Below are 121,896 nucleotides of genomic sequence, written 5' to 3'. Positions count from 1 at the left end.
CAAGGCAGGGATGCCCTCTTTTACCACTTCTATTCAACATCGTTCTTGAGACTCTGGCCAGAGCAATTAGACAAACCAAAGAAATTAAAGGGATAAGAATTGGAAAAGAAGAACTCAAACTATCCCTGTTCGCTGATGACATGATTATATATTTAGAGGAACCTGGAAATTCCACCAGAAAACTCTTAGAACTCATAAGTGATTTCAGTAAAGTAGCAGGTTACAAGATCAATGCCCATAAATCCAACGCATTTTTATACATAAGTGATGAATCTTCAGAAAGAGAAATTAGGAAAACTATCCCATTCACAATAGCCTCGAAAAAAATAAAATACTTGGGAATCAATCTCACAAAAGAGGTGAAAAACCTCTACAATGAGAACTATACAACACTAAAGAAAGAAATTAAAGAACACCTTAGAAGATGGAAAGATCTTCCATGTTCTTGGATAGGAAGAATTAATATTGTCAAAATGGCCATACTACCTAAAGTGCTATACAAATTCAATGCAATTCCAATTAAAATCCCAATTGTGTACCTTACAGAAATAGAGCAAGCAATTATGAAATTCATCTGGAAGAATAAGAAACCCAGAATAGCTCAAGCAATCCTTAGCAGGAAGAGTGAAACAGGGGGTATTGCAATACCAGATCTTCAACTCTACTACAAAGCAATAGTAACAAAAACGGCATGGTATTGGTACCAAAATAGAAAGGTAGATCAATGGTACAGAATAGAGGACACGGACACAAACCCAAATAAATACAATTTTCTCATACTAGACAAAGGTGCCAAAAATATGCAATGGAGAAAAGATAGCCTCTTCAACAAATGGTGCTGGGAGAATTGGAAATCCATATGCAACAGAATGAAACTAATCCCATATCTCTCACCATGCACGAAACTAAACTCAAAATGGATTAAGGACCTCGGAATTAGACCAGAGACCCTGCAGATTATAGAAGAAAAAGTAGGTCCAAATCTTCACCTTGTTGGTCTAGGACCAGACTTCCTTAACAGGACTCCCATAGCACAAGAAATAAAAGCAAGAATCAATAACTGGGATAGATTCAAACTAAAAAGCTTTCTGTCAGCAAAGGAAACTATCAGCGATGCGAAGAAAGAGCCTACAGAGTGGGAGAATATCTTTGCCAATCATACTTCAGATAGAGCACTAATCTCCAGAATCTATAAAGAACTCAAAAAACTCTACTCCAAGAATACAAATAATCCAGTCGACAAATGGGCTAAGGAAATGAATAGACACTTCACAGAAGAAGATCTACAAGCAATCAACAAACATATGGAAAAATGTTCAACATCTCTAGTAATAAGAGAAATGCAAATCAAAACCACCCTAAGATTCCATCTCACCCCAATTACAATGGCGATTATCAAGAATACAAGCAGCAACAGGTGTTGGTGAGGATGTGGGGAGAAAGGTACACTCATACATTGCTGGTGGGGCTGCAAATTAGTGCAGCCACTCTGGAAAGCAGTGTGGAGATTCCTTAGAAAACTTGGAATGGAACCACCATTTGACCCAGCTATCCCACTCCTTGGCCTACACCCAAAGGACTTAAAATCAGCATACTACAGAGATACAGCCACATCAATGTTCATAGCTGCTCAATTCACAATAGCCAGACTGTGGAACCAACCTAGATGCCCTTCAATTGATGAGTGGATAAAGAAACTGTGGTATATATAGACAATGGAATATTACTCCACCATAAAGAATGATAAAATTATGGCATTTGTCGGCAAATGGATGAAATTGGAGAATATCATGCTAAGTGAGATAAGCCAATCTCAAAAAGCCAAAGGACGAATGATATCGCTAATAAGTGGAGGATGACACATAATGGGGGGAGGGATGGGTTAGTGTTAGGGTTAGAGTTAGGGTTAGGGAGGGGGGCAAGTATGGAGGAAGGAAGTACTGTATAGAGGGAAAAGAGGGGTGGGAGGGGTGGGGGGAAGGGAAAAAAAACCAGAATGAATCAAACACCATTACCCTGTTTAAATTTATGATTACACAAATGGTATGCCTTTACGCCATGTACAAACAGAGAAACAACATGTATCCCATTTGTTTACAATAAAAAAAAGTACATTAAAAAAAAAATTCCTGTCAAAACCAGCTCACAAAGACTGGGAGAGGTGACTGGTTTTTCTTTTCTTTTTTTAAATTTAAAAGCTTCTTTTTATTTAGTTTGTGATGGGGTCTTAATAATGTTGTCCAGGCTTGTCTCAAATTCCTGGACTCAAGTGATCCTCCTGCCTTAGCCTCCCACGTACCTATGACTATAGGCATGTGCCACTGCATCTGGTTTGTTTTTAATGCATACATCTCAGAGGGAAACATATAACAAGGTATATGAAGAAACAGAAACATGGCCCAAAGGACAAACATAAATTCCCAAAGAAATGGCATTTATAAATTACCTAACAAAGAATTCAAAATAATCACTTTAAAGAGGTTCAGTGATCTATAAGAGAACATGCACAATTAAATCAGGAAAATGACGCATGAAAATAATAGTTTCATATAAAAGAAACTCTAAAACTAAAGAATAAATAAATTGAAAAATTCACTGGATGGGGCGTTCAAGTAGAAGAAACAGCAAGCTTGAAGATATACATTTTGAAATTATTCAATCAGAAAAGCAAAAAGAAAAAAAAAATGAAGAAAGCCTAAGGGACTGTGGAACACCATCAAAAGGACCAATACATTGACATGCATCTTCTCCAAGAGAAACGAGAGCTTATTTGAGGAAAGTATGGTCCCAAACCCCCAAAATTCAGGAGTTAAGCAACACTCCTAGACTGGATAGCTGATTATATTTTTAATGGCCTTAAAGTCGTTTTATTATTCAAGTGAATAACAAAATTCAATTAACTCACTACTTAAGGTTACTTGTGTTCAGTGAAGGAACAAACATCGAAAAGACTTAAGCTGGGCACAGTGGCGTACATCTATAATCCTGACCACTTGGAAGGCTGAGTTCAAGGCCAACTTAGTGAGACCCTGTCTCAAAAAAAATAAAAAGGTCTGGGGATAAAGCTCAGTGGTAGAGTGCTTTCCTAGTATGTGTGAGGCCCTGGATTCAATCTCCAATACTGGGCAGGGGCCACAGGGGTAGGAGAAGAATCAAATATGCAGCTCTGTTTTATATGGGTCAGGTCTGAAGAGACAAAGTTATAAAAAGGAATAATTTTCCCTTAACCCTAGTGAATTCTTACGATAATACATTGTAAGAAATCACTTTAACTCTGTCCTATAACATTACAGAAGTTACTATCTTAAGTGGTTTTTCAAAATCATAATAGTAATATTAAATACTCTCTACAAAGGATGGGCCCTAGAAAAATAAATCCACATACAAAAGTTTACATAAAATTTCATAAGTTTTTCAGTCTGCATGAAACTCAAGCAATGTATCTGTGCCTAATATATCTGTGGGAACTTCAGGTTCACACAACCTGAGCACTGTTTCCTCATGCCTAAACTGAAGAGGTAGAATAAATGATCTATGAGGTTCTTCCAGCTGGTAGTGAGGTGCAGTGAAGAACAAAGTCTAATACTACACCAACCAATTTAGAATGATTGCACAGGGAATGAGATGAGTTGGCTGACAGAAAAGTCAGGCGTTTTGTAGTTATTAAAGCAGAAGGAAGATTAGGACTACAAGTTAAGAGGATGTAACCTCTGCTATTCTTTAAGAATTCAAATACAGAAAATATGTGTATAATTTCATAGCAAAATCCTGAAAAACAACATGAAGAGAGAATCTCACTAAGAAACCTTTATTATTACATGGAGTTGTGATTCAGAACTACTAAACATTTTTGAATGTTCGAAGTATTAGATAAACAAGTTTATAATTGTTAATAAATGATGTTTCATGTTAACTTACAAAGCCAAAAGTGAATAACTGTACATTAATAGAAATATATACATTTTTATGTGTACATGAAGAGATAGGAAGTTTCCTTCAATAGTTTTATTCTTTTCAATATATATATAAATAAATAAAACAGTCAAATGTTTTGTTTCCACCTGCAAGAAGAAAGTATTGCTGTCATCATTCTAAATTACTGGAATAAATTAATGTCTTGTTCCTTTATCTTCCAATTCTAGTGGTAAACTGAAGTTAAGCTGGATTATGGTATCACTGCCATGGTTAGACACACATAGTAACAACGTCATTTCCAAACGTGGAACACCAGGCCTCCAGAAAAGTGACAGAGGGGAGCCTACTGAGTTTTGCACTCAGGCGCATCTTTTCCTGAAGTGTGCCAAGGGCCTGGCTTAGGATCCACACACTCTGCTCCTACAGTTTGTTCCTCTGAAAAAGAAAATAAAAACCAAAATTAATCCTGTTAAAGAGATATCGATTACCTGTGGTCAATCACGGTCCAAAAATACTACATAGAAAACTCTAAAAATGAACATTTCAGAAGTTTTAAAGATCGTGCTACTCTGAGTAGTGATGAAATTTCAGTGTTCCACTCCATTCCACCCTGGAATCTCTGTCGAGCAAATCCATGCTGTATGCATGTGCTACCACACTCAGTCACTTAGCAGCTGTCTGTTATCAGATGGACTATAGTAGCATTGCAGTGCCTGTGTTCAAGTGACCCTTATTTTACTTAACAATGGCTCTCTGTCATTGCTTAAAATCTTTCAAAGACTACTTCCACCTGCTCTCAGGGTGAGTAAAAATTCCTTTATGTAATTTATGAAAGTCCTGCATATCTGACTTTCCTCTTTCTCCCTTTGGCCTGACTTTACCCACACAAGCCTGAAATCTCTGTGCACTGGTTGCACCATATTTCAATTCTATCCCTGGTCATGTCCCTTCTACACTGGGGCTGTCACTGTTTCACCTGCTTGAAATGTTTTCCCTCCCCCACTTTGTTAAGCTAATTCACATTAGCCTTTTACAACTCAGTTTCCTTCCTGGAGGAAGACTTCCTCAATATTCCTAAAAAAGACCTATTATATGTCTTATCAGTTTTTGCATTTCTAAAACTTTACTTTTTTAAAAAAATCATAAATTATCTTCGACTTAAAATGGAGTTACATCCTAATAAACCCATTTTAGGTAGAAATATCTGAAATAAAAAATGCATTTAATATTTTCACCTACAGCATGTTATAGCTTAGTCTAACCTACCTTAAATATACTCAGACCTCTGACATTAGTGTACAGTTAGGCAAAACAATCTAGCACAAAGCCTACTGGTGAAGTACTGAATATCCTGTGTAATTTATTTGAATACTGTCCGAAATTATAAAATGAATGTATGTCAATGAACATATAGGCCCATTGAATTGACAAGAAAGTCTTTTCAGTAGCAGTTTTGTTTACAGTGTAGTTTCTTTATGTCCTTGATTTGTTGCTTGTCTAACTTTGAGGGTTTAAGAAGCAGAACAAACTTCACCTGATGTAGAAAGTGACTACATGTCAGTTCTGTGCCTTGGAGAAAAACTCAATTTCTTACAGAAGGTCAGCAAACAAAAAAGCCTGTGCACATGTAGTTTGCTTAATTAACCAAACCTCTTGTCTACACTTGACATTTGGGGCCAAATACTAAAGACAAGTTCCAACTGTTATCCCCTGATTTCCAAGTAATTATATATTTACTTACCTGGGCAAAGGCCTAGACTTGAGTTATCAAAATAGCGAACTGGATGAGGTACTGGTAAAGACTTGGATCGGTTATCAAAAAACCAAGATTTTGGTGATTCTTTTGGTACAGGATCTTGGACATTCCGTTCCTTGCAATGAGAGGGTGTACTTTGTCTCTTTTTAGAATCTGTTCCAGTCACTTTGGGAGATTTTGGAGAATTCTCACAAGTTACTTCTTTGTAAGTCTCTCTTTTAAGGGTTCTTTCCTTCCAAGTTTTGACCTCATTGGAAAGACGCTGATTATTGCTTAAGTGTAGGAAAGAAAATAAATAAATAAATAAATAAATAAATAAATAAACAAACAAATAGAAGATAGTTAGACTGCTCAGTTCTTAAGATGTACCCACATGAAAAAATTAAAAATAAAAAACAGTGGTGAAATATTCTTAATGTAAAATTTACCATTACCACATTAATATTTTAATTTCAATCTAGTGCTTTCTGTTTGGACTATTTCCATAATTTAGAAAGTAAAATGGGTCTATATAAACTGAATAATTTAAGTAAAACTTTGTGATCAGGGAGTTAAAAAATTCCAAGTATAATACCAGGTTTGCAAATGAACTGATATCATTTGGAGTGGTTTATCTATTGATATTCTGATATAATAATTTGATAAATTAGTCTTTCTGGCGAGACAAATCTTTGATGAACTTTTATTTAAAAAATTACACTTCTTTCATCTAGCCTAATCCCTACTCATTTTACAGATCTAGTCTTAAGAGTTTAGGTTTTTGATCACCATGCTCTTTCTCCAACACCTAGATCTGTTCTTTCATAATGTCCTTTTACACTTGTTAGATTTGTTTATAAAGTAAAAGTAAACAGGGGTTCTCTGTTGATTATAGCTTCACTGACTTGTATATCTCTACTGTCCCCTCAAAAGTCTTTTACTTTCTTGATGTAATTAAAAATAGGTCAGTTGATGAATAATAAACATCTGGATGGGTGGTACTATATTCCTGTTTTTTTTTTTTTTAAAGACACCTACTATATAAACTCTAAAATTTACTTTCCTCATAATATACGAAAGGCTGTCAACTGTACAAAATATACCACACCCTCCAACCTATGTAATAGCCAAAAGCACAGTATCTGTATCACACAATCACATCTTACCTCAGCAGGTCATGCTTTTGCTTTATTAGTTGCTCATTTTGCTGCTTTAATTTAGAATTTTCCTCTTCTAGCCTTCTGTATTCACTTTTCAAAATAAGTGCTTTTGTGCTTTGTATGATGCCACTGCCACCACCACAGGTTATGGGCTTATTTGAAGGCTGAGAATCACTAGGTTCTGATATTACTGTGGGAGGCAAATACACATATAGGCGCTAATTTTAATTATCTCAAGAGTCAAAATAAAAGAAACTATAAAACCTAAACACTTCCACCCTTATCCTGGAAATCACTCTAGACTTGTCCTTCTACCTCATCTACCTATCTGGTCTGTTTGATCACCAGTTCTGTTTTACTTAAAAATTTTTTTTGGCAGTATTGGGGATTGAACCCAGGGCCTTGGGCATGCTAGGCAAGGCTCTACCACTGAGATATAACCCCAGGCCTTTTAATTTATTTTTTTGAGGTAGTGTCTCACTAAGTTGCTTAGGCTGCCTTGAACTTGAGATCCCTACCTCAGTCTCTCAAGCAGCTGGGATTACAGATGAGCACCAATCACACCTGGCTGATTATCAGTTTTAATTATCTCTGGAATCTACCTCAACCACTTCCAAATATGGCTAAGATCTTTTGCCCTAAGTGCAGCAAATAGCTACCCTCCCCAGTTAGAGCTGTCTTTAATGTTGATTTGTACTCAAAATTAGTGCTCAGGTGGAGAGCTTGTTAAGATAGAGCAGGTATGGTGTCCACCCGGGTCATTCAGGGTACTGTAAGTACTCAACATACACTGTTAACTAAATATACCTTAGAATGCTATTAAAGTACGTTAGTAAGAATTTAACACTATATGTGTAAAAGTAATGAGAGAGACTGTGTTCTGTAAATTACAGGCAAAATTGCATAAAACTGTGAGGTGCTTATTTAGTGGAATAACCCATTAGGCCACTGGCATTCACATAAAAGGGGTAGGGTATATGTGGTGAACAAATTCTCAGTGTCCATTTTCTTTAGAATTAATATAAACTTCAGATTGAACAGCCCTAATCTGAAAATATGACATCTGAAATATCTAAAACTGAGCAATGATATGGTACTGCAAGTGGGAAATTCAGATTGTCCATGTGGGTGGCTGGAAGAGCCTTTGGTTTCTACACAATTCTGCACAAAATCATTAGATATATAAAGTTACCTTCAGGCTGTGCACTAAAGATGTGCATAAAAACATAAGTCAAATTAGTGTTTAGACTTGAGTCCTATCCCCATGATACATTATTATGTATCTGCAAATATTTCAAAAATCTTAAAAAATCTAAAACCCAGAAAACTTCTGGTTCTAAGCATTTAGGGTAAGGGCCACTTGACCTGCCATCTACACATCAGAAGGAACTACCCTGACCCTTCTGTAACAAAGAATCCTCACTTCTATTTCCATCCTGTCAAGTTTTCAAGATAGAAGCCGAGATCATCCTGCAATAGACACTTGGGAAGTTCAATCTAAATAGGTACTAGGCAACATCTTCAACACACACTGAGTGGATAATAATAACATTTATTATTATTATATTTTATTATAATATATTATATTTTGTTTGGCATTTAGAATTTTCAATATGCTTTTACACACAACTTTTGGTTTGCTCTTCTCAATAAGTACATATAAGGTGAGAAGGTCAGGTGCTGGACCTGTGATTTCATGTGGCCATTAAGAGAGGGCAGTCAGTCTAGAGACCTGACCCTGATTTTTAACTCAGTGCTTTTTCTATTACGCAAAACTGCCCAAGTACTAGCCAGCATTCTCTCTTCTCAAGTAAAATGTAAGAGACAGAAATGTGAAAAAAGGTACAGTTTGAGGAATGTATATGTATGTAGAAATTTAACCATTAAATCTTAAAATGTAGCTAAGATATATTTTTAAAGAGTTTTTCAAGTAAATATCAACTTGATATTTTTTACTTTTAAGGGCAAATAGGCAATTTTTACTTATTTTTACTGTGTACCAATTCTCATTTATTAGTTGCATATAGTTAAAGATGTATTAAGGAATGTATTTGACTTTTATTAGGAAGGGTAGTTCTACCCTGACCATTAAATCATTCTTTTATAGTAGCAAAAGCATCTTCAGTATAGTTAAAGATCTAATAATGCAAAAGTAAAATTCATATTGTTTAAGGCTACAACGGATAAACAGTTGATTATAGTAATCTAAAGAGATACCATAAGATACATATGATCAAAATGAATTCATTTAAAAAATAGACTAGTGGTAACTTGGGTTTATTCTTGAATGGTGTATGTATAATAGGCATTTTCAAAGTCTGTGTGTTGAGAAGTCATATTGGAAAGATCTGAAAATATCTGTAGTTTCTACTTACTTGAGGTATCATGGGCCTGTTGATTTCTTCTCAGATTTTCTCTCAATACTCTTATCACTTCTTTTTGATAGTCTATAGTGGCTTTTGTAGAATGAATTCTAATAAGAACAATAATAAAAATGTGTAAAAGTTCAGAAAACTAATTTTCTATGGAAGAATAAACAACGCTTGTTAAGAATTTTCTAATATGATTCATTATATTAACATAGTACCCAAAAGTAGTGGTAGATGAGCCTGCATGATACCTCTTTGTACCATGCCCTTAAAGGCTATAATGCCATCAAATTCTAAGTATTTTGTTACAGAAAACACTCCCAATTTTCTTAATATTGAGAAACCAGTTCTTCTAAAATTTCTGAAAGCTCAGTAGCTATTAATTGGCTATTAAGCCAAATTATATTTGGAGATGCTATAAAACAAACAATTGGTCTGTTATCATAGGGTCATAGAAAAGTCTCGAAGGTACCATTACCAGAGCATGAAAGAGAAAAGCAGTTTCATTTCTGCACTGTCGGGAAAGCAAACCCTGCTGCAGGTCTCTAGGTGAAATAGTCAAAAGGTCAAATTTTGATCATTGTTTTCTAGTAGAAAGACATTTTATGAATTGTTGGTTTAGGTGTTAATCAGCAAAGATAAATTTTCTGCCTTTTGTAAAAACCATAAAAGTAAAAATTTTTTTTATAATTAAGGACCTAATAGTGGAAGGCAGCTAGGCAGCATGAAGACTTATGGAGTGCTACATTTTGAGTAGAATTAGAGATCATGATTAGATAGTTATTCAAGATTAGGAAGAATGAAGAGTGCTAGGAGCCAGAAGACCTCTTAAGACATCCTATAATAACCCTCTCCTTTTATTGATTGTGAATGCAAGGACCAGACACATTAAACAGCTTGTTTAGGTTGTGCATTAGTAAGTGGGCACATGACTTCTAATTAATTTTCCTGGCCTCTGTTTAATCTTCTTTTTATTATGTTATGCCAGAGGCAGGCTCTTAGGTATAAAAGTATATATACATAAGGTAATAAAAAAGAATATGCTCTGGGGTCCTAGGTACCTATAAATGAAGAGAAAATATACTCTTACAAATACACACACACACACACACACACACACACACACACACACACACATACACACACACAGACTTGTACAGGTTCTTAATGTTCACTTCCAAGCATGAAAAGGCCATTTTAAATTGTTTATACACAATTGAAAAGGAAGCATTCAAAGAAGTATGTTAACTGACCCAAATTGTGATTAATTTAAAAAATGTTGTATGACAATTCAGTAAACTTAAAAATCTGTGGGTTTGTGTTTTTTCTTAAAGTATTTACTAATAACATTTTCATAAATTTCTTTTTAAAAAGTTAATGCAAAGATATTTATGCAGTTCAGGAAGAAAAGCTATTAAAGCCATGTTCAACTAAAGCAATGTCATACTCCTTCTCAAATTCCTTGGCATTTTTCATCTTCTCTAAGTCTATTTTCACCAGCTTTGTTTTGAGATCTTCAATTTCTTCTTTATAGGGCTGAGCTCCTAAAGTGACTTTGTCCTAATAGTTACAGAGAAAAGAAAAGTAAAATAATGATTAGAGTAGTCCCAAATTCTCCAGGTTTAAAGAAAAGGTAGTTGCTTTTGCTCTAGTAGACATGTTTTAAAATACCAAACCACTCCAAATATAAGAAAAACAAGAAAGGCATTAATACTAATTGAATAGTAATGAAACATTTGATGTGAAGTATGTTTGAAGCTAATATATAGAGGCATATAAATTTTATGTCTTAAAACAACTACTTTTTTTTTTCCAATAAAGAAAGTGATATCTTCACAAAGTGAAACAGAAAGGTTGAAAATAATGAAATAATGGTGGACAATGACAAAGCAGGAAAAGGAAATAAAAGATGCTGAAGCAGAAATGTAAACATTACACGAGACTCAAATTCAAACACCACGTCATTGGGAATGCTTTTGTACAGAACAATGGCTCAATCAGTGAACAGACACATACTTATAATGTGCATGTGTAGATCTTTAAAAAAAAAATGAACTATTTCATACAGTGGTTTTAAGGTTTACAGAAAAATTGAATGAAAAATATTGAGCATTCCCATGTATACCCTGTCCTCTACCTGCTTTCCTATTATTACCATTATGCATTAGTATTATTAGTATTATTATTAATTAATTAGTTAATAATTAAATGTAGGGAACATTCCTCAAGCTTATCTGACAGCAGTCTCTGACACCGTGGTTTAAATAAACCTTACAGTCTGGACGGAGAAACTGAGGAAATGTTAAAGATCTGCCTTTGCAGTTACTGAGGCTGAGCTACAAGCTGAGGGAAAGCCTCGTTCAACAGGCATCACGGCAAGCGGTGATGTGAGTTTGCCTGTGCTGCCTTGCCTCATGCTGTGTGCTGGAGCTTGCTCTTCCCCCAGTCCTGTCTCAGACTTGTTGCCAGACAGATTCACTTAGGGATATTTGGTTTGTTTACATTAGTATGACGTATAGCTTACCTATAGGTAGGTTCTGTTATGTTTTAACAAGCTTCTTAACCTGATTGGATAATGTGCCTATATATGTCTTGTACAATCATAAGTAAAATTAGATCTGTGCCTTCTGAGCCTGGTCTCCGATGTCTGTGTTTATTGGGGGACAATGCCATCCTCACCCTCAGCAGGACCTCCATTTCAAATAACTACAATTAAAGTCTGTAATTTGCATTAGAATTTCTTAGATTTTCTACACTCTACTATTTATCTCAGTCTTTCTTCCCTAACTCTAATGTTTCCCTAATTTTGTCTTTTCCAAAATATCACATATTTGAAATTGTATAGTAGATAGCCTTTTTAGATTGGATACTCTCACTTAGCAATATGCATTTAAGGTTCTCCCTTGTCTTTTCATGACTTCATAGCTCATTTCTTTTAACTGATGATATTCCTTGGTATGAATATACTGATGATTATTTATCCAATCACCTATTGAAAGATATGTTGGTTGTTTCTAAATTTGGGTACTGATGATACAGTGGCTATAAATGCACATCCATAGCTTTCTGTGTGATTTGACTAAACACTGGAGGAGGACAAAAGCTTGATCATATTGAGGCTGCAGGGGGCCAAAGGGCAGTCAATGGAAGTAATGAATGATTGGGTCAGGATGATGGGGGCTGATTCAAGGGGAAATAAAATGTTAATACCTCAGGACACTTCCCCTCCTCCAACCTGTTGCCAAGGTTACCTGCCTCCAGGGAGATGTTCCTCTCTGTAAGGAATTGTTAATGAGGAGCCCCTGGGTGACTCTCTTCCTGCCTTTCTGGACAGTTCCTCTCCCAGTTTTTGGTCACTGGTCCATATATGCAGGATGAGAGGAGTAGAGGGTATGAGAATAAAGGAAATCTAAAATCTACAGAATTGGCAGGACATTTTAACTATTTAAATTCACAGCTCCCTTAAGTCAGAGCATAACACTGTTTTTGACAAAATCCTCCAATAGCTCACAATACCCTTTATGATCTGTTTCACTGCTGCTACTCACCTTATTTTGCACCTCTGTTCTCACTCTACTCTGGATATAGTGGCTTTCTTGTTTCTCATATCTGTCTAGAATATTTCTGTTTTTGGGTCTGTGCATTTGCTATTTTCTTTGCCTGGAGGACTCTTCTCTAGCCACACAGTTTGCCCCATCACTTCCTTCAGATCATCTTATTAATGAGTTTCCTTAACTACAGCCCAATAAAAAGTCATCTCTTTGCTTGCACATGCCCACCTTTACCCAGAACCCATGTACTCCTTGTCTGGACTTTTTTTTCCATTATACTTTTTAATCATATAATCTTACATTTTAAAATCAGTTAGTTAATTTTTTGTCTCCCTGTACAGAAGGTAAGTTCTTTGATCTATATTCTGGACTCCCCTGCTGCCACTGGCATCTGGAGCAGCAACTAACACATAGCTGGTGCTCAGCAAATACTTGTTGAATGAATAAAATGTGATTGTTTATTTGCAATATTAAAAATTTATTCTTAAACTTCTAAAACTTTATAGTTGAATCTCTGAGTTGCTAGTTGTACCAATAATTGTCCAAACATAAAAATTATTTTCTTTAGTCTGTCTGCTCATGTTTCAATGAATGGATCAGACTTTTTAGAACAATGTTAAATAATGAAAAGAGAAGGCATTTTTGACTTGTTACTAATTTTAGCGGGAGTGGAGAGACACTGAAGCAGAAACACACTTAAATGCTATTAGGTTCAGACTCGCGAAGAAGAATTATGAGTAGTGGTTGGCACTAAAACCAAAAGAAGTGATAAGGAAAAGATGAATAGGGGTGTGACCTCAGGATACTGAAGTTCAGAAACATTTAAACCACCATTCTTTCCAAAGAAAACAGGCCTGATTCAGCTGAAGGGACACCAGGTGGGTCTCAGTAATAGGAACAATAGGTGGAAAAATATAAAAACATACTAATTCTACTGGGGTTTATATATTTAATATAGTGTTATATATTTAGATAAGAAGCATCATTTTTGAAAAATGAAAAATGTACATTTTCAAATGTAAAAAATATTTATGTATTTTAAAAAACTGCTCTTCTAGCATGACAAAAATAACTGATATTCTGCATGAAAAGAAACTCCTATTCCTCAAAACTCTTGGAATGGAACCACTGTTTAATCCAATTATCCCACTCTTTGGTATAAATCCCAAAGGATTTAAAATCGGCATACTACAGTGACATGCCACATCAATATTTATAGCAGCTCAATTCACAATAGCTAAGCTATGGAACCAATCTAGATGCCCTTCAACAGATGAATGGATAAAGAAAACGTGGTATATATACACAATGAAATATTACTCTGTCATAAAGAAGAATGAAATCATGGCATTTGCTGGTAAATGAATGGAGTTGGAGACTGTCATGCTAAGTGAAATAAGCAGGCCCCCCAAAACCAAAGGTCAAATGTTTTCTTCAATATGCAGATGCTAACATTCGGTAAGAGGGGGAGGAAAGAACAGAAGTTCATTGGATCAGACAAAGGGGAATGAAGTGATGGGAGCAGGGATGGGAATAGGAAAGACAGTAGAATGAGACATACATTTCCTGTATATGAAGAGTGTAACTCCACATCATGTTCAACCACAAGAATGGTATCCTAATTAGAATAAGTTATACTCCATGTATGTCTAATAAGTCAAAATATACTCTACTGTCATATCTAAAAAGAACAACAACAAAAAGATATTCCTGCATTTCATTTCTAAGTGGCTCCTGTTTTTAAAGATTGAATAAAGAACTTTAGACATACATAGGTCAAAGGAATGGAAGAACAGAGCATCAAATTATGTCAAATTTAACAGTTAAAAGAAAATGATGACATTTACTCATAAAATGAGATTAAGTTACCTGAAGTACTTGCATCATTTCTTTTGTTTTCTCAAGGCATTCATTTGATTCATTAACTTTGGCTTGAAGTTTTGCTATTATGGTATTACTCATTTCAAGCTCTTTCTGCATCTTTATTATCTTGCCTTCTTTATGTATAGTACTTTCTTTAGCTTCATGCAAGGAAGTTTCCAGTTCCTGAATTTTCTGTTAAAGAAAGCACATATTCATAAGGTCCTTTTTTTTTTTTTTTTTTTTTTTTTTTGGTACTAGGGATTGAACCCAGGGGTGCTTAACCACTAAGCCACATCCCCAGCCCTTTTTAAATTAATTTTTAAACTTTTTAAAAAAAAAATTTTAAGTTGTTGATGGACCTTTATTTTATTTATATGCAGTGCTGAGAATTGGAACCCAGTGCCCTACACGTGTGAGGCAACCACTTTACCACTGAGCCACAACCCCAGGCCTGCCCTTTTTGTTTTGAGACAGGATCTCAACTGAGTTGCCAAGGTTGGCTTTGAACTCATGATTCACCTGCCTCAGTCTCCTGAGCTGCTGGGATTACAGGAATTTGCCACTGTGCCTGGCTCATAAAGTCTATTTTAAAGACAGAGCTGCAGAATGTAAATTTGAGACAAAGATGTTCATATTTAGGTATTGATAATTTTCCATGAACTGCATTCATAAAGGATAGAAAAGAAGGGAGGTCAAATATTAATGTATAGACATGTTGCTTTCATTTAGAAGTAGGCGATTTTTGGATTTTTAAAAAAAATGACAATTTTTGGATTTTTTAAAAAATGACAAAATTTTACCTCATATAATCTGTCAGCAAATTCTTAAACCATGCACATGAAAACAGCCTAGTTGTAATGTTATTTACTGGTTTGTAGAGTGCTAAGCATATTAAAGAAGCACTCATTTTAAATTAACACTACCAGCAAAATATTTAACTGACTTTCTAAGTAATGTACATAAATCTTTTTCTTCATTTTTATTAATTAGTTTTGAAACTGAAAAATGAAAACATGGGAAAATTCAAAGGTACAAAATGAAAAAGTAGTTTCCACCTCCTGAAGCAATGACTGCTAAACTTTTCAAGTGTACTTATCCAGGAATTTTCTCTTAAGTATCTAAGCATATGTGAATATGTACAACTAATTAGAACAAATTAAAAAAAAAAAAATAAACAGTTACTCATACACCATAAACTAACCATAGAATTCTGTTTTTTAAACCAATGTAATTTTGGATCTTTCTATTTTAAATATATATAAATCTTTCCCATTTTTGTTTTTATGAATGTATAGCATCTGATTTCATGGAAATATAAATTATTTAATCAGTCACCACAAATGAAGATTTAGATTATTTTCAGTTTTTTTTTTGCAAGTATAAATTAACTTAGGATAAACCTAAATACCTGAATTCTTTCATGTTTGTAAGATTATTTACATGCATACACTTTTTTTCTTTCTGTGAAATGCTAATTTCTTTATGGCCCACCTAGAAATTGCTTTTGTTTAATGAATGATTCTTATTTATCTTCCAGATGACTAGGCTGTTGTTTCAAATTATAAGTTAAGTAAACCATTTTTTTTTCCTACAGAGTTAAACATTACTATTATCATATATTAACTTCTTAGGCTTAACTGGGTGGTCTTCTGAACTCAATTCTGTTCCACTGCTATACTTTTTTATTCCTGCATCATTGTCAAACTAGTCTAATTATATTGGCATACACTTTATTATTTGTTACGGTGTTTTCTTGGGTCAGGAAGATAGAATTTTCTTCTGCTTCTTTAAATTATTGCTCTGTTAAATGGGATTCATCTTTGTTCTATTTTATCTCTATCAGCTGACAGTTCTATAAGGATCATCAAATCAAAAAACTGCAAACTAGTGATCTTCTAGTTTCCACTGGTAATTAATTATTAAAGTAGCAGTTGATGTTTCATTATAAGTATTTATCCTGGAAAAATGATAAATTAAAATTTACTCTTGGGATTCCCACTAAATCATTTCATGTGCTAATAAAATAAGGTAGCATGTTTGCTAATATTTAACAATTCCCAAGGTTAGTTAATAATGTAAAAGGATTATTCAAATAATGCACTGACTCTTGGATACAAAATGATTGGTATAATTATGTGGTTATACTTTTAGCCTCTTCCATTTTTATTGTGACTATAACATTAGCCAATATTAAAGAAAATTATGATAATTAGAAAAAAAATAAATTGCTATTTTTCTCTAAGCTAATATGTTTTGCATATAGACAGATTATAGCTTAGTATAAAGTCACATGATTTAGAAAGTTTATAATGTATGATAATAATTTACATGGTAATCACTTAGATTATATTACATGAATTTAGTATTCAAATTAAGCTATGACTTACCTTTGTTTTATAATCCAAAGGGTAGAACTTTATAATTTCTTGACTTAAAATTAGTTTATTTGAGTGATATCCAGAGAACTATATATAAATATCTAGCCCATCACATACACAAAATATTGTGTTCACATTCTTTAATCAATATAGTCAATACTATGGTTTTGCTCTAGACTCTAGGATGAAGCTAAAAATTAAAGAGTATTTTATAGGAAATTGCATACCTCTGTTAGTTGTACAGCTCTTGTTGTAACATGAGGATTCTTATTGTCTTGTGCAGTAGGATTAACATGGGCACCAGATGCTAGGGAGACTGTCAAAGTTTGGTAGTCTTTAAATAGTTTATTTTTCTCTCTCATTGATTTCAGGTCATGTTCCCATTCTTTGGATCGGGTTGCACTTCTTTCCTCAAACTCTGTTGATTCATTTATAATAGCCTATTGAACAGTAAAACATAAGCTCTAAAATGATTTATATATACACTAGAATTCTAGTACAATGTATATGCTGAAATTCATTATTTAGAACACCAAACACTCTAGAACAGTTTTAAAAGAATGTGAATGTTCTTTGTGGTTTGCACAAATTTTTAGATATTGGATGTTCATTATGAGAATGAAAAGAATAATGGCCGGAGCCAGGTGCAGTGACGTTATGCCTGTAGTCTCAGCGGGTCGGGAGGTTGAGGCAGGAGGACTGCAAGTTCAAAGCCAGCTTCAGCAAAAACAAGGTGCTAAGCAACTCAGTGAGACCCTGTCTCTAAATAAAATACAAAAATAGGGCTGAGGATGTGGCTTAGTGGTCGAGTGCCCCTGAGTTCAATAACCAGGTCACCAACCCTGCCCCAGCAAAATAAAAAAAAAAAAAAAAAAAGAAAAGAAAAAAGAAAAATGGCTGGAGAAGATTCATATTGATCTGTGATAATCCAAACTTCGTTAGCTCTGTACTAACACATGAAGAGAGCTGAATTATGCAGATAAAACTTATTATGTATGCTATGGTTGATGATGATGAACTATTAAGTGCCATCTAAGAGCAGAGAACACCTAGTAAACTTAACAGTTATCTATTTTCCTGCTTCATTCTAAACTTCAGTGTTTATAGGGAAAATAACTCACTGAATTTTGGTAATTTATCTGGATTATCTTTCATTTCTGTGAAAAGAACAAAAGAGAGCCATCAATACTCTCTTTTACACTAAATGCTAATTCTAAAATTACTCATATAATAAAACACTTCCTAATTCCTATGCAATATACTTTTTGCTCTTATCAAGAATATCTTACTGTTCTCATCTATAATTTCTTTATGGTTTATGGTCATATGAAAAGTATTCTTCATCATATAACACTAGGGAATTACAAATTAAACAATGAGCTACTATGCATTTATTAGAATGGTCAAAATTCGAAACATTTATGCCACTAAATTTTCCCAATAATGCACAGCACAAGGAACTCTCATTCATTGCTAGTGGGAATATAAAACAGTACAGACTCTTTGGAACACAGTCTGGCAGTTTGTTATAAAAATAAACATACTTTTACTATATGATCCAGCCATTGCATTCCTTGGTACTTAACCAAATGAGTTGAAAATATTTTGTTCACAACTGCCCCAACTTAGAAGTAACCACGCTGTTACTCAGTAGGCAAGTTGATAAAGTGGTATATTAGGACAATGGAATACTATTTGGAATTGCAAAGAAATAAGCTATAATGCCATGAAAAAAATGAGTAAAATTAAATGCATATTGCTAACTAAAAGAAGACAATCTGAAAAAGCTACTCACTGTCTGATTAAAGCATATGGCATTCTGGAAAAGTAGTATTATGGAAATAATAAAAAGATAAGCAGTTGTTAGAGGTTAGTGGGGGAGGCAAAGAAGAATAGGCAGGGCCCAGAAGATTTTTTTAGGGCAGTAAAAGTATTCTATATGATACTGTATGATAGGTACCTGTCATTATATGCTTGTCAAATCTCAGGGAATATAAAAGCACCAAGCACGAACTGTAATATAAACTATGAACTTTGGGAGATAATGAAGTGTTAACAAAGGTGCATTGATTTGTATTAAATGTACCAATCTCATGTGAGTTGGTGACAGTGGGTTTATTAAGTGTTTGTGGAGATGGGGTATTATGAGAGCTCCTAGTGCTTTATTTTGTTATAATCTTAAAACCAGACTAAAAACTAAAGCTTACTAATACAAAAAAAAAATGGACACGTTTTTGATCCTCAAAGTTCAGGATCAGCACTTATAATATTGAGACCACCAAGAGAAAAGTTCAACGGGCCCTGAGGTCCTGCTAAATCAGCTGGTCAGCTTGTCTATGGCTTTACCACAACTGCTGCTTGTAGCCTAAAACTGACTCAGACCTCACCTTGGCTGAGGCTGCTTGGACAAAGGTTCAATCCCTACTGAAGCAGTGAGAAGGAGAAGGGGAGAGAAGAGTAAGTGGAGTTCAAATTTCTCAAGAGGAAATTGAACATTACATACCAAGGGTGTGTTACCTTTATAAGTATAAATGGACATTTAATTATCTCAAGGAAGCATAATATGTTAGAGGAAGAACATGTTTTACAAAATCAACTTCTTTCATAAAGTATATGCAAATAAATAAAAAACATACCTAAAATTAATTTACTCTAAGACCGTAGAGAAATGAGTTAGAAAAAGCAAACAGAAAAAAATTAGGTAGCATGATACAAATTAATACTTACAGTTATTTTGTTATTGTAGAAATTATTCACTTGACAAATGCTCTCATTTTCTTTCTGGATGCCATTTTTAAGTTCTTCAATATCAAAAGGAGTATTTAACCACTTTTCCAAAAACTGAGTCATTTCTTTACGGTTACTTAGTACTTGTTGTAATTCAGTCTTTATGCTGGGAAAGTCATTTTCTGTGACATCTTTGAGAATTTCCTGTATGAAAAATAGGTACTTTATCACCTGAACATTAGGAAAATTTTATCCAAATATCTTATGAAATACAACAATATCATAAAAAGTGGAAAATATGTATTGTACTTGGATTCTTCTTAATATTTTAAAGTAATCTAAGGCTGGGTATGGTGGTGCACATCTGTAATCCCAGCAACTTAGGAGGCTGAGGCAGGAGGATCTCAAGTTCAAAGCCAGCCTCAGCAACTTAGGTAGCCCTAAGCAACTTGGTGAGATCCTATTTCAAAATAAAAAATAAAAAGGGCTGGGAATGTGGCACAGTGGTTAAGTGGCTCTGGGCTCAATCCCTGGTACGGGGTGGGGGTGGGGTAGAGAAAGTAAAAAAGAAATCTAAAAAATATAATTTTAACCAAAAACTTTATTCCAGTTGTTTGCATAATAAAATTTTGGTAGGATATAATATATGATAGTGGGACATCTATAAGTTCTACCTGTTAAGAATTAAAATCTGTCAGAATGATCAATCTGAGACTAATTATCACATAAAATGCTAGTCTGTATATATAGCAGGCCTTACAAGTATGTTGGGAACATGTATGCCTCCTATTTCTGGGGAGAACAAGATACATGTGGAGTTGTTACAATAAAAGGGTTTCTGACTCCCAATCATAGATGTAAGAAGTTTTAGAAGGCGTTTGTAAACTTATTCTAGGGTTTCATGAATTCCCATTTATTAATGTTTAATCTAGTTTTCTATGCTTATGGAGGTCTGAAAGAAGGCTAGTCCATTATTTGGCAGTCTTTATATGTTTGGCTGGTTATCACTCTTAAATCTATTTTTAATTTCTAGTAAATGAAAATAAATAGTTTTAAGCACATGAAAAGTACTTTTCTACTTGATAAAAAGGCTAATTAAATCTATTTAAAATAAATTATACCTCAATATGTAGATCCAAACTCTGGTTCAGTTTGAGGTACCTTAATTCTTTGGATGGTACGACATAATCCTGTTGAGGGTGTTGCATTTTAATCTGGAGTTCATTTTGCTTTTCCACTTCATCAATAAAAGCCATTTCAAATTTATTGATGGAATCATGTTGTTCTTCTTTTATCTTTGTAATGTGGCTTAACACATACTTGTAGAAAAAAATAAAAATAAATTGGAAAATGAAACTTTTGTCACATTCAGAGCAAGTTTTAAACCTTTGAGACTGAGGTGGGAAGGTATATCTTGTTTATTTATATTCTCTGATAAGTAAAGAAGGGAGAAGCCATCTTTTATCTCCAAATTTCTCCTCTTAGAATCGTGGGAGAATAACTTCCAGACCTCTCTTTCCATATTTTCGACTTCCTAATTGGAATACCTCATGGATATCTTACAAATACCTCAAATTCAATGTTTAGAATGCCACATGGTCACTTTCTATATATACCCTGCTTCTTCTATTGCCCCCTTTTTTGGTTAGTTAAATTGCCAATCACCAAGGCTTCCCAGTTAACATCTGAGTAAATCCTCTTCTGCCCACCTTGCTTGGATAACCAATAAACAGGTATTTATGCTTCAAGACTTCCTTGTGAGCATCTTTAGACATTTGGCCTCAATACTATATACTGAATAAATTCTATATATCTGTTTGTCACGATTTGTAGAAGGATTCTCAGAATCTAAGGGGTCACCCACTAGGTAGGACAGATACCTACTTGTTAATTCCTTAACCTCTTATAATCTGGTGTCTTCCCTAAATGCTTAACTAAATTGCTCTGGCAATGGTCACCGAGAAGTCTGTTATCACCAAATCGAGGGAACACTTTCATTCCATATTCCAGCTCTCTGAAGTATCTACCATTCTTGGCCACTTTGTCTGACATGCTCCACTCCACTAACGTGAGGGACAGCACTTGTTTCTTCTCTCCTGTCTCTGATTTTTCCAACCTTGAAAATATGTGTTATACCCGTTTCTATAACTGTCTCTTGAACAATTACCTTTTCCAGAGTTCTTGTCTTCTTCCAAAGCTTTTCTTCTTTTATTATGCTCTCGATGATCTTTGTCATATAATTGTATTACTTGTCACCTATATGATGTTATATTTTGACTTTTATTCTGCTAAACCTCAGACTCACAGTTAAATGCCCACATGCTTTCTCTTCTCGGATGTCTCAATATGGGTATTCTAACCTTGAAACATCTAAACAAAACACCTGATCTCTCCTGCATCACCCACTTGATTCTCTTCCTTTTTTCCTTATCTCAGTTAATATCTATCCACACACATGGATAATCACAAATCTTAGAACTCCATCTAAACCTCTCTCTCTTATTTCCATTATAAATCACATGGACATCCCATTTTAAGTTGCTAAATATTTCTTTAATGTCTTCTCTCAGTCCCTATTAAACTTTCCCTAATAGTACAGTCACACATATTATCTCACCTGGACCACTGTAATTGCCTTTTATTTCTCTGTTCTAGGCTTATCCCCTTCAAACTCATGTCTTCTTTATTCTGCACTGAAGTCCTTAGATATTAATTTTATCTGTTACTACTGCTACTTAAACTGTTGGATGTTCATCCTCTACAAACTGAACCCCAAGTTTTATTGCTTGAGTTTGGTTTCCACTATAGTCTAATCTTCTGTAAACTCTTATATGTGGCATGTCATACTATCTGGATATACCTCTATCCTGCACTCATTACCTGTCTATATGTCTGCCTTACTTACCAGATTGAGAGATCTTCCATATATGACTCAACTGTTTCCTGAGCGCCTTGGCAGTATCTAGGCACATAGGCAGAACTCAGCTTTTATTGAATCAATAGATACTAGATACACTAAAAATTCTGTACCTACTATTCTCAGACCTACACAATTTTTAAATTTAGTAAGTATACGAAATAGCTAATATGCTAACTCCTAAACAGCACTTAAGTACACTGAAATTTCTAACTTAAATTTAGAGCAGTATTAATAAGGACATTATTAAAAATGGTGGTACCTTCAGTTTCTTCATGACTCTATGGAATTCCATGGAACATCTCTGGTTTGCAGTAAGAAGTTTTTGAATCTGTTTGGTTTGTGGGTATGTAAGTGAGAGGTTTGCTTTCACTCTAATTGAAAGTTCTTTTTGGGTTTCGATTTCCTTCTCCAAGTCAAAAGACAATCTATTCAAGCACTCATAATGATTATCCATCTCTGAGTATCTCTGCAGAAGCTCCTGAAGGAAATTAGAATTCATTTTATTTAACAATAAATAGTTCCACTTGTAGAACTGTAGGAACATTTATATTTTAACACTTTCTACAAGAAATAAATAAATAAAGACATTTGTGTTTAAACAAAAGGAAACATACTATTGATTTTGAATTATAGAAATAATACATGATTATAGTGAAAACTTTTAAAAAGTAGGCAAATAAAACCAGAAATAACCATTATTTTAATTTGGATAACTTCTCTTTTAGTCTTTTGAATATTCATGATTTGAATGAGTACTGGGAAAGTCTGAAGAGATGCTTGAGTGAATTCCAACCCCATCAACTCTGGCCTTACTTCTCACTAGCTTTCTCCTTTCTTGGTGTTCCTCAAACCCACCAGCCAGGTTGCTGCCTTAGGAGCTTTTGTTCACTATTTCCTCCATATATATTGTCCTTGTCCCAGACACCTGCATAGCTTAATCCTTGACCTCTTTCAGGTATATACCCAAAGATCACCTTTCCAGCAAGGACTTACAACTCATAAACTCCAATTGTTGTGTTTATATATACACATAGGTACACACATGCATAACTGTACTAGCTTATAAGGTTTAGAAAAATATCAGGCATTACATACTCATCTCACACAGGTACCCAGATTGCATTTTAGGCTTCAGGAAGCCTTTGGAAGGGTATTGACATGAATGTGTGGGGGCCACTTACTTTTATCCTAAAGCACTTTTCTCTCAGGCTTTCTGTATGGTACTCTTCTCTATCACACAGTAACCTTCTTTCATATTTTATGACCCCTTTATGATTCTGATGGTCCTGGTAAAAAGAAATGATCAGATATAAGTATTCACATATAATGTATAATCAAATACTTTATTATATTTTTATATCAAGTTTCAATAATGAAATTAAATATAAGACCTGTAACTCAAAAAACAATGTTAAGTAGATGTCAAATGAGGGTACTAAGTCTTACAGTGAGGGACTTGAACTCATTAGGGGAAGAATGTGGAAGAACCATATATTATTTGGAGACAGGATTTGTTCTTCATAGTTGCAAATGAGGTTTTAGATTTACTTCTGGTTATACCTTTCTGAATCTCTGCATTTGAAATTATTGCTGCCAACTAAATACTAGCAAAACCATTTATACCGTATCCACAGTGCCCCAAACCCTATTCATATATTTTTTCTAGTAACTTGGAACTGAAAACTCAGATCTTGTTTACATTTCATGTTTCTGATTAAAAAGTACAAAACAAAAAATACATTTTTGCCTACTTGTTTAACTTGTCTACTACAATACTTAGAAGAATGACTAACTGTTCAACAAATATTTTTCTAATGGATTAAAATTCTATAAATTTAGTTATGGCCCATATATAGATGATTCCTAAGCATCTGGTGTTTCTGATGAGAGGGTGAATGATATTTTTTCCTACCTTATTTTTTATCATTAAAATTTGAAAATGAAAGAAATTTTAAAAATTTATTTTACATGTTTATCTGAACTTTCTGTTACTTTGTAGGGGATTCAACTAGGCTTTTAAAATTATATTATTCTGAACATCTACAAATAATCCTACTAGAAAAACTTTGTAATGCTCATCTTTCCTTTTTTCCTTCTAACCAGTAGTAACAGACCATTTCTATATCCCTATCAAGAAGGTCAGAAGTGGAGTAATCTTTTACAAATCTAATCCTTCAAATATTTTTCTGTTTAGAGTAATACTATATCTTGTTAAAAAATTAGAAATTATATTACTGAGAATAATCTGCTTTAACAAATTTTTTCTTAAAAATGAAAAGTGGTATTTTCTGAAAAACATTTTGACCTCTTTTAAAAATGTGTTTCCTACTGGTGTGAAAATTATGGTAAGTTTTCTCACTACCTTTAGTGTTCACAGAAAATTCCAAGGAAAAAAATCCATATTGGCAACCCTTTATAAAGCTTGATTCTTACAATTACTAGAACTCACTCTAGCTATCATTTTTCTTATGATTTCTCTGAATTGGTCTCTTTCCATTTTGAGAGATTTCTTTTTCCTCCTTAGCTCATTGCTTTCCTTAGTTACAGTTCTTATTTCTTCAAGATTTTCATGAAGTTTCTTAGTCAAATGCAAGTTATCCATATCCATACTTTGCACAAATATATTTTGGGCCTCAATTTGCCTCTTCAAATGTTCCATTTCATTTATTTTTTTGTTACTTTTATTGACATCTTCTTTCACTTTAAGAAGTTGAAGCTCTTTTTTCTGAAGTTCTTGGATCTTGAGATAATTACAAAATAAGTTAGAATGCAAACAGAATTCCTTCAAGGAAGGAAAATAGCATCTACTTCTTATATTTGTACATTTATAAAGGTTAAGTATCCCTCATCTGAAGTGTTTCTGATTTTGGAACATTTGCATACACTCTACCAGCTTAGAATTCCTAATTTGAAAATCTGAAATTTGAAAATTTTGAGTCTTACATCAGTGCTCAAAGTATAGATTTCAGAGCATTCTGTTTTACCAAATTTTGGATTAGGGATGCTCAACTATTTATATCTACTTATCTATATATTTTCTCATTTCTCAAGTACTTTTGGAACAATTACTTCCAAAAGAAAAAAAAAAAAAAATACCTTTTTTTGTAGTTCATCTTTTGATTTATCTAAATCCTTTTGAATATTTGTAATTTGAGTTGTCTTTTCTGAAACTTTCTCTCTGAGTTTCTCAATAGTTTTCTGTTGTTCTTTCAAATGCATATGAGCAAGTTTCAGTTCCTGTTGTGTCTCCAGATCCTTTATTAGAAAAAAAAGAGATAAATATGATGACATAAAGAAACATTATCTTTTCTTAATCATTAAACAAAATCTGAAAAACTCAGTTAAAAACAACCACTAGGCCATCCCCGAAATTTGAATTGTATAGAAGGAGTTAAGGAACAAATTCCTGTCTGTAACCTCCCCCACCTTAATCCTGTTTCCTGTTGACCTCTACTACTTGCTTTCCTCCTTTCCTGCTACCCAGCCAGTGTAACATACTTTCTAATCAGCATCACACAAAAGGTGCTCTCTCCTAGGCTTAGAATTTCATTATACAGATAAACCCCATCAGCCAGTGCCTCATATGAACACTTGGATTGCTTCTAGACTTCGATCATCCCAAATATGCTGCAGTGAATGCTGTTATATTTTCACTCCAATGTGTGAATATGTTAGTAGGATAAATCCCTAGAAGTGGAACTGCTATACCAAATGTATATCCTGAAAAAAATTTAAAAAGATATTAAGTGTCTCCTTAAAAGATCATAACATTTACCCTCTCACCAACAGTATCATTTGTTTTCAAGGAAAGGAGGTTCTGCCTTAAGAACATGCTTACTGGACAGGAAGAATGTGCACAACTCACTCTAGCTATGGTGTCCCGCAGGTTTTCCTTGAGTTGATCTCTCTCCAGCTTAAGCATCTCCTCTGTTCTTCTTATGTTATCTCTTTCTTTCATTACAGATTTCATTTCTTCGAGGTTTTTATGAAGTTTCTGAGCCAAATTCAAATTGTCCATTTCTATTTTACCCAGAGTTAAACCTTGATCCTTCAGTTGTTTCTGTGTCTCACTGACATCTTCTTTTAATTTAAAAAGTTGCTGTTCATTTGCCTTAAGTTCTTGAATCTTAAGCCAATCATAATATAATGTTAGGTTACAGATTTTTAGGGAAGGATAAGGAATAGTTTCTAAGTTGATAAATACTACACTCTTCCCACATTAACACCCTGCATAAACCTACACAAAATTTTCTTTTGAGGTATAATATACAAAAAGTAGTCTATAATCCTAAGTTTGTAGCTCAATTTATTCTTGGCATATGCATATACCTATAAAACTACAACCCATGTTAAGTCAGAGAATATTTCTAGCATTCCGTAAAGCCGTAAAGTGCCTATGAATCCCTTTCCTAGAGGTAATTGCTATTCTGACCTTTACAATATTTGATCAGTTTTACCTACTTTTGAACCCTCCTATGACAATGTGTTCTCCTGATGATAGGTATTTTCCACCATTTTGGATATAGCTGCTATGGACATTCTTTTTAGAGATGTTAGTCTTTTCTATTAGGTACATAACCAAAGAGTGGAAATGCTGGGCCTTATGGCAGATATATGTTCAGCATTTAGTAAATATTGATGAGCTGTTTCCCAATGTGGTCAATCCATCTTATATTCCCAAGATTTCAAGCACAACAAATCAGATATTCAGTCAAAAACCTATGTAAAATACCTTCTCTTGTAATCTGGCATTTGAATTTTCTACATCTATTTTCAAGTTTGCCATTTCATCTGTCTTCTCAGAAACAATCCCTCTGAGTTTAGCAATAGTTTCTTGGTGCTCTTTCAGATCCATGTAAGCAATTCTTAGTTCTTCTTGCTTTTTCAGATCCTTTTAAGAACAGGGTAATATCTTAATGTTAACTAATATTTTTTAAATGAAGTGATATATTTTCTTAGTAAAAATAATAATGCATTTACGTCACAATTTATATCTTTGTTGTTACAAAGTTAAAGGCTTTCTCTTCCTGATCTTATCTCACTACACTCTACTCTTACTTTCAGAAGCAAACACATTATACATACTACTTAACAGTTGGATAACCCACTTCAGGGTTATCTAGTACTTAAATACAGGATATTAAAATCTGTTTTCAATTTTTGGGGGCTGAATATGATTTTGATATATTGCTCATATTTACCCAGTTTCCTTGTGAGGGACATTTAGATTGTTTCCCATTTTTTATTACAAACTACTATAATAAACAACCTTGTGGTGTATGTATGTTTGTGCATACATATTTATTTAAGTAATTGAGTCAGTATACATGTAGGCTAAAATCCATGAAGAAAATGCTGGTTATAGAACTTTAAGTCTTTAAGAAAAATAATACTAAATTATCTGCTTAAAAGATTATCATGTCACTCTTGCCTACAATACCACTTATTTCAAAGCAGTGTTCATTGCTCCAAGGAGATAACACATTTATTTGCTAGCAAGAAGAATGAGTGTAACTTACTTTTGCTTCTGTTTCTCTAAGGCTTTCCCTCAACTGCTCCTGTTCCAGTTTGAGAGTTTCCTCCACAATTCTTAGGCCATCATTTTCCTCAGTAAAAAATTTTAGTTTTTCAAGGCTTTCATTAAGTTTCTGAGTCAACCTTAACTTCTCCATTTCTATATTCTCCAGAGCTGAATTCTGAGCTTCTAGTTGCTTCTTTAGTTGCTCTGTTTCATTCATAGTTTCCCTGAGGTCATTTTTTACATTAAGAAGTTGATGTTCTTTCTCCTGAAGTTCTTGGATCTTGAGATAATCATGCAATAAGTTAGGATATTGAAGATATAAATAAAAAACCAAATAATAGCTTCAAAATTGAATAGGCAAATCTTTACTTGTTTTCAATTTTAGGCTAATTCATATTCTGTTTCATTATACAAATGACCTGATTTGAACTCCCAGTTACTCAGACAACAGCTTAAAAGAAAATACCTGTGCTTTTATGGCAGCATTTGCATTTTCTAAGTCCATTTGCATATTTGATATTTCATCAGTTTTCTCAGAAACAGTTCTTTGGAGTTTATTAATAGTTTCTTGGTGCTCTTTCAGATCAATGTGAACAATTCTTAGTTCCTCTTGTTTTTCCAAGTCCTTTATTGTTAGAGAAAGAAAAAATATTGAGAGTAACACAGTTGAAATGGTATAAAAAGATAGAGGGTAAGAAGTAAAAGTCCTCCTTACCCTTTGTAAGGCTTCCCAGTCTTCACCCTCTAAGATACTTTTGAATGTTAACACATGTTCTGGATATACAATACACCTTACTGTTTTTCCTAGCAGAACACTCACCAATATATCACTGTAGTTCTATCTTATTCTTTATCTATGGTGCATTAGTCTATGATTTGAATACACTGTATTTAACTAGTCCTCTGCTAATGGGCAGTTACAATTTCTATTATATATTTTAAATTTTTTTTAGTTGTTGATGGACCTTTATTTTATTCATTTATTTATATGCCGTGCTAAGAATTGCATACAGTGCCTCATACATGCTAGGTAAGTGCTTTACCACTGAGCCACAACCCTACCCCTCCATTATATTTTTTGTATGCTTTATTATTGCATCTTGCTGAAGTGAATAACCTTCAACAAACATCTTTGCAAAATTCTGCAGTTATGTGCAGGACAAATAGCTACAAGTGGACTCTTTGGGACCAATTTACACTAAATCAACTCTATGGCTCATTTTTCTTTTAGGATACAAGGTTACAGTTACTCAAGCGAAGGATGATAACTTACTCTAGACGTGGTTTCTTTTAGGGTTTTCTTGAGCTGGTCTCTCTCTACTTTGAGAGACTCCTTCATACTTCTAAGGGCATCTCTTTCTTTTGTTACAGATTTAATTTCTTCAAGGTTTTCGTGGAGTCTCTGAGTCAACTTTACATTCTCCATTTCTAAATTTTCCAGAACTGACTTCTGAGCCTCATACTGCTCTTTTGAATGTTCCATTTCATACATTTTTTTCTGAGTCTCAGCAGCAGCTTTCATCTGGAGATATTCATGTTCTTTTTCCTTAAGTTCTTGGAGCTGAAAAAATAGTAAGTTGGAATATAGGCAGAGTTGTTTTAGAAAAACACCCATTCCCAAATTAAAGCAAATACTTTTACATTTTAGTCTAATCTATCTACTACTTTCTTTCATGAGGGATATCAGGAACATAATAACTAGATTTCATCTTCTAACTTAACAAAACAAGATCTACTTTTTTCCGATAATTCAGCATTTGAATTTCCTAAGTTCCTCTGAATATGTGCTGCTTGATCTGTCTTTTCTAAAATAATCCTTGGACTACCAATTTCTTTGTACTCAGTTTATGACTGTAAGCAATTTTTTGTTTCTCTTATATTTCCTTTACGATAAGAGGAAAATTAATACAACAATGAACACTATCACCTTAATGTTAATTTTGTTTCCAGAAAGCATCAGAAGAGGGAAACTTACTTTAGCTACATTTTCTTTAATGTCTTCTTTCATTTGGTCTCTCTCCATTTGAAGGACTTCCTGTACTCTTTTCAGTTCATCTCTTTCCTGAATTATAATTTTTATTTCTTCTTGACTTTCTTCAAGTCTCCTATTTAACTTGAGCCTGTCACTTTCTATACTTTGTAGCATTGACTCTTTGACATTGAGAAGCTCCTTGAATTGTTCCTGTTCATTCACTTTTTCCTGAGTTTCGCTACTTTCTTTTATATTAACGAGTTGTTCCTGTTTCTCATAAAGCTCTTGAATCTTAAAAATAACAATAAAATATGTTAATAGCCACACACACATACACACACACATGCATTTTTAAGGAAAAACAAAAACTAGGCTGTTTTCTGAAATACTTTAATATGTAAACAGTAATCTTCCAGTTAACTGTCTCCTTCATGTTTCCTCCCACTGTTCCTCACCCTTATTTTACCTTTTTTTGTAATTCATCACTGGTTGTTTCTAATTCCTTCTGAATGCTTAATATTTCAGCTTCCCTCTCCGAGAGACTTACTCTCAGCATGTCAATAGTTTCCTTTTGCTCCTTCAGGCAACAATGAGCAATTTTAAGTTCCTCTTCTGTTTCCTGGTGCTTTATTATTAAAGAAAATGCCAAGAATTTATAGAAATATGATCATTACCATATCACTAACTCTTTCACCAAGTTTAGTTCTTATGAAAATATATGCTAACAAGATATTTCTAAGAATAAGTGATGGAGAGATGAAACCTACTTTAGCTAGGATTTCTCTGATGTGTTCTGTGAGCTGGTTGTGCTCTGACTGAAGAACTTCTTGCAGCTTCTGTAGGTCATCTCTGTCCTTTGCTAAGGACATTATTTTATCATGACTTTCTTCAAGTCTCTCAGACAAGTTGAGCTTTTCCATTTCTACTCTTTGCAATGCTAAATCTTTGGCTTTGAAGAGCTCCTTCAATTGCTCCATCTCACTCATTATTTTAGTAGTCTCCCTGTCTTTTTCTTCCATATTGAAGGATTGTTTTTGTTTGTTGTGAGACTCTTGAATCTTAAAAGAATCATAAAGTCAAACATTTGATATCCAGAGATATTTCATTTCAAGGGCAAGGAAATCAGGATACTGTCTAAAAGAATGCAGGCAAGATTCAATGGCTCATTTACAAAGCAATCTCTCCACTCTCCCAGTTTTCATGCCTTTTATATGTCTGTGTTGTTAGCATCCTCTGAGAGGGTGATGACAAAACAGTGAGACTTACATGATTTCTGTCCTGCTTTAGACTTACTCTTTAAGGGGAAAGGTAGTTACTATACCAAATCTTACTAAACAGAGGTGCTGGGCTCTCCCAGGACCTCAGTGTCAAATCTACCTATTGTAAATGATCAGGAAGAGCTTCTTAGAGGACAGAAAACTTCAGTTGAGAGCTGAGAATGAGAGCATTAGTTACACTAAGGGAGTAACTAAAGGGTCTATGTGAGTGTGTGAGGATGTATTGTAGGTGGTGAGATCAGAGCATCTGAAAGCCATGGGAGGACGAAGTGCAAAGGGGTGTAGCAGGAGTGTGAGGAGCAAGAGTGAGCTGCAGTGAGGCTAGAGACCAGCAAAGCCTGGGGTCCAGGACTTCCAGGCCATGTAGAGGATTCTAATCTTTATTTTAAGAGTAGCAATAAGATATTAAAGGAAAGATGAAGGAGAGATCACTTGAGTTCAAAATGGGGAATCGATTGGAGAAGTGTGAGAATGAGCACGGGGAGACCAGTTTAGGAGGCTGCTGCAGAAAACTAGAGAAAGAAATAATGGTGACTTTGGATTAGGGAGTTGGTAATTTGGAGAGAAGAGGAGGAGGACTTTAATACATGAACATGCATGTACACAGTAAAATCAGCAAGGGTTGGAGGCTGGATTTGTAGTACGTGGGAGGAAGAGATACTAGTAGGGATGATTTCCAGGTTTCTGACTGAAGTAACAAGACAGTAGTGGATGTTGGAGAAATAGGTTTAAAGAAGGAAAGTAATAATTCAATTTGGCCTTTCCTGGAATTCAGCACTGCTTCTTCTAAGTCATTTTTTACTATTTAATAAAACATGTCTTCTTTGGAACATTTTATCTCAGTTTCAATAGTTTCCAAGTATTCATAAATAATTTTTAATTACTCTGTTTCCACTTACTTTATGATTAAGAGATATTTAAAGAAAACTGGTAGTAATATTTTAACTATAACACAAATGCCCCTTTTCTAAAGACTCCATTCTGACAAAATACCAATTGAATGAGAGAAAAAGATGAAACTTACTGTAGTAAAAGTTTCTGTAATATCTTTTTTCAGTTGGTCACACTCAAGTTGAAGTGCTTCTTTTGTCATTTTAAGGTCATCTCTTTCCTTAGTTAGAGATTTTACCTCCTCCTGACTTTCTTTAAGTTTGTCAGTCAGTCTGAGCCTTTCCATTTCTGTGCTTTCTGGTGATGCCGAATCTGTGGTTTTGAACTGTTCTTCAAACAGCTCCAGTTCATTTACTGTTTCCTGAACGTCGCTGACTTCTTTCATGTTGAGAAGAAGTTCTTGTTCCACATGACGCACTGGGATCTTGTGATATTCATAAAGTACTAAGGTTACTATCTGGAGATTACTATAATTTCTTTTATGGCAGTGCTGGGGACTGAACCCACAGCCTTGTACATGCTGTGCAAGTCTTTTACCATCAAGTTACATCCCTAGCCCTTATCATAGATTTTTAAAGCAAAAAAGATCAGGACACTTTCCACAACAATGAAAGTGACCTTGAGTCTTCAGGACCTAATTTGAATCACAAACGCCTGTTTATTAATTTTTCCTTGATTCCCACTGAAGCTAATCAATACTTATTTATTAGTCACATTTTGTCATAACTTTCTTTGCAGCATAGATCCAAAATGAACCAATTCTTATGTTTCACCAACAAAGAATTAATTTGGTGAGTTGTACCCTTATTTCTATACTAGTTCTTCAATGCTATAAGAGAAAAATCATAATTGAAAAGACCATCTCAATAAATAAATTTCAATATCCCAATAAATTGAGAAGCAGCATTGTTACTCATTCAGATGGGTACCAGTGCCACTTCTCAATTTTTCTATGTGTGACATTTCTCCTGATCATTAAAGACACCATGTAATTTTGCATTTTGTACTTCTGCATGAACTATACTGAATTTGAGGGACTTTTAGGAAATATGCCTATACTGGGGAGAAATAACAATGTCTTATTTATATACCCACAGTCTCAAAGTTTGGCACAGAGTAGGTTTTTAACATAGGTTGGTTCAAGAATCCCAATCTTCATTTTCTCTCTCTCATTTACCACTATCTGATGTTCTATTATTCATTTAATTGCTTATTTATCAGCTCCTTTTTCTATGACAAATACACCTTGTTCCTAATGTATTTCTAGAATCCAGGGCTATGTCTGCCATAATACATAGTCAACGAACACTTACTCAGTAAATGAATGAATCATAACTTGGTCACTACTCACTGTTACCTTCCTTTGAAGGAGAAAGAAAGGAAGAAGAGACAAAGGCTAGAGGGAAAAAAACACATACCTTTTCTTGTACATTAATATTGGACTTTTCTAAGTTTTCTGAAATATTTATAACTTGAGCTTCCTTCTCAGAAATACTTCTTCTTAAGTCATCAATAGTTTCTTGGTGTTCTTTTAGATGCATGTGAGCAATGCTTAATTCTTCTTTTGTTTGTAAGCCCTTAATTAGTAAGAGAAATTTAAAGAATATCATAACAACATTATCCCAACATTGCTGCCCCATTTTCCAATTGGCTCAGTTTTTTTTTTTTTTTGAGGTGCTGGGGATTGAACCCAGGGCCTTGTGTATGCAAGGCAAGCACTCTACCAACTGAGCTATCTCCCCGGCCCACTGGCTCAGTTTTAAAAGAAACATTTAATAGATGAAGAAAAAGGCCATGACTTACTGTAGCTTCAATTTCTCTTATATGTTCTTTAAGTTGGTCTCTTTCTATTTTAATTGACTCCCATAATTCCTTTAGAGTATTTCTATCTTTGGTTATAGATTTCATTTCCTCATAATTTTCATGAAGTCTCTGAGTCAACTCAAGTCTCTCCATTTCCATGCGTTCCAATGTTAGTTCTTGGTTCTTTAATTCATTCTTTAAATTCTCCATTTCAATTATCTTTTTTTGCATCTCACTCATCTCTCCTTGTACACTAAGAAGTTGCTGCTGCTTTTCTTGCAGTTGCTGGCTCTGAAAATGTACAATTTTTATAATTCTCATCTTGCTTAAAAATTTTTATGTAAAACCATTAACATAGCCCTGCCTACTACTTCAATATAAATAGACAAGCAGCATTAAAAGTAAACTAATGTAGGCATAGGGGTTAAATAGTGTCCCACCTAAAATTCATTCTTCCCAGAACCTCAGAATATGCATTTACTTGGTAATAAGGCCTTTTCAGATGTAAAGTGGTAAGGATTGGGAAGTAATCCTACTGGATGACAGTAGGCCATCAAACCAAAGAGAATATATCTGTAAGAAGAGACAAGAGGCTGGTGTGGTAGCACATGCCTGATATCCTAACTACTTGGAGGCTGAAGCAAAAGGATCTCAAATTTGAGGCCATGAGACTCTGTCTCAAAAAAGGCCCCTGGGATGTTACACAGTGGTAGAGAACTTGCCCAGAATGTGCAAGGTCCTAGTGGGGAAAAACAGAGAGGGGAATGGAGGGAAGTGGGGATAGAGACAGGAAAGGACAGACAGGAGATCCAGAAAAAAAGATGGAAGCAGAGACTGCAGTGGTGAAGTTACAGGCTGAGGAATGCCAAGGGTAGCTGGGAGACACCAAAAGCTAGGAAGAGATGAGGAAGGATTCTTCTCTAAGCCTTCAGAGAGAATATAGTACTGCTGACACTTCAATTCTGGACTTTCAGGATCAAAAATAGTGAAAGAATAAAGTTCTGTTGTTGTAAGCCACCAAGTTTATGTTCATTTGATATGCCATCCCTAGGAAACGGATACAGAACTGATTGAGATGGTAAGGTAAAAATGGGGGAAAAAAAAAACATAGAGACTAAGCATTCCAATATAGGTACCAAATAACTATAATTCTCATTTATCTTAAAAAACTTTTAAAATTTGTTTTCATTTTTAAAAAGATGCTTAAGGGGTGGCCCAAACAAATCCAAAAGCATTAACTTCCAAGGCTACTGATTTTACTTCCTTAGAAGGAGTAAAACAGACATAAGGTTTTAGCAAATTCAATCAGGTAAGATACAGAAAGGGATTAGGCTTAAAAGAAAACATAGATTATGTTTAATATAATTAACATAGAACAAAAGAAACCACAATGTATTCTATAATGCAAGCAGCACTGTCCTTAGCTTTAACAGATCTCTGTGGGTATATGTTAGAATCACTTGGGTAGTACAGTTGTTACTGGACTCTTGGGTTTTATGCATGCATTAACATCTTACCTCCACAAAAGGAGTGATTTGGGAAACTACGAACATCTCAGAGATGGTGATAGTAATTAAGTCTTTCATTTTAAAGTACAACTAATACATCTTCAAAGGGAAGGATCTTTGTTTTACTGACTGATATCTCTTAAGTGTCCAGAACAATGCCTGCCTATGTAGTGCTCAACAAGTATTTGATGACTATATATATATATATATATCTATGACTACATCAGATGATTAGGTTAGAAGATCAAGGCCCCTTAAGACTTTGGAGTAATGTAATCTTTATAAGGAATGTTAGTTAAGCTCTCTGTGAATTGAAAATGTTCAAAATATTAGCATGGAAATCTGTTCTTTTTTGCAGAGATAATGTGCTATTCTTGCATTTAGGCTATGGAAATGAAAAACTTATTACCAAAAATGCTTACTGAAGAAAAAAGGCCAGGAAGATAACTTAAAAAATTTACCTTTTCCTTTAGTTTTTCTTCAACTTCTGCCAGTCTCTCACAGGTTTTAGAAAGCTCTTCATCTTTCTTTATGGCAAGGTTCTTTTCTTGTGTAGCTATCTCTTGTTGCCTTTTAAGTTCATCTCCAAGAATTCTTAATTCTTCCTGGTTTTCAATGGTCTAGAATGAAAAAAGAAGTTGGGATTAAAACAAATAATATTAGCTTACATTTATGAAATCAGGTAAAAATCAGCATTTACCTCAGCCTACAAATGAAGAAACCAGGGCAAATGATATAGATAAGAATGAATTTAAAAGAAAGTGAATCATTAATCATATGAAAAGAATCTGCTTTTTATGCTCAATTATTATTGCTCAGTTTATGTTTCTATAATGAGAGTTAGAATTGGATTTACCACTCTATCATGAAAACTTAGCTCATTTTATGTGCTTAAACCAGAAAAGACTGCTTCTAAATGTTCGTTGACTGAAAATGAGACTAAAGTTACAGTTTTTCATATGCTGCATTAGCTTTAGTTTTGAGCATTATCACCAGCAAACTCAAAATGGCAGCCGTCCTTTGTGGCACTATGAGGCACTATGAGGGCTAAATTGTCGTTAAGTTTATACAGTGACATTCTCGTATATCAAGATCACAAAAACATGCCAGAGTTAGAATATAATTTTTGTTTGTATGCTTATTTACATTCAGCAATTTTGACAAAACAGACTTTTCCAAGAAACATGAAAAACTAGAAAACACGAAGGCGAGGTTCTACTGTGATTCATAGTGAATTTCTCCAATTATCGATTTCAAATGGTACAAATTATATTGCCTCTAAACATAGATACAAGAACTAAACCAGGTGTGAAGACACTGACAAACACCAACAATTAAAAATAAAAGAAAAAAATTACAACAGTGAAAGTAAGAGAAACACTTAGGAACAAATTTAACAAAATAGGTAAAAGGGCTAAAAACCTTAACACTGCATTAAGAGATGAGATAAATTACAGAAGACATATAATAGCTAGAAATTATATGAAAAACTGTTTAGCATCCTTAGTCATTAGAGAAAGGCAAATCAAAACAATAAGGCATACATTCATTAGGATGGCTAAAATTAAAAGCACCCATGACTATGAAGTGTTGGTGAGGAAGGATGTAGAGCCACCAGAATATTCTCAATTCATTCATGTGAATGTAAAATGGTAAAACTAATTTGGGAATCAGTCTTGCAAATTCTCATCAAGTTAAAATTACACTTCCTTATGTCCCAGCAACTCCATTTAGTGAGTACATAGGGAGAAATATTTGTCAAAAGTCACCAAACTGTACACTTCCATGATATACATGTATTGCTTATAAAATATCCCTCAATGAAGTTGATCAAAATCTAAAACAGACAAAAATGTATTGCCAAGTTTACAGTGCTAAATCTTACCATTTCAATATTTTCCTTTAGGTCAGTCTTTAGTTGTTCCTTTTCTGCTGTAATACTTTCCAACATTTGTTGGAGTTCATTTTTCTCCTGTATTAAAGAATAGATCTTTTTCTGTTGCTCAGTCACTTCATTATTCTTAACATCTGCAGTTAATGCCTGGATTGCTTTAGCTTCCAAATTCTGTTTCTTATCTATGTCTCCTACCTAAAAGAGAAATACATTGAAGAATAATTTCCTAAGTAGTAACAATCACTTTAATATTAAACAGCCAACTATGATATATTATCATGTACTAGGTACTGTTCTCATACTTTAATACATTTAACCTTCACTACGACCTCGACGTAGGTATTATTATTATCCCCATTCGACTGATGAGGAAGCTGAATTACCTACTCAAGGTGACTGAGAGAGAGGAATAGCTAGGCTTTGGACCCAAGGGGTCTGGCTCCAGATCTTGTGCATTTTGACTGGTTCACTAATGAGAACTATCTGGACAATTATAAATGCTATAATTATTTTCATGTACAATATTTTAACATGACTTTATGTACATTCATTTACGTAATTAAAAGACAAATGCTTTTCCATTCTATATCTGTTCTATAAATATTGTGTAACTTTCACACTAGAGGTAATTTTTTTTCCTTCTAAAGAAGGAACAAGCAACCTTGAACTTAATCCCTTTATTTTTCCCCATTAGAGTCATCTCTAGTCCCAACTTCTAGTAAAGCTTCATTTTTCAGAACCATTTTACTTACAAAAATCAGAAGTTTTATTATAAGTAGAGAAAAAAATTTTGATAGAGGCTTATCTCTTTTTGTAAATGCATAATACATCTTTTCTCAATGTATGTTTTACATTCTGCTTTAGAAAAGCATGATATAATAATTTATTAGTCCATAAATAAGTCATAACCAAACGTAACCTAATATAGGAACTATTTGGTAAAGGAAAAAAAGACTGACACTACAATTGTTTGTATGAAATTAGGGTATCTTTCAGCTTCCTACTGACCACACTTCATGAGTTTTTATAATAATCTCAAATTACATTAGAAAAAACAAGCAAAAAAATCACCCGATGTCACTAACTTCACAAAACCGCCATTAAAATTCTGATGTATTTTCTTCCAGAGAAAAGATTTTTTAAAACAAAGCTATTATGCTTAATTCATATAGATATGATCTGTAGAAGAATAGAAAGCAGTTTGAAATAGTCTTTTGTAATGATACTCAAGGTACATTTCAAATGTGAACTCAGTCTAGAAAGTAGTTCAGATATTATGGTTTCAAGTACAGTCTAATAGACCTAATTATTAAAAAAAAATTTGTCGGGCTGGGGTTGTGGTTCAGTGGTAGAGCACTTGCCTCACACATGTGAGGCACTGGGTTCAATTTTCAGCACCACATAAAAACAAATGAATAATAAAAAAAAGACTTCATATTCAAAAAAATTTAAAGAATTTGTCATTTATATAAGACTAAATCTACTAATTGCAAAATTTAAAATTTCTATTGAAATCAACTTAAAAAAACTGAATTGCCAGAAAGAGACACAAACAGGACTGAAAATGGGCCCTTTAAGAGGATTTAGGATAGACCTATCATTACAGTCTTCTGGTTCCCCCAGGAAACAGGGGGACACCTGGGAATCCTCAGACCCACTCATTTATTATATTGCCAATTCCCATGAACATGATACCACAAAGCACAGGAAACAAAAGTGAAAACAGATAAATATGAGTACATAAAAATCTCCTTAGAGAATATAATAACCACTATGGTGGTTATGGTGGGATGAAGATATGATGGTTAATGAGTACAGGGTTAGTGAGGAGGAGGAATAACAACTAAAGTTCTAGTATAACTATGGATGACAACTAATTGAATATTTCAAAATGGCTAGAAGAGAGGATTTTGAATGTCCCCAACACAAAGAAAGGATATATATTTCAAGCGATAGATAAGACAATTACCCTGATCTGATCATTAAACATTGTAAACATACTGAAATGTCACACTGTACCCCCTAAATACAATTATACAATTATTGTAAGTCAGCTAAAAATAAAAATAAACATAAAATATATATAAAAAATGAAAGGGGAAAAGAACTGAACAAATAAAATTAGAAATTTCTGTGTATTAAGACATAATCAAGTTGGGGACGTAGTTCAGTGGTAGAGGGACTGTCTAGGATGTGCAAGAGCCCATGTTCACTCTCCAGTATTGCAGAAGAAAAAAAAAAAAAAAAAAAAGACGTACTCAGACTGTAAAAGCCTTTAGAATGAGAAAATATTTACAAACCATATAGTTAATGAAGAGTTAATATCTAGAACATAAAAAGAAGTACAATTCAACAACAAAAATAGAAAAACCTCGTGTAAGCAATACTTAGATATTTCTCCAAAGATAAAAATGACCAATCTCCATAAGAAAATTCAAAATCACTAATACTAATGGGTATAAGGATACTGCATACCCATTAGAATGGCTACTTAAACAACAACAAAAAACAAACAAAAAGTAATGTGTTGGTGAGGATGTAGAAGAATCAGAAATAATTTTTCCCTTTTATAGTGCTAGATATCAGACACAGGGCCTTGTGCATGCTAGACAAGTATTCTACCACCAAGCTACTCTCCCTACCCAGAAATAGGCAATCCTTTGCATCAATGGTGGCAAGATTAAATGGCAAAACTACTACGAAAAACATTATGATGTTTCTTCAAGAAATTAAAAACAGAATTACCACATGATCCAGGATTCTAGTTCTGGATATACACACAAAAGAACTGAAAGCAGAGTCTCAAAGAGATATTTATACATCCATACATAATAGCAGAAAGGCAGAAGCAGTCCAAGTGTAATGACAGATGAAGTGGTAAGTAAAATGAAGTGTAAACACACAATGAAATATTATTCAGCCATAAAAAGGAAGGAAATTTGAACTCTCACACTGCAACATGGATGAAGTTTGAAGACATTATGATAAATGAAATAAGTCAATTACAAAAAAATAAAATACTTTATGACTACAGGCACATAAGGTTCCCAGAATAGTTAAATTCATAGAGATAGAGGGAAGAATGGTGACTATCAGTGCTTAGGAAGAAGGGGAAATGGAGAGTTGTTAATGGGTGTAGAGCTTAAGTACACTGCTCCCCATTATGGTGCAGGGCATCAAACCCAGGGCCTCCTACAAGCTAGGCAAGAGTTTCATCACTGAGCTACATAACCAGCCCCTACAGAGTTTCAGTTTTGCAAGATGAAAAGAGTTCTGAAGATTAGTGGTTTGATAACGTTCCAATTCATTAAACCTTTCTTAACTCTCAATTAATACTACCAAACTACAGACTTAAAAGTTAAGGTGGGAAATTTTATGTTATGTATATTGTACCACAAATTAAAAACATATTTCACCTCAAGTTTTAAAAAGTACATATATACACTGTATACTATTTCAAGTATGGATGTATGAAAGATTACTGTACTTGTCTCCAATTGAAGAACATTTAAAAATTGCAGTAGTTAATATTCTGGATTAAATGGTATGAAATATAATAATAAAATATTATTGAACATTTCGGTTGATAATATATATCTTAAGGATGTTGTGGAAAAGTAGAAATCTAAGGTAAATCAAAACTTTATAGAAAATTATAGGCAATCCTTTCTGTACTAGATCAAAATGTGAACTCTAAGCAAGTTTAGTATATAAAATTCTGAGATAAACTATTTCAGCTATAATAGTCAACCTTCCTTACCTTCTCAGCATTCAGAAGGTCTTTTAAAGACATTTAAAATATATCAAGTCTCAGAAGATATCAACTCTTCAAAGTTTGAACTGATACTTTTTTTGCATTTGCTTTGCAAATTGCAAGCAGTTTTATTTGAAGTTACTTCAAAGACAGAGTACGGTCTTGTAAAATTTTGAGTTATTACCATTGTGAATAACAAAACTGAAATTACCATGACCTATTAGGTGCTGGAGGTCAAAGAGAATGCTTATATAAAAGCATATGGAAAATTTGAAATTGAACAACCTTTACCTTTTGCTGAAATTCATCTTTTGTTTCTCCTAGGTTTTCTTCTATGAAATTCCTACACGCTTCCTCAGAAATTTTCATTTTTAGTGTATTAATTGTTTCTTGGTGTTGTTTCAAAGACTTGAGAGCATTTCGTAATTGTTCTTGAGTGTCTATGTTCTTGTTAGAGAAATAGAAAACAATTTCCATTAGAATGTGAGGCAATAATTTTATAGTTACTACTTGGTCATAGATAATAAAATGATGGGTCTGGTAACATGTTTGAAGAGGCTCCAATATTTATAAAGTTTAATCATTCAAAGTCTTACCATGTTTACAGTGTCTTGAATATCACTTTTGAGTTGGTCTCTCTCAATTTGCAGGCTCTCTTGGAGGTGTTTTAGGTCATCCTTTTCTTGGGTTAAGGTTTTCATTTCTTCTAAGGTTTTCTGAAGTTTCTCAGTAATCAGTGTTGTCTCCTTTTCTACAGCTTGCAGTCTGGAATCTCTACTTTCTAATTGTTCCTTCAGTTGTTCCATTTCATTTAACCTTTCTTGACCCTCAGTTGTTTTTTGCTGAAGTTCTTGAGTTTTGTGAAAAAGCTTTAAAATAAAAAAAGTAAATGTGACATAGTAAAAGCAGAGTTTCTGTAGCAGATAGAAATCCAACTCCAGAAGACTGAAGATGAGATCTTTGGATAGCATTTTATACCAACCTCAGTCTTCAAGGCATCCAAACTTAAACCAAGATTCTCTGCTTCTTTAGAAAGATTTCCCATTTTGAGATTCATTCTCTCATTCTCCTCAAGGACCATTTTATATTTTTGTTCACATTCCATATGGAGGGTTTTTAAATCCTGAAATTCTTGATTAGTGCTTTCATAATTCAACTGGGTAGTTGCTAGGTCATCTTTAGTTTTTCCAATTTCTTCCAGTAAACCTTGAATTCTACTCTCCTTATGAGCTACTTCAGAAAACAATTTATCTTTTTCTGATGTTATTATAGAGAGCTCTTTAGATTTTTCATGGATCTAAGGAGAAGAAATATGATTTTGGGACATATAATCTGTTAGCAACATATGATCTGCTGAATCAATTTTTAGGAAAACAAGTTTTCCTCTGTGGAAGGGGATTATTTAAATTAAGCAAATATTTGACTGAGAAAAGGAAATACTGTTACTGTTATTTTTTTAACTTGGCTTGTTTAACTTCATCTTCAATATTTTGTTTTCTAATCTCTGGGTTCTAGTAAGGATTGCATGGAGGACAGCCAGTAGAAATAATTAGGACGTGTTTTTATTTCTTTAGCTGTCATTCTAGTTTCTAACACTATCATGTGGCAGGTATTTTATGCCTTTATAAAAAGGCTTTGAATGCAGTTCAGATTTCTAAAAGCTCAATCTATTAATAATTTAAATGATGCTTTATTATTAAAATTATTATCTAAAAAGCACTGAAGCAATGAAATAATCCACATCCAGTTCATGGATAGTGTATTCATTGTGAAAAATAAGCTAAGAAGGATATGAGAAGGTGCAAGGAGACTAAAGGAGAAAAAGAAGAAGGAGGATAAATATAGTATGGTGGCTACGTTCATGGCAGATTTCCATCACTCAAAAATTAGTTTGAGGACTATTTTTCTGGATGAAAAACAGTATCTACTTTTATACTTCTTCTTCACCAAAAGGCTGAGAAGTGGTAATGACTACTTTTTAAGAGCTTACAGAATAACTGAAGAAAATGTTTCTGAGATTCTTTACTATGACGTTTGCCATAAAGTAGGTACTCAAATTCTTGTTGTTTTTTTAGAAAGGTAGAAAGGGAAAAGTTGGTAGACCCTGGACTTAAGAATCATTCCCTAGTCTGAAAGATTTATATTGATTCCTAAAGCTTTATTAGTGCTGCCTCTTTACCTTATTGCTTTCTTTTTTTAGTAGGTACACAAATTTAAAAAAAAAAAAATTTAGTTTTTTTTTTTTTAGGTATAAATGACAGTAGAGTATATTTTGACATATTATATATACATGGAGTATAACTTCCCACTATTGTGGCTGTAAATGATGTGGAGTTATATTGGTGTGTATTCACATATAAATACAGGAAAGGTATTGCTTTCTTTTATTCAACATAATGATGACTAATACCAAAAATATGAAACAACCCCCACCCCACCAAAGCTAAAGACTAAGGGTAGAACATGGAATTGTCTAAATGTGTCATTCGATGATTATAGAAATGGCTGTGACATGGCTTATGTTACCAAGTATGCTGTTAAATATATTTTGAAAGTAAATTCTTTTTCTATCTAGTAGCACAAGAATAAATTAGAAGATGGATTATATTTAGTTCCATTACTAACATGTTGAGTGTCTCCTGCCTGTTACTTAAAAATAAACTATATCAAAATAGTTCAGGCATTATTTATAAAGGTTCTTATTTCAAAACAAGGATTAATTACTTAAAAATCTGCTTACCTCTTTTCTCAGCATTTCCACTTCAGGGGGTAAAGATTTCAATTCTGACAGCAAATTCACTTCTTTCTGAAGAGCTTCATTCTCTTTAGTTTCTTCATTCAGTTCTTTCTGTAGATCAATAATCCTTCTTTCCAATTCTAAATTGCAGAGCAAATCTAGGAAGTTTTTGGTAAATTAGAGGGCCAATGTTGTCAAATAGGTAATCTAATTTTCAAAGTTCTTCAACCAACCTTTTTCAAGGTCAGGTTGAGTATATTTGAAAAGTAATTTTTATACCCTTATGATTTGAAAATGGAAGATTTCCCATTGAAAATGCAAACTTTATAAGTACTTAATTAACATCAAATAATATTAAAACTAGGTTACTAATAAAAAGTTGGTCTAGATTTTTAATCATTGGAGTATGGTTGTCAAAGCACTTAAGTACATTTCTAGATGAAGTCAGATTTGCAAAAAGAAGTCAGAAATTATAAAATACCTTTTGGAACTTTGCCATCTATAAGGGAGGTAAGTTTTGTTATTTCATTAAAAGCAGATTGTAATTCTTTGTCCAGGTCAACTTGCATCTTCTTTTTTGCTTCCAACTGGCTTTGATACAACTGAATGTCATTTTCCATTTGCTTGCAAGTGCTTGCAAGTTCTTTCTATTGGGAAAAAACATTGAAAATTCACAAAAATGTACTATTAGGACTGCTTTTCTATATTTCTACATTTTCCACAAATTATTTACCATTTTCTCTTTCAGCTCCAGATTTTCACTTCTAAGAAAGGCCGATTCTTTTTTGGCATCAAGAGCTACGGTTTCAGCATCAAACAAAGTCTGTTTCATTTGTTTTAGATCTTCAGTGTTTTCCTAGACGGACATTAAAAAGAATTCAGTGAGATCTAATTTTGATAGATATGAAAAATATTTTAGAGAACATGTACATAGACGTTATTCTTAATTGGTCAAAAAAGGGTGAAAATATGCTAATAATCCAACAAATGAAATCATGTTTTTCATAATTAAAATATTTAAAAATTCTGGTTGTATTTTCCACATTATAAAAGTAATGCATTGAAGTAAATTTAAGAAATCTGCTACTGTTTAATAAAAGGTCTAACAAACTAAAACTATTAAATAATTACTTAAATTATGGGAATACATGGATAGGCAATAGAAATAAAATTTATGAAATCATGCTCAACCAGTTTTTATTTATTTAGGGTACTGGGGGCTGTATTCGGGGGCACTTAACCACTGAGTCACATCCCCAGCTCTTTTTTGTATTTTATTTAGACACAGGGTCTTGCTGAGTAGCTTAGTGCCTCGCTGTTGCTGAGGCTGGCTTTGAACTCTTGATTCTCCAGCACGAGCCTCCTGAGCCACTGGGATTACAGGCCTATACCACCATGCCCAACGTGCTCACCTATTTACGATACACATTTTATAGTTACTTATCAATTCCAACATAAGTGCTTATTTTATGATCTTGACTATATACTTCATGATTTTTGTAAAACAACTAAAAAAATTCAAAATTTTTTGAATCACTGATTTTTCATGGAAGATTATCCCTACTTTGCATTCATTGAAAGAATGACATGATGGACTTTGTATGGATGCTTCTTTATCTGTAAAGTGCAAATAGTCCATTTCTCAGTTATAGACAGATTAAGTTGATTATAACCATGCCCAGTACATAACCCAGTGTGAACATTTACTGTGGAGACAATGATAGAGATGATATACTAAAATGCCTATATAATCTCACAAAATAAACCTGATTTTTACCGATGAGTATGACAAATCCATTTTTATATTTTCTGACTTCTGAGAGTCTATGTATTTCTGTAGATTCTTAATCTGGTCTTCTTTTTCTTTAAGCAGCTCTACTTTTGAATTTAGTTCATTCTAAAAGAATCAAAGAAGAGTGAAACAGAAGTTAACAACTTGATTTGAATTTCAAAGTATTAAAAAAGAACATATACAATTTAAAGTGACAGAAAATTAAGTTATTAATATTTAAAAATATAATTCCTCTAAATATAATTCCTCTATTTTCTGTAATCATGTTCAATTTACATGATATATATTTTATAGTTCTAGGTATTTATCAATAGAAATATCAACATGAATGCTCACCTCAAGATCTTGATTATACACTTCTGCATGCTTAACTAAATTCTTTAAGTTGGAAATTTCATGAATTAGTTGCATCTGTAAGAGTATGTGAACAGGCAACAGAGCAAACCAATAGTTAATAAAGCAAAAAAAAAAAAAAAAAAAGATAGCACTGCTTCAGAATTCAGAATCACCCAACATAAGAATTGAGAGATCAATTGTTTAAGCTACTTGCAAGAGCACCTCATTGTTTAAAAATATAAGAAATACCACCCAAACAAAACTAAACACCCACAAAACAAGGAAAGAAGAAAAAAACTCAGCATGACCCCAATACTATTATATTATCTGTTAATAAAGTTAAAATATCATTAGCAAATTAGTAAGCATCAATTTGAGGAAACAGTAAAATGGTAATCAAAATTTTACTAAATAAACTTTTAGTAGATTTTTGCTTTGTATAAGGTATGTAGAAATATATTCATCCTATTTTTTTTTCCTTACTACAAATTATCCTTGTGGCTCTACTCTGACATACTTTTCAATGAGTTGTGATTTGGAATTAGGTTTAGGTTAGGTTCATTTCATGTAATGACTTTATGATATTGTAACTGTTCATCCAAGATATAGAGGTATGAGACTATCAACTGCATCATTTTGTTATTTTCTATAGGAAATATTGGAAAGAAGGTGCTATTGCTTTATATTGCTCATATAAAAGTATAAAGGTATAAGTATTTCTATCAAATTTTCATTTCTATCAAATTATCTATAGCAGAAAATACCTGAGTACCAGAAAGTTTTGTATACAAAACAGGTAAATGGCAAGTGACTTGAGAAACATTTTCTCTTAGAGTTATTTAATCTTTATAATTGGATAAGCTCTTAAGGAATACAATAAAATTCTGATGGAATTTAAGAAAATGCGTCTTGTTTAATATTTTCTGGATGTTTAATTCGGTCTTAACTAGTTTTAGGTTTTAGACTATGCCAGAGTAGAAAGTTCATTAGGTGGCTACAGAAACATCATGAGCCACACATGCAATTTAAAACATTTTCGTAGGCATATTAAAAAAAAAAAAACAAAACCAAAAAGAAACAGGTAGAATTAACTTTAATATTTTATTTAACATACGTAAAATATTTCTCCATTAATAGATATAAAAATATTGAAATATTTTACCTTTTGTTTTTTATTCTTAAGTTAATTCAGAGTGGTTCAATTTTAAGTGCTCAATTGTCACATGGTTTATAGCTACAACACAGTCGTAGATACTTGTATTGGTTATGCTTTAAATAACAGCTTCATCTGTTATCTTTTCTTCCCTATTTCTAACTTTTATTTGCTTCTTCCTCATGTTTACCAACGAGGAAGAACCAAATAATCTTCTGAAAACCTTTAGGAAATAACCATTAAAAAAAAAAAAAAAAAAAAAAAAGTCCCACTTCTCATCTGAAACTACCCTTAGCTTATATTCTGTTTCTCATAAATAAAAAAGATTAATTTTGTAAAGATAAAGATGTAACCTCCAAATTATATATTAAGATACAGAGCATAAAGATAAAGTGAGTAAAAAGCAAATATGATCAAAACACAGGACCCGATCAACAGTTAATCCACTGTGAAATAAGAAAATGTTGAAAATTTCACCTGTAATTTTCAGCAGGTGAAATACTGACCTTAAGACAAAAATTTCTGAGTTGTAAAAATTATAAAATTAGACAAGTCAAGCTAAAATAGGTAGATGGACACAATTTTTCTTCTCTCATTGAGACTGGTGATACCTGACTTTTAAAATTCATCTCTTTAAAATTTAATATTTAAACATCCCTCTTCACTACCATGGCTTTGGTGATTTTTTGACAAAACCCGTAAGAAAACCAGAGAAATTATAACCTGTTCTGAGGCCATAATTTGACTTTTGGTCAAAATTTTATCCAAAATAAACATTTTAGGCTTCAAGATTGGGGCTTAAATCTAGATAGTTTCACTCTAGATACCATGCTCTTAATTATTACCCTATGCCACCCCCTCTCAATAAAACCCAATCTCACTGACTGAAGTCCAATATTCTTTTCAAGACATTTTACACTTTGTTAATATGCATATTTTAAAGCAAGCTGAATGAAACCCTGTGGAAAACTTAGACTTACTTTTCTGAATACCTATGAAATGTAGGAACAACTTTAATTTTTTGATAAAATGAAAATAGCTTTGGTACAGAATTCATTTTTTCTTTGAAACACAAGAGGCTAAAAACTAAATAATAATATTAAAGATTATGTTTCTTTAGGTTACTCATGTAGAAATCTGAAAGCAGTTGGCATATTTCTAGTATATCAAAGCACTGGCTTTTACTTTGGGGAAGCTCATGGGTTGCTTTACCAGTCTGAAAACAGATATGGATTTTTATTTCAGAGAAATGAATATGGGCTCAAAAATTCTACAAGATAATTTCATAGTGTTTGTAGATTCTAGGTTAAAGACATTCTGTATTAAAGAGTCCCTGAAATCTTATTGATAGGTCACAGACATGAGTGGTAGGAACATGGAACAAGAGGGGCTAATTCTACAGATTGAGCCTATGTGGTAATGTGATAACACTCCCCCTACCCACCATTTGCGTGTGTGTGTGTGTGTGTGTGTGTGTGTGTGTGTGTGTGTTGCTGGGGATTGAAGCCAGGGCCTCGTACATGCTAGGAAAGCATTCTACCACTGAGCCACATCCCGAGCCCTCAATATAATTTAGAGAAGCAATTTATACAAAGTCATCCTGGCCCTGCTCTGCCATAAGATAATGGCCCCACAACAAATAGCATATTATTCTCTTTGATAAGAGGTTGGAGGCTGGAGAGTGCAATGGCCTCAAGGTCTATAAAATGAAGTTCCAGATAAAATTGTCTGGTGTGGGCCAAGATGACCAAAAGTTGCCTTTAAGTCTTTTGCACAATATTTAATCTCATTGTAATTTTAAATTTTCATTCCTGTGGGTTTTACTTATACATTCAGAAGTAAGACATATTCAATAGAGATTTGGAAATCTGATATAATCCAACTGTCAATCAAGAGCTAGAAGAGGTGCTTGGGTAGGATTCTCCATAAATGTCCTTTAACCCCAATAAAAGCTAGGACAAAAGGAAGAGTTATCTCTCTCCTCTCTGAGAGGACACTCTCTCTCCCCTGAGGGTGTTTTCCCCTCTGGCTTCCTTCTTTTACAATCAACTTTGCTATACTTTTACTACACTGCATGCATTGCTTGAAATTTTCTCTTGTGAAGACATAAGAGCTGAGAACAAAACCTTTGATAACAGTAAAACAATTTTTGAGTGTCTAGAGTCTGATGGTTTCTGGACTAGGTTCTCTTCACATATAGCATAATATCATATGCTTAGAAAATTTGTTTTGTTTCTAAAAAACTCCATTAATTTGTTTCTCCAACTATTCTAATAGTGTTCAAACTATTTAGGAATATAAATTTTAAAGAAAAAGAAATTCATTAGGAATTAGCATCCATACATAAAACAGTCAAACAGATCTTAAAATTCCTATTGGTCTCAGTAGGAAACAGTTATGCTTGTAGATGAAATTTATAGTACACTAAAAAAAAAAAAAATTAAAAAAAATATATTGATAACTGTTTCCTCAAGACAAATCCATCAATGAGGTAGATTCATGAAAGCTTCCCCCAGATGTTTTTAATTTTTTTCTCCATTATTTAAAAATAATTATATGATACTTATTTCCATAAGATATTCCCCAGCCTGTTCCCCAGATCATACAATAATTTTTAAAACAATATAAACTAAATATTTCTTAAATTCTCTAAATTGTATGTGTGTGTGTATGAAAAGAAGCTGATCCATAATAATTCAGTATTAGAAATATCCTTAAGGAAATGATACTTTTAAAAGTATGATTTTAGTATAGTTCCATGTTACTCTATCTTACCTCTTGATCTTTCTCAGCTTTTCTTTCTAGAGCCTCAAATTCATCCAAATCATTTTTCTCTTTTAATTTCAATCCCATTTCTTCATTTTCTCTTCTCAGTTGTTCATAGTCTAATACCAGATTATCATATTTAGCACGGAGTGAGTTCAATTCACTTTCTAAGTTTTCCTATTATAAACAAATAAACAATTTTATTCAAAGGAAGTTCAAATCACATATTCTTCCTCAATTAAAATTTGGATTAGCTGAATATAATTTAACTTTGAGTCATTTGATGGTTTAGGCCATTCTCTTCTTCATATCTTTCTAATGGCCTATATTTTGGTAAACTATCTAATTTAGAATAACAGTTTATTTAAAAAGGAATAAATAAAAATCATGTAAATAAATCATAAATCAGCCTGTGCCTGACAAGGAAAGTCCAGCTGTGAAAGTAGAGTAAATACTAGGAAGCCCATTTCACCACAATAAAGCTCATTATTTAACTACGAATTGGTCTGACTTCTATTTCTCAGATGACTGTGAATTCAGGAAAGAGAAATGGACTTATATACTTCTAAATCTCTAATAGTGACTATGTTTTACCATACTTAGAGCTAAATCAGGGATTTCTTTTTTCCTTTTTTCTTCTTTAAAAACTAATTCCCCAGTTATGTCTTAAGGACACAAAGGTATTTTGACTATACTTTATAGACACAAACTAATGATAACAATAATTATCCGCACTACAAATGTATTTCAAAATTAAAATGAAACTTTCTTTAATACATTTATACAACCATATGTCTTTGAACATGAGCAATCTAGAAAGTAACTTGGAATTTGAAATTATCGACTTATTCACTACAGTATTGTTTATTGCTTAGTTTTGATAAAACTATACAGGATTGTCCTTCTGTATTTATGAATTCCTCATTCAAAGATTCAACTAGCCTCAGATTGAAAATGTAGTTAGGCCTCCAATGGTTGTCTCAATACTTTATTATTATTCCCTAAATACAGAATAACAACTACTTATACAGTATTTACATTGTATTAGGTATTATAAGGAACCTAGAGATGATTTTAAAGTATATAGGAAGATGTGCATGAGTTATATGAAAATACTAAGGCCTTTTTCTCTAACAGATTTCAGCATCTATGTGTTTTGGTATCAGTGGATACCACTGGAACCCATCCCGAGGATATGGAGTAACATCTACTTTTGTTTTTTAATATTATCTAGCAAAACTATCCCATGCTAATGTTATCATTATTTTATTGAATGCCTAAGAATTTTGACACTATAATTTTTTAAAAATTTGCTCTTTTTAATTATATATGATAGTATATTTTGACATATTTATACAAACATGGAGTATATTTTATTCTAATTAGAATCCCAGTCTTGTGGTTGCACACCATGTGGAGATTCACTGTGGTGTATTCATATGTATTCATAGGAAAGTTATGTCAGATTCATTCCACTGTCTTTCCTATTCCTGTGCCCCCTCCCTTCTGTTCATTCCCTTGTCTGATCCACTGAACTTCTAATCAGTCTTTTACCCTTATGCGGTTTTCCAAATCCAAAATGAAATTTTAAAAACATCATAGATACTAAGATTTGCTGGTAAAGAGCTAGAAGCACTACCGGCTTTATAAAATTTTTAGATTTCCCCTAAATGTCACATCCTTATCAACTAAAATATAAAAGTGAGGGAAATCTTTGTTAGAGCCTAAACTATCTCTGGTATTAAGTCAGAACTGATAATGTACTATAACAAACAAATTTAAAGAAGAGTGAAAAAGATCGTATTCTGTAAAATATATTAAGTTACCTGACTTAGTAGCTTTGTTGCTGAATTCCACTCTACCTCAGTTAATGAATCAAGAGTATTACTGAAGACATCAGACTCTAAACAGAAAGCTAAAATTTAGGGAAAAAGAAAAATTTTTCTATGAACATATGTATAACATTCCCTGATAGTCAAATTAAAAAGATTACAAAGAAAAAAAAAATTCTGACCAAAGGTTATAAGCTCATATTAGCTAATATGTCCTTAGAGTATGAATGCCAAGATAACATTAAAAACAAATGTGATAATTATATTACTTTGTGAATTAAAATAGCTGGTTAGAATTGGTGATAAAATGTAGGATCCTTAATACAATATAGGTAAGAAACATAGATTCTGAATATGAGATCTGATCACTGTAAGTAGATTTATAAATGCCCCTAAAAAATACATTATAATGCTGGAGATACAATTTTTAAAGATTCCTATATAAGTTGCCACCCTTTGAAAATTGGCAAGTTTAAGGTAGATGTTATGAATACTGTACTAATTTTATTGAATAATTAGAAGAAAAAAATAAACAAAACCACCTGACTCGTGATTCAACTATAGTGCATTATTCTTAAGAAATTTAGAAGTTTCATGAACGCTTACTTTTTCAAAATCACAAATTATTATCATAATCTCCATTGTGATCATATCTAGAATACATATATTTTTACTTAAATGTGTTTACCACAATGAGTTATAAATGTAGGCACTCACATTCATCAATTTCTCCTAACATAGTGACAGTACTCTTGTGTGTTCTTCTTGTTACATTTGCTGGCATATTAAATTCATTTACATAGTTTGAGTCCTTCGTTTTGTTAATTTTGCCAAAGCACCAGGTAACTCTTCGTTTTCTTTTAGCCTAAAGAAAAAAATAAAATCAAAATTACTTTACATAGATCTGTGTTGAGATATCATGAAACAAGGGAACTAGCTACTGTTTTTTAAAAACCATTGACTTGGTAGACTTCTTAGGTCTACTTTAATGTATTACTTGTCTAAGGACATTCTAAGATAAGAAAACATACTCGAAGTTTTCAAATCAGTGTTTAAATCCATTATAAACTTGATAAAACTATTGTTGACTTTTTTTTTTTTTTTTTTTTTTTTGGTGCTGGGGATTTAATGCAGGACCTCATACATGCTAAGCATGATTCTATCACTTAGTTACACCCCCTCAACCTCTAATTTTCATTTTTTAAACTCCCAAGTTACTGGGATTTATTTAAAGGAACTTGTTGAGTCAACCCTTTAAGATCTCTGGTTTTACACAGAAGGGACAGCTGCTATTGTTAAGACCACAGTTACCTAAAGCTAGACCTTTGCCAACCTAGCTCTAACTGGGAAGGAGCGGATAGGAGTAATTCTACAGGTAGTCCATTTGATTTTCCTTTGGTTAGTAAATCTTTCACAGGTTCAATCATAATGCTGACTGCTTTCCAATTTGCTTCTGCCAATGCTCCCCAACTTGTTACATTTTTCTTTTGGGATCATGTTCCCTCTGTTATCTGTGCATTTGTCATTTTCACAGGTGTCCTGCTCTGAGCTTCAAAGATACTCAAGTCTCTGTTTGCTTTTGCTTTTGGGGAAAATTCTCTTGACTGATTATTTGCCTCTAGTTAACCTTTTGTTTTTGCTCCTTTGTCCTCTTTCTCAATCCTTCAGGGGCCTCCAACACCTGTTTCTTATCCTACCCACCCAGTAGTCCTTACCACTGTTTGCTGCTTTCTCTTTCTATGCCTGTCTCTTCTTCTTCTTATTTTAAATTATCAGAACTTTATAATTAGACATCGTAGTTGTTTTCACTCCAACAAACTCATACATGCATGCGACTCCATTTCATGTCATGACTCCTCTCCTGTCTCCCGGACATCCTCCCTCTCCTCTTCCATTCTCCTTTCTCTACTCTAGTAGTCTTCCTTTTGCTCATCTATTTATTTATATTTGATTGGTTCTTTCTATCTATGCATAAAGGTGAAGTTCCCTGCTGTATATTTATATATGCACATAACATGATTTCTTAAGAATTCATTCTGCTCTGCTTCTCTTTACCCATCCCTCCACTCTGCCTTTTGATCTCCTTTTTTTATATTACTGATCTTCTCTCTATCTTATGTTATCCTATCTACTTCCCTCCCCCCCTTTCCTTTATTTTACTGTAGCTTTTGCATATGAGAGAAAACATTCAACCTTTGAATTTCTGAGTTTGGCTTACTTCACTTAGTATGATATTCTCCATTTCTACCCATTTACTGGCAACCATAATTTCATTCCTTTTTATGGCTGAGAACTCCATTGTGTGTGTGTGTGTGTGTGTGTGTGTATATATATCCATACATATATATATATAAAATATACATCCATATCTATATATATACACGTGTATATATATATACGTGTGTGTATATATATACACGCACACATACACAATTTCATTTATTGATGGGCATTTGGGTTGATTCTATAATTTAGCTATTGTGAACTGTGCCGCTATAAACATCGAGGTGGCTGTGCTGCTACAGTATGCCCATTTTACATCTTTTGATCTGCCTGCCTCTTAATCATGTGTTTTCCAGGTTTCGCAGTCAACATTCTTCTCTCGACCCTTCCTGGGTATAAGTATCATCTCAACATATTTGATTCTCTTAACAATCCTATGAGTTAGGATCTTTTACTGTATCCTTTTTTATAGATAAGCTGGGTGTCCAAAAAGTGGGGGAAGCTGTATAAGGTTGTTCAATCAATTGGTAGTAGAGCCTATCCAGGCAACCACTGCACCATGTAGCTTCTTAAGAGTAGCTCTCTTCCCCAGGACACATTGCCTGCTTTCATGCCTCACTGCATATTACCCTTCTACTTAACATAGGCAGCTCTTTCCACAGTCTACATTGCGAAGTCCAGTCATATATAAAGCCTCGTTTCCAATGATCCTCAGCTTAATTCCATTTGCTCCCAAAGCCACACCTGAATCTTATCATTATCTGAAACTAATAAACTTAGATCTCCCACTCATCATAGTTGCTATCCTTCTTCCTCATTTATTCAATACCATTTTAACTGGTTAGCTTAATAGGGACTTTCTTCCTGACAGCTCTCTCTTGATTCTCATATCATCATCTTAGAGTCCATAGGTCATTACTTCAATTATGTTGACATTAGAGGTCAATATTCTCGAAATCCCTGTCCTTCACACCTACACCACACACTGTACACTCAGATGAATTATGCTGCCTTCTGAACCTGTATTAGCCTTCTGCGCACTGCTAAGTCACACAGCCAGACATCAGTTGGATCCTTTATGCTGTCTGGCAGGACTTCTCTGCCCATTGTCAGCTGTCTTTTTCATTCTCTACAAGGGCCAGATTATTCTGAACTCTTGGTATATCTGTAAACTTGTGATTCTATCTACCACACACCAGATGGCACCAAATGCCATTACACCAGAAAACGTGAACCTATTTCACGAAGAAAATATAAAACTAAACTTACAAAAGTACAACTTGAATTGATACCTATCCTTTCCTCTGTACTCTCTAAAATTCAAGAAATTGCTGTTTTGTACAGGGGTAGCTCCTTCTACCATATTTGAGAGTCCATCTCTTTCATCTATCTCAACTCACAGTAAGGCAGCTTTCATCCTCACCACATAACTTAAATTATTTTTACAAGGGTGCTCATTATTCCTAAATTCAAAGAGTTTTTGTCTATTATTTAACTTCTTGGCAGAATGTGACACCAACGACCACTCCTTCCCTGAAATATTCTCTTCCCAGCTACCATATTCTTCTGGTTTCCTTCTTCTCCCTAGAGCTAACCCTGGGCCCCTTTAAGGGATTCTTCTTTTTCTACCTTTATCTAAAAAGTTTCTTGGGGTTTTGTCCTTGTCACTCTGAGCTTTTCATTCTCAGCTTGCTCACAGAAGCAGCTCATCTCTTTCCATGATTTCAATTTGGATCTGTAGGAGCATGTACCCAAACTGATTACATGGCCCATCTTCCACACTATTTCCATATGTTGCAATTTCAATGCCTGACATCTCAAAAACAAGATATTCCAAGCATGTCTACTGTTTTTTATTGTCACTTAACAAATTCTGCTACCAGTTTCCTAGGAGGCTAAGCAATACTTTTGCATCACTCTGGATACCTTTTTATTCCTTTCTCTGCTCCTGACATTCAATCACCAAGTCCACCAGACAAACAGCCCTCCAATTTATCCAATTTGCTCCCTCTCCAGGGCCACATTTCTTGTCAGGGACCAACTATTCTGACATGAATAGTAGTCATGCTTTTCCTGCAATTCTGACATCATGTACAAGGCTCTTGTTATGTCCTTAGCATAATGTCACATCCAAATATCACATTATAGTTTAATATCACTTGGCCACCAGAACATTTTCAGTCCAAAGAATGCATCATGTATTTTCACAGCTCCAAGTTTTTGGCTATGTAGGTCTTTTCCTGAAACACTCCTCCCTGAGTAATGGGGTTACTTTCTATTCACACTCAGTCAACCAATAGTTCTTGAATGTCTCTTCTACACTTAGTATAATGACTTGTACATAGTGCCTATTAACAATATTAATAGCTTACATTTACTAAATTTGCTGTGTGGGAAGAATTGTGTTAGGCACACTCTATGAATTATCTTACTTAATTCTCACAACAACCCTATGAGGTGAATGTTAAGCTGTGCCACAGATAAGGAAATTACAGCAAAAGGAATTAAAGAAATTGGCCAATGTCAAGAGTTGGGAACTGACGGAATTGGAATTCAAATCCAGTCAGTTTAGGTTCAGGATCCATTCTCCTAGTCATAACATCATACCCAATGAAAAGCACACAAATAAGCTAGAATTTTGATCACTACATTGATTTATATTCTACATAAATTTTCCTGTAGCTAGATTAATACTTCTGTTTCTTTAAACAAAAATACTTCCCTAGTGACCCATGATTCCCAATCATTTGTATATTACAAATAGATTTTTTTAACTGTATTTTAGACTTCTTGAATAAGAATTGCTACATGTGGGAGTTAGGAATAGGAAATTTTTCATGAACATCTTAGGCAGTATTGATATATAGGCAAACATAAAATGTTCTGGGTTTCTTGAATATGTTGTATAAAGGAATAAGAAGTGCAAAACTATATAATGAATAAACAGAAATGCCTATTCTATTTTCTACCACATTTAGGCTGTTATCTTTTAAATTTTACCTTTAATTCCTGTTGTGATGTGAGAGAAGAAGAAGTCACTAGCATTCGTGTTAAGTTTTGAATTTTTTCATCCTGTACTTTTTGAAGTAAATCTTTTTCATCCAAAAGTTGGGCCAATTGGTCTTTTTCCATTTCTTGGGCCCGAGTCTTTATATTTACCTGTAATGTAATAATGGATTATGTTAATAATAAATAATAAATGGGTTGAGAGTGGTGATGGAGGATAGGAGAGCAGTTACTGAGATATAGGGGTCTCTGATGACCTCATGGCTGTGGCATGACTGGTTCCTGGCAATGTTTCTGTGCACGGGAACAGGATGTCTAGCTGCTGCAGCAATGCCCTGGATGAGGAGGCTCTGTGCAAGAGCCCTATCAGTTCTAACCTTGATCTCAGGCACGCACCTTCTGGGAAGGAAAGAATTCTTATGATAGACAACCACAATGTTTCACCATCTCCGCTTCTCCAGTTCCTGCCTGCCTTATAGTAACTTTAAACAATGGACTTTCTTGAGAGCTACACAAAGCTTCTAACATTGCACTTTGCAACTGTGGATTGAAACTGTGGAAAAGCTATACAGGACGTCCTAGTTTCTATAACTTTTCTGAATACAAAGAATAATGGTTGCATAGTCTTTAACGTGATAATGAGACATTATATAAATAAAGATTGCTGGCGTAACTCTTTAGACCTGCATCTCCATCAGAGAGTAGGCTCCACCTGATCCCAGCTTAATCTTCAAGATCTGTGTCTGTGAATCTTTATTTTCCAATCCCTCTCTGCCCCTCGCAGAACTTGAGAGTTTGGTCGTGCTGATCACGACATAAATGTAGCTAGATTTTAAAACTTGAAAGTAGCTTAAAAATAGAATATGAAATATATATGTGATCTCAGAGAATTTGAGTTTTTTTGAAATAAAATATACTCTAAGTGCAGAACTCCAACATGCAGTTACTATAATTAATAATTTCTCAAACTTATAATAAAAAGCAAATTAGACATTTCTTCTCATGTCTCTATTCTATATGCCACGTAAAATATAAGAACATTGTTAAAACAGTTCTATTAATTGCTATCAATATATGAATAACAGGCATAAACCAGAAAAGTTAAAAATCTGTTTGCCAACAGCCAAGGTACACATGTACTTTTTCATCTTGTAAGACTGTTCAATATCTTCTTAGATAATTTTTTTTTTTTTTTTTTATAAGATTTTTAGGAGAATCTTACAAAGCAAAGCAGCAGCAGAGGTTGTGGGCTGTGTCCTCTTGCTGTCCTGCAGTGAGGCAACCTCAGGTCATGAATAGAGAGCTGGAGGAAGGGCCTAGAGCCTGTGTCACTTTACAATGACGCATTGGAAACACAGAAGCTTTGGGAGAGATCTAGACACCTGTGAGACAGTGGGGCTTCAGAGGAGATGAGATGTCTTAGAGAGGGGGCCTCTGCTGTGTTCAGCCTCTGGGGTAGCCTGAAGCCTCTGTTTTAAAAGGGGAAGGAAAGAACCTCCAGAAGACTCTGGATTTTTATCTTCTCAGGTTCTAAGCCAATATTTTTAGCACGTCCTTGTTTCAAGTAGGAACAACTTCAAAATGCATCAAGAGGACACAGAAGCCAACTTGGAGGAGCTCCCAACAGTCATATCAGAGACAATTTAAGTAACAAGAAAAAAAAAAGATGATAGTAATGGATTATAACCCATGGACTAAAATAAGAATCCAAGAGTCCATAATGATTGAATAAATAAATAAATTTTCCTTACAGTAGATTTCCAACTAATAAATGTTGGATGAAGGAATGGTGAAAATAGAAAATCAATTTGACAAACACCATAGACATCATTGTTTAAGACAAGAATCATTAATAAATGCTTAAATTTGATGAGACAAGATAGTTTCAGAGTACCAAAGTTTCTCCCCATAACACATATATTCATTGCAAGAGAGAAGGGAAACTTTTTAGAGGAGACCTAGCAGACAGCTCCTTAACAAATGATTAAGGTTAACAGCAGTAATTAACTACATTGATACCATGTGCTTCTCAGTGAGACCCACTGAATGTCACTTTTGTGGTATTCTTGACAAAATATGGCTCATAACCTAAATTGAATCATGAGGAAAGACATTCTTCAAAACAACTGGTCAACACTCTTCAAACAGGTCAAAGCCATTGGGAGGACAAACAAAATAAAAGATCCATAGGAAACATGACAACTAAATCCAACATGTAATTCTGAATTAGACCTTGGACCAGAAAGGATATTAGTGGAACAGCTGATGAAATCTGATATATATTGAACAATAGTACTGAATCAATGTTAATTTTTTAAAAGATCACTAAAATTAGACTTTTACAAAATATGGGACCATGATTAAAACAAACCAATTAGAATGATAGGTTGATTATGCTCTATTATCAGGTTGTTACCTAAAGGGTTATAAGAGGAATTCAGTAAAATGTGAAAATACAGAAGGCAGTTTTAAGTAACCATACATGGCCTTTCTTTTCAACCTAATTCAATATATATTTGTGAAAATTTTTAAGAAAGTATTTCTACTTGACTCATTTGAAAAAAAATGTTAAGGCTTGCTCTCTGGAAATGAAAAAAAAATTCAAAATAATTTTAAAAAACCAAATTTTTCAATTTACAGTAAAGTTAAAATTTTTATGAGATGATTTCTTCTTAGTTAAAAACTATTTGTTTTAAACTTAAGTTGTAGTAACACAGATATTCAAGAATTTAAAATTTTGGGGGGCAAATCTCCATCACTCTAAGTTTTATTTATTGAAATAAATGATCCATACATACCTCCTCTAACTGTTTTTTAAGATCCACTATTTCCTTTCTATATCTCTTTAGGAGAGCTTCATCACTTGATACCTCATTAACATAAGGAGTATTCTTCATGTATTTAGCAGTGCTAGCAAACTGGGAAAAAAATACAAAAGTATAAAATGCTTAATACTAAAATAAATTATAATAATTAATAACATTTAAGTTTCCTATAATCAAGTTCCTCTGAAAACAATAAATCAAAACAAACTCCTCCCAGTTGGCTTAATACTTCTGAATATGGGGTGCACTCTGTCCTTTTAACAATGCTCTGTAACTTACTATAGTCAAGAGTTTCAGGAGAGCTGAAAAAATATCTTGAAGATAGATGCAATAGAGAACCTATAAACACTGGCTTATTGGAATCCCATCCACCCCTCCAGGATGCTTCCTGTACTCTAAAACTCCTCTTCCAGATGAAAGTATCTCCTCTTCCTTTAAACTGTTAGCCACTTAACTACTAATCCAAGGCAATCATGTTGGAAGACAAATCTTATCTGCTCTATAAATTCTGTGAAGTCAGGAATGTTATTTTCTATCTTTTACCACTGGCAGGACCTTATTCCAGTGCTCAATAGCTATTTAAATCCATGTTTTGAGTATGAGTACTAGAGGTAACTTTAAGTGGGAACAAGGTGACCATTAAATAATATTGAATTCTTCATTGAGAAAGCTTTTGCACTGATGTTTTTCATTTTTCCTTTCCTTCATTTTTAACAGAAAATGTTGGCTTTCAGCTGAGAAGCAAGGCAGGCAACAGCTAGTAGAAATTCAAGACCTATATTGTTTTATACACACACACATATACATACAAAACTATATATATTATTTTGGTTACTTTTTATTAGTGGTAAGTAATCCTAGTTTTTCATTCATAGGACTGATACATTTTTCTTTTATCATAAATTAAGTACAAAAAGTAAGTTATTTGAAGAAATTATCAAGTCAATTAGTCAAAATAACACTGAATGTGGCAAAAATTGTGGAGGTGGGATACAAATGACTGAAGTCTTAGAAAATTAAGGAATGCTATTTAGTAGATAATATATCAATTTTATTACAAGTGTGTTATTTCAATTAAAAAAAGTACACCAAATTTTAGATGTTTTTCTTCTTAAAGTTCTCTGTATTAAGTTGAGATATTAAAAAAAAAAAAAAAAAAAAATCAAACTCACCTGGAGAGTAGTAAGGGTTTCATCAAAAGATACTGGAGTAATTGTGCAGATAATACGTGTTTTTGCATTTCCTCCCAAAGAGTTCTGAAGAATTCGTGTTAATTTGCTATCTCGATAATTTATGAAACCACTTAACAAGAAATAAGTTTGGGAAGAAAAAGATTAAGAAAGTTTTTAATTATAAAAGTGGTTGGTTTTTAACAGAACACTTAATTTTAAAATTAATTCTTTATAGGATTATTTTAATTAATCAAAACTACTAATTAAAACATACAATAGAAAGTATTTTCAGTAGATCAGTCATATGTATTAGAAGTTATGCTCACAGAATCCCAAAAGCTTTTGAATATGTGGAAGAATACAAACTCTAGTGTTACTGAAATGTTTTAATTTTCAACCTAATGAGAAACCTGAGCAAAGTGTACGTGTGTAATGGGATAAACTTACCCAATTTGGCCATCACTAAGTTTCTTGATTACTTGTCCCAGAATAAATAAGCTTCGATTTATATTACAGCCTTCTTTGAGTCGCACACCTGTATTTATTTAAAAAAAAAAAAAAAATCAAAATTGACTCCCCCCAACTAGATGACTTATTTATTAGTAAATGATAAGAGAAATTAGACATCAAAGAGTCAGATGCTAAAATTTGTGCTTTGGTTTGGACCTGAGCACACCTTTAATATAATTAGTAGGTGTTCTCTTCCTATGCCTTCTACCAATTAAGTGAATCAGAATAGTTATTATCTGAGAGAAACAGCAGTAAGAAAAAAATTACTAAGAATGAGAAGGGACTACTTGGGAGGATGAGGCAGGAGGTCACAAGTACCAGGTCACCTGGTTAGTCTATTTTTAATTTTTCCATACACATTTTAAAATAAGCATACCTAGTTTAAACAATAAAAAAAAATAGATTCTTGATGTTTTTATTAGGATTGTATTAAATCCAGAAATTAACATAGAAGAACTGGCATTTTTGTGACTTTGAATCTTCTCATTTAAGTGTGCTTTTCCATTTTTACAAACAGTTCTCTATAATTCAGGGCTGATTTAAATTTTTCTTTACATCAGTTCTGCGCAATCTGTTGAGTTTCCTAGTTGAGATATCAGGTTTTCCTATGTGTCATATCTTTTACATTACTAATGTGAATAACTTTTGTCCACATATCATTCTAACTGGTTTTGTTTATAAGAGTTATTGATACCTATATATTAATTTTGTACATGCCTCCTTTCCTTGGCTTTTCATGTGTTTTATTACACATTTAAGGAGAACTGGACAAAATAGCCAATTTTGCCATGAGAAATTAGATCCCATGCAGTTGAATTTGCCTGTAATGTTAAGATTCTCCCTGGATAGATATGTATGGACAATATGCAATATTATTTTTCACATAGTAGGAAAGCCTCCTTTTCTTTTCAATGCTAACCTTTTTTAATCCACATGAACTTTGAAAGGGCAAAGGTGCAAAGAAAGAATCTGTACATACTTATTGTAATATCCTAGAATCAGAATGTTAGTACTGGAAAGATGCCTCCTATTATCGTCCTTCCTTTCTTTTATTTTTTGTACTAGGGATTGAACCCAGGAGCACTTTACCAACAAGCTAAGTTCCCAGCCCTTTTTATTTTTTGAAACAGGGTCTTGCTAAGTTGTTTACAGCTTTGCTAAATCGCTGAGGTTGGCTTTGAACTTGCAAGCCTCCTGCCTCAGCCTCCCGAGCTACTGGGATTACAGGCATGTACCACTATGCTCAGCTACCTTTCTTAATAACCTTACTAATTATAAAAATTTAGATAGTTTTCATAGGATTCTCATGGGCTTTCTAGCAATATGATCCTATTAATTACATAATTTTAGTTCTTTAATATATGCTATAATAGTTCAAAGAAAATAATTAACCAGATACAGATGCTGATTTTTGTGTTAGGGACTTTTAACAGAAAATTATTATTCATTTATCAGCTTTAAAAAATGCTGGGGCTGGGGAGATAGCTCAGTTGGTAGAGTGCTTGCCTTGTAAGCACAAGACCCTGGGTTTGATCCCCAGCAACCAAAAAAAAAAAAAAAGCTGTAGTATTTTTATCTCATAAAATAGGAAGGCATTAAGACTAATTTATTTTACTAGTTCTCATTACCTTCAGCTCCTGTTTGAGCAGCTCTTTCACTGCCTGCAAGATCAACCAAATTCTGTAGGACAAATAAAAATAAACCATTAGGAAGGATAATTTGAAATAATAAATTCCAAACTACTGAAAGAACATTTTAAATTCAAGGCATATCTGAATGTTCCATCTAAATTCTCATGTTTCTTCTTGAAATAACATATCATCTTGAGTCAAAGTAGACTCTACATGTTGTTTTTATGTAGAAAGGGAAGTGTGGTGTAGTTGGTGAACTTAAGTAGGAATAACACAGGCTAAGAGAACCAGTGATCACATTATGCAGGGCTTTTTAAGCAAGACTAAGAATTCCGGGTTTCCTAACACAATGGGAAGCCACTGGAGGGTTTTACAGTAGGGATTCAACTCTCTGAAGGATCAACTGTGCTCTTGAGTAGATAATGGATTGGAGAAGGACAGGAGTGGCAGCAGGCAGTCAGGATAGGAGGCTGGTAGAGGAATCCAGGTGAGATGATGGCATCTTGGGCTAGAGGCAGCAATGGAAATTATCTGTATATTAAGTAGCAGAGGAATATGTTCTTAATTATTTTAAGCTCAGAGCCCAGCACTGTGCCCACAGCATGAGAAAGGCTCTGTATATATTCTGAATGCATTAAAAGAAAGAGCTTTAAGTTATTTATTTCTCTGTGGAGATTTTCAGGGTATAGGCAAATAACTACGTACCACTGTTCTAAGATACTTTCTTCTCTAAAATAATCAGAAGTCTAATGATTCCTTATATAGTATCCACTATAGACGATTTAGATTCATAATAAAAAGCGAAGTGGTTAAGGAGTGAAGAAGCATGAGTGAAGTCATGACGTGGGAACAAGCACTCCTATCCAAGGACACCAAAAGGCCCCATCTTTGAGACAGGAACTCACGTGGAGTAGAAGGAAGAAGAGCTAGATTGGTTAACAGAGGTCAGATCTTATTCAAGAAGTGACATAACAAAAGCAGTACAGTGCTTAGATACATGTCAAACCTATACATAACAGACTGAAGAAGGAAGACCAGGGTCCTGAAGGTCAGGTACCAGAGATCAATATAGTAATTCAAGAGAAATGAGGATCTAAATGAATATACCACAGGAATGTACCCAAAGGGAATTAATAAGAAATATTATTCAGCCATAAAGAAGAATAAAATTATGGCATTTGCAGATAAATGGATGGAGTTGGAGAATACCATGCTAAGTGAAATAAGCCAATCCCCAAAAACCAAAGGCCGAATGATTTCTCTGATAAGTAGATGATGATACATAATGGGGGTGGGGTGGATAAGGCAAGAATGGAGGAAGGATGGACTGTATAGAGGAATATGGGTGTGGGGAGAGGACAGGGTAAGGAAAGATAATAGAATGAGACAAACATCATTACCCTATGTACACATATGATTACATGTGACTCTACTTTGTGTACAGAGAAATTAAAGTTGTACCCCATTTGTGTACAATGAATCAAAATAACAGTAATAATAATAAAAAGAAATGAGACAACGGGACAAAGGAAAATGACAAAAAAGATTAATTGAATTAGAATTAAAACTGACATAGGTTTCCAGCCTACTTGACCAGGATTATGCTGGATTTCCTGGAAAAATGGGAATAGTCACTACTGTAGTAAGAAATTAATTTTACATATTCCATAATTTGAGATAACAGTGGGATGCACAATTACAGTAATCTCAGAGACTGTAGATAAAAATTTGGCAATCTTCAATACAGAAATGGTGACAAAATATCTGAGAGCAAGAATCTGAAGTAAGAAAGGCCACAGAGCACGTCTAAGTTTTTGTTAGAAGGGCAGAAGAAAAAAACACAGAAGGGAATGGAGAAGAATTAGAGCTGAGAGAACCTGGATATTATCATTCCCTCAAGGCCAGGAGACAATAAGGAAAGGGTCACCTACAAAGAGTTAGAAGGTGATTATTCAAGGATCACTTCTTTCCAAGAAGACTCTTACAGGAAGTGGGTAGGCTGAAGGGATGCCCCAGATAGTATCCAAGAATCACAGACAACAGAACGTTGAGGAAGGTGAGAAAAATCACCAAATACTGCACTGAATACATTAGGAGTGTCTAAGAGAAAAGTTAAAATTATAATAACAAATCACCAGAGTTGGAAGAAGTTAGATTTTTGTTGATGTTGTTGTTAAAGTGAAACAATATTAAAGTCTACTAAAATAAGAGATACACTTTTTACACCAAAAATAAATTAAAGTTAGAACTGGATAGTAAGAATTTTCTTTCATGAAATCTGAAACTAAATAAACATACCATTGATTAATTTTTCCCTGTAGTTTTCAAATTAAATAAGGTAATCTTAAATCACATCCCAAATCAGGCTAAAGAATTTAGGCCTTGCAAAGCAATTCTTAGTGAGAAAAGTGAAGCAGGAGGCACCATAATACCAGATCTCAAAATCTACAGAGGTACAGTAACAAAAACAGCATGACATTGGCATTAATATAGGTATGAAGTCCAATGGAATAGAAGACACAAAAATAAACCCAATAAATGTTATCTCATACTAGACAAAGGTGCTAAAGACAAAAAGATAGCCCTTTTAACAAATCATGCTGGGAAAACTAGAAATTCATATGCAGAATGAATTTTAACCCCTCCCACCCTGCACAAAACTCAACTCAAACTGGATTAAGACCAGAAACCCTGAAGCTGTTAGAAGAAAACTGTTAAGGGGGAAAAAAAAAAAAGAAAATGTAGGCCCAACATTCCACATGTTGGCTCAGGAACTGACTTCCTTAACAAGACTCTTAAAGTGTAAGAAGTACAATAAAAAATCAGTAAGTGGGATGGCATCAAATTAAAAAGGTTCTTCACACAAAGGAAACAATTAAGAGCATGAAGAGACAGCCTTTAGAATGGAAGGAAATCTTTGTTACCTGTAACTCAAATAGGACATTGATGTTCAAAGAAATCAAAGAACTTAACATCAAAAGCAACAAAAACAACCCCCCTTAAAAAAACTACAAACAATGCCCCCCCAATAACTCAATCAACAAATGGGCAAAGAAGCTAAATAGACACTTCTTTAAAGAAGAAATACAAATGGTCAATAAATATATGAAAAAATGTTCAACATCTCTAGCAATTAGATAAATGCAAATCAGAACTGTTTGAGAATACAAGTAACAGTATATGTTGGCAAGGACGTGGGGAAAACGGTACACTCATACATTGTTGGTAGATCTGCAAATCAGTACAACCACCCTGGAAAGCAGTATGGAGATTCCTCCAAAAACTAGTAATGGAACCATAAGACCAAGCTATCCTACTCCTTGGTATATATCCAAAGGATTTAAAATCAGCATACTACAGTGATGCAGCCACATCAATGTTTACAGCAGCACAATTCACAATAGCCAAGCTATGGAGCCAACTTATATGTCCTTCCACAGATAAATGTATAAAGAAAATATGGTCTATATAAACAATAGAGTATGACTCAGTCATAAAGAAGAATGACTTTATGGCATTTGCCAGTAAAAGGATTAAACTGGAGACTATCATGCCAAGTGAAACAATCCAGTCCCCCAAAGCCAAAGGTAGAATGTTTTCTTTGATATCCAGTAGCTAATTCAAAATAAGGGAAGGGAGTAAAAATCAAAAATAGAAAAAGATCAATGGAGTACACAAAGGGGAGAGAGGGGAAGGGAAGGGAGATGGGATAGGAAAAGACAGTGGAATTAATCTGACCTAACCTTCCTATGTACATATATGAATATATCACAATAAATCTCACAAGATATGTGCATCCACAAGATATTAATTAAAAAAAAAACTATAAGTAAATAGCAGAAAGATTAGTAGAGTAAAGGGAAGAGAACTGGGGGAGGGAAGAGGGAAGAGAAAGGGGAAATACTGAGGACTGAATTAGAACAAATTATATTTCATGCTTTTAAAATTATGTCAAAATGAATACTATTGTTATGTAAAACTAAAAAGAATCAATAAACACACACACACACACACACACACACAGGAAAAAAGAAAAAAAAGAATTTAGTCGCTGAAGATGAAGAATAGATCAATAATGAAAAAGGATAAGAAAGGAGCAAGAGACACCTACGGTACAATGTAACAAGAAGGAAAGGGAGGTTTACTTAGGTGGAAAAAAAGGAAAGTTTACATAATGCTTAAGTTCAGTAAATATTTACTGCAATAAATATGCAATGTATTGGGGCTACAAAGATGAACATGACATCACTCTTCAAGGGATTTACAGTCTATGACCTTGTTTATGGGCTGGGTGCATAGCCCAGTAGTAGAGCACTTGCCTAGCACACAAGTGTCCTGTGCTGGATCTGTAGCACCCAGCAAACACACAAAAAACCTCAACAAACAAACATAAACACCATTTATACGATAAAACATATATTCTTATTGTTTCTAAGGAAAAAGCCTGAATAATGTAATTTGTTTTATCCATTCTATCTAGTTTTTTTTGTTGTTGTTGTTGTTAATTACACGTCTGAGATTTAGTTAAAGAAAAAAAAATCTTCAAATTCCAAGATTACTTAAACTCAGATAAGTATAAAAAAGAATCTTACTTCTTTTGTGGTTAGGAAATTTTCAACTCCTTACATCTAAATTTTAGAAGATGGTAGCCAAGATATAACAGAAAGAAATATTCTCTAAATTCTTCCTATAATATTTCTGCTAGTAATCTGATGTTATTGACAAGACTAGTTAAACTGCCAATTTACACATATATTTTCCTATGTAGTTAACAGTTCTCATTAAACCAAACATCCAACGGCTAAATACATGTTGTTGTGGTCCATATAGTACATTATTATGATTCATTAGTACTCACCAAATGGGATACCTTGATAGATCCTTCACAATTAGAAGGTTCACCCTTCTCTCTGCTTTCCAAAATCTAGACAGAAAAGGCAACTTGTAGAAAATTAGTGCATTCTGAGTTGGAAAGATCTAATATAGGGAGGAAGACTTACATACCATCCTGAAAATGGTATGAGAACGACTACTTCTTTGATTCATTTTTGTTATTCCATAATGTCTGTTCTCTGTAAAAAGGAGTTATATTAAAGTTACATACATATTAAAGTTCAAGGAAAACACTGATTTTTATGTTAGCTTAATAATAACAAGGGTGATTTGAAGCCTATTTTATTTTAGTGTAATAATAAAAAATGTGATTACTGAAGTTTCTGTATTTCAAAGAAATACAGCAGTCTTACTTTCTCCCTTTGTGATCCATTGCAAAGCCATTTCTGATGTATAAACCACTTCTTCTGTGAGATCAGCAACATACACATTCCTCTGAAATCAGTGTAATTATGGAAAGATTAGAAAAAAAGTCATTTGTAAGTTTGATTTTCACAAAAAGACGATGTGAACTGTTTCAGAATTTGAGGAAGTTAAAAAATGGAATGATTATTCTGTTAAAAAAAATAGCAACTATGAATAATCACAATTTACTGTGTACATCAAAACATAGCAAATTTTCCCATGTTTCCATCTTGCTATTTTTAGGCACTTAATCTAAAATATTACAGCTATCAGTACTTTAAAACTAAACATATTACTGAAAAGATGGATCTTTATAAACACTTGAAAACAGAAAAATAACCAGAAATAAAAGTAAATAAAAAGAAAATACTTTAAAAAAATAAGCAGAGCAATTCCAATAAGTGAACCTGTTTTAAAGTCACCTAACTCAATACTCACATTGATGTCTTCCCGAATTATTAAAGGTTTCATTTTTTGAGTGTTACAGAGTAAATCTGTGATGGTTTCATTGTATATCTCCATGTAAGACACCCGTAAGAGAAATTCTCTATCAGGAAACTAGGAGAAAAAAGTGTGTAAAAGCATCAGAAAGAATCCACTTATGAAAACCTAATACTGAATGCTTATCCACTCTATCCACTATTATTAAAGAGGTATGGAGGTAATTATCTTTATAAAACAAACAAAACTCATGGTTCTGTGTTAATAACAAACATAAAAATATAAAAGCACTGTTTCAGAAAAATGAAAAGTGTGCCATCTCTCTAGGGTCAAAGTAAAACCCTAACAAAAGATGTTCTTATTTTAATGAAAATGCTAACTTAATACCAACTCTTAACTAATTGTGTATTCTGGCGTTCTGCTTCTCTTCTTGTTTACCAACATCTACTTTATTGTTCCTTACCCCTGGAGCTAAACAAAGGTAATGTGGAACCAACCATTCTGATTTTGCTAGTACTTAATGCTTACCTTTTGTTGGGAGTATTACTGTTGCAGGCAGGATTTGGGGAAAGAATGAAAGAAGGTGAAACAACTTTGCTCTATAGAGTAAGTTTGTGGGGATAAAAGTGAATCCTGTGCTCTGCCTTTTTTCCCATCTCATGAAACTCAAGAGATAAGTGGAAATCTGCTTCCTTTCATTATTATAAGAGAAAAACTCTTAAGACTGCTATCCAATTATTTCTACTTTTATCTGTATACTAGGAAGTCAGCTAAGTTATTACCTTCTTAATTTTTTGGAAAATGTCATGAATTGCCCTGGGTATAACTCCCAAACAATCTTCTGAACCCATCATAGTATGTGTTTTTCCTGAAGCAGTCTGCCCATAGGCAAATATAGTGCCTGTAAAAACAAAATAGACACATGCAAAGATTAAGAATAAATCTACAGTGAGTAAAACTATCAATGCTTGCTGAGCAGATGCTCAAGAATAAAATGTTTCTATAGCATCAAAGGAATACAAACCATTGTAGCCTTGTATAGCAGAATTGATGATTGGTACTGCTATTTCTTCATAGACATTCTTTGTAGTTTCACTACTATTAAAGACACGATCTAAGAAAACAAGAAAAACAAACATTAAATCAAACAAATCAACTGTGTTTTCATTAGTAAATTAGTGAATTAGTAATCACTCAAGGAAATAAAATTATCAGGATCTAAGATGACAAGATATTTAAGAAAGTATTTTCTTTGACCTTTTTATCTTCTGAAAATATCCTCCCCAAAGATATTGTGTTGGTCTCACACAAAAAACACAAGTCATCCATCCTTTGTGTTTTCAAATGGCAATAAGGCATATGGAGCTCTGTAATCTAAGCTGTGTGACATTGACCAAGGGGGTTATTGTCTCTGTGCCTCAATCTGTAAAATGGGCACACATTATCTTTATTGAATTATTATAAGTATATGGTTAATACTTAAAAGATATAAACTATTACTATGATCGGAGAAATTTTAATTTTCACAACATATGGACCTAGAAAATTTCATTCAAGCTAAATCAAGAAATGCAGACATTTCAAAGAAAAGCACTGAACAAAACTAAAGTGACAGGAAATGACCAGTTGTTTGTCTGGTAATGGCTAGATAAAGGGTAGCATTTGCATCCTAAGATCTGATTTCTTTGCTTTTGCTAGGACACACAAAAAATGGATTACTCTTTCAGTGGTGGCTCACAGGAAACAGATGTGTAAATCAGGAGGGAAACATACTGACTTACCCCGAGAAATTCTGTGATCAGGCTGCTTGTATCATGACCACATTCTGCCCTGTAGGCAGAAGTATATGGGAAACACAAGTGCTATCTGAAGGCTGCTCGGGCGTCATGATTTCAGAGTGAGGGGAACTGGTACATGTTTCAAATTTTAATGCATTCTATCTCAGGCAGGTGGATGAGTCCAAATCTTTGATGACTATGTAGCCACCAAAACCCTGTAGTTTAGGAGTTTGAATGCTTGAGCATCCCTTAATTTAGATTTACAATCTCTGGTACATACCGTTTTTACCTTTTAAAAATTATGCTAATACCAACAGTCATTTATCAGCAATCATTTTATCTTCTATACTTCTCTGCTCTAAAACATTATTTGTTGGTTTTGTGGTTTTACAGCAACACTCTTTATTCTTAAGGTTATTAAGTGGACCTTGTCCAGCCTTGGAAGCAATTCTGCTAGCATGAAGCCCTCTGTTTTGGTTCCTCATTAAAATGAGGAAAGCAACAGTATCTGCCGCATACACTTGTCAGGAAGTTTAAATGAGTTAATATACATGAACTGCTTAGAACAATGTCTAGAACATAGTCAGTACTTTATACATGTTCAGTCAACAAAGAAATCAATTTAGTTACCTGTAAGGCCTCAAAGTCCTTTTGGCATAGCTAATGTTCAAGTTTCAGTGTAGTAGTACTTTTTTTGGATACTTGGACTAAATTAGATCCTCCACTAAAAATTCCCACAAAGTTTATCTCATCATGAATTTAATACCTTTCTTCCCACCATATGATAAGCTCCTCAAAAGCAGAGGTGGGTCCCTGATGTATTTTAGCAGATAAAGAAGAAACATCTTCACCATTTATTAAGAGCTTGAAAATAACTGCAAAAGAGTATACTAAATTGAAAGATCTTAATGATGGCCTGATACTGTACAACACAGTTTGGTTTTATGAGTTTTAGACTACAAATAAATTAGTGAAAGGAGAAAAACACTAGTCTTAGCCATAAGGTACTAAGATTATAACTGTGCTTTACACAGCAATTTATTACCTTACTTTTCATACATGATGGATAAATAATTTCTTTGGTAATAGTGAAGCAGTTCACAAATCTTTAATGACAAATCTAGTATTACTGATATGCCTTTTGTATTCTTAATAGTAAAAGGATAACAAGCTAACTTTTGATGCTATTATAAGCTTACCAAAATTGAAGGATTTACTCCCATCAACTTGATAAATAGCATTATTGTCAGTTTTCCAGTAAACTTGGGTAGCTTCTCCAAGTTCTTCTTCTCTAAAAGAATAAAAACACTACATTTTAGTATAATATAACTGATCACAGAAGTCATGTTATAGGAAGGATAACTTAAAAGATTTCATGTTCTGAAGAACATTTTAAAAGATGGTAACAATTAGTCAAGTATGGTATTGTATGTCTACAACCTCAGAGACTCAGGAGGCTGAGGCAGGAAGATCACAAACTTGAGGCCAGTCTCAGCAACTAAGCAAAACCTTGTCTTAAAATTAAAAAAAAAAAAAAAAAAAGAAAAAGAGGTAAAGCGCCCCTGGATTCAATTCCTAGTAACAACAACAACAACAAAAGATGGTAATAACTTATCACATATGTAAGGAAAAGATGGAAAATCCATGTTGGAAGTTTCAGGGTTCAACTATCTTAAGACGGGGTTCAGTGACCTCCAGCCCTCTCATGGGAGTTTCCTTGTGAAGCCCTTCACTCTCAACCTCTCACCCAGAACTGGCAGCTGAAGGGATAGATTCAGAATACAACTCTGATTATGTCCTGTTGCTTCAAACCTTAAAAACCTTTTGGAAACTTTTGAAATACATAGCATGGCAAAAGACACATGGATCATGTCACTTTTCTCTTCAACCTCAATTTCCTCTAAATTCCTACATACACCCTAAGTGTCAAACACAGGTTGCAATCCTAAATTCTCCCTAAAATGATGGATTTAGATTAACTTCTCTATGCCTGGAATACCATGTTCTTCCCTTCTATTAAGTAACTTACCTATTCCTTCATTCATGAAAAGTATCAGGACTTTCCTGGCACCATCCTGCCCCACTCAAACTGTCATCTCTGATAGGCTAATGATTCCTCTAGCAAACATTCTCCACTTGGCCATCTCAGTGTATTGTAATGGCTTATTTATGTAGCTGTTTTTTCCCCAGTTAAGAGAATGAGCTTCTTAAAAATATGGAATTTCCAATCTTGATAATCTCATTTGTTAAACTGACGGTTGTGTTCAATAACAATTTTTCAAACAGAAAAAAGTGTTAGCATTTTGAGTTGAAGGCCAGAGGCTAGCAAAGCCAACAAACTTCATTTATTTCCCTTCTTGCTTTTTCTTCAATAGCATTTACTACTCAGGTATCACCACTTAACATTGTTTACCGTATTGTTTCCTCCCACTAGAAGGAAAGATCCACAGGACAAGGATGCTATTATCTGTTTAGAACAGTAGTGTAATTAAAAAAATCATTAGTAAAATTTGTTGAATGAATGGATGAATGGATAAGGTCTTGAACATCTAAATGCAATGCAAGTCCTTATTCCGGAGAGTTGCGAGAGCCAGTAAAGTGCAAAATAAGTAACTATGACACGACTTCTCCAGGGCGAGGAGGCAGGGAGGCACAGATGCAGGAAAGACAGGACAGGAGTGAAGGTCTTTACTGTCAGCAAACCTGATGAAGATTTAAGCGAATCCCGCAACTAGAATGTATCTTCTAGACGTTTCGATTTCCCGGTCACTTTACAGACAAGGAAACCCTGGCACAAAGCCGGCAAGCCGCCGAGTTTCTAGGCACCGGAGCCAGAAGGAAGCAGTTCTGGGAAAAACCAAGGTCTCGCCCCTCGACTTGGGCCGCGCCGGACGCCGCACTGGCGACTAGACCACTGTCCTTCCACCTACCTGCTGCTGAGCGGCCGAACTCGCACGCAGACTGCCACAGCCGCTTCCTCCGCCATTCCGCCAGCCCGGGCCCCGAAAAAGGGTCAGAGGACTGGGCACCGCACCGTCGGCACTCGGGAGCCACGGGCCGCCCCGCCTTTAAGTTCAAAAATTCCCAAACGCCGCTTCTGATTGAGCCGCGTCCTCGTGACGTCATGGACCATTCCACTTGCGGCGCGGCGCTGGGGGAGAGAGGCGCGCCCACCGCTCTAGGGTGGAGGGGATTCCGAAGGTCTGGGTGCCGGGTGAGGAGCAGACCTCGGAGGCGGGATCTGGGAAGCTGGCGGAGGACTGTTGTCTTGGTAATAGGTCAAATAGCTATTATCTACGAAAAACCACTGAACACCGTTTTCTTCCCCACCTCCCTTAAAGAGTTTGCAGTCTGTAGAAGAAACTAGGCAAAGATACGTAGTTTTTCCCTAACGAAGGAGAATTACAATCTTAAAAACGAAAACGACACCAACCCCCGCCCCCAACCGCCCCACTCTCGCCCCAGTTATTTTTTAAAAATACCTCGGAGGACAAGAGTTGAAATGCACTGTTCAGTCCAGAAGTAGCCTGTGGCGCTTTGTGGAATTTCTGCGTTTAGTTTTTTATCTTTTTTTTTTAAAATGTAACTTCTGTTTCCATTCGCTATGAATTGTTGAGACTTAAGAGAAAAGAATGACAGAAGACTGGAAGAACCCAGTTAGTAACGTATTGAAACTTCTATTCACTGAAGAGGGAAAGTACTTTAATGATTTCTTCCCCCCAAAGTGTTTGGTTTTTCTTTGTTTTAAATATATGTTACGGAAAAGCACTAACATGATTTCTTTAGGAGAAGTTTCATTCCTTTTTTTTAAATTAAAATTTTAATTTTTTAAATTTGTTTTGATTGGTTATACATGACAGTAGAATGCATTTAGAAATAATTATACACAAATGTAGCACAACTACTTCTTCTGGCTGAATATGGTGCATTCACACCAGTAGTGTAATCATGGATGTATATAGGGTAATAATGTCCATCTCATTCAACCGTCCTTTCCACCCCCACACCCCCTCCCCTCCCTTCGCTCTCCTTTGCACAATCAGAAGTCCCTATATGCCACCTCCACATTATGAGTTAGCATCTGCTTATCAGAGAAACCATTTGGCCTTTGGTTTGGGGGGGGGTTTATCTTATTTCACTTAGCATGATATTCTTCAGCTCCATCCCTTTCTTTACCTGCAAATGCCATAATTTCATTCTTCTTACGACTGAGTAATATTCCATTGTGTATATGTACCACATTTTCTTTATCCATTCATCTGTTGAAGGGCATTTAGGTTGGTTCCATAGTTTAGCTATTGAGAACGGAACTGCTGTAAACATTGTTGTGGCAGTATTACTGTAGTATACTGATTTTAAGTCTTTGGGTATAAACTGAGGAGTGGGATAACAGGATCAAATGGTGGTTCCATTCCAGGTTTTCTAGGAAAACCTCCATACAGCTTTCCATAGTAGTTGCACCAGTTTGCAGTCTGACCAGCAATGCATGAGTGTACCTTTTCCCATACATCCTTGACAACACTTATTATTGCTTGTGTTCTTGATAATTGCCATTCTGACTGGAGATGAAATCTTAGTTTTGATTTGCATTTCTCTAATTGCTAGAGATGTTGAACATTTTTTCATATGTTTGTTGATTGTATTTTCTCTGTAAAGTGTCTATTCAGTTCCTTAGCCCATTTATTGATTGAGCTATTTGTTATTTTGGTATTTAAGTTTTTAAGTTCTTTATAAATCCTGGAGATTAGTGCCCTATCTGAGGTGCATGTGGTAAAGACTTTCTCCCATTCTGTAGGCTCTCTCTTCACGTTATTATTTCCTTTGCTGAGAAGAAGCTTTTTAGTTTGAATCCATCCCATTTATTGATTCTTGATTTTACTTCTTGCATTTTAGGAGTTTGGTTAAGGAAGTCAGTTCCTAAGCCTAGATGGTGGAGATTTAGTCCCATTTTTTTCTTCTGTTAAGCACACAGGGTCTCTGTTCTAGTGTCTTAAGTCCTTTTACCACTTTGAGTTGATTTTTGTGCTTGGTGAGATATAGAGGTTTAATTTTATTTTGCTGCATATGGGTTTTTGGTTTTCCTAGCACCATCTGTTGAATAGGCTATCTTTTCTTCAATGTATTTTTTTGGTACCTTTGTCTAGTATGAGATAACCATATTTATGTGGATTTGTCTCTGTGTCTTCTATTTTGTACCATTGATCTACATGTCTATTTTGGTGCCAATAGCATGTTGTTTTTGTTACTGTTGCTGTATAGTACAGTTTAAGATCTGGTATTGTGATGCCTCCTGCTTCTCTTGTCTTGCTAAGGATTGCTTTGGCTATTCTGAACCTCTTGTTTATCCAAATGAATTTCATGATTGTTTTTTCTATTTCTTTGATGAGTGTCATGGCGATTTTAATAGAAATTGCATTGAAAACTGTATAATAATTTTGGTAGTATAGTCATTTTGACAGTATTAATTATGCCCATCCAAAAGCAGAGGAGATCTTTCTATCTTCAAAGGTCTTCTCAATTTCCTTTTTTCCTTCTGTTCTTCTTTCCTTATTGTTCTGTAGTTTTCATTGTAGAGTTTTTTTTTTTTAACCTCTTTTGTTAGATTGACTCCTAATTATTTTATTTTATTTTTTTGAGGCTATTGTGAATGGGTTCGTTTTCCTAATTTCGCTTTTAGTTGATTCATCACTGATGTATAGAAATGCATTTGATTTATGGGTATTGATCGTGCTACTTAGCTGAATTCACTTATTAGTTCCAGAATTTTTTTTTCTTTTATTATTATTATTATTATTTTTATTGTAAACAAATGGGATACATGTTGCTTCTCTGTTTGTACATGGCGTAAAGGCATACCATTTGTGTAATCATAAATTTACATAGAGTAATGTTGTTTGATTCATTCTGTTATTTTTTTCCCTTTCCCCCTCCCCTCCCACCCCTCTTTTCCCTCTATACAGTGCTTCCTTCCTCCATACTTGCCCCCCTTCCTAACCCTAACTCTAACCCTAACACTAACCCTTCCCTCCCCCCATTATGTGTCATCATCCACTTATTAGCGATATCATTCGTCCTTTGGCTTTTTGAGATTGGCTTCTCTCACTTAGCATAATATTCTCCAATTTCATCCACTTGTCTGCAAATGCCATAATTTTATCATTCTTTATGGCTGAGTAATATTCCATTGTATATATATACCACAGTTTCTTTATCCACTCATCAATTGAAGGGCATCTAGGTTGGTTCCACAATCTGGCTATTGTGAATTGAGCAGCTATGAACATTGATGTGGCTGTATCTCTGTAGTATGCTGATTTTAAGTCCTTTGGGTATAGGCCAAGGAGTGGGATAGCTGGGTCAAATGGAGGGTCCATTCCAAGTTTTCTAAGGAATCTCCACACTGCTTTCCAGAGTGGCTGCACATAATTTGCAGCCCCACCACCAATGTATGAGTGTACCTTTCTCCCCACATCCTCGCCAACACCTGTTGTTGCTTGTATTCTTGATAATCGCCATTCTAATTAGGGTGAGATAGAATCTTAGGGTGGTTTTGATTTGCATTTCTCTTATTACTAGAGATATTGAACATTTTTCCATATGTTTGTTGAGCTTGTAGATCTTCTTCTGTGAAGTGTCTATTCATTTCCTTGGCCCATTTGTCAACTGGATTATTTGAATTCTTGAAGTAGAGTTTTTTGAGTTCTTTATAGATTCTGGAGATTAGTGCTCTATCTGAAGTATGATTGGCAAAGATATTCTCCCACTCTGTAGGCTCTTTCTTCGCATTGCTGATAGTTTCCTTTGCTGAGAGAAAGCTTTTTATTTTATTTATTTATTTATTTATTTTTTTATTGTAAACAAATGGGATACATGTTGTTTCTCTCTTTGTACATGGCGTAAAGGCATACCATTTGTGTAATCATAAATTTACATAGAGCAATGTTGTTTGATTCATTCTGTTATTTTTTCCCTTCCCCCCACCCCTCCCACCCCTCTTTACCCTCTATACAGTAGTTCCTTCCTCCATACTTGCCCCCCTCCCTAACCCTAACTCTAACCCTTCCCTCCCCCCCATTATGTGTCATCCTCCACTTATCAGCGATATCATTCGTCCTTTGGCTTTTTGAGATCGGCCTATCTCACTTAGCATGATATTCTCCAATTTCATCCATTTGCCTGCAAATGTCATAATTTTATCATTCTTTATGGCTGAGTAATATTCCATTGTATATATATACCACAGTTTCTTTATCCACTCATCAATTGAAGGGCATCTAGGTTGGTTCCACAGTCTGGCTATTGTGAATTGAGCAGCTATGAACATTGATGTGGCTGTATCTCTGTAGTATGCAGATTTTAAGTCCTTTGGGTATAGGCCAAGGAGTGGGATAGCTGGGTCAAATGGAGGGTCCATTCCAAGTTTTCTAAGGAATCTCCACACTGCTTTCCAGAGTGGCTGCACTAATTTGCAGCCCCACCAGCAGTGTATGAGTGTACCTTTCTCCCCACATCCTCGCCAACACCTGTTGTTGCTCGTATTCTTGATAATCGCCATTCTAATTGGGGTGAGATGGAATCTTAGGGTGGTTTTGATTTGCATTTCTCTTATTACTAGAGATGTTGAACATTTTTCCATATGTTTGTTGATTGCTTGTAGATCTTCTTCTGTGAAGTGTCTATTCATTTCCTTAGCCCATTTGTTGACTGGACTATTTGAATTCTTGGAGTAGAGTTTTTTGAGTTCTTTATAGATTCTGGAGATTAGTGCTCTATCTGAAGTATGATTGGCAAAGATATTCTCCCACTCTGTAGGCTCTTTCTTCACATTGCTGATAGTTTCCTTTGCTGAGAGAAAGCTTTTTAGTTTGAATCTATCCCAGTGGTTGATTCTAGCTTTTATTTCTTGTGCTATGGGAGTCCTGTTAAGGAAGTCTGATCCTAGACCAACAAGGTGAAGATTTGGACCTACGTTTTCTTCTATAATCTGCAGGGTCTCTGGTCTGATTCTGAGGTCCTTGATCCATTTTGAGTTTAGTTTCGTGCATGGTGAGAGATATGGGTTTAGTTTCATTCTGTTGCATATGGATTTCCAATTCTCCCAGCACCATTTGTTGAAGAGGCTGTCTTTTCTCCATTGCATATTTTTGGCCCCTTTGTCTAGTATGAGAAAATTGTATTTATTTGGGTTTGTGTTCATGTCCTCTATTCTGTACCTTTGATCTATCTTTCTATTTTGGTACCAATACCATGCCGTTTTTGTTACTATTGCTTTGTAGTAGAGTTGAAGATCTGGTATTGCAATACCCCCTGTTTCACTCTTCCTGCTAAGGATTGCTTTAGCTGTTCTGGGTTTCTTATTCTTCCAGATGAATTTCATAATTGCTTGCTCTATTTCTGTAAGGTACGTCATTGGGATTTTAATTGGAATTGCATTGAATTTGTATAGCACTTTAGGTAGTATGGCCATTTTGACAATATTAATTCTTCCTATCCAAGAAGAAGATCTTTCCATCTTCTAAGGTGTTCTTTAATTTCTTTCTTTAGTGTTGTATAGTTCTCATTGTAGAGGTCTTTCACCTCTTTTGTGAGATTGATTCCCAAGTATTTTATTTTCTTAGAAGCTATTGTGAACGGGGTAGTTTTCCTAATTTCTCTTTCTGAAGATTCATCACTTATGTATAAAAATGCATTGGATTTATGAGCATTGATCTTGTAATCTGCTACTTTACTGCATTCACTTATGAGTTCTAAGAGTTTTCTGGTGGAATTTCCAGGTTCCTCTAAATAAATCATGTCATCAGCGAACAGGGATAGTTTGAGTTCTTCTTTTCCAATTCGTATCCCTTTAATTTCTTTGGTTTGTCTAATTCCTCTGGCTAGAGTCTCAAGAACGATGTTAAATAGAAGTGGTGAAAGAGGGCATCCCTGCCTTGTTCCAGTTTTTAGGGGGAATGCTTTCAGTTTTTCACCATTTAGAATGATATTAGCCATGGGCTTAGCATAAATGGCCTTTACAATGTTAAGGAATGTTCCCACTATCCCTATTTTTTCTAGTGTTTTAAGCATGAAGGGGTGCTGTGTTTTATGAAATGCTTTTTCTGCATCTATTGAAATAATCATGTGATTCTTGACTTTAAGTCTATTGATATGGTGAATTACATTTATTGATTTCCTGATGTTGAACCAACCTTGCATCCCTGGGATGAACCCACTTGATCATGGTGCACTATATTTTTAATATGTTTTTGTATGCGATTTGCTAAAATTTTGTTGAGAATTTTTGCGTCAATGTTCATTGAGGATATTGGTCTGAAATTTTCTTTCCTTGATGAGTCTGTCTGGTTTAGGTATCAGGGTGATATTGGCTTCATAGAATGAGTTTGGGAGGGTTCCCTCCTCTTCTATTTTATGGAATACTTTGAGAAGTATTGGAATGAGCTCTTCTTTAAAGGTTTTGTAGAACTCGGCTGAGAACCCATCTGGTCCCGGACTTCTCTTTGTTGGTAGGCTTTTGATGACTTCTTCAATTTCAGTACTTGAAATTGGTCTATTTAAATTGTTTATGTCCTCCTCGTTTAGTTTAGGCAATTCATATGTCTCTAGAAACCTGTTGATGTCTTCGAAATTTTCTATTTTGTTGGAGTATAGATTTTCAAAATAGATTCTAATTATGTTTTGTATTTCAATCCTGTCTGTTGTGATATTTCCTTGTTCATTCCGAATTTTAGCGATTTGGGTTTTCTCTCGTCTTCTCCTTGTTAGTGTGGCTAAAGGTTTATCAATTTTGTTTATTTTTTCGAAGAACCAACTATTTATTTTGTCAATTTTTTGTATTGTTTCTTTTGTTTCAATTTCATTGATTTCAGCTCTGAGTTTAACTATTTCCTGTCTTCTACTACTTTTGGTGCTGGTCTGTTCTTCTTTTTCTAGGGCTTTGAGCTGTAGTGTTAGGTCGTTTATTTGCTGAGTTTTACTTCTTTTATTAAATGTGCTCCATGAAATAAATTTTCCTCTAAGTACTGCTTTCATAGTGTCCCAGAGATTTTGATATGATGTTTCTTTGTTCTCATTTACCTCTAAGAATTTTTTAATTTCCTTCCTAATATCTTCTGTTATCCATTCATCATATAATAGCATATTGTTTAATCTCCAGATGTTGGAATAGTTTCTGTGTTTTACTCTTTCATTTATTTCTAACTTCAATCCATTATGATCTGATAGAATACAAGGTAGTGTCTCTATCTTCTTGTATTTGCTAACATTAGCTTTATGGCATAATATATGGTCTATTTTAGAGAAGGATCCATGTGCTGCTGAGAAGAAAGTGTATTCGCTCTTGGTTGGATGGTATATTCTATAAATGTCCGTTAAGTCTAAATTATTGATTGTGTTATTGAGATCTATGGTTTCTTTGTTCAATTTTTGTCTGGATGATCTGTCCAGTGGTGAGAGAGGCGTGTTAAAATCACCTAGTATTATTGTGTTATGGTCTATTTGGTTTCTGAAATTGAGAAGAATTTGTTTGACATACATGGATGAGCCACTGTTTGGGGCATAGATATTTATGATTGTTATATCTTGCTGATTTATGCTTCCCTTAAGCAGTATGAAATGACCTTCTTTATCCCTTCTGACTAACTTTGGCTTGAAGTCCACATTGTCTTAAATGAGGATGGATACTCCAGCTTTTTTGCTGAGTCCATGTGCATGGTATGTTTTTCCCCATCCTTTCACCTTTAGTCTATGGGTATCTTTTTCTATGAGGTGAGTCTCTTGTAGGCAACATATTGTTGGATCTTTCTTTTTAATCCAATCTGCCAGTCTAAGTCTTTTGATTGATGAATTCAGGCCATTAACATTCAGGGTTATTATTGAGATATGATTTGGTTTCCCGGTCATTTGGTTCATTTTTAAAATTTTACTTATTTATTTGTTTGACACAACTTGGTTCCTCCTTTATTTGACAGTTCCTTTAGGATAATTCCTCCCTTTGCTGATTTGCTTCTTTGTTTTTCATCTCTTCCTCATGGAATATTTCGCTGAGAATGTTCTGTAATGCTGGCTTTCTTTTTGTAAATTCTTTTAGCTTTTGTTTATCATGGAAGGATTTTATTTCCTCGTCAAATTTGAAGGTAAGTTTTGCTGGGTATAAGATTCTTGGTTGGCATCCATTTCCTTTCAGGGCTTGAAAAATGTTGTTCCAGGCCCTTCTAGCTTTTAGGGTCTGGATTGAAAAATCTGCTGATATCCGTCTTGGTTTCCCCCTGTATGTAATTTGGTTCTTTTCTCTCACAGCCTTTAAAATTCTGTCTTTATTTTGTATGTTAGGTATTTTCATTATAATGTGCCTTGGTGTGGGTCTGTTGTAATTTTGTGTATTTGGAGTCCTATAAGCCTCTTGAACTTGATTTTCCATTTCATTCTTCAGATTTGGGAAATTTTCTGATATTATTTCATTGAATAGATTGTTCATTCCTTTGGTTTGTTTCTCTAAGCCTTCCTCAATCCCAATAATTCTTAAATTTGGCCTTTTCATGATATCCCATAGTTCTTGTAGATTCTGTTCATGATTTCTTACCATCTTTTCTGTTTGGTCCACTTTGTTTTCAAGGTTAAATATTTTGTCTCCAATGTCTGAGGTTCTGTCTTCCAGATGTTCTATCCTACTGGATATGCTTTCTAAGGAGTTCTTAATTTGCTTTATTGTTTCCTTCATGTCAAGGATTTCTGTTTGTTATTTTTTCATTATCTCTAACTCTTTATTGAAATGATCTTTTGCTTCCTGTATTTGCTCTTTTAACTGTCGATTGGTGCGATCATTCAATGCCTGCATTTGCTCTTTCATCTCATCATTCAGTGCGTGCATTTGCTCTTTCATCTCATCGTTTGCTTCCCTGATCATTTTAATTATGTACATTCTGAACTCCTTTTCTATCATTTCTTCTGCCATGCTGTCATTGGGTTTTATTGATGTAACATCTAGATTTGTTTGCAGCATTTTCTTTCTTTGTTTTCTCATATTGTTCAGTTATCAGTGGACCGCTGAGATATTGTAGGTTTCCTCTATTGACTTACAATGTCCCTGAAGATTTCTATATAATTTCCCTCTTAGCCTTCAGTAGGCTGAAGTCTTGGAGGAAGTTGATAATGCGGTGCTCCACAAGGATGCCGCCTCTCTAGAAGTGGTGGCCTTCAGGTGGAGTATATTCTCTGCTAGTGGGCAGAGGTGCCTCCACTTGTTGACCAATGGTCATCCAAAGGGGAACTAGACTGCAGGCTGAGGGAAGGCCTGTTTGGGCCTGTGTCTCTGGTTCTACCGTCCTTGTGGGGAAACCTCACCCGGCAGGGAAGACTCACCCGGTGGGAAGGTCTCCTTGGTCAGTTCCCTCCTAGAGGTTCCCCTCAATTTACATCTACCGCCTGGGCTGGGCTGCCTTCCTCTGCAAAGTTCCCAGGGGCCCGGCCCTACCTCCTGGGCCTGGGAGCCTCACCCTTCGCAGATGAATCTCCTTAGGCTGCCCCTCCTCAGAGAATCTGCCCGCAGTCCTGGAACCTTCGCTGCACCCCTACGCGTGTCTCTGTGGGGCTCTTCCACCAGGAAGCCTCCTAGATCCTGGGACCCTGCTCTGCACCTAATCACCTGGCTATGCGGCCCCTCCTCTGAGCAGCCACCTGGGGCCCTCTACAATCGCTCTGAGTCCCAGAGACCTGCCACACACCTCTTGCTCCAGACAGCCACCCAGTATTCCGGTGCGGTCACTAGGAGTCCAAGCAACTCACTGCGTGCCTCCTCCCACCAACCACCCGTAGCCCTGGGCAATCAATCACTCCGAGTCGAAATGACCCTCCCCGTTCCTCCTCCTCCTCCTGGTAACCCCCCGGGTGTTCAGGAGCGGTCGCTCTGAGTGGCTCTGAATCCACGTGACCCGTTGCACGGGTCCTCTGGCCAACCGCCTGGAGCTCTGGTTTGGCCACTCGAGACCAAGCGACCCACCGCGCTTCTCCTCCAGGCAGCCCCCCTGTGTTCAGGAGTGGTCGCTTTAAGTCCAAACAACTCACCAATCGCCTCCTCCTCTGAGCAGCCGCCTGGAGCTCTAATGCAGTCACTGCGAGTCCAAACGACCCGCCGTGCTCTTCCTCCTCCTCCTCCTACTCCTCTGGGCAGGCCTCCGTGTTCAGAAGTGGTCTGAGTCCAAACAGCTCGCCGCATGGCTTCTCCTCTGGCAACCGCCTGTAGCTCCGGTGCAGTCACTCCGAATCCTAGCGGCCACGCTCCTCCTCCTCCTCCTCAGGGCAGGCTCCGGTGCTCTGAGTCCACACAGCTCTCCTCGCCACTTCCCCACCCCCCGGCAGCCACCGGAGCCCCAGTGGTTGCTCCGAGTCCCAGCGCTGCGCTGAGCGGCCTTCTCTATGATGCTCCCAGTTGTCCGAGCTCACTGCTCCAGTGGGGGGAGGGTTGTCTCGCCGGCAGCTCTACTTCACAAAGTTCCCTGCGTTCCAGGACCACCGTCCCATCCAGGACGCCTCCCCAATTGGAAAGACTCACCCGGCTGCCTGAGTTTGTCCCAAGTCTCTCAATATCTCCTCTTTTGAATCCTGAGTCCTGGAGCAACATGAAATGCAGCCACCCTCTAGGCCGTCATCTTGAAACCCCCAGAATTTTTCTAGTGTATTTCTTTGGATCTTCTAAATATAGAATCATGTTATCAGCAAATAATTGAAGTTTGAGTTCTTCTTTTCCTATTCGTATCCCTTTAATTTCTTTCATCTGTCTGATTGCTCTGGCTAGAGTTTCAAGAACTGTGTTGAATAGAAGTGGTAAAAGAGGGTATCCCTGTCTCATTCCAGTTTTTAGGGGGAATGCTTTCACTTTTTCTCCATTTAAAATGATGTTGGCCATGGGCTTAGCATAGACAGCTTTTACAATGTTGAGGTATGTTCCCTAGTTTTTCTAGTATTTTGAACATGAAGGGGTGCTGTATTTTGTCAAATGCTTTTTCTGCATCTATGGAGATGATCATATGATTTTTGCTCTTAAGTCTATTGATGTGATAAATTATGTTTATTGATTTCTGTATGTTGAACCAACCTTGCATCCCTGGAATGAACCCCACTTGATCCTGGTGCAGTATCTTTTAAATATGTTTTTGTATATGATTTGCCAAAATTTTATTAAGAATTTTTGCATTTATGTTCATCAGGGATATTGGTCCAAAGTTTTCTTTCCTTTATGTGTCTGTCTCTGGTCCTGGTATTGGGGTGATACTAGCCTCATAGGATGAATTTGGAAGGGTTCCCTCCTTTTCTATTTCATGGAATATTTTGAGGAGTATTGGTGTTAATTCTTCTTTGAAGGTCTTGCAGAACTTGACTGAGAATCTATCTGGTCCCAGGTTTTTCTTGGTTGACAGACTTTTGATGGTGTGTTCAATTTCATTGCTTGAAATTGGTTTGTTTAAATTGTGTGTGTCCTCTTGATTCAGTTTGAGTAGTTGATATGTCTCCTGAGATCTGTTGATGTCTTTGAGATTTTCTATTTTATTGGAGTATAAATTTTCAAAATAGTTTCTTATTATCTTCTGTATTTCAGTAGTGTTCATCATGATATTTCCTTTTTCATCATGAATTTTAGTAATTTGGGTTTTCTCTTTCTCTTTGTTAGTCTAGCTAAGGCTTTCTCAATTTTATTTATTTATTCAAAGAACCAGCTTTTTTTTTTGTCAATTTTTCAGTTGTTTCTTTTGTTTCAATTTCATTGATTTCAGTTATGATTGTAATTATTTCCTGTCTGTAAGCTCCTGGCCCCAAATGACAGAGGCAGGAGATGGGAAGCAGCCAGCTTTCCTTTATTCTGCAGCATAGTCTATCTCTCAGGCATGGGAGGGCCCATTTTCTGGGTATGGAGCTTGCCCACCAAGTTTCAGAGGGAGTCTGGGTTTTATAGTTTCATTGGAGACTGTGGACATGCAGTTTTGACAGTCAGGGGCTAGTTATACAGGTTAAAACTTTAACTTAGGGAAGGTAGTTGTAAAAAGCTTGAAATTCATTATTATCTGGGGAGAGAGGAGTTCAGATTCCGAGGGATGAGTACTCAAATCCTGCTCACTGCTTTTTTTTCTCTGGGATCCATTGTTTCCCAGAGTTTCAATATTTGCTGTGCCTCCATTTAGGACTAATTTGCAGTGGGGGAAGGTCAAAGTTTAGGGCCCAGCATTCAGTATTTGCCTCTTTCCTTTAAGGCCCATTGTTATTAGGAAAGGGTGCACTGTGAGAGGTTTAATGTTTGGCTAATTTTGCCTCCATCCTCCTGAGCCTCTCTGTCCCTCCACTTTTCTTAGGGAGCTATCTTGTAGGAATATTATTTTCCATAACCCTTCATTGTCTTCTACTACTTTTGGTGTTTATTTGTTCATCTTTTCCTAGGGCTTTGAGATGTAATGTTAGGTCATTTATTTGTTGGCTTTTATTCTTTTAATTAATGAATTCAGTGCAATGACATTTCCTCTTAGCACTGACTTTATAGTATCACAGAGAATTTGATATGTTGTATCGGTGTTCTCCTTTACCTTTAAGTGTTTTTTATTTCCTTCCTGATTTCTACTGCTATGCATTTGTCATTCAGCAACATATTATTTAGTCTCCAGGTGTTGGAGTAACTTCTATTTTTTGTTTTGTCATTGATTTCTAGTTTCATTCCGTTATGATCTGATAGAATGCAGGGTAGTATTTCTACTCTTTTTTTTAATTTGCTGAGAGCTGCCTTGTGGTATAACATATGGTCTAGTTTAGAGGAGGATGCATGTGTTGCTGAGAAGAAAGCATTCACTTGAAGATGGATGAAGTACTCTATATGTGTTGTCTTAATTATTGATTGTATTATTGAGTTCTGTAGTTTCTTTTCTTAGTTTTTGTTTGCAAAATCTATCCAGTGGTGAAAGAGGTATGTTAAAGTCACCCAGTATTATTGTGTTGTGGTCTATTTGATTCTTGAAGTTGAGAAAGGTTTGTTTGATGTGTGTAGATGCTCCATTGTAATCACAGTGGGCAAACAGGGGATGGTCAAAGAATAGGGGATCAGTGGGCAGTGAGGGCTCTCTCACAGAAAAACAGTTTTTTCATGAGTCCTGGGTCACAGAGTGACAAGGGATGCAGCCTCCCCCTAGTTCGCCATCTTGGATCCCCCTCTCCTTTTTCTTGATTGATTTAGAGAGCATCAAGAATTATCCACTTTCCCTCATGAAAAACATGACCTACCATTACTAATAATTGTTCATTGTAGAGTTGAAAACTCTGCTCCTTCAGTAGAAGTATTTTGAAAAGCATTTGGCAATATTAATAAAAACTGAAGATTCAAATGCTCTTTATGATAGCAATTAAAAATTTATATATACTTTTTGAAGAAGTGTGCATATAGATACATATACACACAGGCCTGTTAATATCAGCATTGTTTAGAAGAACAAAGGACTAGAAACACTTTAAAGGCCAGTGAATATGGGACCAACCAAAGGGATGGTGTTATATCCTTATCCAATGGAACACTATGAAGCCAGTTTCTAAGTAGAATGATCTAGCTCTCTATGTGTACTTTATAAAGTTACAAGTTGTTTCAATAATTGAAAGAAATCCCAGGAGGTGCAGAATGTGTGCACAGAATGGTCCAATCTGGTGTTTTCAAAAGATATTTATATTTATGGCTATGTGTATATAGTCTCTGAAAGGATATATAGACTATGCTCACTTTTCTTGCAGATTGAGGACTGAGAAAATCGATACTACTTTATAATTATTAATGTTTTAACCAGCAAGTAGTAAGTGGAGTTTTTCAACTTAAAAAAAATCTAGTTAATAGATACAAATAGTAAGGAAAAATGAATATACTCGTTCAGGATTTGTTTTGTGAACTACTCTCTTTTTGTTGATAAATTGTGAGGCTACTTGGCTGTATCTAAGATGCTATAGTTTGAGGGGTGTGGTGGTACATACTTGTAATCCCAGCGACTTGGGAAACTGAGGTGGGAGGATTACAAGTTTGAGGCCTGCCTGGGTAATTCAGCCAGACCTGTCTCAAATGAAAAGGACTGGGGATATAGTTCAGTGATAGAGTGATAGTGTGGGTTCAATCCACAGTAGTTCAAAAATCAAAACAAAACCCTAGAGTATGGATAAATGTTCCCCAAATGCCTGTGTATTAAAGGTCAGCAGTTTGGTACTACTGAGAGGAGGTAGAGCCTTTAGGATGTGGGTCCTAGTGGGAGGAAGTTAGGTCGCTGGGGGGCATGCCCTTGAAGCAGACCCTCATCAGGACCTTATCCCCTTACCCCCTCTCTCTTTTGCTTCCCAGCCACTATGAGATGAGAGCTTCCTTTGCCACTCACTCCTACCATGATATACTGCCACAGGCTCAAAGCAATGGGCCAACTGACCATGGACTGAGATCTTCAAAACTGTGAGCCAAAAATAAGCCTTTCCTCTTTGTAAGTTCATTTATCTCAGATATTTGTTAGAGTAATGGAAAGTTGAGTAACACAAAAGATAACACAAAGTTAAAGAAAGTATGTTTTAACTGTTTAAAAAAATATCTTCAATATTTGCCCATAATTAGCACATATTTTGTGGAAGGGAAGGAGTCTCTGAAGAGGAAGAAGGTACATGTAGTTAATGAAAGTCTCTGATGAGACAAAAGGAATTGATTCCTGAGCAGAGAGGAAGCATTAGCATTTGACCGCTGTGCTTGTGACTGTTACCATGGCTGTCCTGGAGTCATCGTCATAGCAGGTAACATTTATTGGACATTTGCTCTATGCCAGGCTTTTATATGCTTTATATCCCTAATTTCATTTCACTTATCAATATCAAGGATATTCATTGAGCCACTACTGTGTGGCAAATAGGAGGTATAAGAGTGAATAGAATAGACAAAGTGTGTGCTCACATAGAGCAGTTATTCTTTTTTTTTTTTGTTCACAGCCACTTTATTCTTTTTTTTCCCCATTTTTTTTATTAAAAATCATAAATTTACATAGGGCAATGTTGTTTGATTCATTCTGTTATTTTTCCCTTCCCCCCACCCCTCCCTGCCCCTTTGAGCAGTTATTCTTGTAGAAGAGATGAATAATGCACAAAATGTCCTTCTGTCAATCTGTTTCCCTATCTCTCTCTCTCTGCACACTTGTGTGTGCATGCGCGCACACACACACACACCTGTATCATGCGGGGATGAATACCAAGAAGAAATATACAGGCATTGACAGGAAGAGAGGGAGGAAGGAAATACCCTTATGGGAAGATGCAGATAATACAGAATAAATATATACATAAAATAACTCTGACAGGAGGAAGGGTCATTTTAGATGGGATGTTCAAGAAAGGCTTAGAGTGGTACCTTTGAAATGAGAATTAGCCAGACTTGGGAGGGCAAGGGACAGAGCTTACCAGATATAGGGACAAATAAGTTAGAGAATCCAAGCCTTGTCAGTTCATTATGTTTCTGAGACTTGGAAGGTCCCTGTGGCTTAAGCATTTGGGGCAATGGAGAGAGGAGGTGGGGGGCATGTCCTGTGATCCTGTGGGCTATGATAAAATATTTGAATCTTCTTCTCATTGTGAGGGGAAGTCTTTGGAGGATTTCAAGCAAAGCAGTGAAGGGATTCATTAATTCCTTCAAACAAGACTTTATTATTTCACTATGAAAATAGAAGCTTCTAGAGGAGACTTTGCAGTAGTTTCTGTCAACTGATCTACCTGCCTACTTATACCCATGCTCACATACTGTCTTCTTGGCTATGAATGAATGCTCTGTCTGTTTTCCGCCTTAAAAATCTCATCGTGTGTGCAGAGATCCTGTCCTTTCTTGGCTACTCCTCTAGGTTCTGCATCATCATTTTCACCTGCCCAAATAAACAAGTCTGTTTAGTAAACATATACCTTATTTTCGTCCATCCATCTTGGATATGTAATAGATATTGAAACTTAAGTGTCTAATACCAAATTCATTATCTTCCCCTCACAGTCAGCAGTTTTCATTCTCAGTTGGTGGCAAGCCCATCCTTCCAGTTACCCAGGCTGCAAACTATGTCGTTGTGCTATTCACCTTCTCCTTTTCTCCCCAGGTCTATATTTAGCATGTTGAAAAATTCTCGTGGGGCTACCTCAAGAATATTCCAGAATATGGCCATTTATCTCAGTGTCTGCTATCCACCTGGTCCAAAACACCCATCATTTCTCACTACACTTACCCACCCTGCTGCCATCTTATTCTCAGCACAACAATTTGAATGCTGTCTCAAGACCCCAGTGTCACCCCTCCACTCCCGCACCCAATTTCTCTCAGAATAAAATCCAAAGTCTTTCTTTTGGCTCTTAAGAGCTTTCCCCTCCCCTCCCTGTCTCCTCTGCTCCCTTCACCTCCACTACGTTCCTTTTCTCTCACTTCTTGTCTTCTTGTCTCTTCTCCTTTTCTCCTGGGGCTGGGATTGAGCACAGGGCCTCCTATATGTTAAACATGCTCTTTACTCTTCAGCTACATCCTCAGCCCCCAATCTTGTCCCTTGTTTCCCCCTGGCTTTACCTCCTACCACCCTCCCCTTTGCTCTCTACCCTCTAGCTACACTGACCCTTTCTAGCTTCTTGACTCCTGAACAGGTTGCCGCCTTGGGCTTTGCACTAGCTATTCTTTTTGGTGGCAGACTCTTACCCTGGATATCCATGTTTTCCTCCTTCCCTGTGATCTGGTATCTGATTAAATGTCATCTTTTCAGAGCTTGCTCTCTCTGTGTAAAATAGCAACTTCCTTGTCTGTTACTTCTGTTTCTTTACTCTTCATTTCAAATATTACTTATAACTATTAGAAATAATACATGCAAACAAATTTATGTTTATAATACCTGTCTGCTCCCAGTAGAATATCAACCCTGTGAGGTTAGTGAAGAAATTTTTATTTACTTCTTATCCCCTTCATGCAGAAAGATGCTTGTTATAAATGTTCAATTTTAAAAATTGTTTATTCATTCACTCAACAAATACTTATTGAAATGATTTTTGGAAAAATGTATGGAATATACCTATTTTCCTTTGGTGGAGGTAGACCGAGTTGGAAAATAGATGTACCTTACATTTTGTATTATTTCATTATATTAATAGTTATACATATGAAGATTAGTTTCTCTCAAGTTAAAGACCTGAGTTAATAAACATAGAATATAAAACAGAGTCTACTTATTCAAGATTTGTTTTTGTTGTTCAGCTTAGCCTTGTATAAACTACTCCTATTTAATGACTAAACTGGGAAGATGCTGGGCTGTACGTAATAATAGGAGTTATGTTTTAATATAAATTGAATTGTACAAAGTTTATATTTGTAGTTGTCTTAAGTTATGGAACTTCTAGAAAGAAAACTTAGAATTTAGAGGCTTATCATTTCTTTAATAAGTAATTCAAAATTTTTTATTAACTTTCTTATACCTAAAAGATTAATACACGCATATGGTATTACCAAAAAATTCAAATAGTATAAGATTCACAGTGAAAAATCTTCCAACATTTGACTCATAAGGTACCAGTTTGTCTTCCTGTAGGTTACTGTGCTATTTCCTAACATGTTCTCATCAAAATAATCTGTAGCTTTGTACACATATATATGTGTATTTGTATATCTTTTTCTACATTTTTTACATAAATAGGAGCTTGCTACGGATTCTGTAGTTCACTTGGGTTAAAGCATGATCTTTACCTAAGTATTGATTCCCTTCAAGAAGGGAAAGTGAATTTCTGAGGCATGTTAATTGATGTTTCAATGATTTCTCCTGTTATTTATGCTGAAACAGCAGAGGGCACTGTAATCCTTCTAAAAAAAGCATGGCATAATCATGGATAGTGTCTTGAAGATCTCACATTTGGTACAAATTTTAGGAATTGGAGAAGCCCTTGTGTTCAAAATATACATTGATTACTTATCTATTCTTAAATATTTTATGCATGTTATATAAAGTCAATTGCCATATATTTATATCATGCAAACACTTTTGATAGGAATGATTTTTGATTAATAGATAACAATACTCAATTTCCAAAGCATAATTCTTATTTTTAATTTGAAGATATCTATCTGTAATGATCACATAGGATCTCTTCCCTCTTAATAATGGTTAAAGAGGATTTGTGGGTCATCATGAAAGCTGTTCTGACCTGGGTCAGTCCAGCTTTACCATTTATATGCTGTGCCATACTGGAAAATCTTTATCTCTGTGAGTCACTGTTTTGTCATCCTTACAATGAAGGAATGGGATGAGAGGGTTTCTAAGGTTGTTTTTAGTTTTAGTAAATCTATGAAGTCTTAATTAGAAAAAAGCAACTTGAATTGAAGATAGTAGATTTTAAGCATTTTTACTACAAAAATTTTTAAAGTAATACATATACTAATTAGTTTTAGCCATTCCACAATGTGTGTGTATATACAATGTATATATTCCACAATGTGCACATATATATACACAATATATATATTTCACAATGTATATATGTGTATATATGTATACACTATATATATTCTACTATGTGCACATATATATATACACACATAGTGTATATATACACATAGTGTATATATAGTGTATTTATATATATATACAGTGTGTACATAGATACATATATATACACTATGTGTATATATATAATGTATATATACATATTTATACATATGTATATATATATCCTGCCATATATATAATTTGTGTGTATATATATATATATATATATAGTGGAATGGCTAAAACAAGGTAATTAGTATATGTATTACTTCACATAATTTTTGTAGTAAAAATGCTTAAAATCTACTATCTACTTAAAATCTATATATACACACACATATGCACATACACATATATATTCCATTAAAATAATAAAATTAAAAGGAAGTTTTTCAAATTGAATATGGATGAGTATGAAATTTAGTATGCATGTGTAAGGGGATGGGAAAGTTGATCTATATTACAGAGAAAATCTCAGTCATAATGTGGCAGAGACTGAGAGCAGTCCACCAAAATCCTTTCTTCTCTTTCTGGCCAGAAATAAAACTACATTTCCCTCATCTTGCGGTGAGGGTAGCACTTGAAAGCCTGCATATTAAAAACTGCACAGGTGCCCTTTTCCTCCTTTGTCCTTGATGACCTTTCTTTCCCTCATTGGCTCTTCCATATCTTGAGCATTCTTCTCAAGATCAGGTCATATCTACCTTTATTAAGAAAACAAGGCCTTCAGGCAAGATGTCTCAACTCCCTGTTTTTCCACTCTACCTCCTGCACTCCAACTGGTCAATCTCCACACCAATCTCTCCTCTTTCAGGTACTCCCAGAGAGGGAGGTATCTGTCATGTCTGAGGTGAGTCCTTCCATTTTTTGCCCTTGCTTCTTTTTTCTCCAGTCTCCTTCGTTACCTTGTTCACTAGTTGTTCACTTGTTGTTTCACTCAGTTGTTTACTCTGTTAAAAAAGAAGTTAGAAAACAGCAAAAATAATAATATATAATTCTACTATTCTAAAAAAACTATCTAGGTGACATGTGTGTCTGTGTGCGTGTTGCTGGTGTTGGGGATTGAACCTAGGGCCTTGGTATACTGACGTGTTAGCTTTTGTCGCTGTGACCAAAATACCTGACAAGAATAACTTAGAGGAGGAAAAGTTTATTTTGGCTCATGGTTTCAGAGGTTTAGTCTACGGCTGTGTTCATCACTACAGGCCCGAGTTTAAGGTAGAACATTGTGGCAGAGGGAAGCTACTCAGTTCATGATAGCCAGAAAGCTGGTGGCAGGGTGGGTTACACCCTTGCAGGGCATGACCCCAGTGACCCACCTGCCTACAGTTACCACCCAGTTAGTCCTTTCAAATTAGGATGGACTAGGATGATTAGGTTACAGTTTTCACAATCCAGTCATTTCTCCTCTCAACTGCATTTACACAGGAGTTTTTTGGGGATTCCTCTTATCCAGACCATAACACTAGACAAACACTATGCACTGACTATATTCCCAGCCTATTAAAAAAAATCTAAAATTGTCAAGTGAATGTTTCTTCATCAAATATTATCTTTCCTAAAGTGTTCAATGTTAAATTTTTTCTGACTTTTTAATAAATGTAAGAAATCTGTATGATGACTACTTACTTTTATATTGTTAAGAAGACAATCATTTTGGATTTATTGATCTAAAATTTACTTTTTATACTAGGAAATCAGTATTTAGATCTGCCTTTTTTAATTGACTGCATAATATTCATTATTCCTGTAGTTTAACCATTCCTTTTTGGGTGTTTAGATTGTTTCCAATTTTCAGCATCTGCATATATGTTTATACCCTTAAGATTTTATTTTCATAGACTAGATTGCTAGAACTGAAATGTTGACTCAATGATATACTTGTTTGAATTACTTCCCCAATAAGTTGTACCTATCATGCTACAACCAAGAGTGAATATTCACTTCCCCGATTCTTTAACATCATTGGATATTATCAATACAGATTTCTATTTTTCAGTTTTATAGAATAAAGGTATTTTATTATTACTTTAATTTGCAATGCCCTAACTACTAGTAGGTCCATCCCTTAATTGCTTACTAGTAATATTTACATATTAGTTTTGAATTATCTATTTGGATTGATCCTTCACTCATTTTTTCTTCATATGAATTATTTATTTTTCCCTAATGATGTGTTGGAATTCTTCAAGTATTATGGATTACTTATTTAGCAAATATTTCCATCTGGTCAATAATTTATCTTTTAAATTATTTACATATGTAATTTATTTTTGGTTTCTTTACTTTCTTCTATTTAGGGAACTTTTCTGTACTTTGAGGTTCTAAAAATGTTATATTCCGTTATTTTAAACTTTTGTGACTTTATTTATTTCTTGCATTTAAAAATTTTATTCTTTACTGTGGTTTTAAAAACTCTCTTTAGTGGCTGTGTCCTTTCATATTATAATCACTCCAGGTCTTATCCATAATTTGGAAACCATTCCTCACCTTTGTGTTACCCTCTATCTGGAAGTCTCTCCCATTTCCTTCTTTGTCTACAAAGCGTATCTAGTCACCCTCTTCACTTTGTTTTCTAATCAAGCTTCAAATATTTATTGCTTGACTTAGAACCCCACCAAGTTAATAAAATTTCTCTTGTGGGGGCCACAATGAGTAAATTGTGGGGAAAATGGATATTTTTTCACTACGTTGGGCATTTTCTCCTGGCTTTGTTTGAGTGTTAGGTCATCTCCAAAGATGCTTTGATGTCCTTCCTTCCCTGTTATACATCCATCACTCCACCCATCAAAAGGTGCATTCTAGCCAGGTGTGGTGGTGCACCCCTGTAATCCCAGCAGCTCAGGAGGGTCTGGAGTTTAAAGCAAGCCTCAACAAAAGTGAGATGCTAAGCAACTCAGTGAGACTCTTTCTCTAAATAAAATACAAAGTAGGGCCGGGGATGTTGCTCAGTGGTCAAGTGCCGCTGAGTTCAATCCCTGGTACACATACACATGCACACCCACATACACACCCACACACACAGATGCATTCTTTCTCTTGCCCCTTTAATCTGGTCTTCTCCTCACAGCCAGTAGTCTGGGGATAGACTTGTACATGATGTCTGTCTTCCCAGATTGCCATGAAAGCTTTCAGGCTTCTTTAAGTTTAGACCCAGAGTTAGCTTAGAGTCATTCCCACTGCATTCTATTGGGCTAAAGTCATATATTCATAGGGAAAGGCCAGTGGAGAAGCACCAACAAATGCATATATGAAGCCTCTTAGGCCTTCCAATCTAGCCCTGCTGCCAATGCGTGCAGCCCAGTGAGCTGAACTGGCCAATGCTGCATGGATTTAAGAACCAAGTTAGTCCAGTTGACCCCATAATAACATTCAGTTTTTTGGGTATAAAGTTTTTATGAGGCTTGACAAATGCGTGGAACTATATCATAAGCAACACACAGAACAAATCTATCATTTCCTCAAATTCCTTGTTTTTTAGATATTGTAAAATTTGCCATTTCCTTGTATTTACATTTTGTAAAGTTTACCACTAAAATAGTAGTTTCCTAAATTCAAGTTGTTCCAATGACTTTTAATTACTCCTTTCCTCAATAGTCATCACATGGGACTAGTGGATACTGTATTGGGCAGTGAGCTCCACTTCCTTACATTCTAACTGCATGTTTTCCCTGAATTCCTTCACTTTCTGCTTTACTTCTTTAGTTTCCTTGGTAAGCTTTTCGTGTCAACCTTAACTTTATATGTAACAGTTCCTGATGACTTCATTCAAAGTCTTCTGTTCTTTATTCTTTGTCCTCTTTCATTATTTTGTCTCCCATTTGCAGGCAGGTAATTCCCAAATCTGTATCTTTAAACCAAAGTCTCACCTAAAATTTAGAGACATATGTTTAATTTTTTTTTCTTGCTTTCACCTTTTATTTTTAAATTTTTTTTTATTTTTACAGATTACATTTTGATTCATTGTACACAAATGGGATACATCTTTTTGTTTCAATGGCTGTGCATGATGTAGATTTACCATTCGTGTAATCATTTATGAGAATATCCCACAGTTTTCTCAAAAAATTTGAAACTTGCCTCATTTAAAAAATTTGTCATATCAGTTCTAGATCTAGTTTTTAATTGTGGTTCAACAATACAGGTACCTAAGATAAAAAAAATTGGAAGTTATTTTAATCATTCCAGGTCTTATCCATAATTTGGAAACCATTCCTCACCTTTGGAACTTATTTTAAACTACTGTTCTTGCTTAAATCCCACAACTAAACAATCAACAACCCAATATTTGAGGTTTTCTTCTCCTAAATATTTTTTGGACTGTTATCTTTTTGTGAATCATATATACTACGCATATATACATATATATATCATAGCTGTATCTATATATATCTATATCTACATATCTGTATCTCTATCTGTCTCTATATAGCCATACATATACTTCCTCATTTTTTGGTAATAGTTCCTATTTTTTTCCCAAAATCAGTTCACATTTTCCAAGAAGCCTCTGGTTCTTTATCCTCTGAGTTTCTGAAGCACCACATGTAGTAGTATACTTATGACCCTGAGCAGTGCATGTTTTTCTTATAGGCAATAAGTTCTTTGAAAATATTTTTTATCTGTTTTGTTCAAAGGTGCATCTCAAATATTAGTTCCTGGCACAAAGAGATAACTTGTTCGATCAGAATTATGTGGTTGCCATAATGTAACACTCCCATTTTCTTTATATCTTGGTTTGCTAAATTATCAAAATATTTGATTTATATCCTTTTGAAACATCAATTAATGACATTATCCTGCCTTCAACATCTTGATGATATGACAAGAAATCTTATAAATGGAACACATGTAAATAAAAGACTGTTTTTCTTAATGATTGTTCCCCAATGAAGTTTTTCCTATATTGGAAAAGCAGATAAAAATGCCCACAAAGTAACTGCCTTCCAGAAAATGGTCATTTACTATAATCAGAAGGGACCCTAATATGTAATTTAAAAAATTTTCTGATCTATTTATTCCCTTTTCCTAGAGCTTTATGGTTATACATAGTAGTTGGGTTCATCCCAAGAAACTCATATGTGCATGGAAATCAATTTCAGTTTATGATCCCCCCTTTTCTCTCCCCCTCTTCTCCTTCCTCTACTCTATTAGACTTTCTTTCACACTCATCTTAAGATGTAATTTTTTAAAGGCCTGAGCATGTGGGTAATGTGAGGTCTCTGAAATATGTGTACCAATATTATTGAAAACCATATAATTTTATTTTAGGATCCATGAAGGGCTTTGTATTTGTAATTAGCAGAGCAAATTGACAATTAGGACATGTACTTTACATTTTTTATGGTGGGTAAGAATGACTGTTTTGTTTGTCATTTCCATGTGTTTAGCTTTTAGCTTCTTGAATTTTGTGGCTATAAATGTACACATATTAGTAGAAGAATATACACTACTTTTTATAATAAAACACTTACTCAATTTAGTGAACTGTAAGATCAGCTTGTCAGTAAAACACCCTGGTTTAACTTTATTGTTGCTTATGTTTTGCTAAATATTTTAAACATAAGTGATTTGGTTTTTGAAAGTTATTTTGTCAATATTTTGGCAAATATTGTGAAAAAAGCATGTTTGCTAGGTACACAGTAAATTGATGGTATTGACTTTTTTGAAAACTTCATAAAACTCTGTAAAACCAAACATTGAACTCTCATTGGGGCGAACTGTTCAATTTTTTTTCAATATACTTATAAGAAAGTTTGTAATTTGATTTTTCTGTTTTTGATTTTTTTGTCATTTTGTGTGAAACTACTGGAGAATTAACTGAAAGTGAAATTAAATCCCAAGGAAACCCTAAAGAATAACTCATTTCTTTTTCTTACTGCCAACATTTGCTTTTTTATAAAGGAGAAAAAAACCAATAATAACAATACTGTAGAAATTTATGAATCTATTATTTGGAAACATGTAGTTAACTGTTCATAATACAGAGCAAAGAGACTCGAATGTGGCTGCTCTGACGGGTATGAGTGGATAGGAGATAAGGGGTGAGAATAGCTGTTTTTATTTTGAACTTTTTAACACTACTTGATTTGTCTTCTATGTGCATGTAGTATTTCAACAAAAAGAAAACTTCACTATAAAAATAAATGACCAACTTCCAAACTGGACATTAGTTCTTGCATTAGTTCCTAAAGGCTAGATATAGTACCACCAAAAGAGAGCTGGATCAGTCCTCTTTGAGTGGAGCTTCTCCCAAAGATCCTTCTGGAGTGAGGGGAAACTGAAGCCCAGGAGGTCAGTGGCTGAGGCAGTAGTTGGCCATGGAACGTGAGCAAACAGCAGGTGGAAGCAATACTTTCATTAAGGGAACCACAGAGCAAGTGTCAGAACAGTCAGTTCTAAATGCCATCCTCTCTACTCTGCTTCCCAGACCTCTGTGGTAAATTGATGTTCCCTGTTAGGGAAATAAATCAGAAAGCCAGTGTTGTGATTTAAATATGAGGTTTCCACCAAAAGCTCATGTGTGAGTCAATACAAAAGGGTTTAGAGGTGAAATGATTGAGTTATGAGAACCTTAACCTAATCAGTGGGTTAATTCACTAATAGGGATTAACTGGGTGGTAACTATAGACAGGGAGGGTATGGCTGGAGGAGGTAGGTCACTGAGGGTGTGCCTTTGTGTTTCATGTTTTGTCAGTGATGAAGAGCGCTCTCTCGGCTTCCGAATTGTCTTTCTTGTACTACTTTCCTCTACCACACTCTTTTGCCATGATGTTCTGCTTTATCTTGGGCCCAGAACAATGGAGCAAGCCATTTATGGACTGAGGCCTCTGAAATCATGAGCCACCAAATAAAATTTTCTTCCTCTATTTGTTCTTGTCTTTTGGTCATGGCAGTTAAAAAGTTGACTTAAACATCCAGCAATTCTGGGTTTTTTTGATGGGGTGATTCTTCTCCAAACCCTGGCTTTTTCTCTAAGAAACATGAAAGCAGAATACACTTGAACCGCAACATCAAAAAAAAAAAAAAAAAAAAAGAATACACTTGAACCATCAATGTCTGATCTTCTTTGCTTGTTGACTGAAAAAAATAATATGAAAAGTAAAAATACCTACAGCTGGGTTATATCATCATTTTACCAATCTTTCTACCTTGGCCAGACTTCATTGTTTGGCCTAGATAGTTTGATATTGGCCCAGAATGTCTTCATGGTTTATGGGGAGAGACTGCAAAGATGAGAAGGATAGACCCTCTCCCTCTCTACCTATCATGTGGTATGACTTGCTATGAATCCATTGCTTGTGGAAGAGCATTGAGCTCTGGATTTTCATCAGTGATGTACATCTGGTTTTCCAGAAAACCCAGGGAAGGGTTTCAGATAGAATAAAGGGAAAAGGGAAATAGAACTCTGGGAGGTTTCCTTGGACTATGTAGGGAGGGGACTTCTAAGACTGAGGATAATTCATGGAGTTAATGACCTCCTGTTAGAGCAGATACCTCTAGATGGACCATATCAGCTTTCCTAAGCTGTGGCTATAGATGGCATTTCCCCCATCTTTCCCAGAATGAGATTGTCTGGAACTGTTACTACATTTTCATTTTCCTTTAGTCCATTAATAAATATTAATCATCATGAACTGATGATTGGTTTGCCCAATTATGCCTGCACCCAGTCTTATTTCTCTAATCATTCCACATAAAATAAGAGCCTTTCAACTGTGTTGAGGAAGTCAAGATACATTATGTCAACCACATAATTCCGATTGAATAGCTATCAAGAATCTCTTTGTGCTAGGAACTAAGTATGCATCTTTGAACAAAACAGATAAAAATATTTTGCATTTTTGTTTTATCACATTTATTAATAGCTTGGACCAGGAGATTTGAAATTCCAACTACAATTCTTTTCCCTGTAGATCCAAGTCTGGTGAAATAGAACATTCACAAACCCAACAAGTTGAATGAGGTGAATTTTATAGCAAGGGACAGCAGTAATCTAGGAGTCATGAGCTTGTCCTCCCAGACTCAGGAACACTGCCACAGATTATGGAGTCTTGTCTGAGCATGCACCATTTGCACTGCAGCTGAAAGAACCTGGAAATCAGTCTGTTCTGGGTTTTATACCCTAGGGTATAAGACACACTGGGCTAAAGTGTTGAAGGGCATGGTATTTCCAGAGGGGACAGACAAAGCCTGGGATGTTCTGGTCATTTTCTCATTATCTCAGGATGTTGTACCCCTAGCACATTCTATAATTATTCTTGAGAATTACAAGTGAAAAAGGGAGGAGAACTGGGTTGGTTCAAGTCTACTAAGAGAATGTGCTGAAGTAATGTTGTGATCCTATATATGGAAAATTAGGTCTATGAAAAAATCAAAAGAAAATAAAAACCTTACCAGTACATGGATAAACTCTAGATAAGTCAAAGAAAGTAGTACTGGATTGGAAGATAATACTTAGGAATTTTCTCAGAATGCATCCTGGATCAACAAAGTGATAAAAAAATTTATGAACTAATGACAAGAAATGGAGGGTAGCTAGAGAGTCTGCAACATAATTATTTAAATTTAACAGAAGTTCCAGAAAAAGCAAATAGGGCAAAAAAACAATATGCAAAGTGATTTCTGAGGAATTCGTAAAATGTGAGAAAGATGTGATTTTTTTTAATTGAAAGTGTACTCAAAGAGCTTGTAGAGTCATTAAACTAAAGTAATTCCACATCCAACAACAAATTTATGAAACTGGAAAATATCAGGAATAAAGAGAAAAGTCTTAAAATCTCCCCAAACAGATCCAAATGCAGTGGCACATGCCTATACAGAATCCCAGCTACTTGGGAGACTGAAGAGGAAGATCACAAATTCCAGGCCAGCCTGGGCAACCTAACAGGATTCCATCTCAAAAATAAAATAAAATAAAATAAAATAAAATAAAATAAAATAAAATAAAATAATAACTGGAGATGTAGTTCAGTGTTGAATGCCCCTGAGTTTAATACTTGTATTGAAAAAGAAATCTTCCAGAAAAGGGGAATGGAAATAAAAAATTTACCTAAGTGTGTTGACCATTAGACTGAAATCAGACTTCTCATCAGTAACAATAAATGACAGAGGATAATATCGGAATTATCTTCAAAGTGCTAGATAAAAAACTTTATGCGAATTATCCAGTTAGCCTATCACAATATATATAGACATTCACAGACATGGAAATAATCAAACTTAACTGATGCATGTATTTGAAAAGGAAGAAGTGAAATGAGAGAAAGTGATGAATGCAGAAAGTGACATAGTATATTAGTAAATTTAACTAACTTAGAAAATATAAAAAAGTCACTTGGCTTTTAGGATATGTTTATTTAAAAAGACAATAAAATTGCAAAAACCAAAATATGATAGCAATAGTATTCAAAGAAATTCGAAGCATGTTTTTTGTTTGGTTTGAAAGAGTATTATTTGCTTTCTTTTATATCCTTTGGATTAGTAAATCATGTTTGATTTACCCAATTTCTTTCTGTGTTCTGGAATTTTGGATTTTACTAATGCAACTGATAGAGGAAATCTGTAGCTCTTTTTTTTGGACTGGAGATTGAACTCAGGGACACTAGACTACTGAGCTACATCCCTAGCCCTATTTCGTATTTTATTTAGAGACAGGGTCTCACTGAATTGCTTAGTGCCTCACCATTGCTGAGGCTGGCTTTGAACCTGAGATCCTCTTGCCTCAGCCTCTGGAGCCGCTGGGATTACGGACATGCCTCACTTCACCCCATGGAAATCTGTAACTCCTAACTAAGAAGAAAAAATAAACCATTAATGTGATAGCTAAATGATTAATAATGATAGCACACCATGAAATATTATTTTGTTTTCTTTTCAAACATTTAATAATATAAAACCATTTTTAGATCTGGGCTATACAAAAATAGGTTGTAGGCTGTATTTAGCCCACAGACCTTAGTTTGCCATTTTAGGAGATCTATTTGCAGTGTTAGCAGTAGTTACAATTTACATCAATAATTTATGTGTTTCCTCCTAGACAGGAGCAAGGGAGCAGCCCCTTATCCACCCTATTTCACCCTCCCATATTGTGAAATTTTTTTTTTTTTTTTCTTCCTGGTGCTGGTGATTGAACCTAGGACCTGGCTCATGCTAGGCTAGTGCTCCACTGCTGAACTATATCCCCAGCTTCAATGAAGTTCTTTAAATTATAAAATTTTCAGCTTATTAGCTCACTGCTAATTTCATGAATCACAGGTTAAACTAGAAAGTTCTTTAAGGAACAATTTTGTCACTGGCTTTTTTGTATTTTCTTATTTCTTCCCTTTGCATGTAATGAGATTAAGCAAAATATTTTAGGATAAAAGCAAACAGATTCATCAAATGTCAACAGTTGTTGAATCATCTGTTATTGAAAAAGAGTTTGATTAGCACCTTAGGACAATGAAGCCATTTTAGCTGTGGGTATGGTAAATTAAATAGGAAATAGAAGCAGAGCTAAACAACATATAGGAATCATCACAGATGAGAGAATGTTCCATTTGGAGAGTGATGTAAGTAACAAAAAAGGTAGTGATTTAAAGACTCCTGTTACATTATCCTGCTGAAGAACTTATTTTGGTAAAAATATTAAAAAGAAAGTCTTCATATGTGAAAAGAAAGAACTGAGAGGGTTACCTGTGGGTTTGTAAAAACAAATTAGATCATATATGTCATTGATTCTTAGTTGGTTTCTTGGGGCATGCATGTTATAAATCAATAATCTGGAATCAGATTTGGCTCAGAGAGTTTTGACTACAACAGATAAGGGAAATTCTTTTAGCAACATCTAGCAGACTGAACCCACAGCTATGATGTTATGTTGTGAAGACAATTATACATCAGTAAAGCTGGAAAAAAATTTGATGGACAGTTGGCCACAACTTGCTGCAAGGAACATGAGAATTGGTGGTTATGGTTTAGATATGAGGTGTCCCCCAAAGCTCACCTGTGAGACAATGCAAGAACATTCAGAGGTGAAGTGATTAGATTATGAGAGTTATAGCCTATTCAGTGGATTAATCCATTGATATGAATTAACTGGGTGGTAGCTGTAGGCAGGTAAAGGGTGTCTGGAGAAAGTAGATCACTGGGGATGTGCCTTTGGGGTTTACCTTTTGTTTATATTTTGAGCAGAGCTCTCTCTCTTTGCTTCTTGGTTGCCATGTTGCAAGCTGTTTTCCTCCACTACACATCCACCATGATATTCTACCTTATCTTGAGCCCAGAGCTGTGGAGTTGGCCAACTCTGGACTGAACATCTAAAATTGTGGGCCAAAATAACCCTTTCTTCCTCTATGTTGTTTTTGTTGGGTCTTTTGGTCACAGCAATGCAAAGTTGATTAAAACAGTGTCATATATCACGAAATTGGGCTCCAAGGAAATACCTAAGTTTATTGGAAGAGGTAAAAATTTGGCCTGGTGAATTTTTTGGATAGAAGTCAAAGCAGTAAACACTTCTACTCAAAACAGCAAAATAGTGCTGAAGGTCACCCAAGGGAATACTGTAGTAACATGAGGCTACAATTGAATTCCTTTGAATGTGCAGAACAATTCCAGTATTCAAAGTATGCCATAAACACAATAAAAAATGATGTAAATAAGTGTTTCTCAACATGGTCACTATTGGGATATGTAAAAATAGTCTCAGGTTTTTGAAGGGTGTTTATCATCTCTCAGGCCACCCACTAAATGACCAGTGTTGCTCTTAGCTTTCTCTCTATCCTTTGGTGGTTTCTGCTTCTCTCACAGGCTTTCTTTTTCTCTAATACTCCAACAGGGGTATAAGCACTTAGTGATTAAGAAGTGGGAGAAGGAATGAGATAAAAGAGAGAGGGAATGTAATCTAGGATTAGGAGAAGATTTTTGAAGAATCTTGCCCAGAAGTTGAATACAGTATCCTTCATTTGTATTAGAAATTGATGAAGAAGAAAGAATATTAAGAAATACTTTATAAACTCTGTATCCCATTTATTGTGTTGGAGGAAAAAAAACCTTGATATTAGCTATGATTGTTGGATGTTGTTCCTCTAAGAATCTCTGTACTGTGTAGATTTTTGGCAGAGAGAGAGGCGGGGAGATGGGGGAGTGAGAGAATATTATCATATAAACTCCAGGAATATTAGCACTGAAGTTAAACCATGGCCCCTGAAGACTAGATTTGAGGAGAAGGTACAAAATTTTAACTGTCTATATCTGTTGATTTGATGTATTTTAGTGGAAATTTACTAAAAATGAATAATATTGCATGCTTATTTATTCAGAATAAAATACAGGAAAGAAAATTCCTATGTACTTTTCTTTCCTGATTGTTGAAGTGAAATTTATATGCAGTGATATTCAAAATGTTAAGTGCATAATTTCATGAATCTTGACAAATGCACATCACTGACATAAATATGTCAAGACAGAGTTTCCATCATGGCAGAAAATTGCTGCCCTTAGGTGATATTTTGCTATCTCCTTTTCTGGTTGGGATTCAATTCCTTCCTAATGACAATTGTTTTGTTCTTGTGATTCATGATAATCTGTTTCCCTAGGCCACATCAACTTAAACCCCAAACAGAAATGCCCAAACCTAATAAAGTAGTGTTCTGTGAACACTACTATCTTTTTCAGTCTTTATAAGTGAATGCAGTCGATCTCAAGTTCATCAGAAATTTAGTAAGGTGATAAGTTATATACTCAAGGGCAAAATCATTAGAATTCATATTTTCACATAATAACCTATTAAAGGGCATAATGTAAGATCCAATTTATTTTAGAAAAAAAGTGAAATAGAAGAGTAGGGATCAACTTGATAAGAAATGCAAAGAAAACTGAGTCACCTCAATGTGCACAAAATTACACTCGAACAAATTGAAAGATGCACCATATTCTTAGCTAGCAAGACTGAATACCATAAAGATGACAATCTTCCCTAAGTTAATTATAAGTTTAGAGCTCTCCAAATAAAAAACATGATTTTTTTTTCTTGAGCTATACCAGTTGATTAAGATTTTAATTTTGAAGAACACAGAGCAAGAATAGCTGGGAAAAATCCTTAAAAAAAGAGAAATGATTGGGGTGCCAGTCCTTATAGATATTATTCCAAGTGGATCAGAGATTTAAAGGTTAAGATATGATGTCATAGTTCTTAGTTTGTCAGAGTCATTTCCTGATGAAGATTTTAAAAACCTAGAAGAAATAAGAAAACGACTGATAAATTTGCACAAAAGAAGAATTTTTAATAAAAATTATACAAAAATTTCAAAAAAATTAATTGGGAAAAGTATTGAAACTGTAGCACAAAAAGTAAATATCTCTAATGTACAAAGAGATCTAAAAATACAGTTGAAAAATGCCAGTTATTACACTTAGAGAAAAGTAATCAGAAGTTAACTGATAAAAATAACAATGAAAGGTTAACTGTTCCTAATAAAATAAAAAGTTGTTCAGTTTCACAGACAAGAGAAATACAAATTAAAATTACATATACATCCATTTTCTCTACCATTATAATGGTAATAATTAAAAAAGATTGACAATACACTCTGTTGAATTAGAATGCAGAAAGTTCTAATCTCTATAGAGGGACTTATATACTCCTAAAAAATAATAAAGAATGTATACACAAAACTTTTTATTGTGGAACTATTTTCAATAGGAAAAGGCTCCCCAATGCCAAATATTTCTGAATAAGAAATAGTTGAATAAATTATTATATATTTACAGAATGAAGTACTGTGCTCCAGAAGAGAATTAATAGATATATCTTTATAGTGCTTTTAAATGCACTCCAGAGAATATTATTAACTAAAAAAGTCAAGAAGAGAATTATGTATATTTTGCTTACTTTTTATCTAAAGAAGTAATTTTTAAAATTTGTATTAGAAAAATGAAAGGTAACCTAAAACCTAATGGAAAAAGTTTGTTTATACAGCAGGACTTTTGCAGCAGCTGCACAATTGAGAATGGATTGGATAAATTTTTGTTGTAGATTTGTCTTGTGCATTGTAGTATAGTTAGCAGCATCCCTGGCTTTTATGTTCAGTTGCCAGTAGCACCTATTGTGACAGCCAGTCATTGCCAAATATTCCCTAGGGGGCACGGTTGTCCTCATTTGAAAACTATGTGTAGAGAGTGGTAGTGTTTCAGAGTGGAGGGGAAGAAATAGAAGCTGGACATCTTGACATTTCTTTTTCTTTCTTTCCTTTTTTTTTTTTCTTTTGTACACCAATCGTGAAACCAAGAAAACGTTTTACCTATTGTATAATAAATTAATTCCCAAAGTTTAAAGACAGTTACTAAAAATTGCAAACAATGAAATTAATTAAGTTGGGATAGCCACACAGAGAATAGGTATTTCAACTGACTTTAATAATAATTTGAGTATATATCCCTACTGAATATTCCCTAAGGAGAAAAGAATTGCAAAGAAATATTATTTTTTTAAAGTAATCAGTGTTTTCAGTAATACTATTGATATTGTTGCTCAGGAACTAAAACAAGTACTTATGTTAATGCTGTTAGGAACCAATAGTTTTAACATAAACAAGTAGATGTAGAAAAAAAAATCAAGTGAAAACAACACATTCTAAATTTGGGTTGTAGATATTAACAACTCATGATATTTCTGCTCTTTCTGCTGAAAAAGCCCTGAGATAATGGCCAACCAATGATCTCTTAAAAGTTTTTTTTTCCCCATGAAAAGAAAATACAGCTTCTTTGCATAAATAAGTGTTTCCAAGTCTGGGACAGAAAATGCACAAAATAACTTGAAAGGTATTTTCATACCAAAAATAAGAAAGCTATCAGGTGTTACTGTTATAGAAAGCTTGATCCTTGTCCCAGATGCCAATCTAATAATAAGGACAAGGTTTTGAGAAAAAGGAAAAAGAAGTTTTATTACTTTGCTAGCAAAGGCGAAGCACAGGAGACTCTTGTCTCAGAGGCTATGATTCTATTAGGGGGAACAGAAGGTATTCAAAAATAGGTGAGTCAAAGGCTACATTCCTTCCAGCTGTGCCTTGTCAGGGGTCATAATTCACTGGTAGTCTGGAGAGGTAGCCATTTCATAGATCTTCTGGCCAATCCTGAAGTCTGGGTACTTCATTCCTGTGGTGCATGAGCTGAAGGACAGATAATTGGGCCTAGGATGGGAAGAAGATTAATTTTACTTTCTCCATGATTAGGGAGGGTGAGAGGGAGAAGAGAAGGGAACAAAAACAACAACAACAACAAAGTTATTTTTAAAAATAAGCTACAGTGGCAAAGCAGCAGGGGCTATATTCAGAGCATGAAGAGGATTCCTCTTACACTACTATGGGTTCTGACAAAAAAGGACACAAATGCCAAATTAAAGAGCCTCCACCAGACAAAGAATAATAATTGAACTGGACCAAATATGTTTATGACATCATAACAATACTTAAAATTTAAAAATCTCATTGATTATCTTTGGAGAATATTATGGAACCAACTCACTAGTCTGAATCTTGGTAAATAAAGAGAAAGTATTAAGAATTTATTGTCATTTTTTAGAAGACCCTTAGGGTAATTATACAGATGGTAAGGAGATACTTTTTGGAACATTCTAGCTGGTAAATAAGGAATCAAGAATTAAAATATTATCAATTTAAATCCTTAATACAAGAATATATCTAGCTGCTATAAACATTTTAATGGCAGGATTATATCAACATCTAAATTCCCTAAAAAGAAACAGTCAGACATTATGTACTTCCAAGTAGAAATATACAAAACCAACTAGCATAGGAGAGTAGTTGTATAAAACAAAAAATTCTTGCTAAAATATGAACCTGAATCAGGTGAAGCCTCTATATCTAACTACCTATTTACAGACATATAGGAGAAAGAATAATATGCTGACACCACAGACATATAGTCAGCAAAATCCAGAATGTGTGGAAAGCTGCATTGGAATAGCAATCTTGTTTCTTAAAAAAATAAAATTACAAGGGAAAAAAGAGGGAGAGGGAATGTACAAATTTAAAGAGACTGAAGAAACCTGTCATACAAATGCATTGGACCTGACTTGGTCTCTGAGAAAAATCAACCCTAAATAAAACTTAGCAAAACAATTGGAGATATTTGAATACTGACTAGATATTTGATAATATTAAAATTATTAATTGTTATTATTAATAGTTTTTTAATAAAACAAATGCTTTTCCTTTAGACATAGATGCTGAAATACTTATGAGTGAAATATAATGCCTGATATTTGCTCCCTTTTGGAAGGTAGCCCTACTGATTACCTTCTAGAATTGTTTGGAATTTGAATTCGTTGTCAAAGCAGTTCAGGCAAGCTTTATGGGTGACATTTTCATAAAGATTGTACTTCTTGGAGAAAATGAAAATAAAAATGCTTAATGGATCATTCTGCTTTTCCCTGATAATCCATTAACATTCCTTTATCTACCTCTAGCAGGGAAATAAATGGATATTTCTTATTTATTGCTTCCCTGAAGTTAAATAAAATTTCCTAGTTGTTTATAGATTTTCCCATAATTTCAACAAAATTGTGGGCATAGACTTTCTGGAGTTATTTTGACATCACTGCTTTGAGGTTTGTGTTTAAAAATTTTAAATCATAATATTTTTATCTCCTTTGCTTTCTCAATATACCTTAAGCCTCTAGTTTGACTACCTTTTACTATGTCCAATATTTCCTCTGCTATTATTTATTCCAAAATAAAGTCATTTTCTGTCTAAAAATTTATCATGCTTACATTGCAAACTAGTCCACAACTGCATTTTAAAAAAGAAGTTAAGCATATTTCTTCAATTTTGTTTATGAGGGTATTAACAGAAAGGGAAGATGTGACAAAACATCCAATCAACAAAAATAAAAATGGAGAGCGACTATAATTTATATTTAAAAGCTGGATTTGACTTCTGTTAGAACTTAGATAATTAATATTTCCCATCACTGCCTTTGTGCTAAATTTGTCCCCTGGGTTAGGGGGTGTCGTTCCTAACATGTGGAACTCTGTAATGACATCATTATTTCCTTTTTTTCCCCTCTATAAATGCTCTCCACTACACTGGCATGGTAGTTCTTATGAATCAGTAATCCCATTTTTTTGTATGAATCTATGCAGCCGCTACTGAGTTTTCATTTCCAGAAATCATGATCTTCAATAGAGGCAGAAGGAGAAGCACCACCTGTGCCCCCAAATCCTTTAAGTTTCCAAAGTAAGGTTTCAGGGTCATTGGAGTTAAATTCTGCTACATTGTTACTATGTTGATTCTGTTTACTACAGCAAATCAGCAGAAATAAGTCAACATCCAGTATGGATTATATATTTTGCCCAACTCACTTCAAAGCTGTCTTCTTTATCAGACTCTTGAAAATAATTATTGTATTCCCATGTAAGTGTTATTCTACAGTATCTCTATGATCTAATAGGAGTCATTCAGTTCCTTGTATCAAAAATTTGAGTGAATTTTAAAATATTTTAATGGTGCTTATCCCAAATACTGTTGTGGAGTGGTAACATATTTTAGAGGAATGAACACAAAAATGGGTGCCAAAAATAATGCTAGAAACTAGCAAAGTGTCACATGCCTGTAATCTGGGCTACTTAGGAGGCCAAGGCAGGAATATCTCAAGTTCAAGCCCAACCTGGGAAATCTAGTGTAACCCTCTCAAAATAAAACAAACAAATAAATAAAAGAGCCGGAGATGTAGCTCAGTGGTAGAACACTCCTGGGTTCAATTCCTGGTACTGAAAAACAAAAATACTGGCATTGTAATTCTAAAATTTATCAGTTGTGGACTGTTATGATTTAGATGTGAGGTATCCCAAAAAGCTCTTGTGTGAGACAATGCAAGAAAGTTTAGAGGTGAATGATGGGTTTATGGGAATCTTGACCTAATCAGTACATTAATCATCTAATAGGGATTAACTGGATGGTAACTGTAGGCAGGTAGGGTGTAGCTGGAGGAGATGGGTCCTAGGGGCATGCTTTTGGGGTATATATTTTGTCCTTGTTGAGCAGAGCTTTTTCTCTGCTTCCTAGAGTCACACCCCCAGCTACTTTCTTCTTCCACACCATTCTGCCATGATGTTCTGCCTCATCTTCAACCTTGAGGAATGGAGTCGGCCATCTGTGAACTGAGTTCTGAAACTGTGAGCTCCCAGATAAATTTTCCCTCCTCTAAAATTGTTCTCATCAGGTCTTTTGGTCACAGCAATGAAAAAACGGACTTAAACAGTGGTTTATTATTATGCAATTAAACTTCTTTAATGCTGTGATGTAGAAAATGATAGTTCCTGCAATTTTTGTTAATATTAAATGAAATGATACATGGAAAGTCTCTCCTCCCACCCCCAGTCTCTTACATAATCTGCTTTCTACTCTTGCCTCTGTGTTTCAACACCAAGGGAATGAGGACCCGATCTTGATTTTCAAGACTGATATCACTATTATAGTTTAGTCACTTGCCTTTTTATACCTGGATTATGCAAGTTTCCTAAGTCTCCTTTTGGCCTTTAAAATTCTCTGTCCTCCTTCCAATAGGTTTTCCTCATTAGAGCTGGTGAATGCTTTTTGGAATGCATATCTAATATATCTCCCCTGAAACATTAAATAATAATAGTAATAACAGGCAAATGACCTTACTTTTGATGTGCAAAAGTTCATTTAATATTCCCCCATTAAGAATAGGAAGCATCCAGTGAGTCTTGTTTTACAAACTTTTTCTCTTTCTTAAAAATGCAGAACTTCTGCTAAATTTTGCTAAATGCTTTTTCTGTACTTTTGGAGAAAATCGTATGATTTTTTTTTTTTTTCTCTTCTTCAAGCTATTAATCAACATTGTAACATTGAACAAAGTATTTTTCCATTCCTGAGATAAAACTCACTTGGTCATCCTGTGTTTTCTTTTTCACGTGCTACTGGATGCTATTTGCTAATAGATCAGTTAGAATGTTTACACTGATAATCACAAGTGAGATCAACTTTTAGTGTTTTCTTACTATGTAAACTTTGTAAATTTAGGTATCAATATTTCCCCTACATCTTTAAGTTGAATTTGTGTTTTTTTTTTTTTCCCTTTGCATATATTCTGAAACAACTTACAAAGCCTGGGAATTGTATGATTTAAAAATATTTAATAGAAGTCTCCTCAGAGATATTTTGGTTTGTTGCTCTTCATCTGGTAGTTTAAAAAAAATTTTTTTTTTCTATTTCTTTGATGAAAATCAGTCTGTTTAGAGTTTGACATTTCTTCTTTCTTTTGTCAGTTGTGCTAAATTGTAATTTACTAGAAAAATTTCCATTTCACTCATTTTAAAATTTATTTGCTTATAATTGTGTGAAGTAGTTTTTCTAAGTCTAAAATTTTATTTATATCATTATTTGGTTCTTATTTCTTATTTTGTATTTATGCTCTTCCTTTTTATTAAGTTATCTTGTATTAAAATTTTTATCCAAGTGCTAGCATTTTATTTATATATTGGTTATTTTAGTTTTCTGTTTTTACCTCATCAATTTTGAATTGATACTTAAAGAGCATATGCTAGATAAATCTAGAAACATGGACTTGACTGTAATACTTATGACAGAATATTTGAATAGTTGAGGAGGCACTGGGTTTGATTCTCAGCACTGCATATAAATAAATAAAATAAAAGTCCATCAACAACTAATATATATATATATATATATATAAATATATATGGTAAGCATTAAATAAATGTGCAATGAAAATTTTATTTTTATATTGAAGAATATTTGAACATATTCTATAGTTAGAAGGAACACTTGGGTTTTCTAGTATTTTATTTTGCATTTTGTTGCAGTTTAATCTATAACTATCATTTTTTCCATGTGGTTGGTTTATATTTCTCTAGATTTTAAATTTAGTACAGAGATTGTGCTACATGCAGTTTTTTTTCATTCTTGGTTTCAGGCTCCTCTTATTCTTCTTTTGTAAACCTCTTCAGCTACCTTTCAAGATAACTGATCAGACAGATTTAAAGACCATGCATAATCTCCCATCTAATTTATTTATGGCTGCAAGAATGATAGATAAGCACATTATTGCTCTTATTACTCATTAAATGTTTTATAAACATCATACCAGAAATAATAAAATCATAAAAGCATAAGTCCAGAAATAATATTCAAAAGATTAATATTTAGTTTCTATACTTGGCTATGTTATAATGTCATTCTAGACAGAAAACTTATTTACTTTTATTCATTGTTTACAGAGGTTAAATCTTATATACAATTAGAATGTCTTTGATTTCTCTTAGAAACTTATTACTAGAAAATGTCTAGAAAATGTCTTGTTACAGTTACTTACATGGAAAAACTAGTTTGGTTTAGAAATTTATATTGTACCCAATTTTAATTCTACTTAATTTGCAATCTATCAAGTAGTTTACCCAAATATAGTTTCTGGTTTCTACAAAATATTTTGAAAGATTCAATATCATATGTGGTTTATGGTATATGTTAGTCAAGATACTTGAAGATACAATAATGCTCTATATTTATAAACTTTATATTCTCTCTACCTGCTTCAATATTGCTATGAAAACACTGTTAAGAGTAATTATAGTATTAACTTATTTTAATATTTTATTAAATACTTAGTAAAGTATTAATATGGCTTTAATATTTTAATATAACCATCTTAAATATTTCTTGCTTGCTCATTACGGATATTATCCAGTGTACAATTATTATCCAGTGTACAGAATGGTTCCACACAACAAATAAGTATTAGGTCCAAAATTCTCATAGTGCTAGAATTGAGAAACTTTGATTTAGAAAATGATATGTGGGGGGAAATCTATTGAATGGTCTCTGGGAATTATTTTCTTGTTGTTATATAAATATATATGACAGAGGCAGAGATTGCTTCTTGTTCTGCTGGATGCTATCTTGCCTGAATGTGATACCTGTAATTGGCAGCCATCTTGTGATTCAGAAGAATTTGGATTTATTAGTCAGGGTTCTTGAGAGAAAGAGAACCAATGGGATATATTTATCTCTATTTCTATCTGTAATTATAGTTATAGCTACATCTATAGTTATAAATATCTATATCTGCAAAGAAACTTACTATAATGTGTCAGCTCACATGATTATAGAGGCTGAGATGTTCCATAATCTGCCCCCTGAAAGCTAGAGACCCAGAAAGGCTGTTAGTTAGGTTGAATGCTTGAGAGCTTAAGAGCTGATGGTATAGATTCCTTACAAATATGAAGGCCTAAGAACCAGGAGCTAGAAGGCAGAAGATTGATATTCCAGTTCTCAGCAGGATAGAGAATGAGGTAGAGAGAGAGGGACAGAGGGAGGTAGAAAGGAAGGCTGGAAGAGAGAGAAGGAGAGAAAGAGCACACAAATCCTCCATTCTTGAATTTCTTCATTCTATTCAGATCCTCAATGGATTGGGTGATGCTCCCTTACATTGGCAGGGTGATCTTTATTCAGTCTATGAATTCTAATGCTAATCTCTTTTGGATATAACCTTATAGACATACCAAGAAGTAATGTTTAACAGATTCTGGGTGTTCCATGATCTAGTCAAATTAACCAATGAAGTTTTGTCAGCATGGAACTCATCTCCTTAAATCATATTTAATCTCTAAATAAAGACAATACCAAAGTCTCTTGCATATGGTGCAATTATGTTGTATACAACTGAAAATGCAGAGCCCACTCTGTCAGTCCACTCATGCTGCTGTAACAAATACTTTAGACTAATTTATAAACAATAGAAATCTACTGCTTGTGGTTCTGGAGGCTGGGGAACCAAGATCAAGGCACCAGCAGATTTAGTGAAGGCTCACCCTCTACTTCAGAGATGATGTCTTCTTGATGTGTCTGCACATGGCCAAAGGGATGAGTGCTGTGTCCTCACATGGTGGAAGAAGCCAGAGGAACCCACTGAAGGCTCTTTCATAAGGACATAAGTGTAGTTACATGAATTAATCACTTTCCAAAGGCTCCACTTCTTAATACTATCACAGTGGATATTAGATTCCAACGTATGAATTTTGAGAGGTATCAATATTCAGATCATAACACCTTCCCTAAAAGATGTAAAATCCTTGAATGTTGTTTACTCTTCCTCCTGATGTCCTATAACTTAAATACTATAATGCAAAATCAGCAATATAGTCATGTGTCACTTAGCAACAAGGATGTGTTCTGAGAAATGTGTTATTAGGAAATTCTATCATTATGTGAACATCACAGAGTTTACTCACACAAACAACTGATGCTGTAGGTCAATCACTTAATTTGACCTCTTGATGTAATCAAGAGACAGGTAAACAGATGTATGAGCTGGTGCTGGTATAACATAGCACAGTTTTATAGTAAATCATTTTTATAAGTAGAAGGTGTACCTTGTAAAATAATAATTAAATATAGTCTAATAAATACATAAACCAACAAAAGTAATTTATTATCAAGTATTATGTACTGTGCATAGTTGTATGTCTTATATTTTTATATGACTGGCAGTACAGTAGGTTCGTTTAAACCAGCATCACCCCAAACGTTTCTATATAAAATTACTGATAGTAGGCAATAGGAATTTTTCAGATCCATTATAAACTTATGGGACAACCATCATATATGTGGTCCATTGTTGACTAAAACATCATTATGCATCATAGGACATAAAAATTGTGATGTGAAATCAATTTTGTTATATGATGAGGGAATTCACAGAGAGAAGAAAACAAATATATTTTAGATACACACTGTTATAGTTTGGTACTGGAATGTCCCCGAAAGTTCGTATATTGGAAGCCTGGGTACCAATACAGCAAGGTTTAGAAGTTCAGAGATACCTCTAAGTCTATTTCCTGGATTAATCTATTGATAACTGAATGGATTACTGGGAGATGGGATCTAGTTGGAAGAAGTGGGTCACTGGAAGCATGTACTCGAAGGGTTTATTTAGTTCCTGGCCCTTTCTTGGATGCCAGGAAAGCTAAACAGCTTTCCTTTGCCACATCCTTTCACCATGATGTTCTGTTTCACCTCAAGAACAGAATGAAGGAGTTAGTCACTGGTGGATTGAGACTTCTGAAACTCTGAACCCAAAATAACTTTTCCTACTCTAAGTTGTTCTTGTCAGGTATTTTGGTCATAGCAACAAAGACCTGACTAACACCTGCATCCACACGCCCCTTCCCACACACATTCACAATATTCATGAAAATTAGAGTTTTTATTTCTGCAACTGGTTATATGGTTGTAGTTTGTATATGTAACTATCTTCTACCACTATCTATTTTCAATTCTCTTTGCTTCAGCTGGTCAAAATTCTATACCGGCTACAGTGACGCAAACTTTTTTCTTGAAGTGTTTATGTCATTAGTAGTCATGAGTTGTTATAATTTTCCACTGATCTTAATCCCAGGATTTGGGTATCAAGAGATACCACCCTAAGAGATATATTCCAGATATATTCTTCCTTTCATCTCCTGTGTAGGAGTCCCATTTTTTCCCCTATCCCAGCCAAGATAGTAACTTCATTCTTTGCCTTTTTTTTTTTTGGTGGTGCTAGGGCTCGAACCCAAGGTCTCGTGCTTGCAGGGGGCAAGCACTCTACCAACTGAGTTATCTCCCCAGCCCATTCTTTGCCTTTTGATTAAAAGGCATGAAGTGGTAATCTGAATTTCCAATTCAATGAAATCATTGTTTCTCCTGATGGAAGCATTTTTCTCTTTGGGACTAGGAACACTAGGCCAGCAGAGCATAAGATCAAAGGAACTGAAAGCAAACATGTTTCTTGTGAGCCACTAGGGGTAATAATGGTGCCGCTCCTCTTTCACCTCTTTATTCTGAGTCCTGGCTATGGAAGAAAGAGGGCTATCTGTTGGATACTAATTTAGAGTATGTTCTGGAGGCTCTTGCCCTAACCCTGACAATTATTGCCACCTAGCTGGCACTGTAACTGAAACTTTGAAAAAAAAAAAAAAAAATCCCACCATACTGTCATAGCAGCTGCTTTAGGATTGTGGTAGAGCATAAAAAGATCAATGAATTTCATGAGCTTAGGGTTATTGTCACACTTCCTCTGCTGTGAAGTGAGTTCCTTGATCAGAAGCAATGTTCTGTGAATATCATGATGGTGGAGAAGACATTCTGTAAGTTAGTGAATGGTAGTATTATTTTTTGAGAATTAAATATTTTTATTTTATTAGGTAGAACTACATCAACTCACAGATTAATTCTCTAACTTTTTCCTATTTTTTAATTTTTAATTTTGATTTATTGTACACAAATGTGGTACAACTGTTGTTTCTCTGGTTGTACATGAAGTAGAGTCGCACCACTTGTGTAATCATACATGTACATAGGGTACTGATGTTTGTTTAATTCTGTTATTTTTCCTGCCCCCAACCCCACCCCTCTTTTTCCTCTATATAATCCATCCCAACTCTATTTTTGCCTTCCCCCACCCCATTATGTATCATCATTCACTTAGCAGAGAAATCATTTGGCCTTTGGTTTTTTGGGATTGGCTTATCTTGCTTAGCATGATATTCTCCAGCTGCATCCATTTACCTGCAAATGCCATAATTTTATTCTTCTTTATGACTGGGTAATATTCCATTGTGTATATGTACCACAGTATCTTTATCCATTCATCTATTGAACAGCATTTAGGTTGGTTCCACAGTCTGGCTATAGTGAATTGAGCAGCTATGAACATTGATGTGGCTGTCTCTCTGTAGTATGCTGATTTTAAGTCCTTTGGGTATAGGCCAAGGAGTGGGATAGTTGGGTCAAATGGTGGTTCCATACCAAGTTTTCTGAGGAATCTCCATATTGCTTTCCAGAGGGGCTATACTAATTTGCAACCCCACCAGCAATGTATGAGTGTACCTTTTCCCCCACGTCCTCACCAACACCTATTGTTGCTTGTATTCTTGACAGCAGACACTCTAATTGGGGTGAGATGAAATTTTAGTGTAGTTTTGATTTGCATTTCGCTTATTACTAGAGATGTTGAACATTTTTTCATATATCTGTTGATTGCTTGTAGTTCTTCTTCTGTAAAATGTCTGCTAATTTCCTTTTTTTTCCCCTTTCCCTCCCACCCCTCCCACCCCTCTTTTCCCTCTATACAGTCCTTCCTTCCTCCATTCTTACCACCCTCCTTATCCCTAACCCTAAACCTAACCCTAACCTTAACGCTAACCACTCCTACCCCCCATTATATGTCATCATCCGCTTATCAGCGAGATTATTCGTCCTTTAGTTTTTTGAGATTGGCTTATCTCACTTAGCATAGCCCATTTATTGATTGGGTTATTTATATTTTTGCTGTTAAGTTTTTTGAGTTTTTTTTTTTTTTTTGAGTTCTTTATAGATTCTGGAAATTAGTTCTCTATCTGAAGTATGTGTGGCAAAGATTTTCTCTGACTCTGTAGGCTCTCTCTTCACATTTTTTATTGTGTCCTGAGAGAAAGCTTTTTAGTTTGAATCTATCCCAATTATTGATTCCTGCTTTTATTTCTTGTGCTTTGGGAGTCATGTTAAGGAAGTCTGATCCTAAGCCAACATGTTGAAAATTTGGACCTAAATTTTCTTCTATTAGGTGCAGGGTCCCTAGTCCAATTCCTAGGTTCTTGATCCAGTTTGAGTTGAGTTTTGTGCAGGGTGAGAGATAGGGGTTTAGTTTTATTTTGCTGCATATGAATTTCCAGTTTTCCCAGCACCATTTGTTGAAGAGGCTACCATTGTATGCTTTTTGGCACCTTTGTCTAGTATGAGAAAATGGTATTTATGTGGGTTTGTCTCTGTGTCCTCTATTTTGTACCATTGAACTACCTGTCTATTTTTGTGCCAATACCGTGACATTTTTGTTACTATTGTTCTGTAGTATAGTTTAAGGTCTGGTATTGTGATAGCACCTGTTTCGCTCTTCCTGCTAAGGATTGCTTTAGGTATTCTGGGTCTCTTATTTTTCCAAATGAATTTCATGATTGTTTGCTCTATTTCTATGAGGTACATCATTGGGATTTTGATTGGAACTGCTTTGAATTTGTATAGCACTTTGGGTAGTACGGCCATTTTGACAATATTAATTCTGCCTATCCACGAACATGGGAGATCTTTCCATCTTCTAAGGTTTTCTTTAATTTCTTCCTTTAGTGTTCTGTAGTTCTCAATGTAGAGATCTTTCACCTCTATTGTTAGATTGATTCCCAAGTATTTTTTTTTTCAATGCTATTGTGAATGGGGTAGTTTTCCTAATTTCTCTTTCAGAGGATTTATCACTTATGAATAAAAATGCATTAGATTTATGAGGGTCAATTTTATATCCTGATATTTTACTGAATTTATTTATGAGTTCTAGAAGTTTTCTGGTGAAATTTCTCGGCTCCTCTAAATACAGAATCATGTCATTGACAAATAGGAATAGTTTGAGTTTTTCTTATCCTCTTTGTAGCCCTTTAATTTCTTTGGTCTGTCTAATTGATGTGGCTAGTGTTTAAAGGATGATGTTGAATAGAAATGGTGAAAGAGGGCATCCTTGTCTTGTTCCAGTTTTTAGAGGGAATGGTTTCAGTTTTTCTCCATTAAGCATGATGTTGGCCATGGGCTTAGCATAGATAGCCTTTGCAATGTTGAGATACATTCCTACTATCCCTAGTTTTTCTAGGGTTTTGAGCATGAAGTGGTACTATATTTTATGAAATGCTTTTTCTGCATCTATTGAAATAATCATGTGATTCTTAACTTTAAGTCTCTTGATGTGAATTACATTTATATATTTCTGGATGTTAGACTAACCTTGCATCCCTGGAATTAAACCCAGTTGATCGTGGTGCACTATCTTTTTAATATATTTTTGTATGCAATTTGCTAAGATTTTGTTAAGAAATTTTGCATCTATGTTCATTAAGGATATTGATCTGAAATTGTCTTTCCTTGATGTGTCTTTGTCTAGTTTTGGTATCATGGTGATATTAGCTTCATAGAATGAATTTGGAAGGGTTCCCTCCTCTTCTATTTCATGCAATACATTGAGGAGTATTGGAATGAGCTCTTCTTTGAAGGTCTTGTAGAACTTACCCAGAATCCATCTGGTACCAGACTATTCTTTGTTGGTAGGCTTTTGATGACTTCTTCTATTTCATTACTTGAAATTGATCTATTTAAATTGTGGAGAGGATCCAAGAAGGCAGACTAGAGGATGACTGCATCTCCTGTCGCTCCAGAACCCAGGATTCAAGAAGGGGAGGCATTGAGAGACTCGGACTAACATAGAGCCGTGGGGTTAGTCTCCCCCACCGGGTGAAGCTCTGCCTGGGCGGCAGGCCCGGATAGGGGCGGCTTCTCAGAGCAGCACAGGGCAGCTAGAGTCTTCCCCAGGTAGCCCTGCCCCCTTCAGCGGCAGGCTCCTTCCACGGTCAGCTTCTCGGAGCAGGCCGCCCTGTGAGAGCCTTTCCGCACAGAGTCAGCTCCAAGCCCTGGAACCAGTAGCACGCTAGGGGCAGCTTTCTTCGGAAGCAGTGCATTATCAAGTTCCTCCAAGACTTCAGGCTACTGAAGGCTGGGAGGTGATATACTGGAAATCTATAGGGATACTATAAGGCAATAAAGGAAATCTGCAATATCTCAGAGTCCCACTCACATCTGACCAATATGAGAAAACAAGGGAAGAAAATGTCCCAAACAAACCTAGATACTATATCAATAAAACCCAATGACAGCACAGCAGAAGAAATGTCAGAAAGGAGTTCAGAATGTACATAATTAAAACAATCAGGGAAGCAAATGAGGAGATGAAAGAGCAAATGCAGGCATTGAAGGAGGAGATGAAAGAGCAAATGCACGCATTAAATGATCGCCCCAATCAACAGTTAAAAGAGCAAATATGGGAAGCAAGAGATCATTTCAATAAAGAGTTAGAGATACTGAAAAAAAACCAAACAGAAATCCTTGAAATGAAGGAAACAATAAACCAAGTTAAAAACTCCATAGAGAGCATATCCAGTTGGATAGAACACCTGGAAGACAGAACCTCCGACATTGAAGACAAAATATTTAATCTTGAAAACAAAGTTGACCAAACAGAAAAGATGGTAAGAAATCATGAACAGAATCTACAAGAATTATGGGATATCATGAAAAGGCCAAATTTAAGAATTATTGGGATTGAGGAAGGCTTAGAGAAACAAACCAAAGGAATGAACAATCTATTCAATGAAATAATATCAGAAAATTTCCCAAATCTGAAGAATGAAATGGAAAACCAAGTACAAGAGGCTTATAGGACTCCAAATATACAAAATTACAACAGACCCACAGCAAGGGACATTATTATGAAAATACCTAACATACAAAATAAAGACAGAATTTTAAAGGCTGCGAGAGAAAAGAATCAGAATACATTCAGGGGGAAACCAATAAGAATATCAGCAGATTTTTCAATCCAGACCCTAAAAGCTAGAAGGGACTGGAACGACATTTACCAAGCCCTGAAAGAAAACAGATGCCAACCAAGAATCTCATACCTAGCAAAACTTACTTTCAGATTTGATGATGGAATAAGATCCTCCCATGATAAACAAAAGCTAAAGGAATTTACAAAAAGAAAGCTGGCATTACAGAATATTCTCAGCAAAATACTCAATGAGGAAGAGATGAAAAAGAACGATGCAAATCAGCAATGGGAGAAACTAGCCTAAAGAAATAGCCAAATAAAGGAGAAACCAAATCATGTCAAAAAACAAAAGGGAGTCAAATGACTGGGAATACAAATCATATCACAATAATAACCCTGAATGTTAATGGCCTGAACTCATCAATCAAAAGACATAGACTGGCAGATTGGATTAAAAAGAAAAATCCAACAATATGCTGCCTACAAGAGACTCATCTCATAGAAAGAGATACCCATAGACTAAAGGTGAAAAGATGGGAAAAAACACCATGCACATGGACACAGCAAAAAAGCTGGAGTATCCATCCTCATTTCAGATAATGTGGACTTCAAGCCAAAACTAGTCAGAAGGGATAAAGAAGGACATTACATACTGCTTAAGGGAAGCATAAATCAGCAAGACATAACAATCATAAATATCTATGCCCCGAACATTGGTTCATACATGTACGTCAAACAAATCCTTCTCAATTCCAGAAATCAAATAGACCACAACAAAATAATACTAGGTGATTTTAACACATCTCTCTCACCACTGGATACATCTTCCAAACAATAAAGAATCCATAGATCTCAATAACACAATCAACAATTTAGACTTAACAGACATATATAGAATATACCATCCAACAAAGTACGAATACACTTTCTTCTCAACTGCATGTGGATCCTTCTCTAAAATAGACCATATTTTATGCCACAAAGCTACTATTAGCAAATACAAGAAGATAGAGATACTACCTTGTATTCTATCAGATCATAATGGATTGAAATTAGAAATAAATGACAGAATAAAAAACAGAAACTTCTCTAATACCTGGAGATTAAATAATACACTATTATATGATGAATGGATAACAGAAGACATCAGGAGGGAAATAAAAAAATTCTTAGGAGTAAAAGAGAACAAAGACACATCACATCAAAAT

The 121,896-nt window shown here is 34.7% G+C and overlaps 1 protein-coding gene across 5 annotated transcripts; it reads right to left on the bottom strand.

The window, feature by feature from the left end:
* Positions 1–3,807: 3,807 nt before the first annotated feature.
* On the bottom strand, positions 3,808–73,792 carry CENPE (centromere protein E). Of its 5 annotated transcripts, XM_079154222.1 has the most exons (50): positions 73,669–73,792; positions 71,938–72,029; positions 69,985–70,074; positions 69,743–69,861; positions 68,958–69,077; positions 68,468–68,549; positions 68,226–68,293; positions 68,080–68,145; positions 63,219–63,270; positions 61,528–61,615; positions 61,081–61,210; positions 59,882–60,001; positions 57,078–57,236; positions 52,572–52,719; positions 51,849–51,937; positions 50,032–50,199; positions 46,104–46,178; positions 45,753–45,872; positions 44,709–44,831; positions 44,457–44,622; positions 43,979–44,133; positions 42,221–42,535; positions 41,835–42,107; positions 41,530–41,685; positions 37,476–37,679; positions 36,052–36,210; positions 34,083–34,373; positions 33,698–33,856; positions 32,413–32,703; positions 30,879–31,169; positions 30,578–30,736; positions 30,115–30,402; positions 29,413–29,700; positions 28,606–28,764; positions 28,138–28,419; positions 27,351–27,509; positions 26,484–26,744; positions 25,715–25,873; positions 25,068–25,358; positions 23,800–23,904; positions 22,878–23,096; positions 20,820–21,017; positions 19,699–19,902; positions 17,199–17,411; positions 14,600–14,785; positions 10,627–10,739; positions 9,186–9,283; positions 6,817–7,000; positions 5,657–5,943; positions 3,808–4,350 (listed from the first exon to the last, which is right to left on the bottom strand). In XM_079154222.1, exons 1-50 carry the CDS (start codon positions 73,722–73,724, stop codon positions 4,259–4,261), a joined length of 8,370 nt encoding a protein of 2,789 aa, XP_079010348.1. In that variant the 5' UTR covers positions 73,725–73,792; the 3' UTR covers positions 3,808–4,258. The 5 variants fall into 5 exon arrangements, with proteins under 5 accessions (XP_079010348.1, XP_079010351.1, XP_079010350.1 ...); XM_079154225.1 differs by lacking the exon at positions 25,068–25,358; XM_079154224.1 differs by lacking the exon at positions 27,351–27,509.
* Positions 73,793–121,896: the final 48,104 nt, after the last annotated feature.

Source organism: Sciurus vulgaris, assembly GCF_902686455.1.
Source record: "Sciurus vulgaris genome assembly, chromosome: 9".
Lineage (NCBI taxonomy): Eukaryota > Metazoa > Chordata > Mammalia > Rodentia > Sciuridae > Sciurus > Sciurus vulgaris.
Note: the sequence above shows the minus strand (reverse complement) of the source record. Positions and strands in the feature narration are given on the sequence as shown.

Excerpts from the sequence above, each read along its gene's own strand:
- CENPE (XM_079154222.1), bottom strand. The coding sequence starts at position 73,724 with ATGGCGGAGGAAGCGGCTGTGGCAGTCTGCGTGCGAGTTCGGCCGCTC. Across the intron at positions 52,720-57,077 it reads CATCACAACAGGAATTAAAG|GCTAAAAGAAAACGAAGAGT; the intron begins GTAAAATTTAAA and ends TTTTTTCTTTAG. Across the intron at positions 28,765-29,412 it reads TAAAAGAAACCACGTCTAGA|GACTTGGAAAAACAAGAGGA; the intron begins GTAAGTTATCAT and ends CTAACAATAAAG.